Source organism: Fistularia commersonii, chromosome 2, assembly GCF_037954325.1.
Source record: "Fistularia commersonii isolate RoL2024-O1a breed Wild chromosome 2, RoL_Fcom_v1.0, whole genome shotgun sequence".
Classification (NCBI taxonomy): Eukaryota; Metazoa; Chordata; class Actinopteri; order Syngnathiformes; family Fistulariidae; genus Fistularia; species Fistularia commersonii.
Genome location: NC_141285.1, coordinates 16,035,179 through 16,155,793, shown reverse-complemented (window position 1 = coordinate 16,155,793; position 120,615 = coordinate 16,035,179). Strand labels below are relative to the sequence as shown.

The window sequence follows — 120,615 nt, the reverse complement described above, 5'->3', positions numbered from 1 at the left end:
AAAAGTGGGTGAGCAATGTTTTCTTCTGGGGGTTGAATCACGCATGGACAGCAAAAGTAAGAGTTTAAATGAACGAGGAGCTGAAGATGGGAAACAATGACACATCATGGATCATCTTACAAGTCCCGACGCTGCTTTCACCAAAGCTCTAGACAGGAGAATGATTGAGTAACAGCTTACCATTAAACCCCTCCCAATCAATTTTATATTCTGAATGTGTATTTGTGTGAATGTGTGTGTTCTTGTGCATATGCAGGCTTTACCATTGTCCCTCAGCACATATCCAGACATATAGACTTGGTATATCCCCTTGGATTTATGTAAACAAGATAGATATGATGGGAGGTTGGTGTGTTTACTCCATTTATCATTATTACAGTCAGATGAAATCATCCTCGTGTTTCCCCAAAAGCATGAGAAAAGCCAGCTGAGCATTTTACACAACCACTGCACTTTCCATGTTACTGTGTAAGCTGAGTCAAATCTTGTTCACACATGCTTCAAAGTTGCATTAGATCTTTTTCTGCACACTTTATGACCAATATTCTGCTTTGTTTTGAAAATCTCTTTTTATTCAACAATATATATATTTTTTTCTCCTTAGAGTACAAACATTGTAAGATACATATGAAAAAATATATTTTAAATAGAAGGAAAAAACATAGAAGCTTTTCACTGAGGGAAGTAAACAAACTTGTAAGTATACATGAATAGAATAATGTGTATTGTTGCTGATTTTGTGTTTGTACCTTTGAGGTACTATGGCTGGATCACTGCTGACCGTGTTTTTGAAAATTCCAAACATATATGGATAACTTTTTACATTTTTAAGTACACAGTTTGAACAGTTCAACATCATAGCCATTACGAGGCTATCAGTGCTACATGTCTGCAGTGTATGATGTTTCTGCAATAGGCCGGAGCAGACAAATGTGAGTCAAGAAAGGCAAAGTACTTTGGGAAAGATTTCTTGCGCCAAAAGTGTGGTGACACCATATTAACATTTTAATAAACCCCGGTGTCACACATGAATCGAATATAGAGCAAAACACTGTAATTATCTCTATCACGCAAGCCAGCCTGGTGCCAGTATGACTTCTTGACTGGGACAGGCATTAGAAAGTCAGGCTATTTTCTCTAGAGAATCACAGTGGCACCACTGAGCCGTCCATTGATTTCAAACGAGCACAAACTGTGTATCAGACCAAGGTGTCTTGTAAAAGCGGACATTTCCTGTGCTTAAACTATAACTGGAGATGTAACGTTATTGCCTCTGAAGACTGCATCACAGAAAGATGTAAACAGCAACCACATCCATGACCCCAGGGAAGCGAATTAGCTATTTCTCACTTACCCTTTCTTTCTTTCTTCTTTCCCTCCCTCTCTCTGACTTTCTCTCTTTCCCTCTCTCTATCCCTTTTTCACACACACACACGCACGCACACGCATGCACGCACACACACACACACACACACGCACACACCCACACACAGATGCACACACACACACACACACACACACACGTGCATATAGACAGATTTGTAACCTAGGTATGTACATGACTTAACTCCTCTGAGTTAAGGCTTTGTGCATCAAGCCTCTTTTTTGTTTGAAGTTTAGAGCTCACTGGTGAAAATTCCTCTACACTTTTGAACTGCTCTTGACTTTGGAAATTATTACTCAAGAAAGCTAAACAAAAACTTGCATGCTGTAGCAAAACTAACAACAATTAAGAACAGAATCAGTTAACATTTATAAATCAGTTTTAAATATTAAGCTGCTCATTTGGGGCATTTTTGGGGTACATATATATTGAAAACATGATTTGACCTTTCTTTCTTTCTTAAAAAAAGACATTTAACTGTTGCTAAGACAGGATTTAGTGTTCCAGGGTCTGATTCATAGCTATTACATCTGGAAAAATAATGGAGCCTAACCAGGTATTCACCATTTCCTATGCAAGAGTTCAGATCAATAAAAACTCATTTGCATACTAATAAGTAGACTCTTACCCATGCATTCAGACTTTTAGGAGTAAACGGAAACTAGCCATGTAAATGGTGAGGAGTTGAATTTAAGAAGTCAGTTTATACCAAATTTCTACATTATAATAAACTTCCAAACAAGCAATGGCTCACAGACATATGCATAGCCAGAGCAAGTAAGTCTATGCAGACCATATGCTCTGAAACACAATGCAATAATAAATCAAATTGGGAACAATATTTCAGCACTTTCTTACTATCACATTCCCCACCCAAGCACAAAGGAAAGCTTAAAGGTCCAATGTAAATCAGAGAATACATCAAATACCTTGATCAACTGCAGAACTGCAGTGTTCATTTTTTTCAATTGTACACTCTAAGTATGTGCCTATCATGTAAATCCACTTTTTTAGTTCTCTGCATTTTTGATGCATACAATCACTATATTGATCAATGCTTGACTGTGCTATTAGGTGCACGGGGCATACTGGGGTGACAGCCTCACACATATTGCCTTTTCTTTCACCATCATCAAAACTTGATTCTAGAGGCAGCGCTTGTGCAATTCTATTACCGTGCCAATTAGTGAAGCCTTCAAAATCAGAAAAAGTGTGATCTGATATAGTTGAGTTCTTAGAGAATGATAGGGAACTAGCCAAAAGATCAATTTTGTGAAGCATTAGTTTAAACATAGGAATGTTGCTGTGACAAATGTGTTGGATTTTGAACAAAGGAAGTTTCTTTACCTTACTATCCATTTTTCTGTTGAGCTATAAAAAATATCAACAGTTTAATGCAACTTTGTTAAGGGTGAAGTTCGAAAACATTTTGAGGTGGACTATGATTTTTGAAGACAAAAACCTCTGTGAAACCTTTGTTCTGTGCACATACTCGAAGTAGGGCTTCAATGCAATATTATATAAATGAAACCCTTGATGTGGTTCAGTGCTGATAAATGTAATACAGCTGCATCACAGATTCATCTCAATTAGGATATGCGTCCACTAGACTTCTTTTCCGAGGCGCCACTGCTTAGTATCCAACTTTTTTTTAAGAGAAAAGCAGAAAAAGAAAAAAAATTCAAGAAAAACACTGCATCTTGCACCTACACTTCAGACAGTAAGATAAAATATGCTTTGAATTTACAGTGAAACATTATAATGAGCTGCTGTTGAAAGGCAGTGCTTAATTCCCCAGGACGATAAAACCCTTCATCACAATGCCTCCGCACCTTAGATAATAAAAGATGCCCAGTGGTCACACTACAGCGTCTGTTTGACTGTTCGACCTGTTATATGTTGTATATTGTAATGTATTGAAATGTACAGTAAGTTATGCTGAAACAGACACATGCTGTGTTACAGAGGACTCAGAAAGTGTAGGCCCCGACAATGATGGTGAGCCGCAGCAGTGAACTGGATCGGTAGCTCATGGTCAGATAGTGCGTGATCATCTCCAGGTCCACAGTGTACTCCCTGGGGCCTGTCAGAGGCTTGGTTAGCACCAGCATGGCACTGACATTACTGGAACGCTGTAAGCATAGAAATTAAGGTATCTCAAGCTGTATACGTTTTCATTTTGACAGACTTCTGGCTGTCGATGTGTTTGTAGCATAGACTGCCAAATCATATCTTTGAATTGTTGGAAAACAACAGTTAAGAAACTACTGTTATGTAACTGCTGAGTTACAAGTGCCATGTGTTTATATAATATCAGGTTGGGTAAATTGTACAATGTGGCATCAGAAGCATGACTGTGTGTAATTTTAATGGATTACATTTTTTGGCGTATCGACGAGTATGGCCTTGCTCTTGCGTTTTGTGTGGCACAAAAGAAATTCCCACTTGACTTACTCGAAGGAAAAACTCCCCTGCTTCATTCCCAGCTTTGATCCTGAAGGTGTTGTGTGTGTTGGCGTAGTTGTTGGTGGCTTGGATCTGGAAGATTTCGGCTGGCACAGGCCGGTCTGCCTGGATGCTCATATATTTGTAGACAATTGACGGTGGAAGATCCTGGCACTCTGAGACCGTCTGAGACCGACAGATGCAGCGACTGCAACCGCAAAACAAATATGAAACTTAGCGGGGGTCTCTGGCTATATTTAAAATTTTGAAACAAAAGAACAGGATTTTACTAACTTCTCTGCAGTTTGGGTGTAAGGTGGCTCACAGGGGTTTCTTGGATAGCAGCGGAAGCCTCCGTAATAGTTCCAACACAGTTGATCACTTTGGCAGCTATGGGTTCCCATCTCACATTCGTTTATATCTGTTGATTGGCAGAATTACAGTGAGAGAAGAAGTCAAATCTAACTGGATATACGATACTAGTGTGTGTCACATCAAAAACACAAACTGAACAGTGTATAAAAGCGTCATTTGGGGATGCTGCTTTACTACTGTGCTATGATCAGGGCAAAAATAAAATTTGTTGTTGTTGGTCAAGCTTTATATATATATATATATATATATATATATATATATATATATATATGTATAAATAGGGTCAAAGGTCAGAGTGAATGATAACAGATGCAGAGACAACGTAAAGCCCCTGATGTGATCAGGGGCTTTACGTCAGCTCAGCTAACATTTCCTTGCAGTGCCATGATAGTCCCATCCAAAGTGCCTTTAACCAAGGAGGTATTTCTGGCACAGCCTGGATTGATCACCACAAGGTCCCTATGACACAACAAGCATAAATTCATGGCTTGCAAAAAGGCCTGCACCAGTCTTAGAGAGAGCGCAAGACCTTCAAATAAATCCAAAACGAAAAATTAACGTAATGCATATAAATATCTACATGCAGCAACTGAAACTGACAGTTTTTGCAGCCTAACCTCTACATTCAGTCTGTGACAGTATTGGTTGAAGGTGGAGAATAAATTCCACCAAAAAAAGAGGAGAGGAGAGGAGAGGAGAGGAGAGGAGAGGAGAGGAGAGGAGAGGAGAGGAGAGGAGAGGAGAGGAGAGGAGAGGAGAGGAGAGGAGAGGAGAGGAGAGGAGAGGAGAGGAGAGGAGAGAGCTCACTTGGGAGCTTTGTTGTTCGTAAAAACAGAAAAGGAGGCTGAATACATAAATGAATATACTTGAACTAAAATGGGGATTAACCGAGGGTTGTCAACAATCGAGGGTTGTCGGTGGATGAGTGCGTTACCTTGACACATCCTGTTTCCCTGTAGCTGGTATCCCTCTGGGCATTCACAGGAGTAACTTCCTGGGCTGTTAATACACTGGTACTGACACATGTAGCTGGAGAGGCTGCATTCATCAATGTCTGGATACATACACATTACCAGAGATTATAATCATTGCAATATGATATGTATGCAAGGGTTGATGCATTGGTGCACATGTATGTCTACCGCAATAAGTATTGTCTGTGTGTGTGTGTGTGTGTGTTTATGCACCTTGACATGATACCATGTCCTGGGCCAGCTCATATCCTTGGTCACACTGGCATAAGAAGGAGCCAATCAGGTTGTAGCAGTGATGCTGACAGGGACTCTGTGTATCACATTCATTCACATCTGGAATAGAATTGGGTGTTTACAGGGAAAAATTAATGATTAATTCTAGTTAATCACAAGCCAGATAGTTTAACAGTGTCATTACTTTTTAATACAAAAATATTTATCACCTGCATTGTTAAAGCTGAAATTATATTAGCAGCTGTTAAGCTGTCACTGTTTTCCATTGTGCATCAATTTTGTGTTTATCTGCTCATAAAATGGTTTGAAAATAAGATCTATTTATAGCTGGCACCATGTGACTGCTTATTAGCTCCTTATTAAGAGATCCCTTTAAAAGTTGAAAAAATAATATTTTGAAAAATAAAAAATGGTAAGCCCTCCGTGAGCCGCCACCTTACCCCAGTGATCCTGGGAGCCATGTTGTTGGGGGCTTTATGCCCCTGGAAGGTTCACCCAAGGCAAACAGGTCCCAGGTGAGGGACCAGACAAAGTGTGGCTCAGAAGACCCCCATGAAGAAGACAATTATTGGAGCCAGTTTTCCTTTGCCCGGACATGGGTCACCAGGGACCAACCCAGAGCCCGGCCCGAGGGCGGGACTAGGTGGCAAGTACCTAGTGGACGGGCCTTCACCCATGGGGCTCAGCCAGGCACGGCCCGAAGGAATGACATGGGTCCCTCTTCCCCAGGGCTCACTACCCACAGGAAGGGCCAAGGAGGTTGGGAGTAGTGTGAGCTAGGCGATAGCCGGAGCAGGGGACCATGACGGTCTGATCCTTAGCTGCAGCACCTGGCTCTTGGAACATGAAAAGTCACCTCTCTGGTGGGGAAGAAGCCCAAGATGGTGCGCAAGGCTGAGAGATTGCGACTAGATATAGTCTAGTCTGAATGGGCCATGTTCCGTGCTTCCATCGTCAAGGTGGTAGACTGGAGCTGCGGCTGTAAGGCGGTTGGCGCCTGTTGGGCGGCAACCCTCGAACCTGCTGGTGGACTCCAGCGGTGAGGGATGCCGTCAAACTGAAGAAGGAATCCTATCTGGCCGGTGGGGCTCCGGAGGCAGCTGACAGGTACTAGCAGGCCAAGTGGCATGTGGCTTCGGTGGTTGCCGAAGCAAAAACTCAGCCGTGGGAGTAGTTTGGGGAGACCATGGAGACTGACTTCCAGTGGCCATTGAGGAGATTCTGGTCCATCATCAGGTGGCTCAGGAGGAGGAAGCAGTGCTCTGTCAACTCTGTGTACAGTGGGAGCAGGGTGCTGCTGATCTACTGACTTGAGACGTAGTAGATCGGTGACAGGAATACTTCCAAGACCTCCTCAACCCCATTGAAATGCCTTCCAATGAGGAAGCAGAGCCGGAGTGGCAGGGTCCTGGGAAGGGGCATGGGAGTTTGCCCAACCAGTCTACATGTGTTCTGTGGATCTAGAGAAGGTATTTGACCGTGTCCTGCAGGCAATCCTGTGGTGGGTGCTCTGGGAGTATGGGGTACCAAACCCCGTCATACAGGCTGTTTGGTCCCTGTATGATCAGTGTCAGAGCTTGGTCTGCATTGCCGGTTGTAAGTCAGACACGTTTCCGGTGAGTGTTAGACTCCCCCAGGGCTGCCCTTAGTCACCGATTCTGTTCATAACTTTCATGGACAGAATTTCTAGGCGCAGCCAGGGCGTCAAAGGTATCTGGTTTGGTGGCTGCAGGATTGAGTCTCTCCTTTTTGCAGACAATGTGGTTCTGTAGGCTTCCTCAAGCCATGATTTCCAGCTCTCACTGGAATGGTTCGCAGCTGAGTGTGAAGCAGCCGGGATGAGGATCAGCACCTCCAAACCCAAGACCATGGTGCTTAATCGGAATCGGGTGAAATGCCCACTCCGAGTCAAGGAAGAGGCCTTGCCCCAAGTGGAGGAGTTCAAGTATCTCGGAGGTCTTGTTCACAAGTGAGGGAAGAGTAGAGTGGAAGATCGACAGGCGGATCAATGCAGCGTCTGCAGTGATGTGGACTCTGCACCACTCATGTCATGGTGAAGAGGGATCTGAGCCAGATGGCGAAGCTCTCAATTTACCGGTCGATGTAGGTTCCCACTCTCGCCAATGGTCACAAGCTATGGGTAGTGACTGAGAGAACGAGATCGCGAATACAAGCGACCTAAATGAGTTTCCTCCACAGGGTGGCTGGACTCTTTCTTCGAGATAGGGTGAGAAGTTCAGTCAGCCGGGAGGAGCTCGGAGTAGTGCCGCTGCTCCTCCACATAGAGAAATCAGATGAGGTGGCTTGGGGATCTAGTCAGGATGCCTCCTGGACCCCTCCTGGGCGCAATCCGAGCACATCCATCTGGTAGGAGACCACGGGGAAGACCCAGGACACGCTGAGGAGACAATGTCTCCAGGCTGGCACCACTTGGGGCCCCCCAGAGGAACTGGACCATGTGACGGGGGAGAGGGAGGTCTGGGCCTCACTGCTCCAGCTGCTGCCCCTGCAACCCGACTTCGGATAAGCAGCGGAAGATGGATGGTTGGATGGAAAAATGGTAATACAAAGGATGAAGGCAACACGGAAACTTGTTATACCCTCAAAGGACTTAGCAAAGAATAATTGACATATGTGGGAAGAATGAGTGATTTCTCAAGACATTGTGGAGATACAAAAGGTTATTACAAAAAAGAAACAAAAAACTGACATTCAACAACTTTTGAAAAACACTGAAAAAACAAGGAAGGATAAGATCTTAATAAATGTAGTAATCATGATTTAATTAAATAAGCACAAGAGCTTTTTGAGTGTCATAATTGTGAAAATGTGTTGTTTTCTCCGTTTCTAATTCGAATGCCTATAATTTTTGTAAGCTTTAAAAAAAAACAATATAATTTGATGTTGGCAACAAATAAGATTACTTTTCAGTAACTTACCAACGCAGCTGTGGTTGTTGCTGGCCAACATGTGACCTGGGTTGCACTCACAGTAGTATGAACCCATAGTGTTCACACATTTGTGCATACAGTAGTGTGTGTGAGCACATTCATCTCGGTCTGCAGTAAATCACAAATGCAATCAAGGATGTAAGGATGTGCCACACACACACACACACACACACACACACACACACACACACACACACACACACACACACAGACACACACACACACACACACACACACACACACACACACACACACACACACACACCTCAATGACAGACTTACAAGATAGAACATGTCAGAGTATCAAGTCCTCATAGGATAAGGTTTGGCCTGCTATAACCAATGGCTCCCTAAAGCTGCCTTAATTATATGGTTTAAAAAAAAAGAAACTGTAAGTAATCTTAGTGAGTTAAGTACAGCACAAAACAGTTCATACAGCACATCATCAGAAAGTTGGAAAGTCTAATACTATCATGAGAGAAAAAAAAAGGAAAAGAAACTCTGGCTACCTTGGCATAAATCGAGAGATATAATAACATTCCAGTGGAATCTTTGGATTGAACAAGGATAACCAATTTATGCATACAAATGGCCAAAATTAGGTAAAGTGGCTAGACTGGGTGGCTGCTACCCTTGTGTTTCGAAGATTTACTATCATGACCAAAAAGCTCAAGAGAGACTTGGTAAATAGGCCTTAAACCCCAGATTCTATGAGTCTAAGCTGCCTGTACCAGCTGTAGTTCATTGGGTCTACAGTGTCTCACTGTTGCCAAAATACCCTCCACTACATCATACTGACTTCAGATATTGAACATTTTTTGTACACGATGTAGACAGTTGATTTTACCTCCCATCAGATACACTGAAATACATTTCTTCACAGGTTCAACCAGACTAGGACCCAAGACCTGGGCTGGGATGCAGTGGTTGAATTTTAGCTTTTGTATATAATCATTTGAGGGCAACAAAGGGTACCTATTTACATACAATTGATTTTTTTTATAACAATAAGTTTTGATTATGTTTCATTTTTAAATATACAGTATATGATTTTCAGATAAATGTATGATGCAAAGTCTGATATTGAACAATTCTTTAATAGTAAGCACCGACTCAAAAAAGACCCCAAGATAAAAACTTTAAAATGATACTTGGCAACTACTGATTGGGAAAAGTTGTGTTTTGCATCTATAAATGGCAGCTATACATGACTTACCTATACATTGGTCTCCATTCTTCAGACAGCCTGGAGGACACTGGCAAGTGTAAGAGCCTCTAGTGTTTAAGCACGTCTGTTCAGGGCCACAAGCGTGTCTGCCTGTTGCACACTCATCTATGTCTGTGTAGAAATCAGACATAAATGCACAATGTGAATGAGCTGCAAGTTGTTAATGCCTGCTGTCGGTTGCAACACATGGTTGATAAAGTAAAACAACATGTCTGGACTGCATGTACTCTGTGATCTGTCATGTGTGATTTGTTTTTCACCGACAGTAAAGCCTATGATCACTGACACCTTCACATCAGGCAACCGCCATACGCACATGTTAACACAGAGAGAAGGCGATTAAATAAAGAGGCTTTTTACTCACCAGCTGCGGGAGAGGGGAAAACACAGATCATATCTTTTAGCAACAGGACAGTTCTTTGAAGGGGGAAAAAGCACCAGTGAGGGTGTACGCATTTGTGTGTGTGTGTGTGTGTGTGTGTGTGTGTGTGTGTGCGTGTGTGTGTGATGGTGTGTTGACTGATAAGTTGCGCTTTGTACCATAACATTTGAGCCTTTTTTTTAGCAAACGTCCATCAGTCCAACCTACATTCTGACACTTACTTTATCGTGGATGATTTAAAACATAATTTTGTAGGTGTAACGCTACATTCAGTTCTCAACTTAAGTAAAAGACAATAAATTACTTGTGGTCCAATAAATTTGAAATATATTTGACAATAAAAACTGAAATTGAGCCACAACCATATGGGTTTCATTTATTCAATTATGCATGTGACAGTTCAGAACTTAATTAAATTGCAAATCATCAAATTAGTTTTTGTCATTATTACTTTTACAAAAACTGGTGATTATTACCTTCTTCTTGTGTATCACAATATTTTTATGTCAGTTAATTAATCCTGGAATCTTTGTTTTTAGTTTTACTTTTATTGTATTACCATTATCATATAATATTTTACCAATATATTTTCATGATTTTCTTACCAACATTTAGTCAAATGTTTGAATGGAGTTAAGTCCATTTGACTGGTAGTGTCCTTGCTGTAAATAGCTTGCTGTCTCTTATTGTGACAATAAGCCAAAGGCATATAAGAAAGGAAATTTGGTTACGAAAAAAAAAAATTGGAGATTCCATAAGTGGCTCTCGAAAAAAATACCATATCTTTAAAATAAATGCATATCCATCGTCATAGCTGTGATAGAAGAATAAAGTATTTTTCTAATCTAAAAAAAATCTTTGTACAAGCCCAGTGTTTCCATTTTACAGATGACTGACTCAAATGAAATTTACCGGTATATTTCAATTTTCCCTGCAGCCTATTTGACTGTAACTCTACTGTTACACGGAGCAGTGTGTGGGGGGGGTGAAGTCATTGCAAAAATTTACCCATGGGCATTCAGGTGATAATTTTCAATGAAGAAAGAACGGACAGTGCAAATTGTCAATTTTTGAGTCAAATAAATGACAGAAAATATTTGGTTTTTATTTTAAAAAGATTTTTTTCTTTTCATTTTCTTTCTTGGAACTTTTCTCACTGTGACACATGATTGGCTCCCACCTGCAACATAATCACTCAACCTATTTTTTTTTTATAAACTTCTCTCTTGCGCTGTCTCCCTCTTGCTCTCTCTCTCTCACACACATACACAAATACGCACGCACACACACACGCATGCACACACGCACACACACACACACTGCTAGCATGCCCGTATACTCTCATCCCTACAGGCCCACCAGCAGTCCTCTTGGGTGGTCTGACACAACCCATCATATGCAGACAGCCAGTGGGCATCAGTTTAACAGTATGTCAGACAGTTATCCTCAATACCACACACACAGGAAAGGAGGGGGTGCTATTACCCATGATTTGACATGTGCATAGTCTAATAATAGTCAGTAGAAAAGAGGTGAGATGACTGGAAAGACTCGTGTTTTACTCTTTTTTTCAGTTTCCAGTATATTCTGTCCTTACAGATAATACTAGAAATACCATTGCTGCTTGGCTGGATATGATCAAGACCTCCAGCTAAGGCTGCACAGAGGAATCACAGAGATCCAGACTGTAGTATTTTAACAGGAACATGGATCTTGAACAGATATTCTCATGATTATTTTACTCTTATGATAGAGAGAAATATCCCTGCCCCAATTTAAAGCCCTCACAAAGCAAATTTGGACAGAATGTACACTACTGCTTTTTGAACAGGGATGGGAATAGTCATAGGGATAAAGGCAGGAATAATGTAAAGGTGTAGGTGAGAGATACCAGTGCAAATTACACACAGGTGTAGAGGTGTTGGGTGGGAGCATAGATGAGATCCTCCATGACCCCCTTAAAAAGGACGAAGATAAAAGCAGTGTTGTTGTAAAAATCTGTTTCTCTGATGTGGCTTGAAAGGCATCTACAGTTGGAAAGACCATTCACAACATGCACCGAGTGTCAGTAAAATACTGCTTAGATACTAGAAGCTTTAGCCAGGAGGATTCTGGCCTTCAGAAGAAACCCATTATGCATGTGCAAGTTTGCAGCTTCTTTGCTTGAAAGAATTTGTTTATGCAGATAAATAAGGGGGTTTGAAACTTTGTTTAGTTTTATTATATAGAGTTCTGCAACACATTTAGGAAATAAAGTAACACGTCTTTGGTCTTAGTTGGAAGACTGTAAGATGTGCAGCTAAATGGAAGAGAGCAGTACAAAGGGGACCGTTAGTTGGCCCTGAGATGAAGCCATGACTAAAGCTTGAAGGATAAACCACCAACTAACCGTGGAAAGCTATCGTGTATATAGAAAACAATTAAATTTGAGAATGGATGTCAAAAAACAAAAAAGCAAAAACAAAACAAACATAAAAAAAAAAAAAAAAAACAGACGGAAAACAGCCACAGTCCAAAACTGGGATCTCGTCCCTGTGAATCACAACCACGCCCTCTAACTGGAGGTATTTGGTGATTCATTGATACTGGAAATGGCCTGCCTGCTGGCAGGAGATTAAGACAACACAAGTCTGAGGCTGCTGCCTTCTGATAAAAAACACCTCTGTTGATGCTGTCACAATGCCAAAGATGCAGACAACAAATCTGATCCCGCCGAAATGTGATGGCTTCACAAATAGCCTTAATTAGTTGTTTTTATATTTTTTTCAGACATACATTTGCACCTATAAATCGGTGGGCCGAATCTACAGTAGTAGCTTTAAAAACTGACTGTACTCTAAAACAAAAAGCGATTAGATTGAAAATATTTAAACCTTATTCAAAATGCCGTTTGAGTTATTTTCATGCACAGAGCCTGAAAACAAATACAGCACAGCATGTCAGCCAGGCAGTGCCAACACAGGGGTATAAAGTGTGTCCAGAGATTTGTAAGAATGCATAATCCTAATTGACCCATACTGCCTACACTGAGATCGGAGGCAAAGTGAAAGAGATCTAAACCCCAATGTGCCTGCACGTCTCCTCAAGTGTCACAGAGAGAAGTTGACACACAGCGGCACAGCACTGTTCAAGCTTGTTACATTCAAATAGGTGCATCAAATAGCTGCTGCAGCAAGAAGACGCATTCAGCCAGACTACTCATTTGACATTTGCGATTTATATACCATCATAGTCAAGGTTCCTTCCTTGAAAACAGTTTTCTGATAATGTGCAAAAAGACAAGAGCTATTTTCATGTACATTCCTACATACATTTAGGGAAATATTGGAAGGTTTTAAAGCACATCTGTAATGTCTCACTCAGCATGGCAATAATCCAGCATGACTTTGTTATGTTACAGTCTAACATGATCAATTCCTTTTTTCCTAGCCTGGTGCTTGTTTGTTTGTTCATTTATATTTGCCTTATTCTAGAACAAATGGTTTGCAGAGTCCGGAGAGGTCTGTGACCATTGCTGTATAAACCCAGTCAGTATAAAATAAATAATCGGGCAAAACCCTTGTCTCATGATATTTATTAAGCATTGTTAATACAATGTTTACATTTTTAAAATGTCACATTTATTGATGGTTCAAGTAAATCAAGACACTGCTAGACCAAAGTAGGACAACATTTTGCAGGAGAGCTTTACATTTTGGGCAAAGAGGCTGATAACAACTTCTGCACTCATGATTATTTTGAGTGCTACACTTATGCTATTAGATTTTGTCTACCTGGGTGACTATAAACCTTTATCCTACCACTCAGCAAAAAAAAGTGGATATTCAACCTTCTTTTATACAGGCAGTAAAAACCAAAGTGTAATAGAAGGACACTGATGCACACACCAACTGTAAATTGTTATATGTGAACAATACACTGGTGCTTCTTAAGGAGTTCTGTGTACGGAAAAGTCATCCTCGAGGCTTTCGAGAAAAGCTCAGAGTGCTCTAAATAAAAGCATATGTGCTGTACGCAATCCAAAGTTTCATTCATGGGAATATCTTGCGGTAACTGCTACTTTGTCACTAAACCTTTAAGACGTTGCCAATACAAACGTTTGTGTGTGTGCGAAGTGTGTTTGTGGGTGGGGTGGGAGTGCATCTCATACTAGCAGGCTCTTAGGTCCCATAAAGCTTCAAATTTGACCACATCCAGCAAAGTCCATATAGTTTACACATAAAAATGTGTTTTACTGCAACAAGCCATCAAATGTGATGATGTGTTGTGTGTGCTGAGAAGTGACTCTGTGCTCTGAGGTCAGATTTTTTTTTTAATCAGCATTAATTTAACACAGCTTTGTCCTAACAGTCTGCAAGACAAGGCTATCCAGAAGACAAGTGGAAGGAAAGAATGAGGAGAAAGGGTGGAGGCCTTTTTTCAAACAAAAAAGTACTTTTAAAGATTTGAAGTTAGATTTACGGCTATGTGTGCGAGTGTGATGTCAGAGTTAAAAAACTCCTTGCTTTTCGGGGAGATTAATTCTAAATGCCTTGTGGGAGTTGGGGGAGTGACAGGCATGGCGGCAGCTCAAAGAATGTGAGTGTGTGCGGACGTAAGGGTGTGTATATGTGTGTGTGTGTGTGTGTGTGTGTGTGTGTGTGTGTGTGTGTGTGTGTGTGTGTGTGTGTGTGTGTGTGTGTGTGTGTGTGTTTGTTTGAGGTGTTTGAACATTAAATGGCCTTTATACAGACTTTACAATGTTTCATGGACCAGGGTGATGAACTTTCAAGCACTGCATCTCTGTTACATGTGCACGCATGCTAAGTCTGTGCAGAAATAATCTTCAATGCCCTAAAGACTAAATACTGTTTGGCCTGAATTCAGAACAATGTGTTTTTTGCTCTAGATTTATTCTGACATGATAGGGCTTGTTATAATTAGCACTTGAAAGCATTTAGTCTTGTTTTCACTGAACCACTGCAATGGAAAGCAGGAGATGTTCCAAAGAACAGTTGGAGCCATCCTGCAGTTGGACAGCATCTCTGGTTCGCTTTGATTATTGAATAATTCAATCTTTGTGAAAGCAGGGGGCAAGATGTATGATGGTAATAGTCCATAAAATTTCACAACTTCATATTTATCATCATGCCATAACCCACCCTTGAGCAATATTGTTTAACCTCCTTAATATACGGTAACCCCCCTCCTGGCAGCAGTTGCGTATTGGGTGTTTGTATAGGATTCTCTTGTTGTTGCACTGCAAAATGCAGCCACTGCCGTCAGAACCTCAGGACAAATGGGAGTGGTGGTGTTTCCCTTTCAAAGCAGGCCCAAAAACAAAAGTATCGAAAAAAACAATGATATTCGGGGTATTCTCATCCATCCTTGACAATGAAATTTCCATGCTCTGGCTATTCATAGTCCGCTGCAAGATGGACCGCTCATCATGCTTTTTGTTCAGGAGGAACAGGAGTTTAGTCATGCTGACACTTAGTAACTGATTTGTGCGTTTGTTCTGCACTCTCCTAAAGGTCGAGTCTTGATGTTCTTGAAAATCCATCCAGCGTGCCAGTTACATTCTTGCTCATAACCCCTACTTTTACTTTGAAGAAGAGAAAGAGACAAGAGAAATTCCCACTATTCAACAAAAAGATCTATCATTTTACCTGCCTGACAAAGCAATAAAAGATTTACTTGTTTGACATGATGGGAATTATTTTTGGCATGGAAAGAATGAAATCTGCAAACACAGACTCTAGAAATATGATCAAAATATCACCGGTGGAACAGGAATAAGGAAAAGGAGAAACGCTCCGATCGCATGCAAGTGTCACCCAGTCGAGCGGAACAGTGATTTACAGCAGCTTTGTGTCCCTTCCCATCATGAGGTAAAGGGAAAGATCAACACATGTAAGCACATCAGAGGAGGAAGCAGCTGGCTGTTGGACAGGCACCGAATAACAACAGCATTATGAGCATGTCCAAGGAGGACGCTCTGCAAAGCTGCTTCCCCTTTGCCATGATGTCAGCAGCAAAACACAAATGATAATACTGTGCAGACCCTCAGTGCACACTAAGATAGTTACCTGCATGATGGCTGGAATACATTAATAGACTGAAATACAGTCCACTTTCCTTAAGCAGCCTTCATGGACACTTTCATTATCTAGAGCTAGTTTACCATCTTGTTGTTGTCAAAAGTGTTGATAGGTGTGAAACTTTGGGGGCAAAGAAAGTCATGGTCCAGGAGAACTGGTGCTCCGAAATCTTGGCAGCGAGGCAGTGCATTCATGTGGGAGATAGACAGTTATTTTGGAGTGAACATAACACAGAGAGGTGACATTTAATGTCACACTTTAAAATAAAACGTTGTTTGTGTTTGGACATCTCACCATTGATGGGTGAATTAAATGCCGGGGCTCATAAATGGGGCTCTGTAAAGACAAGTTGCATGATGGATAAATGAAAATTCTTTGTCTATATACTGCCTCTTTAAGGACCACTTTATTATCAGACACTTTTGATGAGGATAAACCCCGCCAGACTAATGGATTCAATCCTAAACTGATTCCCTTTTTTCCGAAGAAACATGCTGTTCCAAGAGAGGGGCACCTCCTGCTGAGTGGAGATCATGTTATTTACTGTGTTGACCTGGCATCGGTGCACATGAAAGCATGATGGGATTATGCTTGTACCAAAAACAACCACTCAATAAAACCAGCCCAGAAGAAACGAAATATGAACTCAACAGTTCTATCACAGCATGAATCCATTTTCATAATTGTATCAGACACTTAATGAGTCTATCTGTGGAAAACTCTCAGTCAGCATGCTAATGCAACAGTTTTGCAGTTGCTGGTTTTAGTGTCTCCACTATACATGGAATATTTAGGTTACGTATGTATATTCATAATTATGCCATTATCCTGATCCACTGGCATGTGCAAACAGCAAATGCGCGGGCGCACACAGACACACAGGGCCACAGCACAAATGCACACGCGTGTGGATGCGCACAAACACACATGGCAAATGTACAGCCACTGATGGCATAGCAAGTAGGAGATTTTTTGAGGAGGTTAACAAGTTTCTGACATTGAATGAAAGGACATTACAATAATGTCCTTTATAAAAGTCTGAATTTTTGGCCAAAACTTTATTTTTTGGCAGGGTGGTGGGTCATGCATGTTAAAATAAAACAGATTGCACCCATGCCAATTGATGCTTTGCGCTAAAGAGTAACCTCAGGCCGTTGTTACTGTCACCAACATGATGCTGTTATTAAAAGGTATTATTTTCATTTGTTTACCTGTTGACCTATATAATTTTATAAGCAGCTGACTTGAGATAAAAGAAAATAGAAAATTAGGGTATGGCCAAATTTTAATTAATCCAAGTGGAAAAGCATGTAGTTGTTTGATATTTCGGTTGCAATTATCTAATGCAGCTAAATAGCAATGACGCAGCAGCAACTCACCAAAGACTCATGACAGTCCTGAGGCTACAGAGTAACAGGTGGAATGAGCTGGCCAGTAAAATCAAAGGGCAGGTAGGTAAGGTGTACTTGTGCAAGACTGAGAAAGAAAAAAAAATCAAATAGAAATCAGATGGAAGAGCTAAGTTGATAATAAAAGGTTTCATCAGATGTGAGACATGTCTCTTTGTTGAAGTAAACCTCAACTTAATGTCTTAGCTTTCATCAACCAAAAGGTTTCAGTGTGTTTGATCCCACCGACAGGACTTCTGCAGAATGTATTAATTTAGCATCCTTGTTAACAACATGTTTCGCATTCATCTCAAGAGTTGACGTCTTCCCTGCCAGTGCAACATTTTCCATATCTGTGCTGGCTCCTTTTAACTTTGATGGATGTTTGGGAGAAACAAACATTCACAGGATAACATCTTAAGGAATTTCCTGAAAATCTTTTTCTGTGTGCTCACATCTTTTTACATTGTGCTTCAGCAAAGACTTTGGATGTCAGGATAAGACGGCAACAACTGTAACTATGAAGTATAAACTCTAAAGGTCAAAACCATGAAGCCGGTTGGCAGTGTCATGTAATGCTTTGCAAGCGCTCAATTCTCCTTGCTCACTCTGCCCTCTTGCATTCCAATTCCTCGCACATCGATCCGATGCTTATCTGTCAAGGTGGTGACTAATTTCTACCATCACAAAAGATGGAAGCAAACGGAAAAAACAACCACCACTGACATTCCAGAGATATTCCTCCCAAGTGCATTGCATGTTCGTGGAAAAATGTTATTGCATGCACTCTGCCTTGTTCGGAAAAGTACACAAGTTCTCTCTGTCACACAGGGCTTAACAGCTTTAATAGAACATATTTAGGAAAGATTTCGAACCATTGCAGGTGAGGAGTGTCCAGACTTAGTTGAAATTAGTCAGGCATGTAGGTAGTAATGTGGCCTTCCTGACCTCGGGATACCAGACAGGTAAACAGGAGTGGCATGTCCTTTCATGTCCCACAGTGCATGAGTATCTAATTTGGAGATGAAAAATAAATAGGGAGCAGCTAAAGTATGTAAACGCAAGACAGTAGAATAACAGAAGCCACCAAGTATGAAACATGATATGCATCTTTTTTTTTTTGGCCAACACTAAGATGCCTGAGGACACTGAAAGTACACTTAAGCTGGTATTTCATGAGCTGGAGGTTGTTTTCTCTAACATTGTTCAAGTGTAAATGAAAATCAGATTCAATGACTGATCCAACTGTTTTTGATGGACGGCCTTCATTTCTGGGAAGGAGTGATCTCACCCCTGCAGAAAATAAGACTTAATATGCATACACAGGACCATAACAAGCCACATGTAAGCATCCCCCCGGTAAACACAGAGCATGTGTGTGTGTGTGTGGGTGTGCGTGTGTGTGTGTGTGTGTATTTGATGGGTGGGGAAGGTCATGGAAAAGTAAGGCATCATTAAGCTGTCACATGTACAGTTCAGGTTCATACTTTTTCTGTGTGGTCGTAATGGAATCAGATGCCAACTTCCCTTATGTGTCACTATATCAACACATTAAGGCTCAGGTTCAAACTGAGGGCCAAATTTTTTTTTTGTTGTTTCCCCACCCCAATAAAGTCAATATCACTATAGAGTAAAGGTACTATTCAACCAGCAATGTTCAACTTCCCTCTGCAGATAATACACCAGCCTCGCCTGCACAGGAACAGGTGCATAATACTGTCGACATCGAAGTATTACCACCTGTACTCATATTCAAAGAACATAACAAACATTAGATCCATTTGCATTATGCTCTTCTGTGCTCTTCGTTGTGAAAATGAAAAAGCTGCGCAAACTGCAAAGTAACTTAACATTTATAATTTATTCATTGGGCATAGGGACTCTATGAGGCAGCCTCTCTTTTTCAGGAACACGCAGTACAATCACAGCAGGGGTCTTGGCTAGTCAGAGGAACCAACTGGAAAAAGCGGTCTTTTTTCGTCCCAAAGCCCACTGTTAGGACATAGCCCCACTTATTGGTTTTGATTCCAGAACAGAACATGACAACACCGGTTTGAGGCTCACTTTATAAAATCGGATGCTTTTAGACAAAATCAAAAACATTTCAGACTTCACTCATACAAAGCAATTTCAGTATCATGTGGGGGACACCTCGACGAAATCTTTGCAATTTCTGCCGGGAATGAAACCAATAACCCGCTAATTGCAAGAGAGACTCTCTTCCAGCTGAGCTCTGCCCCATGGTTGACATCATCTCTCAACTCTTAAAAAAGGTACAAAGCAGCGTGGGGTTAATATTTTTTCAACAGTTTAGATTTTTACTTGATGTCCAACATAAATTAGGATTGAAACAAACTGTGGGGGGAGATCCCAGATGGTGACAGAATGGTATGAACACCCCTGCAGGAAACCCGATTTTAGCCAAGGCTTTAAAATAAGTATTTGCAAAGTAGTTCTCACTGGGAGTCTTGACTCCAAACAGTGAATCAGTAATGGAGCACTTAAAGTCGGACCAACTTTTCACTAAAAACATTCAGATGGAGTAACGGATTTGATATTAATGACGTTGTCGGTCAAAATCCTTTATTCATCTTAGAGTTTTAAATTTTACAGTGAATACTACTTCCTCAATGTGGTTCCTACTGAAAGTTTGAAGTTGCAAATACATGATGGGCGGTGTAGGCTGTCTCATTTTAATTTAACAAAATTTGCTTATTTTGACAAAATGGGTACAATAAGACACATGAAATCAATATGTTCATTGTCCTCTCAATTATTTACTTTAAAACACTGAATCTATTTAAGGAATTTGACCATTTGGATCTTGGATACTACCGAAGATTGTTTGCATGCCGCTTCCTGGGGGTCATAGTACCTGTGATACCCAAGTCACAGTACATAGTAAAAGAACAGTGGATGGATAGAAAATGAAAGGGACACTATTCTCCTTATTAAAAGTCAGTGTACCATCAAAAATATTTTGAAGCATAACATTATGTTCAAATAGTTTGTGTAATGAGGCTGTAAAGGTAACATGCAATATTTCCACTTTTGATTCCAAATTTTCCCAAGCATGCGCATACCCAGGGAAATGCTAAATTATATTAAAAGTTAATTGAGCATTGCTTTTGGATGGCTTTCGATGGCGTCATATCCCCTTTAGTGATAAAGTTACAGGATACGGTGTTACGATGTTACACAATTTGTAATTGCATGCTCATGAACTTATTGTTTGCGTGACTATTTCGACCACATATAGCACTGCTGGGCAGCCCCAAGTTTGAGTTCAGCAAATACCATTGGGGACTTTAGCTTTATGAGTTGTGGACTTATAAAATGCAGAGTTGCGATTCAAAATGACCCAGCTGAGGCAAGAAGTACTGTTTTGTACACATTTTTCATTTTTCCCAATTATTGGAAGTTGTAGGAAGTCAACAGCCATAAAAACACAATTAATTTGAAGATTGACTGTTTTGGGGAAAAAATAAAAAGAGATCCAGATGTGGTATGATCCTGTTTATGCAGCAGCAACATGCTAAAATAGCTCAAAAAGTGATGGATGGGGCATTCAATATTTTGGCATCCTGGGCAGCCTCTAGGATGTGATTGACCAAGGGGTTAGGTATGCAAATGAGGCAAGGACTGTGGGATAAAGAGCAAGGAAATGCTACAACTGCTGAAAGAGTGTTTGCTATGTGTTGGCGGGGGATCAGTTATTCCTGAATTATTTTGTAATCCTGTTCTCAGATGTTAGTTAGTAACAAAACCTTGAGTGAAGTAGACGGCCAGTTGAATAGGCCTTGCTCATTGTCCTTTGTTCAGGATCCAAATTTAAAGGCTGACAAATTAACACACCTGCCTTGTCATTTCTGAAAAGCAAAATCCACTGCTCGCTGTAATATCTTAACTTCAAAAAGCGAAGACTTCTGTCCTTAGATTGATTACTTCTTTAGGCTGTGAAAAGTTGTGAAATGAGAGCAGTGGCTGGAAAATTTCTCAGCAAATTATACCTCTTTACATCAGGTGCAAAGTCACTGCAGACTGGGAGGACAGAGATGATTCGTTCCCAAAACAAAACATCCTACATCCCTCAAACAAGCGGTGTGTTAATATTTTGTGTGACCCTTTTGCTAAAGATCAAAATTCAATCTGTGCTTGCATGTTTTTCAGAGCGCAATATCTAAACAGTGTTGTCAAACTCCTAACACTTTTTATGTGATTAAAAAATACCTTGAATTAATATAAATTGATCATGATTAATTGGCATTGGTTGTTAGATGTGTTTTATTTTGTGTGAGCAAACAGCACGGATGCGTTTGGAGAACGAAAGACGGTGATATATGTACACTTAAAATGTGTTTCTTTTGGAACTTCAGAACAGACATAGTGTTCAGAGAGCGAAATAAAACATAAAACACACTGACCAAATCAAATTTACCAGCCACATTTTTTTTCTTTTTTTATCAAAAAAAAGTCCATATTGATGTGGCCCTCTTTTAGCCTGCTGCTGAGGCTGACTAACTTGTTTACAATATGAGGCCCCAACGTTCCGTGAAGGTTTGGTGCAAGCAGTTGCCCGAGTACATGGAGCAGAATCCCAAAGTAATGTATGCCCTGGCATTGATGGGGTACTTTAAAATTGAAGTACTTTGGTGAAACAAAATTTACTCCCTGCAGAGTACAACCTACTTTGTGTGGGTTAATTGTCCTATCTTGTCTTTTTTTTGGACTCAAACTTCCCATCGAGAAGGCCAATGCATTGTTTAGAAACAGCCATCTTGATCGAGTTGGTTCTGCCACGAGACACTTTTGGCGCACTACTCTGCCCCATTGAGGTGAATTGTGGGATTCTGAGTCGTTGTGCGCTGTGCATGGGTCAAATGCACTAAATTTTTAATCACAATAAATAATGACAAGCAATTTATATGAATTAAGGCATTAAATTTGACATCCCTAATATATATCTATATATATTATATACATTCACACAACACACACACACACACACACACACACACACACACACACACACACACAAATATATATATTAACATTCCCTGGCATATCTGGAAAAGCCAATTGGGTTGACACCGGGCTTCAAGGCCACCATCATCACAAATGTGGGAAAAAACAAAAGGTAATTACCTTGGGAGACCTCCTTGATACTCAAGTAGCCCCTTGATTTGGGGGTCAATAGGAAACTGGTAAGTTCCATCTACTCCAATAAAAACATTTAATTAGTGTTGGAATTTAGTACACAGTGTAAGGAAGTGCCTCTATGAAACAGGAAATTGGTCTTAGACTGCTTCTTGCATCAGAAGGAATAAACAATATTGTGTAGTAAGGCCAGTCATGGGCGAAATGTATCCTGTTGTTGAGGCCACCTGGATGATTCAGTTGGTTCACACAAAAAGTGTTCCTTCAAACCCCACCTGAAGTTGAAGTGACTGAAGACAACAATCTTATGAGCCTATATACTCCACAACAACATCAAATTATGTGACTATTCAGACCAGACTATTCCTGGTCGTAACCAGGGCTGAACCCATTAGCATCAAATTGAAGATAAGCCCCTTACATGTCCGCAAGGGTCAGTCAAGCCTTGGCCTTGTGCCTTTCTGATTGTGTTGGATTACATAGATGTTGGGGCAATACTGACAACTTAAATAGAGGAGCAGGTTAATGCTCTTCTCGCTGGCAGACCACTGCAAACACTATAGCCACAGCTAAATCTATAAGCCTTACCCTTCCGGACCCTTTGTAGGCACTAATACCTTGATCTTGTTGGCCAACCGACTCCCAAATGTTTGGGTGGCTTCTTCAGAGCTATGTTTGGAAATAGTTCAGGAGGTTTTGTCAAATAGATGTTTTTTTTTCCTGTCAGTCTTTCATATTTAAAGCCTTGTGTTCAAAGTGTCCAGCATGAGATGTACAAACCGGGTCCAAGATCTCCGACATGTGTTCACTTAACAGCTAATGACTCAGAGCCAGAATCACAACAAAGTGTGACGCTAGAACTGATGCCAACTCCATCCCATAACAAATGTATGACCTTAATATTATACTCCATTTTAAAGGGTCCTTCACAACATTTTTTGAAATGCATGAATACATGCATATGGTCACTTGACGCTCACAAATCTTATAATCTTTCACTCCCTATGACAACAAGAAAAAAATGGAAAGCCATAGTTCACACATAAATGTGTGTATGAAAAAATAAAAAAAATGTTACATATGACTCAATAACACAATATTAACAACAACACAGATACCAAATGCAAAGACGAGTCCATGTTATATCAACATTAGAAGCCTTACTCTTGGGCCTCACCTTTTACTATGAAAGGTTATAATCAATTTGTTGCCTTAAAACAGATTGCAATGTCCAGCACAGAATAGCTCTGAGAAAAGAGAGTTTTAGAGTTTTTAGAGTTTTTTAGAGTTTTTACTGTGGGAGGAATGGTCTTCAAGAAAAATTGCCAACTAAATGGATGAAATGAAATGTTTATTCCTCGTTGAGTGGCATAAATTATCATTTCTCTACATGTTCCTGCTTTTGGATTTTTCTCAAGTATAAGACTTTTTTGCTGTGGACAATTTATCTGTCTCTTACAATTTACCATAAATCACAACAAGTCACCAAAATAGCTCAGCAGCGGTTGACCATAAGGTTACAGCCTGGCTCAGCTAGTCCAGCACAGCAGTAAGTGTGTCAGTGTCAGCCTTTCATCTTTCTCTTTGGCCAACCTGACTCGGCACACAAGGTTTCCTCCAAAGAATGGTGAGTTAGCAGCGCAGAAACACACCGTAAACGCAATTTGATACACTGAGGTATTCCCCCTTTGACCAGGTGTTGGGAATTCCTTCATGACTAAGATACATAACTGCACAAAACAACCACCGTGGAACAAAAAAAAGAGGATGAGACAACTATGTGCGCGTTGCTGGAAGTAAAATCTAGGGACAGAGAATCTAGAGCCGGATGTAAACAATGATTTTGACGCATGACTAGCGGAAAGCGTAGAATGATATGCCTCACAATTTAAGTATCAGTCATTTAACAGTAAAATTTCTGACAGCAGCAGCCTTTGTTTAGTCCATGCACTGAAACCACACACCCATGAGTATTTATACCCATGCAAACCCATGCCATGTGTTCGCTCAAGCTGATATGCTGCCATGTTTTGAAATGTAATAAAAACTAACTTGGGACCAGATCTGAAAACGTACATCACACGAATTGTTGCCCCAGGTGTGAAATCAAATTTGTTACTTTCACTGCAGCCCTGTGAATGCGAGCCTCACCACATAGCCACTCACCACACACCTCTGCCTTTTGGCAAGAGGCGTTCCTAACCACTGAACACATGTAGAGTGATTCACTTTGTATTAAATTGCATTTATAGAGCTAACTTTAACATCCTACCCCTTTATCCAATTGCTCACGTTAAAAATAAGACACATGAAAAAATAACAAATGAGGTTACGAATCAGATGTCGGATTCCCTGTGCAGTTCTGCTCCAAACATCTGGTAGAAAGCAGCAGTAAAATGATAGTGTGAATGTGTGTCATGTAAGGAGTGAATGCTTAAAGTAATTTAAGAAGAGCAAAATGTTGCGCTCAAACACAGAAGCACACCCACATTGTCTTATAAAGCTACCATATGAAAACCTGGACATGGCCCAGGGAAACACAACTGTAAGTATAAAGGCTACATATCAAGAGAGTTTACTACAATATCAAAATCGCCCTGATTAGCCCATGTAGCAGAGGACCTCAACGCCCAAGGCAAAGAACTTTTTTCTGACTTCTGGCCAAAAACATCATGCTGCAAGCAACCAAAGAGTTTACAAAACATGACATCACAGTGAAAAAAAAAAAAACGAGAGGCTTGCAACACATCTGGCTGTTATGCATGGTTTAGCTGTTGAAGACTGTCAGACAGATGGATGAACAGTTCACCTTTCGAGCTCTGCTTATTGAGGCTCTGGAGTCATTAGTGCATAATTTTCAAATACCTACATAGCTCTGCTTGAGACCATTTTTTTCAGAGCAGCAGTACTGCATCTGGCCAAGTGCAACAAAAGCACGCTGTTGATATTTAGGAGATAAAAAAGAGCTTTGGGCCAAATGCTTTTCAATATCAAGATTATATCTGTAAACTGCAGTACGCAGCTGTCAGAAAAGTAGGCTTCTCGCGTGCAACTACAGGAGTGCTGTAATCTGCCTATTAGAGGCCTCCCTGGCCAAAAGTCAAATTTGAATATTATGGAAGATTTCAAAACCATAATTTTCATGAAGGAGATGTGCCAGTCACCCCTTTCTGTGCTCCCAGAACATATTTTGTGGTAAACCCTCTGTGTCTGCCTCTGCTAACAGAGTCTGATTAATCTCCCGGGGAGCTTGTCAACAGAACTTGCTGAGATAAGATAAACAGTTTCCATGTGTCAGTATAAGGTAGCAGAACAGTCATGTTTTAGAATGAATTGTTATTGTCTTAAAGTAAAAAAGGGATTTTTCCCTCCAAGTTCAACCTTGGCAGTTGACCTTACCTCTGCAGAGGTTCTGTTCATCTGCAGTGAATCCAGGGGCACATCGAACTGTCCGGCTACCCGGGGACACCCTCTGTCCAGGTGACACCCTTGGGACCAGAGGCTGGCTCGGCGGGACGGCGGGCACCGGAGGGATAGAGTCTGGACGTGGCACCTGCTCACCCTCCCTGGTGATGTAAATGACGGCACTTTTGGGGAGGCAGAGGTAACCACCAAAGTGGTTAATGCACTGCATGCCTCCTTTGCAGGCATCATCAAGTAAGGCACATTCGTCAATGTCTGTCCAAGAGAAGCAATTTTAAAACAAAGACAGACAAGGCATTATTTGAACACAATTACAGGAATTAAGATTGTTTACAAAAGCGTGACAGGAATGCTTATCATTTCTCACCTCTGCACTGTTCCCTCACTCGATCATACTCATACCCCTCTGTGCACTGTGAAGGACAGATGACCATCCTTAGGTGTTATACTTTACATGCAAAACAAAAAAAATCTCCAAATGTTAATAAAGGGTGAGCATCGCAAAAACATAACTTCTGGTAAGACTGGGTTGGGTAAAGTGAGGGTTTCCACTTACTGTATAGGAGATGGGCTCCTCAGCCTCCTGAGAGAGGACGTGAGAGAAAATCGCACAGAGACACATGCAGATCCTCAGCATGACGACGAAACGCCGGGGCGACACTGTGAGGAGATGCAGAGCAACCGAGTGGATGGATCTTTTTTTTTTTTTGCATGACAAGCCTACAAACTTTTATACCGCTTATTACATCACTGATGGCATTGCTCAGCGAGTCCCAACATCTCCCGCTGATGGTGTGATGTTTATGTTGGCAAGGCTCCAGCTGAATCAGAAACTTGTCTTTAGTGAAATGCTTTTTTTTTTTTTTTTTTTTTGCTGTTTTTCTCCAAACGCATCCGTGCGTAATTCGCGTTAGGATCGCACACAAACGCGTCCCCGTCTGTTCGCCAGCGTCGATAAAACGATGAATAGACAGTGAATGCCCTGACTAAAATGCAACTTTTGATGTAAACTTCAAAAGCATCCATCTTAAGTTGCTCGATAAAACAAAAAAATGTATTTTTTATCTTGTTTTCAATTTTTCGGAGCACGTTACTTGGCATTCCCTAGAAAAGACAGGAAGTGTAAAAAACAACAACAACATCAATGCATACATAGTCCATATTTGGCGAGTATAACAGCTATTTTGTCGGTAACTCTTGTTGTTGAATGATACCTGCCTTCCAGTTGCGTACCTAGGATTACCTGCGGATCTTCAAACCCCTGGCGCGCAGAGGAAATCGTCCCGGTTGTTATGCAGCAAAATCCGAGAGGGCGTGAGGCAGACTCGATTTTATCCGGCAAACTGTTGGATGGTTGGGGGAGAGCACACGGCACTTGTGATGAACATGCGTTTGGAGCGGTATGACATGCTGGGGGCAGGTTGAGCTTGGGGTTTTTCTCTCACCGGGGTGCGGTGAACGACCAACACTCCGCGGCAGCTCCCTCTACAGACTGCTGACAAGTAATAAAAGTGTGCAATAAATGTCTGCTCAGTCATCAGTTGACTTACTGTCCTAACACGTCGGGATGGTTTAATTGTATTATTTAATTGTATTTTTAAAAATCATTTTAGTCACTCACTCAACTTCAATTTTTAAGAAATACGCCTTGATCAATTAGACATTGACTTAATGCCCCTGCTGTCATCTCTGTGTGTGTGTGTGTGTGTGTGTGTGAGTGTGTGTGTGTGTGTGTGTGTGTGTGTGTGTGTGTGTGAAATCCTGTGGTGACGACTACTGTCAGCGACCACTACATTAGCCCCGATTACATTTCATGGTGTTTACAAGATGCCTGTGCTTCAGGAACATCTGTTGGAATTGGCATTGCGTCCAGGATTTCCCATGTGTGAGGAGACAGCTAGTAATTGTGTGTATGCATGTGTGTGCCAACAGCTTGCTGATATGATAGAGGACTTAGCACCACCTTCTCCAGTGCTGACCTTTCCTCAGAGGTTGTGGAGAATTACAGATACATCCTGCATAGTGTGATATCCTGTAGGTGCAGCGTTGAGCTTTCCTTTGCCAAATTCACATTTCTATTGGCTTTAAATAGAAGTGTTGAGATTGCAAGCAGCCGCAAGTTTGGTATGTTAGAAATTGTGCAATGTGAAATGTCTTATTCTACATGTTTTGCCATTTTCTCCAAACCGGTGGCTATTATAGCATGTCAAAGGTGTGTAAGTTGCAAATACAGTAAAAACAATACCAACAATAACTGAACAAACTTAAATCTTGGCTAAAGGTTTATTTCCTTGGCAAGCTTCAAGTCAAAAGGACAAGGGCAGAGAAGATAGGAAAAAACATGTCAAGAAATGAAGTTTGCATCAAATTCTGACGATAACTTCCTTTTATCCTTTTCACAGCTGTAAAAATAGGAAAAAGTGTGACGTGTCAATCAGTCAAATGCATGTTCCCCATCCCTTCAGGCATATCGCTGCAGGTGTTAGCCCCCGAATTTTTATTAAGACCTGAGTGACTTAGAGTGATTGATTGGACCACAGCTGAGAAGTCATTTGAGGAGGAATACAAAATCAAAAACTCACATGAGATATACCAAAGAGACTACACATATTATTGTATTAAAAAGAGCCAGCACTTGGTGATGTTTCTTTCGATGCTGAAGGCAATGCATCAGGTACTGTTGGCCATGAAGAATCAGCCAATCAGTTCCTGATGCAGTATCATCCACATCAGAAAGCTCTCCCTTACATCAGTGCCAGGGAAACCAGTGCTGAATGGTAAGACATTTAGTTTCTCCCTGTGTGTTGATGGCAAGAGGACTGATCCATAGATAACCTGTACCCGTAAAAGCAACCCATTGTTAGATGGTTCATTCTACACCAATACAATAGCTAATACAGTACACATCATTATAAGTCAAGATGGCAGCAGAAGCATCTGGAAAGTGAATTCATGCAAATTGAAAATAGGCATGCATTATGAAAGAGCTGCAAGAAATGAGGCTTCACTTCAAAAGACTGTCAAAAAGAAATGTTTTTAAAAAGTGGGGAAGCGGGACGTGAGAAGAGGAAGAGCAGACAGAGAGGGTGTCTGTGAAACGAGCTTGTGTAATTGCAGTGACATCTTCATTGAGAGCCCTCCATCTCTTTCCTGTGTGCTCCAAAGGGCGTCGGTGATGCCGGTCGATGGTGAGAGGAGCCGAGGCACTGTGTTTAGCATAATCCCAGAGGCTATTGTGAGAGGAGCTAGTGAACGACTCACAGTTGCCAGCTGAGATTTCACCAAAACACAGCGAAACATAAGGAGAAGAGGATGAGACAGGAAAAGTAGAGGTGGAGGAGGGGTAAGCATGTGGAGAAGACACAGACAGGAGAGTGGATAGTAGTATCAACAAGAAAAAAAGCACCAAATATTACATTGTATAAATTCTATTATAGTCCTATGTATCTTGCCTGATTGTCGATGGCAGGATATCTACAGGATGGGGACAGTGATGGTTATGTCTCATGACAGAGTGTGTGAATACTTGTCTACCAGGTGTGGATCCCTTTTTGGCCCTCGGGCACTTTTGTTAAATGATCTATTTATGCATTTAAATGTCAGGCACAGAAAGATTTAATGAAACTCTCTCATTACAACAATTTTTTAATTTTGCCATGATCACTATCTTGGTCCGCTATGAACACCATTTAGGTGATCAGAGGACTTTGGAAAATCCTAATGTTCATAATCCTAATGACAAGCACTCCGGTGAAAATACTTATTCAAATGAAATTATTGGTCCCCTTGTTGTGACAGAAAAGAAAGAAAAAAAAAATCATACGAGATCGTTAGACAAACTAAAGAATCTCTCCAGGTGATTGTGAGAACATAAAGCACCTTCACAGTTGCCTGCAGAGATTACTCAGTCAGCCCTTAGATTGTCACTTACGAGCCATGACTTGTGCACACATAGGTCTGTGGTGGGTGCATGTTATATCTAGAGTCAATTGGTAGCAGATGGTTAACACCGATCAGGATAAAGACCAAGCTTTGACCCCATACACCCCTCCCCTCCCAAAAGGTCCTCTGATACCATGGTGACCAGGCCAAGGCACGTGCCTCCTATTGTTGAGCTGTATCCTCCAGGGTCAGCCACACACCCAGTTGGGTCAGATGTCATCCCGGCCTCTCACTCAGGTCACTACTCACCAGCCTTCAGCCTTTGACCTCAAACACTGAAACAAATCGAGAAATGGAAAAGCAGATCAGATGCTAGAATTAAAACAGTTCTGTTCACTGACATCGGACGCCGATAACCAACAGCTAAGTTCCAGCCTCAGATAACATGCGGGTAATGTACAGTAGTGAGAGAATCTTTTAACATGTTGAAACATGTCTCCATCTTGTGGTCATCTTTGATTCTTTGAAAGAGTGTAGACTAGGTTGTGTGCAACGGAAACGCCGTTTTGGCAGTGTCGTGTAGACTTTTGTAGTTCTAACTTAACCAGCACAACCACATAAGCCTCATGCAACAACTCATTCTAACTGGGGACATTTTCTCAAATCAGCCTCCACCTCAAAATTCTTCTTCTGCGTCTCTTTTCCAGAGACAATGTTAAAATGAATATTCAGATATTATTTATTGAGATGTGTACTTTTCAACTGAAACCCAACCATAATCTTTTGTAGTGAACATGTCCACTACTAAATTCTTACAGTCTAAATCAGACATGCTCACATTTTGGAAAAATTTTGGGCCAAAAGGTGCCATCTTTTCTAGGGAGCTTCATTGCATTTTGGGATATTCGGGTCATCGAGTTGCAAAGTGCTGCTCAGGCGTTGACAAAAGAAAAATCTTAAGTTTATTAAACGGAACAGGCTGACAGTCCACACTTTGTTAGGCAGTGAATGAACAGAGTGGTTTTGACAGGCCTAACCTCTTAAGCTTCGGGTCCCACTGAGCTCGGCACAGCTAGAGAGAAATGCCATCTGTCCAACATCATGAGCCCACCCTCCACCCCCCAAACTGTCCCCAACAGTTTAAAATAAAAATCATGAAATACTATTACCAAATTAAAGGAAAAAATATAATTTTACTATTTTTGAAATGAAAGAAAACAACATTTGACAAGAAGTCCAACATTTTCAGATATGCACTGCAGAGAAATGCGGTGCCAAAGTGCCAAAGTTTCAAATGGGAGCATGTGAGGTGTGGTCTGTTGATTGTCAACCTTAACTGCTTTCTGTGAAAACAAATGAATAAATGTATGGTGTCATTTCCCTTTGAAATATTTTGGGGATGCCATGTTCTTCCATTTTACACTTGTAGCCTGTGGCTTGCCCTACTATAGGTTAAAACTACAGTAAATTAAAATAAGTATTAAAAGTTTATATAAAAAGCATTAGATGATCAAATGAGAGATGACCAAATGAGAGATTAAAAGATTTTCAATACTTTGCATATAACCACACAGCCCTTGACCTGAGATGGTTGAGGTCCTGCTGCACATAACTGGCCTGACCATTCAAATCATTGTTTTCTTCAGTTAGACTCTCGCTGTGACAATCAATGGATATTTCATATTCAGTTATGAAGAAGTTAGCATACGCTTTACTGCCCTCTTCTTACAGGACTGAACAATAAAATAATGATATCACCATATGAACTTTAGTCTCCATCCTTTCATAGTGTTGTCTGCTCCGTTAGCTGTCATCTAATGTTAACAGCAAGAAAAATAATGACCTTTGAGCCCTGTAGCCAAAATGTGTGCTTTAGCACTTCATTAAGGCCCAGGACCTCCACTGCACAAGCAATTGTCTTCCCTTAACAAAAAGACTGACGCATTGTATCAGTTGGAGGTAAATTTATCAAAGGAGGCCGATACAATGGACAGAGCAACTCAAATTATAAAACAGGTCTGTAAGGGGCCTCCTGGGGAGCCATATTGTAGTATCTGTTGATAGTCTAGTTTGTGGTGAAGGACTCAGATGGAGATAAAAGTCATTGTATGAGAAAGTATATACAGGCAAATTCACAATGCTTATGTGCTATATGTCAGTCCTAGACCACATGTGCATCTCCAGCAGTGTGCAAATAGGGTGACATGGGGTGGGTTGTTCTATGAAGACATGCTGGGAAATAAAGGCAATCCATAGACTTTTGAGAGGTCCACAGTGACTAAAAACAATTGAGATCTCTCTGAACTGATGTGACATGTGTAGTGGTCCCAGTTTTTCCGTTACCGCAGTCCCACTATAGAGATGAAAGGATATGAATGGGTGAAGAAATAAGAGAAAGATTCACTTCCAAGTAATATTATAGCATTCTCAGCCAGCAAGGACAATATTACTTTAACTGTCCAAATGGGCTGGTAGGGGGCAGTGACCGTTGACAAAATTACTTTGAGGAACTTGAAGTGAAAAACACACTAATTTACATTTACCCAGTCTGACGTTATTTATTGGCTTTATATCATAGTTTTGGATTTGACTGAGACCTGTATTAAATTTTTGTATTTTAACATACCAAATACATGCTAATTTAAGCACTATTTAAATCAAATATGAAATTATGAAAACAAGAAGGGTAATGTAGAAAACAAAATCCTGAATTTTAATTCCTCAGCCCATGCAATCTCCTGAAAAATAGAACTTCGAGTCCCATTAGTTTTTGCTCAAAACTGAACTTGTAGACTAAACTAAAAAGGGTGCCTAGAAGGATGAGTAAAAATGTAAGACTTCCCCAAATGAAAATGTAAACTCTGTGCTATCAACAAAATATCAAAACCATCTGTAGGTCAAAAACAATATTATGGGACCATGTTTATATAGAATTAAGCCTTCTATACAAAATTTGGGTGTGGTTACATTATGGTTGGATTCTGACATACTGTACCAGTAACTGAAAGTGGAACACGCTGCAATTTAGCCATGCACTCCAGGAGAAAGAGTCAATGATGCGTGCTACTGAAAGTCCACAACATATTTACATTCCATCCCTGTAATTGGACACATAATTCCTCTAAACAATCTTATATCACACACCCACACACAGGCACAACTACAAATATAATTTCGTATGCATCAATGTATCAGCCACCAAAGCAATTTTCTGCCATTTAAATGTGAATTTATGTCCTATGCAAATGAATGTAGAGTTAATTTAACCCCATTGGAGCGCTGGCCTTTTCTCAGGGAACATTGTGTCATCGGCCTCGGGTCATTTCATAGTTACCATTCATTCACTTGATTTACCGGTAGTAGCATCAATACCATAAGGTCTCATCAATTTAACTTAAACCCTCAAAGCAATATTGTTATTTAAAAAAGTAAAAAAAAAAACCTGAGCATTTTTGTTTCAAAATATAATAAAATTATGCAAGTGGTATGCCAAAGCATCTCAAAATTTCAAATCTAAGTCAAAATTTTGACATGATTTGGAAGTAGGATGTGACATTAGATGATGTCGTGGTTTTGCTGGTTTAAAGTCGAAGATTGACATTTAGAATAAACTATATAACATTTAACACCGTGCAACATTAAATTCATAAGAACACAAGATAAAAGGTCATATTGGAATCATGTTTCTTACACGGTTGATTTTTTTTAATAACTTAAGTTTCAGAGTGCACCAAAAAGAGCATGTTTTGCTTTACGGGCTTCAAAAAAGGCCCAAGTGATTTTGGTGAAAGCTGTTCATCTACGAGCGGACTCAGCTCAGTCTGTTACAGGCTTTCAATCTCCTGATTTAGTTTATCTGGCAAAAGGTTTTGTAGAAAAAAAAACAGTTATTTCATCCTTGTTTCAGTATTTGCCCAAAGTGAAGACAGTACTCGAAACGGAAAGTCTCTTTCTTTTAGAAAAACCTAGATCCTATGAAGGTTATTTTATGGAAAACGTAATAAAAGCTCCATTGAACACAACTAAATCTTTGTGAACAATCAAGTTAGATCTAAAAGTACATTTGACAACCTGGTTACATCACAAACCCCTTATCATAGAAAGATGCATTCTATACATATGTATATGTATATATATATATATATTTATACACTAAAAGAAAGCTACATGTTACTTAAACTTTTGATACAATTTTCCTTACGCATCCTCTATACACAGTCGCTTAAACAGAAAACGTGATAGCAATTGTCATCACCTTATTCGTGAAAGTAATTGTATATGGTGTTTTTCCCCTCCCAGGGGTGTGTTAGCCAATGTAGTTCCATAGATAAATGTGAAGTGAACCTCTCAGCTGATCAAACTAAGTTTGAAGTACAAGTCCTTGACCAAAAGATCAATTACTTGCTCTTATCACAATCACTAGTCCACCTGCTATTCTTCACATGCTCTCCAAAATTGCCTTCAGTATTGCAAAATGCATACAGCCGTCAGCCAACTCCACCCTTACTCTTATCCAAGGTCTTTATATGCATCTTTGAAAGTACAGATGGCTTGTACCCATACCGTAGGACTGCACTTGATTTTATGGCCTTTTCTGATGCTAGTTGGGATTTGTCAATTCAGTTTGCAAAACCAAAACAAGCATTAAATAAGGAGTATTGTAGGAATCTGATTTTTTTTGTAGATATTTGATGCCGATATAATGACAATGAGCGGTGCACTCATGAAAATTGTAACCCTGCTACAAATGACAGCAAGTATGCAGAAAGATCAAGGTTAAAACAATGTAGATACAGCACTTGTAACACTGAAAACAGTATCTTTGGTAGTCATTCTTCTTTATTATGAGAATGACTCCTTTCCCTAAGCCCTTAATTCATATCTTTGATATTTCAAAAACAATGGAAGAAAATCATGCAGCTCCTTCAACAGAGACGTGATTTGCATGTTACACTGTAAAACCTATTCTCTACTCATTGTTATAAATTACATGAAAATGTTTTTTTTTAAGTTACGGGGCAGGGTTGATAAAGAAGTGAAGGTAAACTGTCCTATTCCAGCTGAGAAAGACCTGACAGCACCAGCACAATGGTAGTATAGCTCACAGACATTTGTGATTGATAGTCTCTTGTTTGTGCTCAAGCTGACTGAGCAACATGTCTCTCTCTTACTCACGTACTTAATGTCATGCACCTACCCTGATGCCTGTACATTCTACCATATATGCACCAAAATCTGTATATGTAATCTGTGGGTGGAGTCTCTCTTAAAGTCATATCCATTAGGTGTGTCATGGTGATTCGTTTAGCAAAAAAAAACATACCATGCAATTCTTACATCCAGATTTCGAGAACAACCTGGGATCCTTGTCGCATGTCCTCTTTCTTCAGCTCCCTCCCACCTTGGCACACTGTTGAATCAGAAAAGCAGGGGGTGAAAGGTTTATAATCTTTGATAAATGTCTATACTATAAAAGTCATTACACTTTGTTAATAATACGGATCTGGAATATTGCATTTTGTATCAGCATACCCCCTTCCTCCCACCCCCATTCCTCGATCCTGTCAAATTTCTGTTGATTGCCAAGACATGTCTAGTCTGGCTTTTGGCCAGGCTGGGCTGGTCGCCACCACAGCCCCAGCAGCCGAGCAGGCAGGCCTAGCTTAATGCTGACACATCGCTAACATCAGTCAGCGAGAGGAGACCTCTCAGAGATGCTGAAACAACAGCAGAGCACCATTTCAGTTGTTTGTTGGGGGGACTTCTGCATCACAATTCAAGAGAATATCACACCTATTCTGCTAAACATTTCATTTTCTTTGATGGTTGATTACCTGTATTTTAAGATACCTGTGGTGGAGTAAGAGCGGTGACCTATATTAACAAAAATATACACAACTAAAAACAGCAATATTACTATAATCAAATTTGATTATCCAAAATCATGGGACAATTATTACAATTACTTTTCCCCCTAAAAAGAAATCAAGCATTAAGATATATATCCGTTGTTTTCAGACGTTCCCTTTCAATGCACCAAGGCACAAAAAAAGGTGTGGCATGCTAAAGCTAAAACACAAATAACCAGTCTACATATTGGATATAATTATTCTTTGTTAATCAACTGTATGTTCAAGACCTAGTGTTTGAATTATCATACACAGAAACATTAGAGCAACGTATAGAAATATCAAAACTTAATTCGCAAATATTGTGCTATTTTGGCTTTCTCTGAGGAAATCAAGTAACGGCATCACTATTACCAAAAAGGTTAACCACTGTGATAAGGATTTGAATTTTAAGAAATGAGAACAGTAGTGTAAATAATGTCCCATTACACAGTGGTGACTTTTGTAGGTTTCTACAGAGCTGCCCTTTGTGTTCTGCAAGGTATGCAAATGAGATTGGAAGAAGCAAGCACGTCATCAATATGCACAGATATTACCAAGAGTGCCACTGATTGATGATTCAAACCTTCTCCCTACAGCCTCGTTTGTGACCTCTGACTTCTCACCCCTCAAGGGGTTAAACTTATTACCCTTTGACTCGTGTGACCTCTGCTGTAAAAGGAGCTAGATTGAAGGATGACCACAGCTTAGGTCCTATTGGCCACTGTCACACCAAAATGTGTCCAGGGGGCTGACCATCCAAACCCAAGAGGGATGTGACCCTGGCTCTGCCACACGCTCTGTGGATAATACTATTGACAGGTCAATACAAACCTAAAAGAAGAGGAAGAGGAACAGTTTTAACCAAGAGAAAGAGGAGAGGGATGAAGAATTGGGAGGAAGCAATGAAGAAACAGATTTGTAGGAGGGTTTTTGATATTGTTTTCAGAAAGAATAAAAGGTCACCAATCTGGTTTGAAAACAAAAACGTAGTGCAAAAATTTTGATGATTCTTTGTCAGGTACGATTGTCCTTTGAACATCCGTATTGTTCAAAGGTATTGTAAGCTTGTTTAATGATTCGGATAACTTGTATGGTGGACAAATATTTTGAGACATATTTGTCATTTAATCAAACTGAACTATCAAATACAGTGGAAAAAAGCTTACTCATCCAAGGAAACATGAAAATCGCAAAATTTCAAATAAGAAATCAAATATTCAACAACCATCCAAAGTATAATCAAATATTGACACCTACTGAACATAAATTGAAAAAAAATCAGAGCCCATGAATTCAGTATTATTTAAGTTGTTCTCTAGTGTGAACAGAAAGGGTGTAGTGGGTGTTTGCCAATAGTGCATGTTACATGCAAGACATGTGCTCTCAAGCTTGCGCGCCACAGACACACACACACACACAGACACACACGCACGCACACGCACACACACACACACACACACACACACGCACACACACACACACACTTGGATTATCCATTTTTGCTGCAATCTTATTGACTTCCTTTTTAATAAAGTACATTTTCTTGCAATTAAGTCTTAATTTACATCAATTCATGTATAAAATTCAAACAACACTTATAGATACGGGTCACCATGTACCTCAAATGTTGTGTCGCTGTTACTGAAATAAATACTGGGAAATGTTACATGTATTAAAAGAAAAAAAGCAACTGTTTCTTTACAACTCTTCATTTATCACTTTCACAAATATATGGTAGCTTTTATGGAAAAACAATATGTATTATAAGAACTTGCCTCCCTACCATATGGGGGGGGGGACTAAATACATATAGGACCACAAGCCATGGCCTCCATGAAATTAGTTTAGAATATTGCATACATTTGTTCATAGAAATGAAGTGCAAAGATATGAAGCGAACAAAGTTATTGGCCTATAGATCCACTCGTGCTTCTAAACAAACACGCACACATAAAATCTGTCTCGTAAACACAGATGCTGACTCGCAATCACATGCACATTCGCAGCACGGAGTGACGGATTCATCTAAAACATAGGGAAATCCTCCTTTAAATGAAGAAGGAAACGAGCAAACTAAGCTACAAGAAAGATTATAGCGATTCTGGGACAAAGTAAACAATATGTTATAGTACCTTCTACAGCATCCACGAGATGAGTAGGGTGGGACACCTGCAGAACATTGCATGGTCTATCCAGAGCACTTCAGCGACTGCTGCCTCACAGAGCAGAGTGCATGCATGAGCCAGAAAGAGAGTATGTATGTGTGTCAGTGGCTGAGGGAGGGGATCCTACCCCTCCTCCTTAGGACTGCCTCCTTAACAGGATGGAGGGGTAGGTGGGGCCACTGCAATAAAGCACACACACATTTTTTCATGGTTGTTATGTCCTCACTTTTCTTGCTCCTTCCCGCCTCCACACTTTCATCCCTCCATCTCTTTCCAAGACTTGCTGTCTCCCTCCTTCCCTTGCAGTCTTGCTCTCATTCCTCTCGCATCGTGCTTCCCTCTGAATCTCAAGTCTGCAAGGCTCTTACACTCCCTCTACCATCCCTCCCCTGCCTTTGCCCCTATCCCCTCCTCTCTGACTGTATGGTAATATTAACATGCTCTCATTAATCTGGAGAGGAGAGGGACATATGCTGTTTCTGGCTGGTGGTCCACAACCTGCTAAACTCCTGGGGTGTGTGTGGTGCGTGTGCGTCCCATCAGTCTCATAATACACCAACGCCAAGATTAAGCGGGGCAGTGAGAGCATGGTGTGTTTGAGAGTTGGAGAAAAAAAAAGGCATTAGAGAGAGGACTAATGTAATGATCAACAGAGGCACGCACACATTTTACAATATTTCAGTTCTTTCTGTGGGTCACTGTTCCACCATTCACTCCTCTCCTCCGCTCATGCAGCCAGCAAATTCAGGAGGTACCAATCCTTACATAAATCATTCGCGTCTTCCATGGCCACACGTTACATTGCAAGTATTGATTTTTCCCTCCCCTACCGCAGCACTGATTGCAAGGAAACCCTTCACAACAGGCACAAACAGGAAGTGGAAAGACAAACTATGGGGAATTTTCCAACAGACCACAATGGCGGCTTTGGTCGAAACAGTAAAAAAAGAGGAGGGGGAAAAAAACACAAAACAAATGCTTTGCTGCTTACAGATCAGTTATGACAGAATAAAAGACCAAGTAATATTGAAAAATATAGTACAATGATTAATTAAGGTGATACTACAGAAAGGGATGCCATCATCATAATTGCCTTCAAAACAGCAACACTGAAATTAAGATTTGTACTATTGTAAATACAATGTAATTCTTGCTATAATTAGAATATTGGACAACTGAAAAGGAAATCCTCTGATCTCTATATGAACAACCATCTGAGACTAAAACTGACCATCAAATGAGCAAACTGTTTCCATGACAGCACAGCTGAGGATATTTTGAACTCTGACCTTATGGGTGCTGCTTGTGCTCTAAAGCAGTGACCAAACTCAGGGGTCAATTAAAAAGAGGGTCAGCATGGGTCAAATGGCAATGACCTCTGGTAACACAATACCATCATATCAACCTCCATGAAGCAATGGAGCATCATTCATCCTAATCAGCATAGTACACCTTTGAGGACTGATACTTTTTCTGTATACAGAGAAGGTAATTACCTTTGAAAGCAAAAAACTTAAAACTGAAACTGGAAATTCACACTAAAAGCTTACACTTGAAATGCACACTTTGTTCCGTTCTCAAAAGTCCAACACTTCATTTGATCATTCCTGAAAATAGCAAGTTACCAATTAACCAATAACTGAATATTTCAATGGAGGAAAGATCACAATTCAAAATCATGAATTACCAGACATTAAAAGAGGACAGAGAGACACTTACTCTTTTCCTCACACAGTAACAACATTTAATTTGATATTTCATGTCAAAATGTATGTGATGGTGTTGAGTTTTTGTGAACTTCAGCAATCCTTCAAAATAGAATAAAAAAAGTAATAAATGCAGTCAAATGGATCGGTTCCATGTGCGCAGCTTTGGTAAATGCTTTCAAGTTTTATAAGTTAGCCAGCTCACAACATGCGACTGTCGTTTTATGAATATTGAGGAGCGACATTTTTCTGTGAGCTCCATTTACGGTAGAATGTGTCTCTGCGATGAGTCAGCACAATATAGTGTGTTTGATAACTGATCGGAACAATACAATAGCAAATTCCATCGGGAGGAATGTTGGGCATCTATCAAAAACACCTATGTTGCCTGATGCGAGATACAATGACAAAAAAGAAGTGTAGAAAAGAAGTGTAGTCAAAACACATTCTTGGAGGGAGAGAGGCTGATCCTTAAGAAAGGATGACACCGTCTTGGGGCAGAGAAACTGGGTTGGAGTAGAAGGGGTAAGACAGATGAAGGGGTGGAGGGACTGATCAGAGGGGTGCCAGACACAAAGAGGCCAGGCTATGGCCAGTGGCACGCGATGGGCAGATTAACCAGCGTTTCCTCCCCTAACTGAAGCATTAGGACACCTGACTGAGTCCTGCCAATGGCAGTCAGCCAAGGATTTGGGGGGGGGGGGGGGGCAAGCTAGGGCTCGCCTTTCAGCACTCAGACTCTTCAACAACACAAAGAGGGGTGGGGTAGTGGTCTTGGGGGGGGAATGGGGGTGATGGGTTGGTGGCTCGGAGCAAAAAGGGGGGCTATGAGGCTTACCCCTCACCATCTGCTGCCCAGGCTAAGTGAGGACAGGGGTAGGGCCAGAGTGCAGGGTGGAGTAGCGAGCGCGTACACAGAAAAACACACACATGTATCTGTGTGCACGCACCTGTTAGTGTGTCAGTGGGTGGGTGAGTGGAATGGCAGATGGACAGGGCATACTCCTGGCACTGGAACTTCAATGTTAGTCATCCTACATTAAGGAGTATCCCCCTTCCCCCACATTCCTAACCCTTGCTACATAATCCACAGTGCCAGCCAATTCTTTATGTTTTACTCAATTTGATTAAGGCATCCATGATTAGAGATATTAAGGGAGGGGTGAGAGCAACTTGTCCCATAAGGCTGTGACTAAAACCAATGAAAGACAGCACCTTTTGCCCTACTGCCACTCATAAAGCAGGTTCTCATTTTCTTCTTTTGAAAAGTTTTGTCAAAATGTAGTCACATTTAATACCTTAAATGTCCATCAAAACATCTGCAGCCCTAATCAAAACCTCATACATTACTTGACCCCTGGCCCCCCCACACACACACAACAATTTGTATTTATTTTCAATGTATCGGTGAGCTGTCTATCTCCCCCGTTTAAAAAGGGGGCCAGAGCAGCAGACAGTTCAGTCTTGCTGGGCGGTAATCTGAAAATGCCTGTAATCCTCCACATAGTGCCCTTCTGGAGATCGAGGTAGCAGTGTGTAGAGGTACAGCTTCGACTCCGTTTGCAGCCATGTGTCTGACCAAGCTTGACACGCAACCAGAGCCCTACAGCTGCCAGGACACACACTGAGAGATGAAGCACAGTAAAGCTGCCCCGGTCACTCACTGGAATAATTGCCATTTTTTGCCCTATACAATACAGGCTAAGTGCAGGTCACTGAACTTATTCAACTCCGGTCCGAGCAAGTGGCATATCTGGGAGCCAATGAATCAACTAGTTTAAGAAAATGAATAAATTTGATTTTTTTTTTTTTTAATAGTACGATCAACCCTGCATCACTGAAAAAGATGAACACAGACCATGTGGTATCTGCTTACATGAAAGACCAACAGCAGCCAAGAATTTTTATTTGTGACTATCTTAGATTATGAACTGATCCCCTCAACTCTTGTAAAAAGTTGTTTGGAGATAAGGCTCTGCAGGTTAAAATAAAACCAGAAAGGGGGGCGGGGGTATCCTGTCTGGGTTTGCATCACCTTGGTTGTTGAACTTCCGTGGGTCCTCGGTATCTACACGTCCCAGCTGTGCATCCAGGATATAGTCACGTGGAAGTCAAAGATGTCCGGTGACCATCACCAATATTGATTTCTTTGATTATTATTATTTCCTCCATCCCACTTTTGCCAAAGTAATGCTCACGAATATCTAGGACATCCTCCGCCATAGGTGATTCCATAAAGCTCCAAACCGTCTCACCTGGCCATTGCCTGACCGGGAGGACGAAACATGGCGCGGGTGTCCGCTAGCCCACCGTCCAGCGGTTTTCAGTGAGTAAAACACCTCAGACGTTAACTGGCAGACTGAATTTACCCAATAAGTTGTTTTCAGTCGGCCTTGCAAAGAGGCCGGCCTACGGCTTTCTTCAGGGAGTGGAGGACGAGCACACCTATTCTCTATCTTTCAATTAACATGTTACTGTACTATCGGGGTTTCTGCTAGGAAACAAGCTAACTATTTTCTCCCCACCCACCTGGCAGTAAATAAAAAAACAAACAAACAAACAAACAAACAAACAGTATGATAAATACTTTAATTAAGCAAATACAGAAGGGCCGGTCACTATTTACAGTTTTCGTTCAGCCAGAAGTCCATGGGCAGAACAATTACAAGTGTAGTGCAAAATTCAATCGTCTTGTAATCTTTTCTTTCTGTTTCCGGTGTGAGTAAGATGGTCTCCCCATCTAAAGCTTTTTTTTTGTTGAGAAAATGATCTAAAACTTAAACAAGAAACACATCGCAGGAAAAACAAAAGAAAAATCCCACTTTTTCTTCCCAGAATTAGCAAAAAAAAAAAAAATAGTAAAAACAAGTTCCCCTTTAACTCATTGGTCTTAACTAAACAAAGAAACCTATAAAATATCAGCAGTTTGCGCTCCCTATCTGTGATTTTTAGGATGAATCCGATCATTTGGAATGAAATAGCCAACAATTAACCATAACAGTACATTAAAACTGCGAATGAAATATCACAATTTGAAAATGACATCATATGCAGAATGCCCTATTCAGCATTATGTTTGTCAAATATATTAACCTTATTACTTAAACAATATGAACACAAGAGAAGCATTGTAATTTTACCATTGCACTATTTTTTTTTTAGTAATTACAGGTGTCTATAATTCACATGCACTTGAATATAACAAGATGTAATATGTTTTTGCATCAAAATATGACTGAAAATCTTCATATTTTCATGAAATGTGATTTACATATATCTGTGAAAACTCGGTATTAGTCAAGCAATAGATCAGTGGGGTTTTACTTGGAATTTACATCATTAGGATGAATGGAGGCCGTCTCTGTGGAATCAAGGTATCACATATTTTAATGGGTCTGTGTAGAATCCAGCTGCTGGTTTGTTAACTTTCTTGGGGGAAAAGGAAACTGAGATGTCAAAAAAAATTTCCTTATTAATTTCATGAAAGGCTTGAAATAAATATTTCTCTCTTTAATATCTCCATACCAATCAAACCTGATCTGGTTTTACAGAGCTCGGGGATCCAAAGGAACTTATGTAGCTGATTGGGAGAAGTGTCTGTTTTAATGTAATAATGTGTTCTCATTTGTGCTATTTAAGCAAATCTGATAGATTCATTCTTTCATGTGTTGTATGTCAGGTGTTTTCTCACATCAAACATAACATGTCAATCTTAGGGCTGATTTTACTCATAACATTAACTGCTTACATTCTTTATTCAACCGCTCCAGATATCTGAAAACAAGCCAACACCCTGATATTGGGGCAAAATTGAATTCACACTTCAAAAAACATTATTATTGTTTCAATCTGTGCTTTTCTTTCTATGAAACTTCAAATGTCTCAAATGATGTGTACACATGTTTAAAACCAGCTTGGTGCTGAAAAAGCTTGTTATATACATTTTGTACTGATCACTAAATCAATATCTTCTGAGTTATCATTTATAGTAGGAGCTAATCTCAATTTTCATCATTTTGCAAGTTTCAGGCCTGTAATGTGTTGTATTAATGTGTTTCATTAATTCATTGTTTGTCGGAGAGTATGATCTCGTACATGCTGAGATGTAAGGCCTGCAGTGATGGAGGGGTCTGGTGCAGCTAAACAGGGAGTAGAATTAGGAAATGGAGATCGGTAGACATCAAGCAATGGTCATTTTTATTTATATTTAATTTTAGAAATGCCGTACTATTTTGCTAGTGTTTGACTTAAATAGACCATTTTCAAGGGACCCGATTTTGATTGAGTTTTTTTTTGAGTCAAGCAGGACAGTGGGAATGATTTCTTTTTCTTTTTCTTAATTATATGTGGGAAGATAGCATTGTAGAACAGAGGAGACAAGAGGCAACAAAGTCTATCTTTTTGTGCATATGACAGTTAAATGATTGGTCTAACAATTCATTTGGATAATACAAGATAGACGTTAGAATGAAGGCATGGATACTTCTGATTTTGCATTTTCTTTTCTTGTAATTTTCAACCACTTTTTACGTAAGGATATTTGTTTTTTCAAGGGCCTGGAGACAAACAACCAGTTATGGTACCTTCTTTCAAACGAGTACTACATGTCCTTCAAATTAACCCTTCTGTCAAAACGCCATACCAACAAGGGATGTCTATGCTTTGTTTAAACTTTTTTTAATTTGCAGGTACTAAGACTACAAAGATAAAGTAATGTTGCTAGAGTCCAGTATTTAATCTTCCACAATCACAGGAAAACAACATTTTAAGGTAACACGCCTGTCTAAAACAGGAATCAAATAAGAGTCACAATAACTGCTCTTCAACAGTAATTTCCACATGACCTGTAATTAACATGGTCAATTTCAGATATGGAGGATTTTCTGGTGATATTTGAAATTAAATATATTATGGAGTTTTAAACACAAATGACATTTAAGGACTACTTTTCATTTTAGATATTGTTTATCATAGGAATACATTTTCATATCAGTCACTTCTCAAAGAATATTTATGTTAAATGAAATTTTGCGTAACCTCAAATAAGTAATACCTCTATTTAAGACCATAACTTTTTTTTTTGCTCATCATTCATTCATATGGTACAAGTAATACTGATCGAGAAGCAACTTATTTGAATTTATCTTGATTTAAACTTATAAACAAGCCATGTGCTTGTGGACAGATTTATTTGTGGCTATGTCTTGAAGGAATGATTATGTTTGTGTGCAAACAGGGGAAAATGTGGTGGCCAATCTTGCAGTCCTCTTTTAATAAGGTAATATATATATATATATATATATGGTTGCTGAATGCTTAGCGTCAAAATGAGTCTTACCATTTAATGGACCGTTGATACTGCAAACTCATCTCCATCCTCTCTGCCCAGGCGTTTATTTGACTATTTGGGGCTCTATGACTCCCCTGGAGGCCGTAGTAAGAAATGCATAGTCATGCAGAACATTTTATTGTCAAACCTTGGAATTCATTAAACTTCACTTTAAAAAATGGGTGGGGGGCTGAGTGTTAATTTCACTCAGGAAAATTATCTGGAATTAAACTGAAGCAGAAATAATCTAAATCATGAATGTTAAAATTAATTTAAAAATATGTATTGTGTACATGTGTAGAAATAGACTTTGAAATAACTCGAAATCTTTCAGATATAAAGTACTTAGAAATACTAATTTATCTGTACCTGTAATGTTTTCCTATAGGCGCTTCAACTATTGAATCAGGAGTATTCTGAAGTATACGAATACATTGCTACCCATACCTAGATATAGTGTGAATTGACATTTCCAGTGTATTACACAAATCCCGACTCCTACAAATTTGTCAGTTTCCCAGTAACATCTTAACCCTAGTTACTTACTACATTTTTGCTTTTGTGCTCAGGAACAGTCTTTTGAATGATTAAAGATAAAAACATATATTCATGAAGAGCATGAATTCACATTAATTGGAATTGAACACTTGTAAACCTTGGGATAATATTACGGGTTTTGATCCCTTTATACATCACCTTCACTTTTATCAGACATGCAGAAATAACATCTGATTATTTGTGCTGCCATTGAAAGAAGGATAAGGTGATTGTGTAATATATGCATTTTTGTAGTACAAACCTCTTGGAAGTGTTCAAGATTTGTGCGTTACTACAAATTTTCACACTGGTTGATAAAGCTTGACTAATTCTCATCTAATTATAGTAAATGCACTCAAATAAGGAAAAGACACATTGACTCACTAAAATTAAATCACTTTATTTAAAAACAAAATATAACCTACACTACACTTTTAAAAAAGCCAGTTTCCTTCTTTGTACAGAACATCTTATAGGACAAGCAGTTTTAAAAATGATGCTATATGAACAATACAAAGACAGGAAGGTCATTTAATTTGATTGTTCCAATATCTAGGAATTTGATGTGAACTTGTTCCCAGTCCAACATCTGATATGTAGACCTGTCTCGACCGCAGGCATGCAAACAAGTGAACAATGTCAATGAAAGTCAAATGATGGAAAATAATCCCCATTAACTACAGTGGGGCCAATAGCCACATAAAAGAAAATCACTCTCTATCAGGACAGCTCCATAAGAGCAAATAACATCCAACAAATATATACCTTAAAATTATCTCCTGGACAATATAGGAATGTAGTGCTGGTTCATCTTTTTTTATGGCTGGCAAAACCAGTACAAGCATGAAAGAAGAAAAAAAGTCACTGACAACTGAAAAGCTTAAATACTACTGACTGACTTGGTGTAAGCTACACATTAGTGGGGTAATCTTTAATAAAACAGTTAATAGCTTCTCACACACAAATGTCAAACAACTCAGCTGAGTAGTGACACAATATGACAATTTGTATCATGAGTTGAAGAAACTCAGAAAAAAAAAATGTAAAACTGTACCTAGGCAGTATAATTTAGTGGCAACTTGCAATAATTGTCCAATATCATTTGTCTACGATACAAAAAAAGCAAACAAACAAAAATGCTTCTCATTTATGACAGTTACGATATTTGTTTGGTAACCTCAACATCAAATCTGATGTGCCAATAGTGTATTCTCCAAGGTGAATACCACATGCTACCCAGTCATATCAAAATACACAAACGGGTTCAAGTTTTGATTTGACTTTTTTTTTTTTAATCATCAGGAATGTAACAATTGTGATAGTGGTTGCATGGCACACAACATATCTACCAACGCATGCCTCTTTAATGATTTTCAAAGGCCAAGCATTTTAATAATGTCAATACTTCCTTCATAAAGTTACTTATTTAGAAATAATTATCAGCCCACTTCAATATGAAAAAAATTAACACAGTTGGGCTTTCTGTGTGATAGATGCTTAAATAACAGGTTTAGTGAGCATTAAGTGTGTATTGGGCAAATATTGCCCATCAAAGAAAAAGGCCCATGGAAAAATGGCAAGGACTTGCTCAAGCCAGGAGTGTGGCTGAAACAGAGGCTTGGCGCAGGACATATTGTATCTCAACCCTGCTATTCCTATGATTTTTTTTTAACAAGTCATGCTTATAAAAAGTCATAAGTATACATACACAGAGATGGTTAAGTTTGGGGTTTACTGTTTGTGTGTTTTCATTGAAAACAAGTATTTGACTCTGAGGAAATAAATCATACAGAAAATACAGCTGTTGACAACATTTGAAGTAGAATGTTAATCAATTAATAATTTAATCAAAGAAAAACTGAAACAAAGCAGACCTTTGGCATTTGATGGGTCAGTTTCTTTAGATAGAGATCTGGGTAAGATGTGACTGAACGGACTGCCTTGATGGACACGTCACCCTGCCCACATGGTTTAAGTGCCCCCACAGTCTCATTTAGTGCAGAACATTGTTTGATTTGAGGCCACAAGGATATTGTTTCAGTACAGCAAAATCAGAAACACAAAATTGCTTATTTTTAATTTTTCCTTTTTTTAACTAACAACTTACAGTGTGCTGTGACTAAAGAACTGCACCGCACTGAGCAGGAGCTGCAGTTTCTTCACAAGATCTCAGAAGGAAAAGCCTTCATTCCTGAGATTGAGAATACAGTGATGATAGGTCTAAAGAAAAGCTTTTTTAATCATGTTTTTAACTAGCACAGCAGCAATTTACATTGCTAAAACAGTTCAAAAATATTTTTTTCCTTATATATTGATTAGGTTTTTAGAATAATGAAACTCTGCAAGCAAACAATGTTCTAGACGATGTGTCTTTTGCAGAGAAAAAAAATGTTAGAATATCTAATATCTAACACTTCAAACCTTTGCACAGTAGTGTATGTACATACTGTGTTGGTGTTCATTAGCTATCAGCTGTGTGATTTAACTAAAGATTACTAAGGTTATTACTTATCAGAAGGTAGTGCAGAGTAATGTAACAAATTAGCAGCAGTAAGTTGAGCAGTGTTGACAGATATGTTGGTTAGTGCACACCACATTGACAAGTGTGTGTGTGTGTGTGTGTGTGTGTGTGTGTGTGTGTGTGTGTGTGTGTGTGTGTGTGTGTGTGTGTGTTTGTGTATTGAGGAGGTGGGGGTATCTCTTTCTACAGTCATGGCTGAGTCCCTTTGAATCACTAGGTTCTCAGGGTGTCATTCTCTGGAGAAAAGAGAGCATCCAGGCCCAGAGCTTGATTGTCCAGTATATCGTTGTCTGACTTCGGCTTTTTAAAGAGGGATGGAAGATTTCGGATGTGAACCTCCTTCCTGAACTGTTGGCAAAGAGCTTTCTGTTGGTAGAGAGAGGAGAGGGTAAACCCAACAATGCAAAAGTTACACAGATGATTTCCTAACAGTGAATGATGTGGTAGAGTTGCTCTGAGATTCTGGCTGCTAACTTCACAAGTCTCCCAATACAGTCTGACAACACCACAGGGCGATGATTTGCACTTGTATATTGGAGCTGTTGAAACTGAGGTATATATACTCGGGCAATGCTGACATCTAGTGGTAAAATGTGACATTACCCCAACAGTTCCTGCGATGAGCTTCTTGAACTGGTCTTTCCTTTTTTTGTCTCCGACCTTTTGGGCTACAGGATCTAACAGCCGGTGATCATAAAGGTCCAGAGACTCCACACTGATGTCGGGAATTTGGGTCATCACTGCTCTCAGCTCCATATAACGAGGCCGCTAAAATGGATAGAAAGACAGGCACATAGACATCCCCATTCAATATTCTAGAACTAAAATAAGAAATCTCTATGACAGGTCTTGCATAATGTCAATCCTTAATGAGTCGACAAGTGCAGTTATGTCGTTTTTGTCAGTTTATTCTCACCAGGTTTTCATAGATTAACATGGCAAGCTGAGAGAGGGTAGAGTTGCAGACTTCGTGCTGCCCATGTGTCTGAAGGCCCCTCAGAACACTGGTAAAGAACCAAGTTACTGCCTCTGGAAGAAGATTTCCCCCAACCACCTGTACAGACGAAGTAAATGTGAGGATGCAGAGGAAAATAAAAAATAAAAAGATCTTTATATTAAAGAATAAACCTTAAAATGGCTCCATTTCCAGTCCACAGGCAGGGAGTTGTAGATAGAGCGAAGGGTCATCACTGCATTGACTTAAAATACTTTGTATGTAACAAAATGGGGTTTTGCACAGTCTACACAAACCCTTTATTTGCAGTGAACCTTTTGAGATGTTGTTTGAGAGTTTTATGCAGGATACTGCACATACTGTGACAATTTTAACAAACCACCTTGGTGCACTAGGTGAATGGTTTTCTTCACCAGCCTTTACCGAGCCACTGAAGATCATTTTACAGTTGACCTTTTTTGTGCCATCTTACTGTAAACAAATGCGGAGCTGATGATAGTCCAAAAATACATAATATTCCCAAACAAGCTATTTTCAGAAAATACAGCTTTAAGACTGGCTTTGACAATGTGTACTAGTTTTGTAGTACTAAAAGACTAACATAGAGACTCCTATTGAATGGTTTGTGCACTGGTTGTGCTACCTGCCGCAGAAGAGTCCAGCAGACAATGGAAGCAGTGCGGTGACAGTTAGTGGTGTCCTTCCATGACAGCGAGGTGAAGGACAGGGTCAGTAGGGTCATGTAGATGTTCTGGAAAAAATATTTAATGAGTTCTAGGCCTGTGAGCAGTGGTAACACTGTCAACTCAAGTAGTCCTGACCTCATGCTTCATCAAGCATTTTCCCAGCTCAGTAAGCTCTTCTGTGGGCTGTGCAGGAGACACCGTCTGGACTGAATCCATCATCATGTCTTCCTCTGAAAAGTCACGTCTTACAGTTTTAACTGAATTTATCTGAAAAAATTCAAAGCAGCTTCTTGTATCTTGTCGCTCACCATCAATGTCCTCCTTGTTGGCTGCTGGTTCAGGCACTTTTCTTGAAATACAGCTCACAGCTAAATGGAAAGAGGATAAGTATTTTTTAAGACTGATTTTCTTTTTAAAGACTTGTCAGATATCTACCTACAGAAATCTACTGTCTAATAGAACTGTATTAGTCTGCATTTAACAGTTAAGCCATGGTATTGTTGATAATTTGCTTTTTAATAAAAAAAAAAAATCACAGGGGCAAGTACCTTTAGAGATTAAACCATGCAAACAGTTGTTAATAATAAATAACAACATTTTTGTTGTTTTAGAAGGTATATCCAGTAGGCAAACCATCCTATTTATCATAGTGACACAAAACACCAGAATTCAACTGAATTTAAAAGACTCTGTTGTTATGTATAATAACTCTAGTAATTTAGCAGCAGTGACTGGCAAAGGGATTAGTATGATTTTCAATAAATATTGCCTGATTAAAAATTGCATAAATATCACACTTTTGGCATTACCCTTAAACCATTGAACTTTGCTTGATGTGACAAATTTTCAAATGATTGACAATTCAAAAATGACCTTGGACTGCTCTGACATGCGGTGTAACTCCATGTAATAATGAGACTTACTGAGAAGATCCAGGATCTCCCTGGTTAGCAGGCGCACAAGCTGCTCCTCCAACATCTCCTGTGTCACCTGACTCTCCTGACACACCACCTCCTGCTCATCTTCCCCACTAGAGAAGATTTTTGTCACCTTTAGTATCAACCCAGTATCAACATTAGTTCCTCCATGTAATTAGTGGAGGCTTGTAACTGATGCAACTTTATTAATCAGTTACCCAAATCAAAACTAACGAAACCAAAACCAAAATGAAACTAATTTTCTCATAAGTATTTTTCATATGTTAACATCTCACACTGTGACATAAATTATGTTTGAACTAGGATGATCAAGCGCAAATCTCATAAGTTAAAAACAGCTTACTTGACTGAAGTCCTCTGGTTGATGACCTGCCACTTGTTGTTCAGGCTCTTTAGTATTTACCAAATGCAAACATGTGAGAGTAAGGCAAAAAAAAGTTAACTGTTAGATGACCATAGGGCAATTTTATTTCCTCAGTAATTTATTAGATTCAGAGGTGTTACCTGCAGCATGTAGGCAAAGAGGGGGCTCAGGAGGGGGCAGAGCAGAGTGTTGTAGCATTCCTGAGGACATGACTGCACCAACTGCTTTAGAAATAACCGTAATGCTGGTTAAGGACTTTTGATATTCCACCAACAGCAATAAAGAATTTACCATTTTTGAAAAATCACATTAATTGTTAAATATTGAGTTTTGGGATGGTTCAGAAAATGAATGACTATAGGCAGAAATAAATTAGGCTAATTGAGCTGTTTTTGAGCAATTTCTCACCTGTATTTCTTTTCAAGTTGCCTTGTTCATACCCTAATTCAAATATGAGTGAACTAATAACACTAGCAAGTCAGTTTGCAATGGTGAAACTTCCAAATTCCTCTGTTTGCCTTACCAGGTAGAACTAGGGCAATTTCACAATATGACTTAAATTTGAAAGGGTTTTAACCAGGAAAAAAGCTGAACTTGTTTAACCAAAAACAAAACATCACTAGATGCCTCATCAAACCATTGGTTTCATGCTGTTTTATCAAGCCAAGGTCTGATCAAGAATATCAAATCAAACAAGGATATGAATCATTGGTCGAAGTCTGTGGTCAGGCACAAATTCAAGGGAGACAAACGCAGAGGCAGCAATCTCTTCACCCAACCTCTCAATGTTGTAGAATTCCTGCTGTAGAGAAAGTCCTGCATTTCCAAGAATATGAAAGCTAGAGAGGAGAGAGAGGATGTAGAATTCAGGTGCAATTCAAAAATAAACACTAAAAATACATATTTGCGTAGTTAACTTCAACAGCTCCAATTCAGTTCTCACCAGTTGTCATATAACAGACTGAAGAAGCTCTGCATGCGTTCCAGGTTTGTTCTATACACAGGAGAATCATTTATATCCAGGAGAGGCTGACAGAGACCTGGAGATAGGATGGTAATTAAGATTGCTTGAACTTAATATTTTCAACTTAAAGTTTACGTGTGCAGCTACAGAATAAAAAAAGTCTAACCAAGAACCACATTTTTCTCTGAATCCATCATGTCATGGGCCCTGGAGAAGGTCTCGCTCAAACGTGCCCTGTTCTCTGGTGTAAATAAACAGTTTTGAGTCCTGCGGTGACATAAGCAAAAGAATCTTAAATCAGTGACATCAGAGTAATACAGGAGATAATTACAGAACATTTGGCTATTGTAAAGAAAGGGGTTATCAGTGTGACTAATTGTGTCTCAGAATTTGCTGGAATGTTAGATTTGACACTGGTTTGTAAATACAGTAAAACCTATTTGGTAAAACATCTCAGTTTCACAAACTTTTGATTATTCCAATGACATGGTTTGCCTTTTCTTAAATTCCGAGAATTTTGAAATTTGGGTGGAAATTGGACATGTTTACCTACCGAATGAGGGCCAGTATGTTGGGCAGCAAGACCAGGAACTGGGCAGAAAAGGGGTTTCTGTAAATTGGGTCTCCAGCAGGAGTATAGCCCATGATAAAGCCACCAGTCTTAGCCTCCTCCTGATCAGCAGGCCAACGAGCCCGCTTGACCACACCGAGCATGGCACACAAACAGAAGCCAATCTGAAAAGATAAAGAACGTGAAATAAAAAAAAAGAAAAAGCAACTACATATTGTGACATATGACATTTGACTTCTGAAAAGAGAGCATAATAGGAAACCAAGTGACAATAATTCAGTCACTACAGAATATTAATTTCTCGACAGCTTACAACCAATTTTCTTACCCGCCCTCGGTTGAGGCCTGCTGTGTCTGCTTCTTTACTTTGCTCAGTGACGACCTGATCAGCTCCTATAAAGGACAGGAACACAGCGGGATTCCACAGTACACTGCGAGAAAAAGACAGCCTTGCAGTTAGTGGTGACATCTAAAGCTCTTTTCATTTCATACTTGAAAGCTGGAATCATAACGCACTGCTTCATCTCATCCGAGGTCCACTCTGCAACTACAGAAGCCATGAGTTCCTCTAGAAAAGCCTTCTGCTTTTCAAAGTCTTTGAATTGATTGCTGATCAGCACCAGAGACTCCATCAGTGAACATTTCTCCATGTGAGTCAGCGCGACATTGCTTGAGAACAGCTTCTTGACGTGATTGTAAAACATGTCAAAACAAGGCTGCAGAGGTAAAAGAAAAAACGAAAAAAGAGTGACATCTCTTATTTCATGCTTAACCTGAAAAGTCAAGTAAAAGTGAGCCACCGTGTTTCACAGACTTTTCATCTCCAACATTGATATTGGATATTTACCAAAATGAACTGTGGATAATCCCTGCAAATCTTGATAATGGATGAACAGGCGTGCCTCCTCACATTATTTACAGCTCGGGTTCGAGGAGCCTAAACAGATGAATACATGTTTAACATTTAATGTGAAATATTAAGACAGGTGTTGATATTTAGCTCTGTCAAAGTTACTCACCTTATTTTCCTGACCAACTTCAAATGTGATAGATTTAAAGAGCTGTAGGGCCAAAAAGATGCTTAATGTATTACCTGAGAATCAAATATCTACACAAGTTATTCCAAAGCCGCAGTGGGTGTGTATAGCTATCTGCACATCAATGCAAACACAGTATGTAGAAAAAAAATATGAAATCAGAGTATGCAAATTTATTACTGGTGTGACAGTCAATGAACTTATGATTTGTAAAGTTTTAAATTGATCAATGAATATTTAATTTGCATTTAGCATCTTGAAGAGACAAAAGTCAAGATCTTCCCATTTCTTTGTCATCAAATATTAATATTTTCAGGTATATTTACCTCTATATGGAAGCAAGTTGGATGTTTCTGGATTGCTGATATTTGATCATTTTGCACAGTGTGAGATACTGATTTTACAAATAAATCCAAATTGTGTAGACTAATATATTGATCAGGAAAATCTTGGGAATCAGATGTGATCAACCCTGTGCACTCCTATTATTTGTGATTGATAGTAGGAAGGCAATCTTTGTCACTGTTTAAAAAATGCGAGCCAGTTTTTGTTGGTGTGTCTTGAGATGCAAGTGACATGCAGCTACACTATTTTACGCATCAGAATAACAGGACATAAAAATCACATTGGTTATTTAGCAGTCAACTCTTTGCTGCTGTCACTGGTGTTTTCCTGTAGCTTTTTAACACTTAAACCAGCAACTGCTAATTAGAGGGAACTATTTGTGTGTCAGTCATTTACATAAGAGAGGAAATGAGGACACAGCACCTGACAGGACAGCTTAAGTATTCATGATGCAATTTTAATATATCTGCATCTTTGGGCAAAATACTGATAATTGCAGATACATGGAAAACTATCAAGGAACTAAGTGTTTTGACTGACCTTGTACAGAACCTGTGACACAAAGTGGGACCGATGTGTGGCAAAAGGAAAGAGAGCTGAGACATTGGTTAGCACACAGGACAAGATGAGCGGATCCTTGGTGTCATAGTTCAGCACAGCCTGCAGTAGCTCAATGCTCTTATCAATGGGCAACTTCTATAAAGAAACAAAAAGAGGGAGAGGGCAGAACTTCACACCTTTACCATTGCTATCTTTTCCCATGCTCCTTTGTTCTAATGTCAGCATATCAGCTTACCTCCTCTGGAAGGTGTTTGAATATCTGTCCAACCATGCACTCCAGGAAGACTGTCATGGCATCCCACTGGACCACAGACGGAGACAGAAGGGAGCACAGGCCTTCAGATGTCTTGTCTAACATGTAAAGGGAATAGGAGAAATAAGGTGAGATAAAACAAAAATTATACACATACATATCTAGATAAGAACTTGGCTTTGCCTTTTTTATAGTTTGATAAAATGCTTGGTTAATCACAGAGCCTAAAAGACAATCAGTTTCTCAAATGCTCAATACGGCACTTACATGTGGCATCTCCAACATCACTAGGGCTGGCAATTTGAAATTGCAACCATTCTGCTGCTATGTTAAAGGCTTCCAGTGGAACCATGCGACATGCAGTCCTCACCACCTCCCCATTCTGTGCTCGGAAAGCTGTGAAGGTTGAAAATAATCATGAAAATCATCAAGATACAAAAACTAAAATATAAATAACATTAAGTATATAGTGCTTGTAGTACGAACAGTTAAAAAACAAGTTGAAGTCCTCATCGCTGTCAAAGTCCACACGTGAGTACTGACAGCTCGGGTTATTATTTCTGGATGGAAACCCAGTCTGTAAAGAAAAGAACCTTTAACATCCTTTTTGACCACAAAACACTCTGGGATTGATGAACACACCCACCTTCACTAGGTTTGTCATTGACACTCTAAGAAACTTTATGGCCATCTCCCTGACAACTACTTCCTGTGACAGAGTTTCGTGTCTGAACAGAGCCCCCCAGGTTGCAAGAGTGGATGACCTTAAAAACTGTTGAGGTGAAGGGGGAAAATAAAAAAAACAAGGGATTTTAAAAAAAAAAGTGAAAAAAAAAAAGAGTTAGGGAATTCACATTCATGTTGTTTGAAATGAATTATATCATGTATTGGTGATTGAGACTTAGTCTCACCAGACTGGAATGTGTAGTAAAGGCTAAAAGGGCTTCGATGTACTTGCTGAGATTTGTGGGTACTTCAACCTCCACATCTGACCCCTAGAAAGACAACGTGATGTTTTCTTTTGTCATTTCAAAACCTTAAACGTACATAATAAGTTGTGTGAGTGAAGAGTGAAGAAAATACTATAATTACCAACTCACCACTAGAGAGCAAAGCTGGCTTCCCAGAGCGCACAGCACCTGACATAACCTCTTTAGAAACACATAGCGCCGCTCTACCACTTCAACCGCTCTTAAAAAAAAAAAAAAATACAAGTTACCACTAAATATTCAGCATGATCTCTATGCCTGTGTGCTGCACAGTGATCATGTCAAACTACTTACTGTGCATCAGAATGTTCTAGTCCATCTGCTGACCTACAGACAGACACAACCGATCTGAGATGATGAAAAAGCAGAATATGAAGAGGAATGATGGCGAGAGAGACAGTTATACTCACTGGGCTGCTGATAGAATGCAACGGATTGCCACATCATCAAACAGCAGCATGAACGGCTTCCTGTCCTCAAGCTTGCCCTGTGGCAGAACATCATGCCATGTCATAGTCAGCTTATAATCAAAAGAATCACATTTATCGAAAAGAAACTGCAGTTTTTATTAGTGGCACATTTTGTGTTTAGTTGGAAAATAAAATTTACTAAATTACCAGCAAAATATTGGTAGATACTTAATTTTACAATTTATGCAAAGTTAAAGTATGCAGTAATGCTGATGTGAAAAGACTTCTTTTCTCATCTTTTTTTCTTTTCCATGCCACAGTTTCTGGCCTAACTGCCGGATGGGCCATCTGGCAGTGACTGGCCTGGTGTGTTTGGATCTGTGTAACTAAGGGTTGTGTGCATGACATGGCTACTGTAAATTTGTTCAGTCAGAGAGAGCGGATTGAATCATGAAATTGGTGGGGGGAAAAAAAAAAAATTGAAGGGATCACAACGATTGAAAATGAGAAGAAACTAGGGGAAAAAAGACCAGGAAAAAAAAAACATCTTGAGGCCAGGAGTGAGAGTCCGCCCTGATGGTTTCTTCTTGTTGCCACATTAAAGTGCATCCTTTTCAGGGTTATCTCAAGTTTATATAGAATCTTACTTCAGAAGACTCTTTTGACTGGAGATGTATTATTTACAGTGGTCAGCTAAAGTCTGAATTTGATAGTTGCTCTGAAGCACAGGTGACTGACACTTGAAGCCACCAGATCACAAACATTGAGGCGTATTTGACATATATTCTCTTATGGTTTCAGAAATATTCTTCTTGACTGAGAATGACAGACTATTTTAAGAATTTTAATGAGGTGATTATAGGTCTTTTTTACCCTCTGTAAGTCAGTCACATCACATTATTTATGGAAATATTTTGGTATGCAATTTTGGAAGCCCTCATACAGTTGGAGATTTTTTTTTCACTGAACACATTCATGAATATAATAGTAAAATTGCAAAGATTAGAGTAAGGCAGATGATTAACTGTTGCAAAATTAAAAAGAAGAAGAATAGTCAGATTGCACAGGAAAGCAAACTTTTCAGTAGTAAATATTGAATTCCCAACAGTGATGCTTTCCTTCATGTAACAGCTCAGCTATCATAAGGAACCATTTCTGGCCAGCTTTCTTTACCTTGAGAATCATGCTAGAGCGCATGTCACCGAAGACCAAAAACCACAGGGCTGCTAATTAACTAATGAAATCTAATCTTGCCTGGCAGCAGAAATGCACTTAACGTTCATTGATACGGATGGTGTGATTGTGGGAAAAAAAAGGCAGAGTGTTTGGGTCTCAAGCCAGCCCTGTCTTCTAGGTCACAACCCACTTATCCCCACAGCTAAGAATGGGAGTCGCCTTCGACAGACTGGAAATTACGACTCAGTTTCCCCCAAGGAAATTTTGGCAGAGGATGGTATGTTGCTTGCTCAATCGCCCCTTTAACAATCCCCATAAAGAGATAAAACTGGGCTTAACGGTCTCCAGCATCCCTGAGGTCTGCCATTTAAGAACATGAGGCTACCAGTGCTCACAGTCAAAAACAGATGCAATGGATGAAAGCAGCTTTGCCAATAAAACAACAATTCGTTTTGTAGCTTCTGGACCTCAAACAAGAATTGCTTAAAGAGACAGTATAGCCAAATATGAACAGCACTGATAGAAATGTAAAAACAAGACTGAAAACTTGAAAGTCCCACTGAGATTCACTTTTCAAGAAGCAAATCACATCAGCACATCATTAACTATGCATCATCACAACATTGCACGTCAGTGGATATTCTATTATATTTTTGAAAAAGGTATCATAGATTAAATCTGCTTTAGGTGTTTTAATGACAGACTGTATGTAATCATTCAAAAACATTCTGAAACATGAAAAGTGTAGTGAATCTTTGTCTTAAAATGTTTGGAGGTTCAGACTGCAGATGTTCAATCACAAAAGAAAATAATGCTCAAGAGGATGTTAACATACAGCTACTGTGCACAAGCTCCGATGATCAAAATTACCTCAGACAGACGCACAGATCTGTTGGTGTAGAGCAGTGTTATTTCCAACTATTCTCCCTTCTTGTCATTCAGCAAGTTTGATTGATTGAGATATTATTAAGAGGCAGATCAAATTAATTAAACCTTAACTTCCATATAGGAGAGAAAATGCCCTTCAGGTTCATGCAAAACTTTTGAGAAATTTGTCACCAACCTTTCGACTGATGGCAATGAGCAGACACTCCGCTGCCTCCAGCTGCAGCTCAGGCTCACTTATGAGCAGACAAAAGATCTCCAGTAGATGACAGTTTCTACAAGTTATGTGCAGCAGAGAGACCCAGTCTACATAGCCAGCAAGTGTGTTCAGTGTAGCAACCGCAACGCGACAGTGCGCTCGGGCCTGTGTATTGCGGGAGGACACAAGCAGAAAGTGGTCAAGTGTTGGTATCTTAACTGAGCAAAACAAGGAAATTTGCTATGTATTTTATGGATTAGGTGTTGTATATTTGTCTTACCTTCATTTCATGTCCTGGTAATCCTTTCTAAATAAAACATCAGGAAAATATGAGTCATGTCTTTTAAATGAGTCCTCAATCAGTAACCGTCAATCCATTAACTGAATGCAAATAAGTAAATGTTTTGTTTCGTCAACCTTACTTATCAACCATGCATTCTTTCATTCATTGGCTGTACCACTTATCCTGCACCGGAGTTTCCAATGTTTCTTTATATACACCATACAATTATATATGCTGACAAGACCTCACTGACCAGTTTGCGGTAGTCCTCAACATTGAGTTGCAGAATGGCAATCATGAAGTTGAAGATGCTCTCCATGTTTTGTGTGAGAGTCTGCTGAATGTCTCTGCGGCGCTGGTGGGGTAACGTCTGAAAGGTGATCACATCCTCGGCAAGCCTCAGCAGGATAAGCATCACCAGCTCTGTCTGTGCTTCCTATTAAACATTCAATTTCAGGTTTACTTTCTCTCCCAAAACAGCCTTTGAATCACCTTGCATAGCTGTGTTCTACTACTCAAACATAATGAAGTCCTGGAAGGGTGACAAAAAAAATTGTGAGAATTTCAAAAGCTCTTTGGACGCAGGGATAGAGATTTTGCAGTATAATGCTAGTGGGAATGTGTTATAATGGAGGATTTGTGTGTGGGGAGTCAAGCCTTGGTATAATTCAATTCAATCATGTGGCAAAAATTATTTTTAATTTTAAAAATCATATTTTAAAATTGTAAAAATTATTATATAATATTTATTTAATCCCTGAGAGACTAGGATTTGTAGTATTCAGCAACCTTTTTAAGTAATTTAAAAAGTAAACATAAAAAGTACTGAATAATAAATAATTACTCTTTAGTTGAATAGAAGGTAGAAAAAAAAACACCAGAAGCAGCAATTTTCCTCAATATTGTAACTCACTCCTTGGCTGGTGAGAGTTTCCATTTCTTTCAGCATGTCTGGCCAATGTTGTGGCCATTCCCTTTTTATCATTTCCACTATGATTCGGGAGAGGGCATCTTTGACATGGCTTTCCTCCTCCAAGATGGAATGAGTACCCTGAAAAATGGGGCATGTAAGTTTTATCAGATCTAAATGATTTGCATGAATTTACAGGTTCGATAATACTTACATTTGATAACAGCTGCATGGCACACTCCTTTACCTGGACTTTCTCTTGTTGCTGCATATTGTTCCATTTGAATCTGTTATAAAAAAATAAAAATAAACAAGCCCCTTTTAAAATTGAAATTCATCAGTGAGTTATGTTCTAAAACTGATGAATAATACAAATCAAATGCTTACTTGATGACATGCTCCAAAACTTGCAAACCAAAGTGTCTCACTATTGCTGGCTGGGCTTTGTCGGCTAACCGTAATCCACAGGGGACACAAATGGAGCTTGACTCTTTAAACTCTTCACAAAACTGGTAATAGAAGTAGAAATTGTCCAACATTTTAATATAAACACTATAGTATAATACTTTATAGATCGTGCTACATATCAACCCAAACAACAAACATTCATTCATAATAACGCACAACTAGTTCATCCACGTACATAGTAACGTTCGCCAAATATGCTAGGAGCGTGGCTGCGTTTAGTGCCACAGCTAACCGAGTAGTTTACCTGCCAACTAAGTTAGCTATTGAAGTCATATCAATGTGCCATTTGTGAAATTGGAGCCCACATCAAATCGAACTCTCGCAACATACAGCACTGCAATTATGTACGTTAATGACTAGCTCGAAGAAAATGTGAAGGAATGAGTGAATGAGAGGCGACAATGCATATGACGGTAAGCAGACGACCATGACATCGCCCGCAATGCATCTCTCTCCCCCCACCCCCGATATACCTTAACATGAGAGCAAAATGGGCCATAGAACTACTACTACACAGTAATGACAGAATCCACAATATTTATCCAGCTAATTTTACGCCGGCATCTCATTCTGTTTTCACATCAGCTCAAAAATATTAAGTTCAACAAGCTAGCCGTTAGCTAGCAATCATAACGATGTTACCTTTAGGGCCTCCAGTCGGTAAATTTGGCTTGTTTCTGCATCCATCATTACATTTACTGCTTTGACAAGCTGTTCGCACACGGCGTCCACCTGGTTAGCCATGGCTGCAGGTAGCGGCTGGCACGAAAAAGAGGAGTTCCCTTATGCAAAACACCTGAACGACAGAGAACTGCGTCCGTTCCAACGTGCACAAAATGTGCGGCGTGTATTGGTTTGAGCGTCACGCTCGCCGTTGAATGTGAATGCTGGGATTTGTATTTCATTCGAAGATTTTGTTTTTAATTCCAACGATGTCTCACTTCTGAGTCCTTACTCGATCCAAAATACAGGTCGGGTGCTAAAGTGTTCTCGACAAATACATATTGATAGATGAAAACAAAAAAATGAAGCAAAATATTCAATTATTCTTTTGTCCCAAAGTGTGCCAAAGTATAGCATGACACTGTATGTGTAATAGCAGTTCATTTTATTTAAACACTATGTTTAACAAAAAACTACAACTTTGTTGACTTACATTACAATAAGCACATGTCAAAGCCCCAATGAAGAATATACATATTGTTTTAATGGACATTGACATCAGACATTGTGTAACAGCTATTGTAACAGAGAATACTGGATAACCACATTTTCACTTTATTTCACTTTACGACAAACACTTATACAGTCTGTGCCAAACTGGACAATTTAGATGTATTGCTAAACATACTTTCATACTTTTATAATGTGCACTCTTTGAGGTTTAAGCCTAATCTTGATGTGAGCTGGTCATTTTGTAAAAAGCTGTAAGATATTACTTCCACTTTATTGTCTCTAACAAAGTGATTTTCGAGTGAGCTCTGTGAATTGTATTGAGAATATTACAGATTCATGATTATGATCAGAAAACGGAAAGTGTAGCCCAACCTCATGATAATCCTTGATCCTAAATATTAGAGATATAAGTGTAGTCTCAAAAGACAATCCTGTTTTCACTAACCTTTCCAACAAATCGAAACAGTTTTATGAAACCTGTGTGACCAAAACTTAGTCTTCTTTTTTTCCCGGCTGCTCGCTTCAGGAGTCGCCACAGCAAATCATCTGCCTCCATCTAACCCTAATTTCTACATCCTCTCGCCTCACACCATCTAACTTCATGTCCTCTCTCACTGCCTCCAGAAATATCCCCTCTGGTCTTCTTGTTGGCCTCCTGCTTGGTAGTTCAAACCACAGTATTCCTCTGCCCAAATATTCCACATCCGTCCTCTGTGTATGTCCAGACCATCTCAGTCTCACATCTCTGATTTAATCTCCAGAACATCTTACATGTGCTGTCCCACAGATGGGCTGGTTCCTGTTCCTATTTATTCTCGTGGCTCCCAAAGAAAATCTCAATATCTCAAAAGGCAGTGTCAATTTGTTTTATAGTAAATAGTTAATCTTCAAAAAAGCAGAATTGGCATTCACATATTGTATTTATTTTACTCTGAATGTATAGCTATCAGTGCCTGAGATCCTCAATCCGTCCCAAACAAAATACCTATATATGTAGTAAACTCTTGCCAGCAGCTGTATCCGTTTTTTAATTATTTTTTTTTTACAAATTATTGTTGGACACATATAGTATAAACGGATGTACATATTTACAAACAAACATGGCAAAGTAGAATCGAATTTCAATGACACAACGGGTATGAGGAAGCATAGGGACATTTGTGTGTATGCGATCGCTTAACTGTGCAAGTTGATAGTATTAAAGGTTTGTGAGAAATGTTTAATTCTAGAAGAAAAAGAAATAAATAAAAATAAATAGATAAATAAATGGCAAGGGGAATATTATATGTATTCAACTTAGTGGTTCAAAATGAATCTCATCCATAAAACTCCATATTTTTTGGTTTGGGGATTTTTCCATAAGTTTCTAAGATTTTTTATATAATTCAAAATCGTTTATAAAGAACGTAAAATTGGGGGATCATTTTTTTCATTCGGTTTTTCTGTATGAAGAACTTGGCCAGGCCAAAAATAACATTGACACAGAATTCATCTCTTTTGCTGCTTAAAAGTAAACCAAATGTTATATCATCTCTTGAGAAACAAATTGGTACATTTGTCTATAAACCATTTTTGAGTTTTTGCCCAAAAGCCCTGTACTTTTTTGCATGAGAAAAAAAATTATGGTGTTTGTATCTGGTTTCCTTCTCTATTTGCCTCCTTCACTTCTGTCTTTTTCTCTCTTTATCTTTTTTCCCTGCTGATGGGTTGAATGTTAACTGACGGTGAACCAACGTTTCACCTTCAACTTTACTTCCTACGAAAAAAAAATGATTTTCAACTATACAAGCAGAGTGAGACCTCTTTCCTGCTGTCCGACCGAGATCGATCCCGATCATTACTGGAGCAACCTCTCGCCTATTCTGCCACTGAATGGAGTTTATTATGCTTGTGATTACAGAAAAACAGTTCAGACTTTGTGGATATGCGTGACCGAAGAAGATTTATATGTAAACAGTGGACATGTTCACACGGTGACGGTGAAGGGGACGCCTCTTCCATAACAAGGCGGGGCTTGAATTCCAAAGTGGATTGTGTCTCCTCCTCATACGTCACTCCGGGAGAGGCTGCGAGAGAGCGACTGACTGAGCAACGTTGCCACTTAAGGCGGGTTTCGGTCTGCTTACCTTCACGTCTTCGGGTAAGGAAAAAACCTTAAAACTCGATTTAGACGCAGTGTTCGTGTCACGTCTTCCTCCCGGTTTTTAGTAAACGGCGACTATCGGTCGCGACGCGCTGTTACAAAGTTCCAAGCTATGCTTTGGCAACTGCGGCGGAAAGTTTTCCCGTGAAGGCCTTGTTATCCATTGCAACAGGTCCGCGGTACGGGACCATGTATGCGTTTCGAGGACCGAGATACTGTTGGAATTTAGAAAAAGGAGTAACAAGGACGACTTGCTGTGTTTTTTGTTTTTTTTTTTCTAATGCAGGACGGCCCCCCTGACTGGAGAAAGTCGCCTTGCCCACTGCGGGTTTAGGCTGTGGGATTAAAGTGATCGCCAGGAGCTCTCCTTTCGTCGAAACTGGCCGTGGAGATTCATCGCGTTTGTTAGCTAAATGCGGTACGAAGCTAAAATGATGCCGGTGAGTTTATGTTTTATCCTCTCTCACACACATACCGATGCCATCCTATATCTACAAGCACGTCTGTTTTGAAAAACACACAACCGCATAATTTCTGATGTTAGTTGTTTATTGTGTTATGTGTTTGAAGTGTGCTGGCCATTGTAAGCTGTTGTTACTCTAACGTAATTATGACAGCTGAGTGTTCTGTCGTGACGAATAAGCTATGACAGCCGCGTGTGTGTGTGTGTTTGTGTGTTTTTTTTCACTACAATTGTTTGAGTTACGACATTTGTTTACTTACTGTGATATTTTGGATTAACACCACGAAAAAAGTAATTAGCACTTTAAAATGCGTTTTCATATTCCCGCATTTTCATAGTGTGCTTTTTATGGGATATTAGTCCTTACTCTGTAGAGAAATACTGTTATTGGTAAATCCTTGAGTCTGCTGAGAACACTCAGCAAGCAGAAGGTATCTGCCAACTCTTGCTGGCACCAGAACAACCTACCTCAGCTCTGGAAGTTTGCCATACACTCATCATCATCTCCATCATCATCATCGTCATCTTCGTAGTCTTCAGAGGTCTAATGCTGCAGTACAGGAATGCGTCTCTGTGCACTCCTCTGCAAAGTGTGTCGCAAATGGTAGTTGTTTAGCAGGAATCTACTCTCATTTCAAAAAATAAACATGGGCGGTTCAAAATAGCTGGTTTTAGTACACCTTGGACAGTTATGCATCTTATAAATGAGAGATAAAAAATAGCAGATGTTTTTGGATAAACATTCAAGCACCAAGTTCTGTGGTTTAGATTAGTGTATAACCAAAGAAATTGAATAGATCTTAATTTTGAAGTTTGGACCAGAGACTGTTCGTGATTGTGGCCTTCAAAGTGTCTATCAACTATTCTACTCGTGATTTTAGAAATCATTTTTCGGCACTATTTTTTTTCTTTTGAATAAGGCAGACTCCATCGAATCCATGAGAGGGAAAATCACTTGTCATAGCAGCATATATGGTTACAAAATGAACAAAGACTATGTGCAGTATATACACTTGAAAACAAAATAAATAAAACAAGAAATAATAAGCTTAGCTGAGCAGATACACACTCTTTTTCAAAATGCAGTGACTGTTGCAAATAGGATTCAACACGGTCTCTCACATGTGCTTATTGTTGGAGTTCCTGCGCTAAACTTTTAACAGGAAAATCGATTACTCTGTCTACCTATTGGTCTCTTGAAATCAATGTGCAAATTATTTTGGTAACAACTAGTGCAAAATGTAAATGAATCCTGTGTGAGAGTGTGTTTGTAATGTTGCCCTTCTCTGCAAAGACTTGTGCTTCCAGAAAAACAGCTTGATCAGTGAATTAATCATCTTAGCAGTGGAGACAAGGTTGTATTTGGATGAGATTCTGTCTGGTGCATGACCTCGCTGTGCTACTCATACAGATTTGCTTACATCAAGCCCAGTTCATGTGGAGAGCAAGATAATTGTCCTTTTTTACATGGTTCTCTACAGAATAGGTTATCTGAAACATAATGGGTGAAATGATCAGGACCTTCATCCACTTTGTCACTGGGTTATCTATGTGCACTGACATCTTTCAAAGGGGATTCAGCTTCTGGTGGTCACCCGATAAAACCAGAATGGCTTCTAATAGCCATTAAGTTAATGCAAGGTATTGTCTAAAAATTACACTCCTAGTCCACGGCACTGCTTAAACAGGCTCGGGGGTAGTGAGCATGCAGTGTTGTAATTGGTGGCCGTGTGGTAACTAGGGGGTCATTGTTTTCTGAACACAACGAGAGCAGGGATTTTTTTTAGTAGAATGTTGAAAAGAACACATTGTATGTTCCTGGGCTGTTGCAGCTCCCTGATAAGCAATGCACAGCCTTTATTGCACCATATGACTCATCTACCCAATTTGTCACTTCATTGATACCTTTTACATTAAATCTTTCCACAGAAGTGATTTATCAATGGTACAATAAGGTATATTTGAATCATATTTCTTAACTCATGTCTGATTTATTTATTTGTATTGGCAAATGGTTTTCAGTAGAACATTTGCAGCATACGAGTAAAATGTATCTGTAGAATGTATTTGTTTGAGAGAAGCATTTGTAGAATTTTTGGATTTCTGTCACCAGCATATCGTACTCTTCCTCATTCTTTGCCTATGAGAACAGTTGCTTGTTGTGTAGATTTTCAGGAAGATAAACATTTTTATGTTCCTGGCCTGCACAATTTAGTTTGTCATTCTCAAGTACTTCCACATTTATTTCATTTGCAGGTGTACCACAATAAATGTTACTGTTTTGCAACTTGACTTGTGACAATAGGAAGGTGGGCAAATGAGGTAATGCTATGGGAACCCTGACTATGCGGTGTGTCAACATTAACCAAAGCAGGCATTCTCTATGGCCACTACTGTCTTTGTGTTTATTCTGTGGGAGAGTATGTTGTGGTTGCATAAGCAGACCACGTTATCTTAGCCAACAGCAATGTTTTGAGTTTCACCTGATGTTGCGTTGTCAGGATGATCGTATTCGATGAGAAGAGTGGTCTAAATACAGCGCTGACAACTCAGTGAACTTTTATTCAGTGTACTGACTCCTTTTCCTAGAAAAATATAACTTTTTTTCAAGCAATTAAAATTTGATCAGACAGTAGAGAGAAAGGAATACCTAATGAGGTAAAAAAAGAGCTCATACACAAAAATATTCTTGACTATACATTTGCACAGCCATCTAAGAAGGGTGTTGACAATACAATACTAACTGACCCATAGCCACGTGCTCTGTTTTCCAAGAGATGAAAATTTAAATATAACCCCTTATTTCTACTCTTGATATAGGTTATTATGTACACAGCCAGATTTATTGTGATGGTATTGTCTGTAGTAACACCAGTCTTGTCCTGAAACATGTGGCTCAGAGGTAGACCTGGGGTTGTGCTGATGCTAACCTCACAGGCAACTATTGGTCCTCCATCACAAAACTGTTTCAGGAATAAAAACTCAGCTGTTACAACCTTAAGATTGCTGGGTCATTAAAATGTTTTGTACCATGTATGGTAGATCGGTATATCATCATAATGTTATGATGGTAATGGAAATGGTAATTTCACAATGTATAATATATTTAAATATAATTTTTTGGGAAAATCAGAATAGGGGTGAACCATTTAAACAATATTAAAGTGGGGACATTATAAATTTGCAATCATTGTACATTCAGGCTGGCTTGAGAACTGATTTCTAAAAATCTTGAAATTGATCCTGCTGTTTTTGTTTAATCCATTCAGCAGCATTCCAAAGGAGGGATCTGTTTGGATCATGTAATTTGTTCCCATCTGTAATTACAAAAACCTAAAAAAATCTATCTAAATCTAAAAATCTTGAAATTGATCCTGCTGTTTTTGTTTAATCCATTCAGCATCATTCCATAGGAGGGATCTGTTTGGATCATGTAATTTGTTCCCATCTGTAATTACACAAAACAGATATTCTTGCTATGTGTGGCAATTGATGTGTAGTGTAATTGTTTTTCTAATATTAGTTTGGTTTTGTTGCTGTTTTGATTTTCTAAATCAGCTGCCAATGTAGCTAGAACAAAATATGTGACCTCTACATCTTGTTTAAATGTATTGCTACTCCCCATATTAGTACTAACTAGAAGCTGTCTCATCATGGTTGCTCGGTTTAGCAGAGAGTGGAGGTCTTCCAATAATTGACGGCTGCTTCCTTATTGTAGTCACACCTTCCTGCTGCTCCTGTGTGTAAAAGCTGCATGTTGTCGTTAGTTGTTGCAGCTGAATGGGGATAGTGTGTGTTTTGTTTTTCACTGTGTTTTGCCTTTTGTTTCCCTTGACCTTTTTCCTCTCGCCATTATTCACTAATATGCTGGTAAGAGAGAGAGAACGAGACAGAGATTGAAGGAGAGGTAAGGAGGAAAAAGACATTATGGAATTTTTGCAGCCTTACCTTTACTTGTACTGTTTCAGCTCCTGTAGCCTTGGTGGGGAGAACTGAGATATACACAGAAGATGCTGCTGCAGTGCCTTACAGCCTTGCTTTAATAAGATTAGGGGTGACTCTCCCAACAAGACCTTGTGGATTCATTCTCTTACCACAGCAATATCAGAAATTGAAAGTGAGTGTGGACAGATGTGAAATGGGCTTACTATTATCTACTGCTGTCACCTTGCCTCACACTTTTCAATACCTTTTAAAGTTGTGGCTAGTCTGAAGTTTTGTTGCTCATTTTCTACCTTTTGGATGGACAGTATTGCTAAAAATATGATACAGTTAATTATTCAAGGTGATTATGATCATAAATGAAAAGGAATAGAGCGTGAAAAAATGATTTTCCAGTTTTCTTTTTTTTTTTTTTTTTGATATGTACATAGTAATGTAGTTGCTATTCAACTTGACCCACCAAAAAGGAACCTCAAGTTTGAATACTCCTATCTCTGAAGGTGGTTGGGATATATGTCACAGTATTTACAATGATCTTGAGCCCTCATTACTATTGAAAGTTGAGTTACTATTAATCTCATGTGAGTATGAATGAGTATGTCTACAATAGCTTATTTATTGAATACTGCAAATGATACTATTCTCTCTTTGCATTCCACAAGGAACTTTCTTTGAATCTCTTTGCACAATTATGGCTTAAATTTCAAGCCCCATTTCCATGAGGGATGTTCATAAGATTGGGTCCTGTTCTTTTGGTAATGTGATTAAAATATGTGTTTCCAATAAAACAGAGACATGAGAGTTCAAAGTTCTGAATGCACTCTTCTCATTAAAGTGATTCGTCCCCTTCACAGCTGTGTACCACACCAGCGAAATGCCTAAAGATTGCCCCGTCAAAATAGATATGAATCAGGTAACTTCACATCATTATTTTGTTAAAGAAATAAATTCAATGACAGAAAATGCTCATTTAATTGACACGTACCCCAAGGCACACAAATCAGAATTATGTCCATTGCAGGCAATCTGTATGTTGTCAAGCAACTCTTGACACATTGGCTTACTGGTTTTGACCCCTCCTCCCCTGCAGCAGAGAATCAGTCATTTCAGAGTTCATCATTTAAAATGATACATATTTCCAAAATAGCATTTAGGAAGTACTGACTTGTGTCCCTAGCGGCATTGATACAAAATCCCACTGATACAATGTTCTTATATTTGGTAGTTATTCGGATGTTTCACAGTAACTCAATTACAGCACAATCTCTTGATTTGTATATTCCTGGAAATAAAAAAACTGTAGTGGCAGAGAAGTGGGTGTCAAAAAGTTATGAAGGCATTGACATCCTATCAGCCAAATTATTTATTTTCCTCAACCTGTGCCAATACATTTGCAGTTTCTGATCCCTCTGTGTCTTTTCTTAAAATATCTGCCACTCATGTTGTAGTGCACAATAAAATAGTTTTCTAATGCCTGCAGAGCCTGTTCAACATCAGCCTGCAAACAAAGGCATTTGCTTGAGGGTGGCTAAAGCTGTTAAGGAAGAATGGATCCAACAGACATGGTATAGCACAAATGATAATTTTTTTTCCGAGTTGTTATAGAAATTAGAGGTACGATCTTGATAATATCGTTATGACCTTTGGGTTTACATATTTTCTAGTGTAGAAAGACACTTGTGAATAGTTTAACCAGGAAAGCATTCTCTTTCATCTCATCCATGCTACAGTATATATTGGAACAGAAAAGCACAAGTTAAGATCATTTTGATCAAGGCAAATAGTAGGATTGGTTGAAATTGTAAATAAAAAATAGTGATCAGAGAATAGAACAGTGCAGTCATACAGAGTCTCAATATTTTTCTCCACCCCCTGTTTATAATTTCTAATGAGTGCTTTCGCTGATTTCCACATTGCCCCAGTCAGGAACTTTTAGGTTGATTTGTCAGTTGTCAGCTGCTCTCCAGAGTCAGTCAGGACATCCTGTTCTCTACCTTAGTGATATAAAAGTGGCAACTCATTTGATTGAGCCACTCCATGTCCTCGCACATGCTCACAGATAATAACTTGATCTATGGAAATGCGCTCAGTTGTGCTTTTCATGGGTAGCAGGGCTTAACACTGGTTTTGTGAGTACATTTCATACACAAGAGACATAACTTCCTGTCCCTGCAGCTCAAAAGCCCATTTTTCCACAATAACAAGGGGATATATCTTTGTATTTCCCTGTCTTTTATTCAGTTTCTCAGCTCTTTTTAAATTGAAAGGCCAATTAAGACCTGCTATCTGCAGGCACTCACTTCAATGAAGACGGCTTTTTAATGTTGTCTTGTGTCCCAAGGTTTGATGTTGGTCTTTCATCTTGTGCGCACACACTTTTCAGTGTGTATGTTGTGACACATTGAGGGTGCAGTGTGTGATATTGACGAGTGATTTCAGACACTATCGCATTTTTTTTTTCAGATTGAGAGTTGCTTTTGCTTATTCTGCTTCACTTTTGAAGAATACAGTTGACAGCATCGTTCTTTTTAACTCCTCTTAAAGGTTTTCCCAGCCACACTGATAAGCATTCAGATGTAGGTACAAATACAGCCTGCTTGATGGATGTAATAAACAAATGTAACATGTTATCATCATTACCTTAAACAATCCCTAACAGTGAAATATCTTTATTGCAATAAGCACCTACATTGTGTCAGGTTGCATTGTTTTCATCTGAAAGTATAGATACCGTAGCCTATATGCAGTCTTTTGAAGTTAAGCTTACCATTGTAAGACCTGATTGAGCTGCCTGGTGGAAGGCTATATTTTATATAGCAGATTAATTTAATCCTTGAGATATACTTGCAATGACCTAGGCCTATAACTGCTCTGCCTTAAGAATATCCAGAGCATGCAGCAGGGTTATTAACCATATTCCTTTGCACAGGCTCTTAAAGTCAGTAGGCAATTTAGAGCTGTCACATAATTCCCAAACCCGTCGAGACTCCTCACGAGGGGTGATGTAGCTGATGGTGTGATGGAATTAGAGAGGTATTACTATAATAATGAAGCATATCGGTTGTTCTCTTCTGGCTTTCCCTTCCTTAGGCTACCTTTGTCCCATATCAGATAGTTGGAAATTGCATCTCATCAGCTGCTTTTGTCACCCACTCTGAGAGATATGAAGGCAAATGTAGCAGTTTTAGTCAAACTTAAGTCTTATTAAGGCATTATTGTGCTGATATGCAATAAATGCTTACTCAGTTTGGTCAAGTCAGAACAATGAGTGGCTTCTGTCTTCCCTTATCTTTAGCTAAATAAGAGCACATAATAATTACAAACTATTAACGGTTTATTAATATGGAATAGATTGACTCATTAGTGCTTTGAAGGTGTGTGTGATCTCATTCAGCGATGTATTGTTCCAGTAGTACTTTGCTGTACTAATGGAAATATGTATAAAAACTTTGTCCCTTTTTTGGGGTTATAACAAACTGTACATGTAAGCAATAGTCTAACCTTTTAGTGTTGACCGCCTGCATATGGTGGCTGAAGGTCAGCAGCAAGTGCTCAGTCATCTAGATGTAAGCTTTAACTGTCTAGTATTGGTCCTCCTGGATAATTTACTTTAGTGCTGGGAAAAGTTGTTAATGCGGGCATTCTAATCCCTAGTCTCCATTTCTCTATCAGCAGTGTTTCTGTGTCTTCACTCTTTTTCACTGTAACTGCTTTCCACTCTCAACTCCTCCCCCCTTCTCTGTTGTCTCTCTGTCACTCTCCAAATATTAACAGGGTCATTTGAAAGTCCTGCCTTGCTGGGAAGTTGTGATACTGTCAGTTGTTTTGGAATGCTTCATTTAAGACAGAATATACGGAATGTATTCTAGTGGAGAATTATTTCAAGTTTTAGCTTAAAGTGTCATGTCAGTTGGTATCATTAGCTTATTTTCTTAACTACAATCTCAAAATAGAAAACTTTTCAGGTTAGAATGAAGCAAAAGCCTGTATGTTGATTTTGCTCGCTCATGTGACCATCTCTTCAGAGCCATTAGGTATTCAATGTCACATGATGAATAAGTTTGGCTTTATCCTTTTACAGCTTCCTGTATTTAATGTTATTCACAAGGATGATTCACTTCTGATTCACACTGTTAATGGGGCTCTTTCATTAACATCCCCCAATGGAACAAAAACAATTGAGTCAGGTTCTCTGAGTCAGACCCCATACTTCCACCTCAGCCTCATCATATGTTGTCAAGGAGATTTCAAGGAGTATATCACCTGCCCTCTCTGTCAATAAACTTAATTTGAAGGAGCACTGTGGTATTAAAGCCTTTTATCTTGAGGCTATAGCAGGTTTGCTTAGATCCACCCCAGTTTAAAAGCAACCCAAATACTTTTGTATCTGTGCTGTGGCTGCAGCTGCTCAGCATACTTGCTACCCCCAAGCCCTTTGTGTCTGTGACCCTGTTGACCTGATATTCCCACCGTGGCCCCTGTAGGCACAGCCCTTTACTGCAGCTTACTGAGAATACAAATATTTCCTTTGGAAACCGGAAGTGAAAAATAGCAGAATTGTACTTAATAACTGTAAAGTTAACATTTTTCATATTTTTCCATATATCGGCACCTGTTTCTACAGCAATTTAGCAGAGTGCAATTGATAGTAAATTTGATTAGAGGACATTCAGGAAAAATTCTCCGTGAGTTGTAGTGTAATAGACCCAGGAATTTGACCAGGACAATATGAATAGCAGCTGATAGATTTGATCTGCAAATAAGAACACTATTGTTTTTCTCTGTGTGACAGGTCATTTTGTGCACAAACATGCCTGAAATTGCTAGGTGGCCAGGGCCTTTAGAATATATTTCCAGCAATGGATTTTTTTTTTCCTTCCCAGCCCAAGCTGTGGAATTTTACACAAATATTTAATGGGCAGTGTTTTAGGTCCCAATTGAAGACTTATCCCATTTACTAATGATAGAAACCAACTATTTAATTTTAATATATTTTTTTGTAATTCTTTGTTTAAATATAATTTGTACAAAAAGTTGCATCATGAGCTGTCATCTGAATTTTTAGGCTAACATAATTTTTCAATTTTCATGTTATCACAGTCTTACTAGTTTTCAATTTCTGCCAACCCAACTCCACAAATCCTAGCATGTGCTGTGAGCAGCCATCTCTTCCCTTCTCCCTTTCATCAAAATGTCATTTATCTTGAAAACTTCCTACATCCATTCAGTTCACTTGGGTAGTGTAGTTTATTTTTTTTCAATCTGTTTATTACTTTCTTAGGTATTATAAATAGATAATTTTTAATAGTGTTATATACTTCATTTTAATTTCCAAAATGACACATATTTCATCTTCACAGGCTTTGTACTTAAATAAATTAAGACTTAGGTTATTTCTCATCATCTACATGATTGCAAAGAGTACCCCATTGCCCTCAATTACATGAGGTATTATATTTTTTGTCATGTCAGAATATTGCAGCGCAGCCACAGTAACCATGTACAGTGTATCAGTAGTTACTGATCTCCGTCAGCAAATTTAGCATCATGTATTTATCTCAGTTTTACGTGTACAGTTTTTGGTAGAAATTTGGAGCATGAAGATCATCTATAAAAGCATGGAAAAACCTTAAAAATGTAGACGTTTCAATGACCACCACAGCTTGACACGAATCTCACCAGGGCTTAGCAATTTCTAAAAGAGTTTGCCCCCCCTTGAGTAATGGTTTTGTAGAATTCAGACATAACATTGGTCAGAAGCATTTAAGCTACCCAGGTTGTTCATGGATGCCCATTGCCGGAGGCAACACACAGATGCCTTTTACCCATCTGGATGTTGTAATAGTTGGTATTATTATATTAAATTATATTATCGAAATAAAGCTGTTGCTCCTACCGTTGATCAGATTACAGCTGGAAGCATATTCCAATGTTGCCTCTAAAAGCCTCTTAAGCATTAGAGGAGGTTACACTTTGTCATTGTATGAGATCACGATATGCGTTTTGTCAACAAACCAGAAGTGCAAAGTGATGAACACATCTGTGTTTTTGCTGAGGAAAATTAAAACACTAGCACAAAGTGTAATGTAAATATTTTAAGGGTATGGGGAAATAATTACTCTAAGTTACTCAGTTATTGCCAGTAACTGTAGGTCAATGTGTAAACTCGCAGTTGAAACCATTTTGCAATTGACTGAAAGAATTTTTTATTTTTTCACTCCTGACAAATTTTGTGGTGTTTTAGTGCACCAAGTGTTTGTGATACTCATAAAAAAATGCAGCGTTCTACGCAGTGCAGTGGTTATTTGTATTTGTCTGTCTTCCCTCACATTCAGACCAAATTAATGATCATTTTCATAGAGGTAGTCAGTTTCTTTTTATTCATATATCTTGCTTAGCCCTCTGTCAGCCATGGACATACCCATTCAGGTTGCCTGCAGTTCTCTGTTTTGGGCTTCTTCAGAGCAGTCAACTGGTTTTATATGTAGATTCATAGTCATCTTTTATGAGGACTAATATTTAATACTGAAGCCACTTACAGAGAGCTGGGATGTTGTGCTCAGTCCTAAGATTTTTAGTATTTGTCAAGCATATTTAATTGCTATTAATACAGTAAAATAATTGATTGCTTCTGTGGATGTCCTTCTGTATATTGTTTTATAAATGTGTGCAAATTTGTTGGAAAAGAAGACTATCGTTTTTCAAACAACACAAGTTATGGTGTGGAAGAAATGAAATTCCGTAGTTTCAAAGGAAGGAAATAGCACACTGATACCAACACACGCACACACACACACACACACACACACACACACACACACACACACACACACACACACACACAAAAGCAAATCGTATTTACAGAGATGCGTTCGCATTGCTTCCCCCAAGACCTCCCATGATTATATTTTGTTCTGTTATTTAACTCTCCCCTCCCCCCTCTGTCTCCCCTTCTTCTCCAGATGTTCCTGACAGTTTACCTCAGTAACAATGACCAGCATTTTACTGAGGTTCCGATTACCCCTGAGACAGTTTGCCAGGATGTGGTGGAGTTGTGCAAGGAGCCAGGGGAGACAGACTGCCACCTGTCTGAGATGTGGCGTGGATCTGGTAAACTAGTTTGCCATTTTACCTCCTTTTATTTGTATCTATCTGCTTGGTATGGAAAACACAAAGTTTTTGGTTGGATTCTGATTTGTTTTTAAGTAGTACAGCCGTCGCCCAAGAGATAGTAATCTGTACACAGACATTTGTTTGTCCTCTTACCCTAATTGCTTGACTGAAGAAGACCATATATGGGAAATTTGCTGTGTGGTCAACTCCCAAGTGGTTGGTCTTGTTTTTTTCTTTGTTTAATAACCTCAAATCATCAGGTTCTGAAATAAAAATGGAATAAATTGTATACTTCCTGCAACAAACAACATACCCAGATATCTCCTATCTCTTTGATAAGTGTGGAAAGAGGTGATCTTGCCAATCTCCCCATCTGAGGTCTCGGAAGTAGTCCTAATCAGAATGTAAAGAGTGAGGTTGCATTTCTGTTTCCATGGTGATGCTGTTTCAAGAAGAACAAAAGTGCCAATTATCATGTTTGAGTGCTTCTACAAGTAGCCTGAGAAGACGTACTGCTGCAAAGATTCCAGATTTGCAGACATTTCTCACAACAAACCTCTATAGACTCACTGGGATTTCTGACATGAAAAGCCAATAGTTATCATTGCAGTCATAACTCATTTTTGTCAATTATGCTATTATTATAGATCAATGTCACTGACCTCCTCAATCCATTTATAAAATTAAAGTGTCTTAGGTAGGATGAATGAAATCTTTCAAGCAACAATAATGAGGTTTTTGGCCTGGTACCACCTAGAATTATTCACAGCATATCAGCTCTTATTGCAGAGCTCATCACTTAGGAAGATAAGCTATATGTAGATTACCTTGATTCCGTGGTTGGGTCAGAGTCACAAAGAAAACCTTTTTTTTTTTTTACATATTATCTAACTTGAAACTGGCACAAGTTTGAATCTTCTGGGACATTATTAATCAAGTTAAACTAAAAGATCAATTCACCTTTTTAACCAATTGTACTATCCATGCTCCATCTAAAGAGCGAGCTGTAGGCGATAGGGAGAGGATGCTGGATGTGCTCCAGAGGTGGGGACAACACCGAGGAGAGGTGCGTTTTTTCCTGCGTCACAACCGAGCCCCGAGTAGAGAATCAGGTAAGTACACAAACAAACAAGACAGTAATTTGGATTTCTAGCCACTTATTTTTTCAAGTTTCATGGGGTTAGAAGAGAAGACATTTGACACTGATCAGTAAACTCTAGAGATTCTTGTGAACTCTAAATACACACACACACACACTCACACGCACCTTCAAGCGCAATTGAAACAGAGCCTACCTCCTTGGTCTAAACCATAGAAGCTTAGAAATCCACTATTTAACTCATTATATTCTGGAAATGGTTTTTAAGAGTAGGCCCAAAGTCCCTGAACACATCTTACTTTGAGAGGCCAGGGCAGAATGCTGATTGTCCTAATCACATCATCATAAGCCTGTTACTTTTCTGTTTTCTTTGGAACGTAGAAAACCCTAGTATTTTTGGTTGTGTGCGATCCTTTCAGCCCTCAGTTGCGTAACTAATTCCTTTTACCCCTCTCAGCTTGAGTCTGGCTCAGGGATTAGATGGTTGTTTTCTCTTCCTGTTATCTTTGCCTTCCCTTGTTTTCCCACAGTTCTACCCAAGCTTTTGTATTTTACCTTTTCCAAATGACAATTCGATGTTGGTTTATTTTAGTTTTTTGAATAAAGTTTACATGTTTTTGTAGCAGGTATGTTATTTCTCTTCACAACACTAATGAATGGAGCTACCGATGGTATACTACACTGTGTCTTTCGTTAAGCTTTATGAATGGTCTTAAAATATGAGTTGGTGTGTGCATTTAACATTACTATATGTCAAGGGTCCTCTAAAACTATTATGCAAGCTAAATGGCTTTTGGTTATGGGCCAGGGCTTTACAGATGGCATCTGGATTGTAGAATCCCCCAGCCGTCAAATGCCAGGAGAATGGTCAGACATTAGTCTATACATATAGGCTAGTAAGCCCATACACATTGAGGGACATACCCACAGACTCTTATGTATAAATCCTGAGATTATTGCAAGTCACAAAGAACACTGATCCCTGTTGTTTCCCAGAGGAACCAGGGATCATTCAGCACTGGCCAGTTGTTGACTCGCAGTCTCCTATGCTTCAACAATACACTGGTTTGATAGAGACAGCGAAGAGCAATGAGACATGAGATAGTTTTAGTTATTTTTCACGCATTAATTAATGCAAGTACTGTATTTAGTTGGCTAGTATATCTTGAACTAAACTAAAGCAGGAGCTTTTTAATGTTACTAGTAGAGAAGGATGTCTGATGTGGTCTACTATTCTCATGGTTACTCAGGAGGGTCAGGCTCAAAGAGAAATGGAGTGAAGGGGCCTCCAGACAGAAGAATGGAAAATGGGGTAAGTGTCTACCTTGTTTTCACTCTCATACTATTTATATGTATTGTGCATGTATGTGTGCAGTCTTTCCTGCCATATTTAATTATTTTAATTATCATATTGAAAAAAGAACTCAAGTCCAGCATACAATGTACTCCTCATGCCATGAGTATTTATTTATTAAATAAAAAAGAAACAATAGGGTGTTTTCATTACATTAAAGAGCCTAAAAATGAAGCTGTGGTAGTTACATAGTATTTTTATATAGAAAATGATCAACAAGAAGTCAACGCTAGTCTACCCTATATTATTAAGTATTTTAAATACCTTGGATCAGGCCTCACTCTTAACTGAGCAACAAAAGCTCAGCTGTTTTCTATGTCCTTAATGTAGAAGTTTTATAACATTATTATCTAGCCACAGTGTTTCAAGTTTCAGCACCAAATCACACACATTACCTTATTGCTATGGATCCTGAGATCCTGCAAGCTGCCTTGAATCCTCTTTCAATTTCTTTAAAAATGAACACAAATACTTGAGATAAGTGGATCACAAAATTTACAATACTACGTTGAAGGCAAGGCTAATGAGATTTTTATTCAGCTTAACACTACTGCTGTAGGCCAGAGGGGGCAAAATCAACCAAAGAAATGTAAATATCTGATAGGTTCTTCATCATATGTTCTGTGACTTTGTCCTTTGTACTCCCACACTAAGGTGACTGCAGTGTTCGCTGAGCCATCGCCATTAGATTCACTTCAATGCATGGGTGCAAATTAAAAAGCGAGAAATGTTAACATTGTTCTTGCATTGAGTCATAGTAACATAGTAACATTAAAGTGGAAAGAGTATTATACAAAAAACCCATCATAAATGTACTATAAGCATCTCACCATATGCCTGAAAGCCTAAGTCAGATCATTTAACAGTCTTACCGACCAGCTCCAATGTGTAATATCGGTGTTATCACCAATCATTTGGCAGCAACAGATATACTGGGAGTGAATTTGTCTTTATGTATGTATAACAAAATGAAAGTACGTGGCCTGGGGTCTGTGAAGTATGCTGCATATAGTATGTTTGCATAGATATGTATATAAAGACTCTTAAGATAAACACTCCCTTCAGCAAGTGGACCCTGCTGAAATTATTAATACCCAAAATTCCAAGAAAATCTCTTTAGAAATGTATTTGATATGAGAGTTGAAAGTGTGAAGAAATATGCATACAGATTTTCTTATCAAACCTATAGGTAATCTTTAGTGATTGGATCTCAGTACCGATAATAATAATCATGATTGCCATCCCAGTCTGACATGAATTTTGTACTAGACCTTTAATAATTGATAATAGAATTCTTTTAGTACGTACATATAAATCAAGGATTCATATGTTGACTCCATTTGTCATTTTATTTTCTCTCCAGGTGGCCATGCCCAGGATGGACATGACACTGGCTGAGCTACAAGAGATGGCTGCCAGACAGCAGCAGCAGATTGAAGCTCAACAACAACTCCTAGCTTCCAAGGTATACAAGGAGCAGGCACAAAATGAAATAAAAGACCGGGACTAGAGGGATGCATGAAGAGGTTAATTGGTGGACATGAAACTTAGATTGAGAGCATGACAGGTGAAATAAGGACAAGTCATTAAAATAGCGCTTGCTGTAAGAGGGTTGTTCACTTAACAAAGGTACTGAAAAGTAATTCTGGCGCACTTATGGGAATGAAAACTCTATGGTCTTTTCATATCTGGCTTTAGCGGGCATCTTGACTGATCCAACCCAAGAGTACAGCATGAAGTAAATGAGTTCACACTTGAGTTTCCCCTCAAGCCTTTGCACTTACCTACCTGCAATAAAAACAATCAATTCAGTTTTTTTTTTTATTTCTGCAAAATCAAACAATATATGTCATGTTTGGTGTTTGGTCTGTTTGGTGAGATGTTGAAATATGGGTTGAATTAGATTGAATTTTAGCAAGCAAGGAAGCAGTGCAGCAATTAGTTTCCTGTGCTCTGGCTGTCATAAATTAGAAACAGAGAAGATGGTGAAACCAAACCAGTGAATATTGATTTTTTTTTCTCTCTGTGGAAGTGGTCTCTTTTCAAATGCGTAATAAATATATTATACCTCAGCTGACATGTAAATGAGCATATACTTCAACCTACACAGAAGACAGCTAGCCTTGAATGTTGCTCAGGCCGGATTCCTGTACACACTGCCAAAACATGCTTGTATGGTTATTCTCATGGTTTTTTACTCAATACCTGTCACCCTTCTCTTGGTTGTCTCTCTAGGAACAGCGTTTGCGCTACTTGAAGCAGCAGGAGCAACGTCAGCAACAGCAGGCTTCTGAGCAGGAGAAGCTGCAGCGTCTTAGAGAAAACATTGAGAACCAGGAAAGTCGTCTCAAGAAAGTCCGGGCCCTTAAGGGCCAAGTTGAGCAAAAACGTCTCAGCAATGGCAAATTAGGTAAGCAAATGAATGGACCGAATATCTTAAAAATACATAAAACTTGCTGTCTTGTACTGTTTTGGCTTCCCTGTCCCCTGTTCTATTACAGAAACTGCAGTTTTTTTTTAATTGCTTTCTCAACCATTTTCGGATATTTTTTGCCAACTTTGTCTTCATCCTTCTGCCTCCAGTGGAAGAGATAGAGCAGATGAGCAAGCTATTCCAGCAAAAACAGAGAGAACTGGTGATGGCTGCCTCCAAGGTGGAGGAACTTAGTCGGCAACTAGAGCTGCTCAAAAATGGCAAGATGGACAACTTCAATGACAACCAGAGCTCTGTGGCTGAGCTAGACCGCCTCTACAAGGAGTTGCAGGTACTCATGGGAATGCTAGGGTCCACTAAAATGTTCTTGCCACAAGTAAAAATGTATCCTATCAGTACATACCACAATTTTTTCTTTGACCTTGTTTCTTGTTCTTTCTGTGACCAGCTAAGGAACAAGCTCAACCAGGATCAAAACTCCAAATTACAGCAGCAGCGAGAGAACCTAAATAAACGTAACTTGGAAGTGGCTGCCATGGATAAAAGAATCAATGAACTCAGAGATAGATTGTGGAAAAAGAAGGCAGCGCTGCAGCAAAAAGAGAATTTGCCTGTAAGTAATTTGACACTATAGAACTGCACCTTTTTTGAGATCACCTCTATGCATATGTTTATGTTTATTTTGCATTGGGATCTCTCCATATACCTAAGATCTTATTAGTGATAGAAAGTTTTGATCAGAGCTCCCCCTAGTGGCTTTTCTAAAAAGGGCTTTTTGTGTGTCTACCTCTGCAGGTAGACACAATATACCTCTGTGTGTCTACCTCTGATTCAGAAAGTACCATGCCAATATAAAGATCCTTATACTTGTCACCATCACTGCAGGTAAATCTTATCAGGTTTACCTATCAGCCAAAATTCAAGAAATAAAACACACGGTTCAGAAATTGACATGTTCACAGGTTGGTTGTGGAGTTAACTTCGTAAGAACAGCAATGCAAGGATGACAATAATAATAATATTGTTATAATGATTCATTTTTATTTGATTTAATGTTCTTGCTGCCTTTATAATGTGAAATGGTAATGAGATTCAGTGTTTGCTATTTGCTGGTTAGTTGCCTGTTGGCTCAATGATGGAAAACACCCAGACTGATTTTGGTAAAACAGGGTGGAGGATAGGAGTACAGAACAGTCATATTTTGGCTCAGATGCAGACATTTTCATTTTTTCCCTCTTAAAATATTCCTTGGACACTGGCAAAACTATGTATTCTGCAGAATTGATGATTTTTCTCCTTTTATTTATTTATTTCCCAATTATATTTTTCTTGTATTCTTTGAGCTCCTCTAAGACATTATCGGTTTCTAACATTATCTGTTTTAAAGTATATCTAGCAGACAACAGATTAGCTGCAAAGATTGCCTTTTATTATTTAATGCTGTATTTAATGCCAACCCTCTCATCTTTTTAGTATGCAGCATGTAAAATTTACAAAGCAAGATCTAAAGTAGCTTATACATTAGAATATAAATAATTCATTTTATAATCAAGATTCAACATATTCTTCAGAAGCTCTGCTAAAAGCCTTTTCCATAAATGGGCTACTTGTAACCTAGTGTAACCCTTAAGAAGCCCGATTTCTTTTTTTAATACATCTATAATAAAGTATGTACAACATAGACAGGTGTATGCATGCTTATATTGTTTTATGTGTGTTGGAGAGGAAGGCCTGAATAGGCCTCTAGGGAGCTGGTGATATACCCACCTTCTGCCTTGAATCATAATGAGCAGGCCTTTTTATGCCAATACAAAGACAAACACCTTCCAAGCTTCCCTCTCCTCAGACCAAATGGCAAGTGTCTGGCTGACATCACTCACTAAGCCCATATTAACTGAAAGACTGGAGAGGGAGCCACATTGTTCAAAAATATTTTTAAAGAATAAAGTTAAATTAAGATTATCTAAAAAAGGAACTATTTAGTATTTTGAACTGGTGTTGCATGTTTGTGCTTTTGTTTCCTCAAGAATGGCTATCCTGGTAAAGAGAGGGCTTCAAAAGACACACAACCACAGGTAATGAAACTAGCACTGCAGCTGAACATGTATTTCTTTATTTGTTGTGTGGCCTGTTCAGCGTTACTTTTCAGATTGGTATTTATTTCTACATAAGACTCTAGATGGGTACCATAACTATTTGATTTAAAGGAAGGCAGTATTATTTAATCAATCAGGCATCTAAGATATGTTTTGTCTCTAGGTAACTCTTAAAGAAAGCTGTCTTGGCAGAGTTAGTTCATTAGGCTTTTGCAATTTTAGAAAAGATTATCAATCACTAATGTCTGTTAACCTCAAGACCCACCTCTTCCAAACCACCTACAACACCTACAGCTCTTCCCATTAACAATGTTTATGTTCTATGTTTTTCTGTCGTCAACCTGTAAAGCGTCTTTGTGTACCGTGAAAAGCGCTATACAAATCGTATGTATTATTATTATTATTATTAACAAGTATATTAACTTTATGTATTTGTGTCTTCTAGCTTTTATCATGCCATATTTGTGGTTTTAATACAGACGTTTCCCTTGTTTACATACATCATTGTAAAATAGAAACATTAAATATATTGCTCAGAAAATTGAAAGATTAGGTAATACATCTCTTTTTTTGAGTTTGCCTTTTATCAGTAACAACATACTCTTGCTCAAAATGATTTTTATCTATAATACACCTTGGACCTTAAGGGAGTTTTTCAGCTGTTGAGCGGATTGCCCAATGATAGGTAGAAATTTCTTTCAAACCTGTTCAGTCCATCAGTGATGCACTTCAAAAACCTAATCCTAATGACCATTCTGTCAGCACCTAACTAATAGGAGTAAAAATATTCAATATTTGCATGATATTTTATTTGTTAAACTTGCACATACTGGTGACGCCCTTAAGGAGATGCTTGTTCTTAAACCTCAATCGAGAAAGACAATTATGAATCATAAGGGCTATCTATCATCATTTAATTTGTTTTTTAGGAAACATTTCAGCTGCTTGTTTTTCATTAAATCATTTAAAATTGGAAAAAAAAAACATCTGTCATATACATCCTTTCCAGAGCTGGTTGATCACTCCTATTCTTAGCATTATCAAACCAACAGTTAGTCTTTTCTTCTCTTATGGGGATACTGCATTTTCTTTTTTCACTCTGCTCTACTTCACTTGGTACAAGGTATCCCACCTTTCACTCACTCTGTACTTCTCTACAAATACCCATTACACTAAACACTATTCAATGTTTTTTTTTTTTTTTTCCTCTCCAACCCTTAATCCTCTAGCTGCCCTTTGATGGCCAAGCTGTACAGCAGTCAGGCCCATCTCGTGTGGCAGCAGTTGGTCCATACATCCAGTCATCCACGATGCCCCGGGGCCCAGTAAGACACGACCTGCTTGTTAAGCCAGCATACCCAGACGGCACGGCCACCCTTCCAGCCCACGATACACAGAGCAAGGCTGGAACAGGTAAACCGCTACAAACGAAGCCCTACTTTCAGCTTTTTCATTACCTCTTATAATTTCTTTTCTGATCATGATTAATTTTTCCAGCTCAAGTAACTGACAGATGGTTCTCACTCGCTCAAATTGTTCATGCAATTTAGTCAGCAAATGACAGTTGCTGAGACTTGAATTTCCCATTTTGCAGCAGAGTTAAAAAGTTCCTTCAACTCAAGCTCTTGATCATGCTGTCAGAAATGAATATTGAGCAGTCCAACAACAATGCCCAGTAACTTTTTGTCTGCATGACCCTGTAGTTAAGATGTGTGTTTATACTGAAATGTAACAAGACTGTCCGGCCTTCAGCAGGAGCCGAGGGGTTTGGGACACCTACTGATTGTGATATCAGTCTGAGCTTGGAAGGTAGTTAGTGACCTCTTGGTTTGTGTGTTGTGCTCAGGTTCTTGAACCTGAATTTTTCAACTTTTAATGTTGTTGCAGTGTTTTCTGCATGTATGAAGTTCTTAAAATCAGCTCACAAAACATTAGGCATATTTTCACGTATCAATTAGTTATTAAATCACAGAAAATTGTAAATATGTTTGTAGTTAATGCTTTCAGCAATGGTACCACATTCTAATATTACCATCTTGAATAATAAAGGAGGTAAACAAGTGAGATTGGGTGGTGGATAGGTTCTGTTTTATGCACCAATTTTATATGTGGACTCCAAGGTTGTCGTGGTTTGACACCATACATTGTTGCATTACATCCAATTACTTAAACCCATTCTGATTTTAGCACCAGTTATTTCAGAACCACAAATTCCATTAGAAGTAACATGTCATTCTTCTTAAGTTCTTCAAGTGCAGAAAACTATTACTTGGATACCCCAAAAAAAAGCTCCAAATTTAAATTTATAATTTTTATTTAAGTTGACAGTTTGGATGTATTAGTAAATGTGGCGATGTGTTATCTTCTGCTGAAGTGTGTTTGGTGTGGCATAGAAGTCAGGCCAAAGACATGGTTGATCAGAACAGCATATCTAATTTAAGGGCGGTCTATGTGCAATCCTCTGTGTAATTTTTCTCATTTCCCCCATCTCTAACATCGCTCTGTTGCTCCTCTTGAATCGGTCCCCCAGTTGGTAGTGGGCCACCATCATGCTTCATATTAAAAATGAATGTTTCAATACCAAAATTGTTCCCACTCTCAGCCATTCTCATTTTGATTCACTTTTCTATAAAAAGCAATTCTACATACTGTAAGTATAATTAACCATTTTTTCCAAGCTTTCAAAACGCTGCACACAATTATTTCTGCTTGGTTTGTAATACAAAAGGAAAAGAGGTTAGGATGAGCGGTGATGAGCCGGAATATGCTGCTGTATACATTCATTCCCAGTTGCTCTCAGACAGGAACTTTCTGTGGAGTATTAGGCAGCTCTTAGAGGTGGTGCAAGCTTTGCATGGCCCCGCAGGAGGTCCTTCCCTGGGCCTTACTTACATCTTGTCCAGAGCAGGAATATCTGGAACTCTAAGGCTACATTGTTTTTGTCTTTTGAATGCATCTTCCTCAGAAGCCATGTTCTTGCTTAAGCCTCTGAAAGTGCTGCGGGCAAAAAGAAAAGGTACACACTGGTGTTTGTGTGCGCATGTGTGCTTTTCAATGGCTTGGTATTATTGTGTGTAGTTTTCATGAGTGGGAAAAGGGATGAGATGTTTTTCTCATTTAATAGCTGGATTATTGGTCATTCTTGCTTCTTTTGCTGCTTTCTTCTTTAAGAGTGTGGTATTTTAGCTTTCTTTGCAGATTGTTTTCTGCATTTCAGAATACATCAGTTGGACAACCATGTCCTTTGGTTAATTTGGCATTTTGTCTGGATTTGGATCACCCCAATCAGATATCATCTGTAATGCATACTTTTGATTATTTTTGGGCTTGAGTGGGGAGGTAAAACATTCAGAGAAATTACAGTTGAAATTGTAGTGTTATATTATTTCTGATAGAACACCAATCTTGCTAAATTTATGGAGCCGAGCTCTTTTGTCGTATGTCTGATGTGATGTCTTCAGACACGTATGACTGCTCACTCAGTCTTAATCACACCATCAGAAAAGAAAGGATGATGTATGAAAGGAAAAACTTGTCAAAACAAATGAATTTGCTGCTCTCTTCCTCACATCTGCTATTGAATATCTTTTCTATATCTTTTTAGGGCTCCAGTCCTCAAAGCTGGCAGAATGGAACTCCTCGGGTCCTGAGTCCAACACAAATGGCCATGGCACATCCTCGACACTACCACGAATGAGCTCTCATTCTAACAATAACTCAAACCAAGGTAAGGAACATACACAGATGACATCAGATGAGCTCAGTTGGGTGTCCCTCCAATCATAAGGTTGGCAGATCGATCCCCCGCCCCTCTTTTCTGCAGCCAAAGTGTAGAGCCCCCAGTCATTCCCAATAGTGGTGTTAGCAACTTGCATAGCAGCTCTGCGGTCATTGGTGTGTGTATGTGCATGTGTGCATGGGTGATTGTAATCGTGTTTAAAGTGCTTTGAAACCACAAGGTCATGAAGGAGCCGGATAACTGGAAACCAGCTTTCATTTATTCATTCGCTAATGTACAAAGATTGATAGACTCCATTGTCATACCTAAATATAATTGTGGTCCTAACTGTGATCTGCTGTTAGATGATTCTGAACTGAAGAGGGACAGGAAAGTACGTCCACTTTCTATGTTTGAACCCACCGAAGCTCCTTCCACCTCCCTCCGCAAAAACCAGAGTAGTGATGACTTAGTCAGGGATGCGCAGGTGAGAAAAAAACAACTTTACATTTCTACAGAAATGAATTACTGGTCAAATTTGTTGATTATCCTTAAGAACCCTTACATTTGCCATGCTTTCTTTTTATCAGTCTGCTACAAAGGCACCAGTAAAGGTACCTCCACCTGTTCCAACCAAGCCTAAAGGTCCTGGTGTTTTACCCTATGGTAAACTTAACACAGGTACCTTCCCAAAAGCCAAGCCTCATAGCAACCAGCCCCAGGCAGCACACAGCCACAGCCTTCTCCTACCCTCACAGAGCCAGACACTTCCCTTACCATCCAAGCAGGACAACCCGCCTGCAGCCACAGTACGGCCTTTCACCCCAGAGTTGCCATCTTCCAAAGAAAACAACCTGAATAAGCCCCAGACTTTAGCCGCCAGCTCGATTTACTCCATGTACACACAGCAACCTGGCTCTGGAAAGCCCTTCCAGCCTGCTGTGCAAGGAGCTCTCAACAGGGCCCAGAGTCGCACCAATGGATTTGTCAGTGGTAAGCGTATTCTCTGTAGATTTATTAGTCAGATAGCTAGAAATGACATTGTAGTCAATAGTCAATGTATAGCATGCCTATTTTAAGCAAATCGTGTTAATCCATAAATTACCACTAGTAATTGACAATCCAGATATTAATGCATTGACCTGTCTTTTATGCTTCTTCCCTGATCAAGTTTGATGACAAGATTTAAGACTATACTTTTTAATGTTGTTGTTAATGCTCAGAATATTCAACATGAAATGTTTTACACATTGCTAACCAGGGGATCACATTGCAAGTGTATTGGACCTGCAACACCAGTAACTTTGAATCTATTAAGTCCTGTCGACCAGGGCTTTATTCTGCTCTTATTGCCCTGTCTGCTTGACATTACAAAAAGAAAGTATTTCATATGTGTTTTAAAATGGTAAATTGTACTGATTTGGTTTTTCTAGTATACGGTAAACCAGTTATCCCCAGTGGAGGCTCTCAGCACCCAGAGAACCCATATCAAGATCGCCGCTCTCCAGCCCCAGAATCTGCCCCAGAGACAGACAGCAGTGGAATGGTCAACATGGGTACTTCTCAATCCGAAAGCTCTCAGCCTGAGACGGAGCGCATCCCTCGTCCTCTCAGTCCAACAAAGCTTCTGCCATTCATTTCTAATCCTTACCGGCATCAGAGTGATGGGGATCTTGAAGCACTGAGAAAAAAGCTCTACAATGCCCCAAGGCCTCTGAAGAAACGCAGCTCCATCACTGAGCCAGAGGGCCCTGCAGGACCCAACATTCAAAAACTCCTCTATCAAAAAACCACTCTGGCAGCTATGGAAACTGCAACAACACCAACCACTCCAACCTACACAGGTGATGCAGAGAAGGCAGCAGAAATCTCTGTGGCACCACATGTTCCAATCCCTCCAAACAGTGCAGAAAGTCAACTGCCGGAGAGTGGACAGCCGATGGAGGGAGTTCCATCTCAGATTCCTACTGCTAATGCTCTCATTCAAGCCCATGCTGAACAGACTAAACTACCTTCAGCATTCTCTGAGAATGAAGATATTATCCCCCCTCCTCCCCCATCCCACCCAGCCCCCAGGCCAGATGACAGCTTATTCCCGCCACCACCCCCTGTTGGTTTGGACGACATCATTCCAAACCTGCCCCCTCCACCACCAGAGGGCTTCCTGGAAGAGTTTCCCCCATATCCACCGCCCCCTTATCCCAGTGGGTCAGAGCAAGATAACTTGGGAGAGGACACTTTTAACATGAAAGCACCTGAGATCACCGGTCAAGTTGCCCTGCCACCGGTAGGAATAAGCCACCTGCTGAAAAGTTGTCAAGTGTGTGTTTATGCTTGTTACGGCAGCAACAGTGCTCATATCCCCCCTTGTCTGCCTTTTGCTGCATGTGTTTTTAAATCCCCATACTTGTTTGTCAGTTTCCAGGGACAGGTTGTTAAGTGCTTGTGCTAGACTTCTCATTACTTGTAAACAGCAGTGACCTGGGCTGAAGTTATATAATTAAATAATCCTCATTAAGTGCTGCTATTGTTTTTGGAGTAAATGGGCCTCATTCTACTTACAGTAAGTAGACTTACCCCAGATTTTTGCTGTGGCCCAACTCCTGCTAATTAACTAAGATGTATTTTGTCTTAAAAATAACTCCAGTGTACATTTTTCCTCTGACCCGTTTTTTTTTTCTCATGCATCTCTACGTCCCCCCTCTTCAACATCCATTGCAAAAGTAAACAAAGCCGTGCTTAGAGGAGTATTGCACCTAATGAGGTTGCATAATCATTGATTTAGTGAAGTGAATTCGTTTTTTTGGAATTTCTGCTGATCAACTGGATTAACAGTGTACTTAGATCAGGAAAAACAACTCCCTCTTCTCCCCAGTCTAGTTTCAGCAGTGCCGAGAACAGACGCTTTCATCTGAATAGGATCTAGCAGTTCCCTATTTTGTATTTGTATTCTGGCTTTGATTTTTTTTCTTTCTTTTTTAATGATCAGCTGAGATTTGAAAAGCAATCAACAATTATGATTGTTACTTTAGGGGAAGAGGACAAACCTGCGCAAGCCTGGTTCTGAACGCATCGATCACAGCATGAGGGTCAAATTCAATCCACTCGCTCTGCTTCTAGACTCTTCTTTGGAAGGAGAGTTTGACCTTGTGCAGAGGATCATCTATGAGGTAAAAAAATCCCTAAGATGCACCATTTTTATCGCTTTACCCTGTTTTGCCATGCTGTAAAGTATGCCTGACTTTTTTTTTTCTACCTGCTGTTTTTTTTTTTTTTTGTGTTTTATCAAGTTTTGATGATGAAATATCCAATATTTCAGGTTAAAAAAAAGCATGTTAAAAATCCACTTTGATTTTCTTTTCAACCACTTATCTCAAATGCAGGTGGAAGATCCAAGTCAACCCAATGATGAAGGGATCACTGCTCTACACAATGCTGTGTGCGCGGGACATACAGAAATAGTCAAGTTTCTGGTGCAGTTTGGTGTCAATGTCAATGCTGCAGACAGTGATGGCTGGTAGGTTTAAAATGAGCTTGAACATGTGGAGCATGTATTGTGATTGAAATAAACAATCCCGCAAATTAAATTTATGAATTCACACTTGTCATCTCAGATGTTCTTAGTATATTCCATTGTTTTCTTTCAACCAAAGGACACCTCTTCATTGTGCTGCATCTTGCAACAATGTGCAAGTGTGCAAGTTCTTGGTGGAGTCTGGTGCTGCAGTGTTTGCAATGACTTACAGTGACATGCAGACTGCAGCCGATAAATGTGAAGAGATGGAGGATGGCTATACCCAGTGCTCTCAGTTCCTTTATGGTCAGTTTGCTATACTCACACTTGCTTTTTAAATCTTGTATCTGTTTTTGAATACCTCATAATCTTCAAATTTGTTACTCTGAATCTGTCAACTATCCAGGTGTTCAAGAGAAGATGGGTATCATGAACAGGGGTGTGGTCTATGGTTTATGGGATTACACGGGTGAAAATCCTGATGAGCTGTCATTCCGCGAGGGAGATTGCATGACCATTGTTCGCCGAGAGGACGAAGATGAGATTGAATGGTGGTGGGCACGCATGGGAGACACAGAGGGTTACATTCCTCGCAACCTCCTCGGGGTGAGACATGAGTCAGTCAATCTTTTTTTTTCTGCTAAAGTATTGCAGTGCCAGTGCACAGTTAACATACCCTCTTGTTCTATTTCACAGCTCTACCCCAGAATAAAGCCAAGACAAAGAACCTTAGCTTAAACACAAAGATCCCTCTGAGTTTCACTCTGCAAGAACACTCCAAAATGCCAACACTTACTTATTCAAACGGGCTTTAACAGAACGGGAAGGTGAAGAAAACTCCGGAAATGAAGAGAGAAACAGACCAAATGATATGAAGGAATCCGCGATAACCTTTTTGGCACTTTTCTATATCTACTCATTTTTTTTTCCACACTGCATTCTTCAGACACTTAATGACATTGTTTAATCTCCATTCCACTGTTTTTTGTTGTAGTCAAATTTAAGTGTCTGAAACAATTTCTAAAGTGACCAGAAATTCAAATGTATGGATATAAATGGAACAGTATTTTTATTGCTAGATAATGACTTTTACACTTTTGAATAGGTGTTAAAACTTGCAACTCGCACATTCAGGAACCATAAGTTGGATGAGATAAATCTGTGGATGATAATTTGGTTGAAATGCTCTGCTACCATGACAATCTTTGGGGTCTTGTTTTTCAACATTTGGGCCTCTGTATATCTGCACTGGAGTGTTACAGCTATGGCCACCACTATTGTAACTAGATAAATGATTAAATCATTAGTGGAAACATGGTGATGAGGCTTTTGTTGATCCAATGCTGTCCATTCTGTGGTCAATGACACCCAGACAGCCATTCTGTTTTTCAGTATTGGCGTGCGGTTGAGATGCCATAGATTATGCATTTGTATACTTTTTCTTGCAAAAAAATGAAAAGTTACAGAAGGAATAATTGTAGAAAAATCGACCGAAGATTGACCAAGATGCAGGAGGAATAATTATGTTTTGTTGCAGACATTCCATGATCATACAGTACTGTATAGTAAGAAGTAGCTATTCCATAAGATTACAAAAAAGGACTTTGTTCTCAAGTCAGCAATTATATTTCTTAGACCAATCACGTAATCGCAATAAAGATGATTTAAAAAAAAAAAAAAAAGGAACTTTTACATTAGCAGTTCCTCATTTCACCTTTTCACACTTTCACTGTCATGGCAGATGTATTTATTTTTGTTACCATTTCTTTAGCTTTTTGTTAAAAATATAACCACAAATGTATTGTAGTATTTCAAACCTTTTTAATAAAGTACTTAATACTGATCTAAAATACTTTTGTCATCATTAATAACATACTGTAACCATACAACTGTCCTTTTTGCATTTTACCTGGTATCTGCTGTTGGAAGATGAGAAGATAAAGTGCTGACTCTTCATCAAGAATCTCAACATGTAAATCAGGCATAAAACCTAAAGTTAATGTAAGACAAAAAAATCACCAAGTAACTTCCTTTAAGTCTATTTGTTTATTGTGACTACTTGAAAAAATAAAATGCCAAAAGCAGCTCATGAAATTAATAGAATTATTCAGAATCTAAGTATAATTCAGGTGCTGCATTTAGGTTGTACTAAAAAATAGTAATTGTTTTGGGGGATTTGTCTACATTTTTAGTTAAAGAATGGTCCCTTACTAAAGAAAAAAAAAGTTGGATGCTGTTAGTCACACTGAGTACTACTAGTATAGAGCATAAAAAAAGCAGATCAGAAAATTAGCTAATTATGGTACTTGACCGCCCCCCCCCTTAAGATAAATCATATGAAATATTGGTGTAATTGTAATGCAATTACTGAATTTAGAACATTGAGCACAATAGGTTTTGAAAACCAAACATGTATTATGTATTAACATGTATCCTCCTTGTACTGGTGTTGCCATGGTATAGCGCTCTTCATCGGATGCAGGGATGGGACTTTGCTGTGTCCTGTGGTGCGTTCAAGGGCTTAATATCATTGAATGAGACATAGTGTCAATGCTGCACAAACACCCAGCTGAGATGCAGTAAGGAGAACCTAGGATAAAAGGCCCTTTTTAATATCAACTCTACAAACAGGGGATGACTAACTGCATTCATAATGTATGGCTCCACAATGGATTCAAAGTTCTGTAGAAATGAGGGAGGCCTTTATCCATGGAATGACAGATAGCTTCATAATCAGACCCCTTGTTGATCTCTGCAGCCCACTCGCATGAGACATTGTAAGCTAACACAAACATGATTAAATTTATTGTGCAATTATTGTCCTCTGCAACAGAATGAGCACAGTCCTGTTCACTTCCCTTCAGGGGATTTTATTTCAATGAGATTAAATGCCCCTGGGAAAGGAGGGAGTTGAGCTTCTGTGAAAAACCTCCATATTTACCGGGATACAAGATCAGCTTCACCTCAATATGCAATTTGGGGAATGAGGAGACTGGAGAGAGGAAGTCAGGGCATTGGAATTGGAGGGGCTACAGGTTGAATTAGGTCTGCATACTCGATTGACAAAAACTATATTTTTACCTTGATTGTGAGGGAAAACTGGGGAAAATTTTACCCCTACTGTTCATGTTTCTCATAATGGACCTCATCTCACTTCTCAAATCCACTGACCTATTTAAAAATTTCACATATTATATTTTTCAGTCTTATTAACTAAACAAATGATAGTTTTTTTTTATCCGTTATTTTCTGTATTTTGGTTCTGTGTAAACATATATTGCATTATATGTTATATTCCTTCATAAGAATTATTTAATTGTCTATTTTTTCAGATAAATAGTTGTGATAATCCGTTAAATATCAACGCTGGGTTAATTAATTCAAAACAGTAATTTCAGTTCTATGCAGAATTTATTTATACTCAATTTAAAAACAGATATGTATTTCTCCTAATCATTTAATCCAAGCATTTTGCTCATTTTTCAATGTTAATACAATTGGATCATATGTTGTATTTCATTCTCTCACAGACTTCATTGTGAATTATTCCAGTTTAAAATTGTTATTTCTTTATTAAAATGGTTCAAGATGAATTAGATTATACATTGAAAAAGTATTTTGGTCTTTATGAGCAAGTTTTTAAAACCACATTTTGAGTCAGTATAATACTTCAGCAAACAAACACACAGGAAATTATTAGTACTTGTTGAAATAGTTGTTCATGAAATGTTCAGTCACTGATTTAGCACTTCTATCTAAAAAAACCTATTTAATAAATGAGAAACAGCCCAACACCTTACTCCTCTTTGTTTCACAGAGACCCCTTAAACAAAATAATGTTGTAATGTGTTAAACCCTGTAACCCCTTTTCTGAAATACGGGCTTACTGTACATGCATGTTTTATGGAGTTATTGTTTTTCCATCTACAAATTTAATTCATGTCTTACGTGAGTATTCTTTGTCCAATTATAATTTAAGTTTTAACTTACAAAGTATTCTATATTACAGTTTATGAAGTATTTTTATTAACTTTGTAACTTTAATCTCCTGTTTTTTTTATGTTTTTGTTTTTTATGTGATTTGGATTGTATTTCCAAGGCACGTACATTAAAAATAATATTTTTTACTGAAAATATCTACACAAGGTGTTCAATTCCAAATCAAACTCAATAACATTATCAGGAAAATGATTTGGTTTTTTGGAGCTTCCGTGTGGATCTGTCAGGTGTAATTCTCCCTCTGACCACTAGATGTCACTATAGAACCGCAAACTACGAAATCAGACCCGCGCTCAATCCGGCAGTCCCCCCCCATTTTTTGCCTCACAGGTACGATAGACCCTCCGCAGTTGTACCTCGATGAAGCCACCTGAGTAAGAAACTGCATTAAATCCGGAGCCATGGCGGGGGGAGAGACGTGACTAACGTTATCTGTCAGGAGAAAGTGGCGGTAGGCGGATGAGTGGTAATCGTAGGAGGGAAGGCGCCGCTGTCGAGGCAGAGGTCTGTCAGTCGGTGGCGCGGAGAGATTAAAGTCCACTTGGATTATCTTTCAGGGCATATCTTCTCTTCCAGGATCTCTGCGCCATCCAGGTAAGGCTTCCTGTTCGCTTCACGACAATCCGCATCAATATAGTTTCTATGCTTAGTTAGTTATTTTTCCTTTCCTATCATGTTTCTACTCCATTGAACTGGCATTTAGTGAACTATATTCACAACGCCGTTATGGTGACTTTTACTTTTACCCCCCCTTTCAATTTGTGTTTTTTTTATGTGTCGTGTTTTTGTTGTTTTTTTTTCGACCCGAGTGATTAAAAGGGACACAAAGGTGTGTGATTATTTTGTCTAAATCCAAAACACCCATCGAGTTATAATTCCAAACACACCGGGAGGCACAGATCAGTATGCAAACACATGGCTGCACGCCAGCCGAGCAGCTCCCATGACGGACAGTCAGCTGGAAAGACGATGAAGGGACGTTTTAGCATCTGTTTCCGGCTCTGAGATCTAATCAACGGGTTTGTAACAGTCCTTTACCTGTGTATGGAAATATGCTCATTTGCATTTACAAAATGCTTCTTGAAAGCCAGTCAAGGCAAACAGTGTCTTGATGTTAGTTTTTCCCAATCCCAGGCATTTCTCATGTCAAAATTGTGGTTTCCTGCTGACCTGTAGGTTCCCCTTGATTTCTTTGTATATTAACTTCTTGGTAAGTTTTTAGGGGTTTGCAGGACCTTGGTGATTATTCAGATAATTGTTTTTGTTTGGCTGGTGTTAAGTGGTGATTTTGAGGGGTTCGGTTTGAAATGTTTAGTTGATCTAGCTTTTCAGATAAAAGATACTTTCAGAAATTATATCGTTCGAATTTTGTAGTTTTATTTTGCGGTCAAACCAAATTGAATTGCAAAATGCAACTTTAATCCCTTCAGATTGTACCCTTTAAGGCTTTTTTCACCTTCAGGACACTTGTCATATATTGTCATATATTTAAATGTATGTATACGGTGGCTCATCATTTGCCCCTCAAGCATCTCTTATATAAGATTTGCTGCTCAGTCCGTTCTAGTTCAAACTAATGGTCAGACAGGTTTCCAATGTAGAGGTAAATTAAGTTAAGAAAAATGATATTAATGTTCTTCTTCCTGTTTTTATAGGTAGATATCCAACTCTATTAAAAAATCTATTAAAAAAGTCTTTGTTAAAAGAGCAACGTCAATGAAAAACTGCCAGCATAAATAATTTAAAACAAAGACTCACATCAACATTTGAATAAGATGACAAAAAAGCTGACAAACAAAACCTCTCTCTTCTGCCAGCATGGAATGAAAGGTTAAGTGTTAAATTCACAGTGAGTACAAAATATTAAGTTACAATGGACTCACTGTAAACAAAAAGGGTTCAGTTCTGTCTTTGAGTGTTTATTAAAGACAGCTTCTGTCTTGACTCGCTGGCTTTGACGAAAACCTTTTGGATTTGCCAAACACACACACTTGCACTTGTACTGTACGGAACTCAAGACAAAAAAAAATCACAAGCATTGAGGCCTTTTGGGCAAGTGTCTTGTGTTCATGGAGCTGTCACCACAGTGCTCCTGTCTCCTTTATTCAGGCAGGTTTATAATTGCGCGATAAAATTCATAACAGTGAATGGATGTCATGGCGGCAAGAGCTCACACGAGAGCAGGAGGATGATGGATGCAAAAGGTTAGGCTGTGAGAGTTGATGTCTTCTGCACTGGGTCTGTTGATACATTTTTTTTTCCCCTTAGATTCCACCCAACATTTTCAATTCTTTGTGTTCTCTATGCTTCTCAGTGCCAGACAGTAGTCATGGATGTTTCATGGCAGAAATGGGATTATCATAATTCTCTCCCAGACACAATTTTATCCCCCAGTGTTCTTCTTTCGCTTTTCATATTGTCTTTGTTTTACATTTCTATAGAACATTTCCATCATGCCAGATTCTGCTCCCATCAAACGTCACATCAGGACTAATTGACTGACAGACCGAAAGGGGTTAGACCCTGACAGCCATTTAAGTGATTTCATGTGCAGGAGTCAGATATGGGACTTATAAAGAGCTCTGCGCTTCGCCACCTCCGCCACATTTTAAGAGCGACTCAGACAAGGCTGTGGGGGGAGTCGACGCACCTTTATAGTTTTTGACAGGTCTCTGGGGAGGCAGCACATCTTGGGACGCGATGCCATAATTGGAATCTTCAAATGTATAATTGTATAATTGTCACACTGGGAGGATAGCCAAGATGCAAAAGACAGGAAGAAAAAGAGGTAAAAAAAGAGGAGCCCCATTCAGGCAAACATACCCGATATATTTTAAAGGTTTTCCAACTCTGGAAGAAGAGAGAGATGTTAAGAGATTTTTAATGCTAGAAATTAAGCAAACTTGAATATCATTTTATTTTAATTGATTGATCACTGTCTGTTTAAATGTCCCAAAGTATTGACAATAAGCAAAGATACATTTTGGTTGTTACAGATAACCAGGAATGTGTAGTTTACTTTACAGATAAGCACAAATAAAACTGAACTTTAATTTTGCTGTTCTCAAGCTGTATGATGATCTCAGTGTGTATGCAAAAGGAAACTTCTTTATCATGACCGATAGAATCACAGACTTAATTAAACAAAAACAGCAATTCAGTAACAATGCATTGAATATGGTCAAAAAACTTAAACGCTACATTACTTATGAAACACATTTGCCGAATATGTTTTAATGATTAGATGTTTTTTGTCTTGTAACATTTAGTTTCATGCAAAACTATATCATATTTGCTTTTTTTGGGGGGTTGCAACAGCAAAACAATCCATAGATCCCTCAGATTAAATCAATAATGATCACTGCCAGTAACATACCCCGACTTCAACACTTGTTGAGTCTTGATCTCATGTTTTTATAAATATACAAATAGCTTCCTTCATGTGCTACTTGTCACACCACCAGGGTCCTGTGGGCTGTAAAATGTTTAGTAAACCATAAAATATTCATAAGGTGAGCCAGTAAATTGCCTCTTAACTACCATTTCAATCCCTGAAAGTCATCCACACCTACATGCTGCCGTTGTTGTCTACAACATTATGCAATCATCAAGCCAGCCGTTGTCATGGTGTCAATCCCAAGGGACCTCTGGGACTTTCTGAAACAGCTACAAATGCTCTTCTATTCTCTTGTATATTCATATATTGTGTGTGTGTGTGTATGTGTGTTTGTTTGTTCTGTGTTCATAATAGAAGGAACAAGAAGGCTCTTTGGATGTTCAGCTGTTTATGGTGCTAGAAGAAGCGTCTTTTGTTTAACGGAAAGTGTGACATTTGAGCTAGGAAGGCATTTTTGAAGACAAATGTGGATTATTTAGAGGAGTTGGGAGAGGGAGACAGTGTATGTTCGGTTTGTGTCAATAAGAAAAAGAAAAAAAAAAAGAGTCCTCCTAATGACATGGGACAGGGTTGGTGTTGCTGGTGTTCTCGCCTGTGCTGGAATTAGTGATGGATTCTTCACGTCTCGCTTCCCTCCTCCTTAAAAGCGACTTGTTCTGCTGCCACAGCGATGGCATTCAGAGCACAACACACACATCATAGAGATTGGAATATTTTCTCAATCTCCCTGCAGGTACGTGAGGTATGTCTGCTGTTTGAACTGCTTTCTCACCCTATTGATCTGGATTGCTTCATATCTCTGTTTGATCCTCAAGTGTTTGTTTGCGATGTCAACAGTCCGTGGCTTTCTCTGACAGCCGATGATCTTCTCCAGCATATGTTTAGACTCGGCAGCGGCTGTTCTCACGATCCAAATTGTACGACAGTGTTATTTAAGTGAGCTGCCACTCTACCACTATCAAATACCTTTTGGAGCTATTTTACTCTCAATTACTTTTCTATTTGATTATTTTTTTCAGGCTTTAATGTCTGTTCAAATATCGCTTGCTGTGCTCTCCTGCACACCTATCATGAGCTCCGGAACCAAGTTCCTGCAGAGGGGGTTAGGCTCACATCTTGTCTGGAAAGGTATGGGACAGTTGTGTGAATACTCACAAGCTGAACACCCAGCACTCCTGTGCAGGAGTTTTATTGTGCCGAACGACAGGATCACCTCATTGCAATTACATGGTGGTTATTTGTGTTCATATGCCAAACAGACCAGACAGTCTTAGTCGCTGCTCCTTTGAGTCAGTTAAAGTGGATAAGGATGCCCTGTGAGTGCCTCCCATCAGAGGTATTCTGGGTATATCTACCAGGCGTGAGACATTTTGGTTGGCCCACAACATGCTTGAGGGATTTTTATATCCTATCTGGTCTTGGAGGACCTTAGCGTCCCTCAGGAAGGGGCAGAATGTCACGAGTGGGAATGGGAAGTCTGAGCTAACTACCTCATTCTGCTGCCACTCCACTACAATTCAGTCCACATAAGTTGTGTGACAGTAGAAATAATGAATGAGTGTGTGTTATTCTTTTTCAGGTTTCTACTGTCCTCCCTCTGCCACAGGAGAAGACACTGCGGGTGTACATGTGGAATCTTACTTTCAATATGTTCCTTTGATTGCCTCACGTGCGTACACGCCTGGAACTGAGTGTGTATCCCACAAGACGCTGGATGGAGATGAAGATGGAGATACCAAGGCTCTTCCCCCTGTGGCTCACACTGCTCAGCTGCTGTGTGTGTATGTCAACTGGCTACCCTTTCAGACCACCCATAGACCTGGATGTGACGCCACGTGTCACCATCTTTGCTAGCAGTAAGAACATTTTTATTTTTTGACTATGTCATATGCATACCCTTCATTTGAAATACTTTAAAACTCCCCCACAGGAATATAATATGTTTTCTTGAATATTTTTTTCTGCGTCAGATGAGCTATAACAGGTCCAAATGGTTTGCATTTTTACTTTTAGTCCTTTTCCATAGAATTTCACTCTTCATTATTATCTAACTCTGTTTTCCCAAGAATTTTCAGTTCCCATTAAGTGATATGATGTGGCGTTATGAATTCATGATCTCATCACTGCTCTGACCACCTGCTGACCCATTACACAGCACTTCACAATAACTCAGTCTCATCCCCACCCTGTTCCACTAAAGATTATGCAAATTAAATTCAATTCAATTAAAGCGGAACATTAATTACCAACATAGATAGGTAAGTGACAGTTTGTTTAATCAGAAAATTAATAAAACTCTGTATCTGTTATTTTGTAATATCAGTTATTGCATGATATGACTCAAGTATTCAGTCCTCTTTTTTTTCTCTCTCTACCTCCCCCTTTCTCTCTGTCTTTCAACTGTTCTTGATGCCAGCACACATCTGTTTGCTTAAGGTATTTCTCAAGACTATTCAAAGAAAACCTGTTATGTTGTAATCAATTACCTTTAGTGAGTATTGGCATGTGGCCTCGGGAGCGTATTTGATAGAGGCAATGTAACCATGGCAACTGTTGTGAGATGACGCAATATATTTGTATACTAGCACATTTTTCTTTAATGCATTGCGGGGTACAACCCTGTGTGTGTGTGTGTGTGTGTGTGTGTGTGTGTGTGTGTGTGTGTGTGTGTGTGTGTGTGTGTGTGTGTGTGTGTGTGTGTGTGTGTGTGTGTGTGTGTGTGTGTGTGTGTCTTCAGTCTTACAGTACCCTTAAGAAATATTTTAACACAAATATGGAAAGGAAAAAAAATCCTAACTGACGTGAATGAAATCCATCTTGGAAAAAATATTCCCCCTCTGTCCCCTCTCACCATAAATTACACACTTACACTAATGTTACATAATTTCTCTTGTTTCTATTCATGCAATATACTTCTCTTGGCATCTAAATCGTCAGTTAGTTCTCAACTTTGCCCACAGGTCCTCCCACACCATTCATACCCTCTGTCTTTTCCAACCATCCATCTCTACCTTTGTGCTTAAGCTCTGTCTCCTCAGTACTTTTCTCATTGCTTCTCCCAGAATGAGTTTACCTTGCTCCTTATGAGAAGGCTTCTAATCTTCCACTAATCTCTTTAATCCACATGTTTCTCTGTAACCTAATGGCAAAGACTCCAAGTTTGTAATGGCTGGTTTAGTTAGTAAAAAAGTTGACAGTGTGAGGTTGCCAACAGTTTAGGGCTCTAGGGCTAATACCCCGAGGTGGTCTTATAAATGACTGAAGTCTGGTGCTTCTTATTATTATTTAACATTCCTTCAAGCCCCCTCCACACATATAACAATCAATGGTAAATATTGTACAATAACTAGAAAATGTGTAAATAACTATAAATGCAGTTTTGTGGTTATATTGTTATCCAGTGAAGCGATCTACCGGTATATTTATTAAGAATTAGGCTCAGCATTTATAGGCAAATAGAAATTTAAGTGCAGAACATAATTTCATCAACATCATTATGACCCTCATTTTTCATTTGAACATATAAACCAGCAGAATTTGGGGTGAAAATCTCTTTACAACAGCTATTTGATTCATCACAGTGCAACTCCAGAGAGTATCAAGAGTGTACTGTACATATTTTGGAACCCACTATTATCACCATGACTGAATGACAGCTGCAAACTTTACATTTAATGCTTTTCCAAACATACGCATTCTCTGAACAAAACAAAAAAAGTTCTTATTTTTGAATCTTAAAATGTTTCAGCTGATATATTGAAAATGTTATAGTCTAAATCTTCAGATGCCAATATCTGAAATAAGCTATAATTATACCAAGTGAAAAGAACATAAAAATCTTTATGAATCACCCAGTAAAACAGATGAAGCAAAGGGCTATTGATTAAACTTCTTCAGATATTTTAATTCCAAAATAAAATCAGTGAAAGCCCATTAAGTGCTGCTGCATGAAAAGTGCTTGCAAAGGACGTTCACTGCCACGGTCTGTTGTACAGTTTCATGGCTCTGTGGATAAGCTGGTAAATGTCCACAAATTTGTTGTGGACATTATTTTTTGCTGTGATCTTCAAGCATTCATCTCTATGAACAATAGTAGGAGCACCTAATTTTTGAAGGGGTGGCACATTTAATTTCTTTGTTTTCAATTTGCAGTGTTTGATATCTGCTACTGTAGGTGGCTTTAGCTTTGAAAAGCTGCACATTTTTCAGCCAGTGATCATCAAATGAAAACAGGCACAGTCATCACACCATGATCCAGTGCCTGGAGGTGAAGCATGCCGGTGTGTTCCTCATCAGTGTATTGCCCTGATCTTATGTGGTATCTCCAAATATTGGACATGTAAATGAGGATCATCTGGGTTTTTAGTCTGCATTTTCTCCTACAATCTTGTTAGTTGATGTACCTTGGATTGCTGTCACCGGCGTATATTCTTTTTCAGTTGCCTAGCTTCAGCTGTCAGTCCCAAACACACTCAAAAGGCATCCTGTGTCCCACTGCTCATTTTAGTCTGAGAAAATTGTCTCCTCTTCACTGAACTTTCTTTACCAACAATAGGACACCCAAGAGCTGCAAGTGAGGGGAAGGGAGGGGATTGGGTTTGTAGAATCTTAATGTCAGCTAACTTAAGTCTGCAGTGGTTTCTTTTGCTCCCTTTTGCTCATTATTGTTGTTTGAGTTTGTGCATAATGATTAGTCAACTGAAGCAGAGTCTTGACACACTGTGGATTAATAGTTGCTTACATAACTGTGCAAACTAATGATCCCAACTAGAATCTTTATGACATGACAAGTGCGGGGCTTCCGAACTGCGTTTCTAAGCACATCTCAGTAAAGCTGAGTGTTTATATGAGGAATCCTCAGTAGAAATGTGTCCCGTGAAAACAGGTCAAACCTAATATAGCCTGTAAAAAGTGGACACATATATGCAAAGTGAAAAAAAGAAGAAAAAAAAAACGTGACCACAGAGATCCACATGAAGTAGACATGGATCTTTCAAGTCAAGTGTTGTGTTTGGTCTCTTTTCATTATCTCCTCTATCCTCAGAGCTGTGAAGGATAAGAATAATCCCTCGATTTTATTTTCAGCTGTGGGGCCGTACTTTCATTTCTGTTCCGCACTACACAACTATATTTGGACTGGATAAGGGTAAAAAAAATCCTTAAATGTGTTTCTGGAACCAAAATGGACATGTTTTTTTTACATCCAAACTACCATATCTTGCTAACTAAGAAGTGAATTATCATGAATATATATATGAATAAGAGAAATTGATTTTAAGGGCTTTAGGGAAATGTCTTTAAAACTCTTTTTTTGGCAGTATGATGATGAATGGTAGTAAAACCGTCTTATTAGACAAACGTTGAAGGAAAAATGGGAAAATTCCTGATAATACGAAACGCCATATATGAATGAATTAAGTTCCTATATTTGTGGATGTTGCTTTTAACTCGTATTTGTATGTTGTGGAAAGACTTCTGAATCTAGAGGAAAAAGATACAACAGAGCAGCTCTGAACTTTTTCAACATCAAATTGTATGATAATGCACTTTCTTACTTTCCTAAATTATTTGTTTAATTGTGATTGATTTCTTGCTGATATTTTTCAAGTGTTTTGTTGACTTGAATAATTTTATCTGATTTTGAGATCATTTTCTTTAATTTTGCTAGTTAATTTGAGGTAAATTCTTGATGAAGGCTTTCATATTTTTGGTAGTCCATTGCAAATTATCATGTATTTTTTGATAATTTTGAATAATATCTTGCTCCACTTTGTTTTTCTCAATTAGATTTTTTGTTTGTGCTTATTTTAGCTTGTGATTTGATGACCTAAAGATAAAAAACTGCCCATTTACTTGAAGCATTTGCAAGGCTTTTTGAAAAAATTGGAGATTTGCATGAAGAACAAGTATTGGAAAAGAAACACACAATGTAATAATCTGCATAAATTGACTGCATTCAAAGATATTTACTCTGCTTTGAAATGCAGTTGTCTTGTGTGTGTGTTCTAATAGGAAATATAAACATACTTTAGCACAAGGAAAATAGAGTTTCTTTTGATTCATTTTCTCTACATTCACTATCATCGTGAAGTGAATTTTTAATACGTTTCATTTTGTAAGTTGTCTCTATTTCCTGTGCAAACATGGGAGCAGCCACTTACAGATTTTATAGTGCTGAGAGGTTACAAAGTGCACAAGGCCTGATGGGGTGGTTAAAATGAAAATAAAAACAAACAAAAATGACCTCAGAGTTTTAAAGGAAGAGCAAGGCCATTCCACCGCTTTGCACCGATACTTTGCTGTCGTACAGAGAAAATCCATTACAGAAGATGGGCCTGTTTCCTTTTCTGCTGTTTTTCAATGAAAAAGCTTTCAGTTGTTCTTCATAAATGCTTCCCAACATGTTCACATATGGTTTCAAGAGGGATTCCAACTCTGAGGTACACAATTCATTAATCGTTGCTGTTGCAGAGAAATAAAAATTCAAGTCCATCAATGAATGCTCCTCTCTTCTCTCAGGTTTGCAAGGCTGTAGGCGTTTCCAGTCGTCTGTTGTCGACTATAGTACCATGTTGCTGAGGGCTGACAGTGAGCGTCTGTATGTCGGGGCCCGGGGGGCTGCATTCGCTCTCAATGCCTCTGACATCTCATCCAGCTCTGCTCTTGCTGTGAGTCTGTTTGTTTTTTGTGTTGCTGCACATTGTATGTCTCAGCTGACATATCTTTAATTTTCGTTGGGCTTCATTTGCATTGAGCACTACTTATTGGAGGAAAAAATGGAAAATATTCCTTTGAGGGTTTCTTATGAATTCTTCTTATGAAACTACAGTATCTCCACTATTGTAAACTGAATATTTTGCTCAGAAAATAGTTCCAGAGATCATTTGAGTATTTGAAGAAGTAGGAAACATGCATGAAAAACTGCATGAATTATTTCCATTTTCTGGATAGACAAGTATAACAGGGACTTGGATATAGAACCTATTGTTGATTGTGCTGATGGCACATTGGGACCTTCATCCTTTCCTTTGTCCCCACATTTCAGCAACATGGTCAATTCTATTTTATTTTTCTAGAGCTATTAACCTTCTCCAGGCAGATGTTGCAGATTTGCGACAGCCAAATATCAGATTTTTCCTGCAACTACAACTTAATTTGAGCCTGAGAGGGTTAAACACAGCTTTCAATGCTGAATACTTTCACAGTGAGCACTCTGGACTGTTTACCATGGAAAAAAGACAATTGCATTTGTTGAGGTTTTTTGCCTCAGAGATCAGCTAACCTTCTGTTCTCTAAGTTTTTGGTGGCTTTATGATTCGAGGAGAATCTTTGCTTTGTATAAGATTCCATTGTTAGTTTTCAGAAACCAAATAAAACAAGCTTTTATTAGGATATTGTTCCTTTCCAGCCCTGAAGATACTGTGAGACACATGTAGTTACATTTTCTAAAAACACTCAAATTGATCAATACTTTTGATGCTTGTAAGTTGCTGATTCCTGATCAAATCAGGAACATTAGCTGTTATAATTGTCTCAAAGCTTTGGTTTTGCCATGGTGTGTGTTTCCACCCCTCATAACATTTTTACTTATTCTACTGTAAACACAAATGTGTCAAGTCATCTTTCTGAGTTATGTAAGATTTTTAAAGGCATACTGTTGTTCATCAAAACAGAGAACTCTGTCGCAATGTTGGCAAGATCTAAAGGTGGTAATATTTAAGTCAAACTGTTTTTTCATGTGTCACAAGTCACATTTGGTGTTTTAGTAAATGAAAGCACAAGTCAGCTCTGAAACCATCTAACTGTGTCACCTCTCTCTCTCTCTCTCTTTGTCTAACGGTTTGTAAATGTGGTAACCATCAGATTCAATGGGAGGCTTCCTCAAAGCAAAAACTCGAGTGTCACCTCAAGGGAAAAGACAATAAGGTTGGCATTTAGTTTTCTCCTGCTTCTTCCTTTTAAACACTTCTGTGTGAAATTTTCTCCTGTGTGTTGGTAGTTCTTCCCCTGAGTAATATTTTTCCCTCCTCCAGACGGAGTGTTTTAATCACATCCGGTTCCTCCAGAGGTTTAACTCAACTCATCTCTACATATGTGGGACTCATGCCTTCAGCCCTCTGTGTGCATATATAGTATGTTAATGCATCCTTTTAGAGAACTGGCATTGACTTGTGATTTTTCCATCAACAATTGTATATTTCAAGTGGTTTGAGTGTTGTGTTTTTGAATCCATTGAGTGTTTGGTGTTTTACTTAACTCTTAGACTCTTCTCTGTGTTCTATTTTTTTGTTCAATCATAAAATGTAAGGTCATACTAAATGTCTTCCTCTCAATCCATATATCATAGGATGAGGAGAAATTTGTGATATCATCTCAGCCTGAAGACGGCAGAGACAAATGTCCTTATGGCCCAACAACGGGCTATACCGGACTCATCATAGGTAATTCTAGTTAACCGATTCAACCAATCACAAAGTTACTCAAATACATTTAGTGACTTGTTTTCTCTGCAGATCAGCAGCTGTTTACAGCTTCCCAGTATGAGTTCAGGAGCTTCTCTGATATCCGCCGCAACTTGCCGTTTCCGACTCTGAAGACAGAGGATGCTCCTACTCGTTGGCTCAATGGTGAGCTAATCTTCTAAACTGATAAAAGCCTGAGTAGCATGTTCAGGGTTCAAGGTGGTCCAAACAGCCACAGGGCCTGTTTGTTTTTTAGTTAAATACCAATTTAACGGTCTGAAGTAGTCTGAAAATTTCAAGTTTGTTCTTTTTTTCAATAGAGTACATTTCAATGGCATTTTTACCATTAAAGACCACATGCGATGGTTGAATTCCCTACATAGTTGTAAAAACTTTGCAAGCACAAGAGTGTTACGAATGAATTACATTGGCATACAGTAGGTTTCATCAGTGTACTGCTGAAATCCTGTATAAATCACACCTTTCAAACTATTTTCTGTTAATACGTGTCTTTCAAATGGGATTTCAGTCCGATTTATTTATTTATTTTTGTCACATGACCATCATTTGAGGAGAAATGGATCAAAGTTTCCCTGTTGCTGCCAGGAGCACAGAGTCTTAATATTTTTAAAGGATGTGATTGGTGCTGAGACTGTACTTAAAATGATGTATAGAAAACTTAGAATGGAACTATATTTATGGAACATCACAATTATGTCTTATAAGGGGTAGAATTGTAGTTTTCGGTCAAAAATGCTGAAATCTTGAGTGATTCTTTGTACACAGTTTGAAAATATCTGTTACACCATTATTATCCCATTCACTTAAATTTATTCTCAGAGGCTTAGAAGTCAAAGTGTTACTCTTTGGGTCTTGCATGTTGCTCTGGGCAACCAGTCTTACCAGAATTGGAAAGTTGTGAATTAAAAATCCCTTCACATAAATGGGAAAGAATGATTCACTCAAAAAGAATCTGCTTCTCTTCATCCCTCACACAGAAGCAAACTTTGTGGGCTCTGCACTGGTGAAGGAGAGTTTGGGAAGCAGCACAGGTGACGATGATAAGATATACTTCTTTTTCACCGAGAGGAGCCTGGAGCAGACGATGACTTATACGCACAGCAGAGTGGCCCGAGTGGCTCGGGTCTGTAAGGTGAGAGTAAGAATTATAAGTGGCGCATGATGCGTTATAATTGCACCTTGATGCAAAAACATGGATAAGGCTTCTATGAGCAGGGTAATGGAAAAGGATACCCTTTTTGAGAGATGAGCTGATTGCTTCCAAAGTAAATTTACCATGGATAAATGAATTCTTTGTGAAAATTATTATATAGTATACATTAAGGACTGAAACCAAACAAGAATTGTCCAGGTACATTATTTTACTTTGAACAGGCCTTAAATTGAGCCCTTGTCCAAGCATCAAATGCAGGTATTAATTGCCAGGGATAGGTATGCAAAGGCCCCATCAGACAAAGACATGTTTATTTTTTTATAGGGCTTGCAGGATAAACACACATGTTGTCCTTTGTCATTGAGATGGTCCTCGGCTGTTTCTCACTCCTACCAATGAGTTTCATTTCCCCCTCCAGCCTACATTAAACATTTTAAAGTGGGATCATTTTAGTGCTCCCATCAATATGTCATCATGCTGTCATATTTGCCTATTTGCCATGGCTCCTTCTGACTGTATGTCCAAGTGTCCTTGGGCAAGGGACTGAACCCCAAGTTATGGTACTCCTGATGGCTTGGTTAGTGTCTTGCATAGACCCTCTGCCACCATTGTTTTATGAGTGTGTGTGTATTTGTGAATGCTAGATTAAAGGGCTGTGAAACCGCAAGGGGTGAAAGTGCTACTTAAGTTGAGACCATTTAGCAGCACATAAAATGGCAATTCTTTTTATTTGCAAGCTTCTAACTCCCTTTCACCGTGGTGGAGAAAGTTTGTCTTGTGTCTGTGTGTCCAGTATGTCTGCGACTGCCACATCAGTAGTGGCAGATGTGTCGGTCATGGACTATCTGATTTCATTATCATGTCTTCTTACACAAAGTCAGTGTAACATGAACAGCGACATCCAAGGCTAACTCACTGGGAACAATTATTTCATCCACTGCTCTCCCCAGGGGACAGCATTGTGTGGTCGCTGTACAGTGACTTAATTGCCTTCACCCATTGCCCTTTTCTTCAGGTGTGAGTCCATGATGCCTTTGCTCTTCAGTCAGACTTGATGTTTGGTAATATGACATTGCGGTCATTATTGAGCGTTGTTATTTTCAAGGCATAGCATTGCATAGTAAACATTGCATAGTAAATTTACTGGAGCACATAGCATTGCTGTACAATTAAGTAGGTCTTGGAAAGTCTGCCTTGAATGGTTTTTCTTAACGGGTAATGAAGAAAATTCTACTGCAGAAAAAAAAAAGGGATTTTTTTTTTTTGTCATCACTAACCCAATTACTGTGCTCTACAGTCACATTCGAAAGGCAAGATAAGCCCTCCTCGTCGTCCAATATTTTCATTACATTGCTTTCAAACCTGTAGGGGAAATGACGCTGAAACATATTCCTATGGAAACCCAGAGATTACAGTGAAAAGTCTCACCCATGGGAAGCAATAATCTTTCTGAATGTATTGCTGCTGCCTTCCCCCGCCATCTGTTGCACCCTTTAGGAGGTTCACCTCCTCTTGTGTGCCACCTTGAGCCAAGTGTTGAGTGTATTTATCTCTAACCTTGTGCAACTCTCTCTCCACAATCTCCTTCTCTTTTTTCCTGTTCTTCTCCGCCTTAAGGGGGATAGAGGAGGCCACTTAACTCTCCAAAAGCGCTGGACATCCTTCCTCAAGGCCAGGTTAACTTGCTCCCTGCCTGAGTATGACTTCCACTTCAATATGCTGCGCAGTGTATTCGTCATGCCTGGAAACACACCACAGGACACACTCTTCTATGGCATCTTTGGTCTGGAGTGGTGAGTAGAGGCTGTACCACCAGGTTAGGATGCACATGTAAATGAGACCAAGATGAAAGGCCGCACTTGATGCATTGGGGCAGTCCTGGTTGACAGGGAAGGATGAGATGAAAGAAAAGGACAAGAGAGAAGAACTTCTAAATCCAAAAGATGTGAAAGAAAATGTAGAGGGTTGAGGGAGGAGAATTAATTAAAACTGCTGATTTAAAAGGGCTTTGAAGAAATTAAAGGGCCTTTATAGACAACTGGTTAAAAAAATGTTTTTTATTCTCCTTTTAATACGGCTCATCTACTTAGGAAAGATGCGTGAAATATAAACAGACGGGAACGGACAAATCGTGATATTCTTCACATTTTTTTTACCTTTTGAATACTTGTCCACATTTACTGCCTGTGACTGCAACTCCTACTACCCACCCCGGACTCCATGTCATAGTTATTTCCTTTCCTCCTACACTTCTTATCAGCTTCACACAATCTCAGCTAGTGCTCATCCCCACCTCTCTCCTCTCTGCTTTCTTCCAATGTGTCTCTTTATATCTTTTCAACTAGGTAAGCCACTGATCTACTTTACTTCTTCTACTGTCACCATAGCAACACCGGGTTTACTGCTGTTATTGTTTATAGCTTGAGCTCTGGACTTTCTCGCTGTATGTGTGTCTGTGTTGCTGTCGTAGGAAGAACGTGAAGGCATCTGCAGTGTGCCGGTTCACTTTGTCTGATGTTAAAGAGGCCTTTCAAGGACCCTACATGGAGAACAACAATTCTTTCCTCACAGAGAACTCTGGTTCTATGTGGAGAGAATATACCGGGAAGATCCCTGACCCCCGACCTGGAGCGGTACACACACACACACACACACACACACACAGACAGACACATAAAAAAAGACTTCAGCAGAGATGAGAAGAAACTAATCCTAAGCAAAGAAGCAAAAACTGAAAGAGACAGAGGAAGAGATGGAGGGTAAATGATAAGGATGATGAGTGGCAGCCTCAAGGATAAGGCTCAAAACACAACCAGCTTATGCCACTAAAACCCATTTTCATGCCGATTAACTATAGCCCGTAGATTTGATGACAATGGTTGAGTGCGACACCCAGGGCTGAGGCATGGTTATCATGAGTAGACATTATCCACCATGGTGTCATTTCAACACTTTGTGGGACTTAATTTCAACTTTGCTATGAAACAGAAAGGAGGAACGGTCAGGGGTTTCTAACTTGGGAGTGTGAAAGCCTCTTAGGGGAGTCGGCTGAAGTAATTTAAAAAGGACAAAGAGACTAAAGAAGTTGTTTCCTTAGTCAGGTGTAGAGATAGCTGAATCACCTGAATGTCAGCTCAGGCGACTGCTGAACTAAGACAAGCTCATTGTAGCGGGACCAAAGAATTATATTTACCAAACAATCCTGTAACCCTTGCATTTTTTTTCCTCGATTGCTACATTTTCCTTCAAGACCAAATTTCTAAGCCTCTTGAGATTTCCCACCCCACACAGAACTTAACACTCTTCTTTCCCTACTTATTGTTGCATTTGGTCTGTTTTCTATAGTGTATAACCAACACTCTGCGTGCCCAGGGGATCAATGTGTCCACGTCCCTTCCAGATGATGTGTTGGATTTTGTTCGAAGGCATCCTCTGATGTCTCAGGATGTCAAGCCTTCAGATCGTCGCCCCCTGTTGTTCAGGAAGACCACAGACTACATGTGCTTGGCTATAATTGAGTTCGAAGGCTTGGATGGTCAAACATATCATGTATTGTACATGGGGACAGGTGTGTACGTATGTATATATAGATGTTTACACTCATGCCAGCAGTATTCTAATAGTTGCTTGAAATTTGCTTTGCACTCTCAAATATTCTCCTGCCTTCTCTTCTGTGTTTAAATTAAAAAATCCATCCTATTTGGCCATCTATAGATATCTGATCCTCCTATTTCTCTTAATTTGTTGAAATAGACATCCAATCAAAAGTCATTGTTTAACAACTCAAGAGTTTTTTTAAATTTTAGTTTAAGTTTTCATTTGGCAGTTGTTGTATATAAGTGATAAATATACAGTATTCACATATGATGCATCTAGTAGTAGTCTGTTTTTCTTGTTTTAACACTTCTGTTGGTCCTTGTACTCTGCATCACTCAGATGACGGCTGGGTGCATAAAGCTGTACAGATCAAAAATAAGCTGCATATTATTGAGGAGCTGCAACTGTTTGAAGAAGCCCAGCCAATCAACAGTCTTCTGATTTCAGCAAAACAGGTTGTGTATTTTTCTGTCACATATGCAGGCTTGCACATGCAAGGACTCCTGTCGCTCTGACTGTTTCATTTATTTTCTGCATCCCCCAGGTGAGTGTGTATGTCAGCTCTCCATCAGGTGTGGTGCAGCTGCCCCTCTCAAATTGCCGCAGGTACACCTCCTGCTATGACTGCATTTTTGCCAGGGACCCACACTGTGCCTGGAACACAACAGAGTGTGTTGACATATTGGAACATACAGAGAGGTGCGTAAAGATCTGTGTGTGAGTGTGAAGAATGATGCAGAAACATCCAAGCTGGCCAAGATAGTTAGGGCAGAATGCATCAGTGTGAGCCTTAACTTACTTAGCAACCCACCTTTCCCACAAAGGTTATGAACAGGCAGTTTTTATCGATGATATAAAGAGAGCAGAGTGCAACAGGTGGAACAGGAACAAATGAAGAGTGCAAACAATGCTGTGAATGTTGAGCAAGTTAGTTTTAATATGTTGTACCTCCACGCATTAAGGTTTTTTTCTCATCATCTGTAGATCCACTCTAATTCAGGACATCCAGCTTGGCAGCAGAGGATGTGAAAATGCTCAAGATGGTAGGTTGAAATCTCAACTCTTGCCAGGTGTTGCTGTTTTGAAAAGTGTCGCTTTTAATTCAATGAATGATGAAAAAAGAGATTAAAAATAGAGGAAGTTTGGAAAGAGCAGACAGATTGGCATTAGATGGCACAGAGGCCTTTTTTTGGAGGTTGAATACACACTCTGTATTTGCAAAATCCTCTCCTCCGTTCTTTAATCCCACTCTGAAGGGGGAATCTGTTTGATATTCATGGCAGGCAAATGGCTTCTATAACTTCACTTGTTTAATAAAATGTAGCATCTTCTGCTTCAAAATTCATTCTCAAGGTTATTAGATGAGATTTGGGAATATAATGAATTGCTTCTTAATCTCATGCCAGTATTTCACATGATAACTAGATGTTGACCAATGAGAAAAAGGTTTATTAATTTTAAATGTCACGCGAAATTGTGGTCTTCTCAATTCTGCGTTCCAGACATTGTCACCCGCAGCCGTTCCGTGCGAGTTAGTGACGACGTACTGCTGCAGTGTGAGCTGAGCTCTAACTTGGCGACGCCCCTCTGGACTCTTGATGGCAGCGAGCTGCAGGGATATGGACTTGACTCCGGTTTTAGAATAGGCACCGATGGCCTGCTCATCATCGAGGCCCGACAAGACCAAAGTGGACTATATAACTGCTATGCTGTCGAGAACAATGTCAAGATTGCCGTAGTCACCTACAATGTCACTATCTGTCTCGACCTGCCACCTCCCCCTCCGCCGTTTGAGCAGAACGAAAAACTATTCACCACCTTGTCTGCACCCATTGACCCCTTTCCCTCGGAGAAGCCTCTGCCTCGCCCTCCGGCACCCCCGCTCCCCCCTTCAGAGCTGCTCTCCCCCAGGAACATGGAGGCCATCTACATTTCCCTCATCACGATCCTCGGGGGCCTGTGCATGGTGCTCACCGTGGTCCTCATTTATGTGGGCTTCTGCCTACAAGTGGGCCACAGAGGGAAGTACTCATTACGGGCTGCAGCCGCAGCCTATCCGCAGAGTAAAAGAAGAAACAAGAACAGGAAGCAACATCGAAACTCCAGTCATTTGGAGCTGAAGACGATCTCAAGTCACTGTAATGGAAATGGCATGTTTCACAGGGCTTCAACTCAGCATAATTGTAGCATCAGTGATGCAGGCTGCCTACAAATTGTTCCTGGTGAAGGACACCCCTCAGTCAATAAAGAGCCACCTCCACCAGCGCCTCCTCTTCCACCCACGATACAGCTTCCTTCCCCGGAGTGCGATTTCCCATGCGGGCTATCAGCCACGTTGCCCAGTGTCCTGCGGAGGATGAATGGCAACAGCTATGTGCTGCTGAGACAAAGTGACTCGGAGAGCACATCGCCACTCGGCCACTCTTTTTCAGAAGAGCTCAACAGGATCTTGGAGAAGAGAAAACACACTCAGCTGTTGTCAAGGCCAGATGAGAGCTCAGTGTAAAGTTATGGACATTTGTTTCAGTGCTAAAAGGACTGGGATAACATTACCTGGTGCTGAAGTAACTATTTTTAGAATATTGAGGACATCAACAATGCAAGAGTTGAAACTTTTGAGCTCAATTTCCCTAAATTTGCAACACTTAACAACTAAGGAGTAATTATGATGGAATAATCATTAAATGGAAAAAAAACAGTCATCTACCTCACTTCAGTATATTCTAGGACACTTGCAGGCACTGTGCAGTCTGGCCTGAATCTTAAGGCTGTGACACCCAAAGAGTTATCTTACCTGAGAAGCACAACATGGGATAAACAGACTTAAAGAAGGAGAGGAGCCCTGTGTTGTGAGGTGGCCATATTTGGTCTTGTTCCAACCAGGAGGGCAGTTAGCCAGATATTTTTTGCAGTGACAGTGCCCAGATCTCCTATGCATTTAAAATGACATTCGCATTCTGGATATTAAGTGCTAAAACTACAATGAGTGACAATAATTGGTTTGATTTTTTTTTTTTCCTTATTCAACTTTACTTCAAATATTACAGCAAATAATTTAAAAGATTTACAAAAAATCTTAACAGCACATAACATGCCATGCCTGACTAAAGAATTATAAATTAATTTATTAATTTTAACTAACTAAATGCCACAAGCTGAATGTAAGTAATCCTTACCTTAATCAGATAAAAGTTTTTTTTTTTTTTTTTTATACAGTTATTTATAGTGATGTATTTATGATGATTTGTTGATATTTCAGCTGCAGATTTAACCTGCAATTGCCTTAATAACATTTTTGATAGTTATATTATTATTTAAATGAAGGTTAAATGTGAAATACAAATAAATAATTCAAAAAAACTTTTTGGACAAACAAGTTAAATTGGTCTGAAATGATTTGAAATACATTTATTTAATAGATTTGACATTGTCACTTGGATAAAGACAAATTTATTTAAAGAAACATCATTTAACTAATACATTGCCCATTAAAATATGTTTTAAATATGTTGATAAAGAATGCAGTGGAATTACACCAGTATTATTGATGTGTGACTTTAAATGCCAATTGAGTGTTTTGGTAAAGGCACAGGTTATGGGAGGCAGTAACTGAGTTAGACACAGCCAGGAGGAGGAAGCGGCCAAAGGAACTTTTTGATAGTGCACCGTGTGTGGACTTGCAGCAGTGAAGGCCACAGCTGCACCCTGGACCTTGTTTGACATGAGCAGAGTAGAAGGAAAACACTGACTGTTCGGAAGCGAAGCCTGAACACAGCAGTGACTGCCACCCTGTGTCCAGCCACAGTGCTGAATGGCAGACGCGGTTCTCTGTGTTACACAAGAGAGTCCAAGGTAAACAGATTCTCTCACAGCACAAACAAGCACTTAAAGAAGTCACACTGCCCACAGCGCCAGGGTTGATAATACAGTGCATACTTTTAAATGTCAATTTATATTCTCGCATTTTTTTTTGTTGTATGGGTGAGACAACTCCAGTTGTTTCTTGTAATTTTGAAAATGTTATCTGTGGGAGATAGTAAATGAAACCACCTGTTGTTGACTGATAAATACTTATTAGTTACACCAATTCATCTCCACCCTTTAAAGGATTCAAAATGTACCTGAGCATCGAAGCTGTGTCATGAGATGTTTTTATGGAGGGGAAATAGAAAATGAACCAAAAACATCTGGAAAAAAATGTTTTTTTATTTCTAATGGAGTGATATTCCAAAAATAATGCAGTTTTAAAAATCTACATTTTATGCAAATGTATAATAGTATAGTGGTGTGTTTAGTCATCGGGTTTTGCAGGAAAAGCAGCAGACGATGGATGGTTGGAACCACCAAGTTAAATGACCAAAACATGGCCAAAAAGCAGCTTGAAATTTTCTAAGCATTAATGAGTCCTCTTCGTTTTCTTGCGGCTTTACCCTTCAGGGGTTCCCACAGCAAATCAACCTTCTCCATCCAACCCTATTCTCTGTATCCTCCTCTCTCACACCAACTAACTTCATATCCCCTCTCACTACAACTATAAATCTTCTCTTTGGTCTTCCTCTAGACCTCCAGCCTGGCGGCTTCAATTCCAGCGTCTGTCTACCAGAATGTTCACTATCCCTCCTCTGTACATGACCGAACCATCTCAGTCTGGCTTCTCTGACCTTATGTCCAAAACATTGAACATGTGCTGTCCCTCTGATGGACTCATTAATAAGTAATCAGCAAAAAAAACTGACGACAAGAATTAACCTCAAATCAGAAATGTAGGAAACCGATTTCCCGTTGTATGTATTGCCTAGTGTGATGCGAGTGTCTGATGTTACATGCAGGTGGCCCAAATTATGCATCAAGAAAAATTAAAAGCAAAGATCCATCATTTGCATTATTTAGATACAGCCCACAAATCTGCAGCAACTGCGTCCTGCTGTCCTGTCAAAATAGACTGAATTTCTGAGCTCTGCTACGACCACACCAGGAGCAAAAGGAGTCCAACTATACGAGTTTAAAGTACATTGAATAAAGTGTGTTGAATGTGATGTTTGAAGGCAGAGCTAATTTATGATAGGAATAAATCAGCTGTCGGGGCAGAAAAAAAAAAAAAAAAGGCCAAAAATGTTTGATAGTCAGAAGAAATATGTCAAGCTCTAATTTTTGTCCCCTACATTTCTTTTCAAGGGTTTGACCTTACATCACCAAAGCTAATGAGACAGCTTTGAACATCGTCACATTGTCTTTAACTGATTTTGTAAAAATGGTAAAAACCTTACATGGCTTCATGCTGTTTATCTTTTTTAACACTGTCCTTGTGGATGTTGTGCTTCAGTCAGAGGGCTGCTTTAATTAAACCCTCGTCTCATGACAAGTCTGACCTTACTGCTCCCAACAGAGAAAAGATATACAATATTGGTCTCCCCTGCTTTTATTTTCAGAATATATTACGGCATGGTGTACTTTAATACTCCTACATGGGAATGCTAAATCAGCTCATGCAAACACAGCGAATATGCTTATGTATAATACCCACTCCCCCCATTGGCAATGCCTGTAGCGCACCAGTCTTATCTATCCTTCATTGAGTTTAACATGCCTGTGCATCACAAAGCACGATGCTTGGAGAGCCAAGTATTCAGCAAGCAGTATTGATCAAAGACATGAAAGGAGATGGACGTAGCTGCTTAGTTCACACATGAAATGCCCTCATTAAAGCCCTTTAACCTCATTTCAAAGCACTTGAAGCAGTGAGCAGGGGTTTAATGTGTCAAGTTTTTAATCCTTATTCTTGTAATCTATAGTTGTTGCTGCGAAGAAATGCGTTCTTGCTATTGTACAAATGGCTCGTAGCTGTGTGGGGAAAAAAAAAGCTTGAGGCACATACAATATGAGGCAGCCATAATTCTGCTTTTAAAACAAACTCATCATTGCAACCCTGTTTTATTGTTTTCATTTGTCTTTCTTGTTTACAGGTCTGATGAGCACAGGTTAGTTTACATCTTTTATAATTTCACTCCATGAGATCCCCCCCTCACTGCCCTCAGATTGGAGAACTGGCTGCAGAGATGTTCTTTTAATGAGCGCTGAAATAAATTGGACAGCAGAGCCGATGGCCAGGTTGGATAAAGCTCAACAGCATGAGAGTGCCTGCACCTACAGCACCACAACTGGAATGAAAATGACTTGCTGCACCGTCTTGCAGTGTGCTTCAGACAACTCTCGGTGTGCAAAGAACATTGTCCTACTCTTTCTGGGGAAAAAAAAAGAGCCGGATGAAGCTCAATGTATTGATTGCTGTTTCCTCACACTTGCTGCATGAACTGATTTTTTTTCTGAAGTCAAGGAAATGAAACAGGATAAATCATCCTATAATACTGTGAAATGGGTAGAACGGAAAAAATAGTTCAAAAAGATATATTTATTTTGAAATTTTATACATTGTGTTTGGGAAGTTGTCATATTACTTTTTAAGTGCCACCTGTGAAATGGTCTCTTATAAAAAAAAAAAAAAAAAAAAGGAAATCCACAGTTGCATGATCTCCCAATGCATGCAGAGCACCAACAATAGCAAGGTTTGTATGTATGAACTTCTAATGTTGTTCAAGATAACCAACTAATCGGGGATCACTCAGCTTTTCTGTCGCTCTTATGTCTGCCTTGGTTTTTTTTTTTGCATGAGGCTTTTGCAAATAGCGAAGGAAAGTGGAGTGGGTTCCCTCACATTTCAGATATAAGTTCAAATAAAAGTTAGTAATTCAACTGCTCTCGTGTCTTTTTGTTCACATTTAAATTCCTCTTTAGCATTTTAAAACTTATGATATTGAATTGCTGTTGGTGGATCTATTACTGACTTCTATCTATCTATATTTCACTTTTCTGTCTTAGACACACTGTGGCTCTTGACCTGTAACCGTCACATTTGACTCCTAACACATAAATTCCTGTGACTCAGGTTTGCAAGAACTGGACAGACATGTTACTCAAAACACACCATGCCTTTGCTCATTGAAATAGTAATAACTATGGAGTCAGCCTAGATCCGCTGTATTCATCTGAATAAAACTTTTGTCCGTTTAAAATGTCATCAGATGCTGAAAAGCATTACTGCTGGAAGCTGCCCAAGTGTAACTCATTCGCCAACTTAACCACCAGTGGGTCAGCTCCTAATTCAGTATTTAAGGATGGTATTGAGGAAACAGAATTCAACAGTGCACTTCCTTGGTATAATCACTCAGGTTGTTTGATGAATTACTGGAACAACAGCAGAACGCAAGAACTACCCAGGTGTCTTTCAGACAAGCACTGATGGTTGCAAATCAGCCAAGGGGTGAAGTCAAACTGTGTCAGACACCTGCAGAACATGTTATTAAAATGCATGTTCGGCGAGTCACTGATGTGCGTTCGCTCCAACAGGGTGGACAGGAAGTGCTTGTTTTGTCCCTGCAGTGGAAGTTTGGAGTAGTTTATTCATAAACCATTCTTTTTAGTAAATGATATGAAAACTAGACATTTCCTTAATGTCAGATCAAAAACAAAACCTGCCACTTCCAGATTAGACACCAATTTGTTCAAGTGAAATTATACCAAATGCCCATTTATAGGTGGAACTTGTCTACTTGTATATACATTTTATACTTCAGCACAAGTACCAAAAGTATGTCCTCAAAAAAGCTGTGTTGAGAATCACGGTCTTGAAACTTTGTTTCCTTTTGAGAAAACTCATTTTGAATGACTGAGAATAGTTAAATTTTTTATCACTTATTTTTTTGCAGGGAATGTGATTTGCTTGTATACTTCTTATAGAAAAAAATAAAAGCTTTCAAGTAACTCGATCCAAATATCTAATCTCTTTTCTAGGCCGAATTTACATCTCTGAGAAAAGTGCTATTTTTTTTCCATTATATTTAATAAATGGCATTACAGACAGATGAAAGGGCCCTCGGTGACAGATGATGGTGAAAAATAGATTCAGATACCAGTTATATATCAACGTAACCTTCTGTGAGGGTAAAAAGTGTAGACGTCCTATTACCCAGGCCGATCATTCCCACGTCTTGTTTTTCCTTTTTTGTTATAGCTTGCTATATAAGCTCGTTTTTTTTCCAGCCTTCTTTCCATGTATTTTAATTCTCAAGAAGGATTTATGTGTGTTTTTCATTTATGGTAGGACAACAGCCATGAACATGCATATATGCTTCTTCTTGTTGACAGTCACACAAATGAGCTTCACATAATAACTTTTGGTTAGATACAACCGCTGCAGCGCTTTATGAAAAATGTAAGCCGAAAAAGGAACTTGATAAATATTTAAACAACTGTTCAACAGCCTTAATATTAATCCAAAAAAGGTGGGAGATAAAGAGCGACACTCGGTCAACTCACGAATATTGTGGAAATATGAAGATTGATCGACTGTGTGTCCTGTCTGCAGGGAACAAACTCTAGAACTCAGTAATGTTGAGCTTAGAAGTTGATGTTTGATATTTTACATCCAAATCTCCCACTGTAACCTTTTCTTATCCATCTTACCTGAATGTTCAAGACCTTAATAATTTCCTTCCCACATGATGCTGCTTAATACCAAAGGAGACACGAGGAGCAGTGGAGAAAACCTAGGAGGATCTGGAACATCAGTGAGACGCAGCATGGCTAATGCTACTGGGACAAGCGTGTAACGGAATCTCCTCTAAGTCCGTCTCCACGTCGAAAAAAATGGATAAACAAGCCTCATGTCTACCTACTTACTGTCATTTCTTTGAACAGGCACTGTTTGCTGTTTTCATGCACTGAGTTTGTCACTATTATGAAATGCCGGAATTTACAAAGGGAAGCATGTTACGTTGTGACCTTTCTTCAAAACAAACAGATACTGTCGCCGGTTCATGCAAACAAGCAACTCTCCTGCCTCCTCCCAGACCGGTTTGACACCAAAAAGACACACGACTCCGCTGTCGCTCATGCTTTTATATCAATCAGCTCTTTATGTTTCCTTCTCTTCACCAGACTGGTGTCAGTCACAAGTTCCACAGACAAGAAAATTATATCGCCCAATAAAAAGATGACTCCGCTGGTAAATGAAGCTTTTAACTTGCGATGCAACTTGGTCACAAAACAATTTAAAGATTCTTTGTTTCCTGTTTAGCGGCCAACTCAGATTTATTTATATCCTTTAAATGTTACCACACTATTTTGCAGTTGGGACTGGAGGAAGTAATAGCAATGACAAATTACTGATATGGCACACCCAGGTGACTTTGTCTCAGTGACACATAACCTGTTACGTCATGTTAATAAGCTGCCCCCACGTACACCTGTATGCTGCAAGATTTTTCCGAGATACCGCTTAGTCAACATGGCTGTTTTGGATGGACGCTATGACTAATAAACTCACTCCTACATGAATGTTGCAACACTCCTCTTTGCAAAGCCGCAGAGTGTGGAGCTCACCTCTAGGCAGGTTGAAAGGAAAACCACAGCTGCGAAGCAAAATATCTTGAGAGCAGAAAAATTGTCAGAATTTTTCCCTTTGGACTTCTGAAATGTTGACTGTGTCAAGCACTGTGCTCCTCTTTGAGGCTACGATAAGCTGAAATTAAGTTGACTGAATTAGGGAAAAGATTAGAGATAGAATTAGTTCATTATGATCTGGATATCAATAAGTCATCAGGTGTGTGTTTGTGTGCGTTTGTGCGTTTTTGGTATGTACCCAGTGTTTTTTTCTTTTGTGCTCAGTCATGCACATTGTATTTCATCTTTTGGCCCCTAGATGTCGCAAAAGGCCAGCTCAAAAAAAAAGGTTGCAAACTACAGTCATGCTGATTCTCTAAAATCTATCAAATTTAAATGTCATGTGAAATGTATATACCGAAGCTTGTTCTGCAGCTGAGTTTCTGTACACAAAAATGTAAAAGTATATTACTCGTGTTTCAGTAAGTTTCTGCATGAAACATCAACTTATCTTCACATTGGTTGAAATACATCACTTCACCTTCAATTGAATTTTAGATGTTTTTTTTTATACCTTTTTTAAATTCTACATTCAATATTTTTCTACATCTATGATCACATTTCCTCACTTCTGTTTAACTATCCTGTTGTGTCTGTTGGATTGTTTTGTATTGTTTTAAGCACTTAATTGTACATACAGTATATACAGCCAAATGCATTGTATACTATACAATAGAGTTGCATCATTTAATTGCTTGAGTCTCAGTGGTCAGTCTGGCTCTGACTGGTTTCCTGGCTGACATTTCCAGGAGCACGTACCTCTCTTTATTCAGTGTTACTTTGAGTTCAAAAATACTCTGTGATGTGATCATCCTGTTTGAATGAAGACCTAAAGGTTTTTTTTAATCCCACCTAAGGAAAAGTGAGACTGTGGTAGATATGCCTGAGTAGATTTCCTTTGATTGTCTGAGGTTTCCTTTCGTTCTACCGTCGTTTGGCAGATTGTACCTCACATCTGGGAGAGAAGGAAAAAGACACACAGGCTGGTATAGTGAGCCGGTGTGGACTGACCTTGACCCACAACATCTGGTATCTATTCTTGTTGCAAAGAACCAAACTAAAAAGTAACTTGTAAAAACAATAAAGCTGAACTCCTGGCATCTACAGTGGGGAGAAGAAGTTATTGATACACTGTTGATTTTTCAGCCTTTCCCACTTGCAAAGCATGTAGAGTTCTGTCATTTTTATCATAGGTACTATTCTACTGAGAGTGATTGAATCCAAAACAGAAATGAAGAAGAAAACACATTTTATGATTTTCAAGTAATTAATTAGCATTTTATCTCATAAGTATTTGATACATCAGAAAAGCAGAAATTAACCTTTGTTGGCATTTTCAGAGGTCGGACATTTCCTATAGTTCCTGACCATGTTTGCACACACTGCAGCA

At 39.2% G+C, this 120,615-nt stretch overlaps 4 protein-coding genes across 13 annotated transcripts; 2 read left to right on the top strand and 2 right to left on the bottom strand.

Annotated features, from left to right (window-relative positions):
* Positions 1 to 550: 550 nt before the first annotated feature.
* On the bottom strand, positions 551 to 27,453 carry efemp1 (EGF-like fibulin extracellular matrix protein 1). Of its 3 annotated transcripts, none has more exons than XM_086170477.1 (11): positions 27,240 to 27,453; positions 26,578 to 26,681; positions 26,389 to 26,434; positions 25,998 to 26,276; positions 9,580 to 9,702; positions 8,352 to 8,471; positions 5,392 to 5,511; positions 5,139 to 5,258; positions 4,124 to 4,250; positions 3,839 to 4,037; positions 551 to 3,516 (listed from the first exon to the last, which is right to left on the bottom strand). In XM_086170477.1, exons 2-11 carry the CDS (start codon positions 26,656 to 26,658, stop codon positions 3,355 to 3,357), a joined length of 1,377 nt encoding a protein of 458 aa, XP_086026603.1. In that variant the 5' UTR covers positions 26,659 to 26,681; positions 27,240 to 27,453; the 3' UTR covers positions 551 to 3,354. The 3 variants fall into 3 exon arrangements, with proteins under 3 accessions (XP_086026603.1, XP_086026588.1, XP_086026594.1); XM_086170462.1 differs by having other exon boundaries at positions 27,255 to 27,388; XM_086170468.1 differs by having other exon boundaries at positions 27,265 to 27,382.
* An 18,461-nt stretch (positions 27,454 to 45,914) lies between these two features.
* On the bottom strand, positions 45,915 to 60,885 carry xpo5 (exportin 5). 3 transcript variants are annotated; one of them, XR_015107931.1, is made up of 34 exons: positions 60,689 to 60,885; positions 59,966 to 60,087; positions 59,793 to 59,865; positions 59,582 to 59,719; positions 58,922 to 59,104; positions 58,666 to 58,692; positions 58,365 to 58,550; positions 56,126 to 56,202; positions 56,010 to 56,042; positions 55,827 to 55,917; positions 55,638 to 55,721; positions 55,373 to 55,498; positions 55,213 to 55,303; positions 54,994 to 55,122; positions 54,709 to 54,824; positions 54,453 to 54,608; positions 53,550 to 53,591; positions 53,378 to 53,467; positions 53,047 to 53,246; positions 52,859 to 52,961; positions 52,513 to 52,694; positions 52,126 to 52,226; positions 51,939 to 52,035; positions 51,699 to 51,834; positions 51,136 to 51,234; positions 50,975 to 51,021; positions 50,617 to 50,723; positions 50,002 to 50,061; positions 49,829 to 49,923; positions 49,651 to 49,758; positions 48,969 to 49,106; positions 48,656 to 48,820; positions 48,205 to 48,418; positions 45,915 to 48,152 (listed from the first exon to the last, which is right to left on the bottom strand). XR_015107931.1 is itself a non-coding variant. In XM_086170440.1 (33 exons), the coding sequence occupies exons 1-33, from the start codon at positions 60,788 to 60,790 to the stop codon at positions 48,266 to 48,268; spliced, it is 3,657 nt and encodes a 1,218-aa protein (XP_086026566.1). In that variant the 5' UTR covers positions 60,791 to 60,885; the 3' UTR covers positions 45,915 to 48,265. The 3 variants fall into 3 exon arrangements, 1 of the variants encoding a protein (XP_086026566.1); XM_086170440.1 differs by having other exon boundaries at positions 45,915 to 48,418; XR_015107932.1 differs by lacking the exons at positions 45,915 to 48,152; positions 48,205 to 48,418 and having other exon boundaries at positions 48,798 to 48,820; positions 48,969 to 49,081.
* Positions 60,886 to 63,225: 2,340 nt separating this feature from the next.
* LOC147236539 (apoptosis-stimulating of p53 protein 2-like) lies at positions 63,226 to 90,780 on the top strand. Of its 2 annotated transcripts, XM_086170419.1 has the most exons (20): positions 63,226 to 63,362; positions 63,652 to 63,805; positions 74,733 to 74,880; positions 75,882 to 75,995; positions 77,233 to 77,294; positions 78,700 to 78,801; positions 79,572 to 79,746; positions 79,920 to 80,101; positions 80,219 to 80,383; positions 81,798 to 81,845; positions 83,096 to 83,279; positions 85,471 to 85,593; positions 85,950 to 86,071; positions 86,175 to 86,577; positions 87,018 to 87,871; positions 88,617 to 88,754; positions 88,968 to 89,101; positions 89,238 to 89,404; positions 89,505 to 89,704; positions 89,795 to 90,780. In XM_086170419.1, the coding sequence occupies exons 2-20, from the start codon at positions 63,779 to 63,781 to the stop codon at positions 89,834 to 89,836; spliced, it is 3,390 nt and encodes a 1,129-aa protein (XP_086026545.1). In that variant the 5' UTR covers positions 63,226 to 63,362; positions 63,652 to 63,778; the 3' UTR covers positions 89,837 to 90,780. The 2 variants fall into 2 exon arrangements, with proteins under 2 accessions (XP_086026545.1, XP_086026553.1); XM_086170427.1 differs by lacking the exon at positions 81,798 to 81,845.
* A 2,667-nt stretch (positions 90,781 to 93,447) lies between these two features.
* LOC147236538 (semaphorin-4G-like) lies at positions 93,448 to 116,477 on the top strand. Of its 5 annotated transcripts, XR_015107928.1 has the most exons (17): positions 93,454 to 93,548; positions 93,655 to 93,691; positions 98,074 to 98,350; positions 103,014 to 103,162; positions 104,358 to 104,420; positions 104,528 to 104,626; positions 104,842 to 104,935; positions 105,008 to 105,121; positions 105,955 to 106,109; positions 107,748 to 107,923; positions 108,601 to 108,763; positions 109,476 to 109,698; positions 110,067 to 110,182; positions 110,272 to 110,426; positions 110,712 to 110,770; positions 111,230 to 113,579; positions 115,691 to 116,477. XR_015107928.1 is itself a non-coding variant. In XM_086170396.1 (15 exons), exons 2-15 carry the CDS (start codon positions 98,209 to 98,211, stop codon positions 112,231 to 112,233), a joined length of 2,712 nt encoding a protein of 903 aa, XP_086026522.1. In that variant the 5' UTR covers positions 96,802 to 97,227; positions 98,074 to 98,208; the 3' UTR covers positions 112,234 to 115,089. The 5 variants fall into 5 exon arrangements, 1 of the variants encoding a protein (XP_086026522.1); XR_015107927.1 differs by having other exon boundaries at positions 93,448 to 93,691; XR_015107926.1 differs by lacking the exons at positions 93,454 to 93,548; positions 93,655 to 93,691 and adding an exon at positions 96,802 to 97,227.
* Positions 116,478 to 120,615: the final 4,138 nt, after the last annotated feature.

Bases quoted from the DNA above. Each gene is read 5' to 3' on its own strand.
- efemp1 (XM_086170477.1), bottom strand. From the start codon at position 26,658: ATGCTGAGGATCTGCATGTGTCTCTGTGCGATTTTCTCTCACGTCCTC. The intron at 9,703-25,997 runs GTAAGGTCAACT...ATTTCTACACAG, and splicing joins TGAACAGAACCTCTGCAGAG to ACATAGATGAGTGTGCAACA. The intron at 5,259-5,391 runs GTGCATAAACAC...GTATGTATCCAG, and splicing joins GGACATGGTATCATGTCAAG to ACATTGATGAATGCAGCCTC.
- xpo5 (XM_086170440.1), bottom strand. From the start codon at position 60,790: ATGGCTAACCAGGTGGACGCCGTGTGCGAACAGCTTGTCAAAGCAGTA. The intron at 56,203-58,364 runs GTTGGTGACAAA...GTTCTGCCACAG, and splicing joins TCATTGCCATCAGTCGAAAG to GGCAAGCTTGAGGACAGGAA. The intron at 51,235-51,698 runs CATATCCTTGTT...TAACCAGCATTA, and splicing joins ACAGACTTCGACCAATGATT to CGGTTATTTCTAAAGCAGTT.
- LOC147236539 (XM_086170419.1), top strand. From the start codon at position 63,779: ATGCGGTACGAAGCTAAAATGATGCCG. The intron at 85,594-85,949 runs GTAAGGAACATA...ATCTGCTGTTAG, and splicing joins TAACAATAACTCAAACCAAG to ATGATTCTGAACTGAAGAGG. The intron at 88,755-88,967 runs GTAAAAAAATCC...TCTCAAATGCAG, and splicing joins TGCAGAGGATCATCTATGAG to GTGGAAGATCCAAGTCAACC.
- LOC147236538 (XM_086170396.1), top strand. From the start codon at position 98,209: ATGGAGATGAAGATGGAGATACCAAGGCTCTTCCCCCTGTGGCTCACA. The intron at 104,627-104,841 runs GTATGTTAATGC...CATATATCATAG, and splicing joins GCCCTCTGTGTGCATATATA to GATGAGGAGAAATTTGTGAT. The intron at 107,924-108,600 runs GTGAGTAGAGGC...TTGCTGTCGTAG, and splicing joins GGCATCTTTGGTCTGGAGTG to GAAGAACGTGAAGGCATCTG.